This window comes from Aquarana catesbeiana, linkage group LG04, assembly GCF_042186555.1.
Source record: "Aquarana catesbeiana isolate 2022-GZ linkage group LG04, ASM4218655v1, whole genome shotgun sequence".
Taxonomy (NCBI): domain Eukaryota; kingdom Metazoa; phylum Chordata; class Amphibia; order Anura; family Ranidae; genus Aquarana; species Aquarana catesbeiana.
Window position 1 is genome coordinate 130,194,852 of NC_133327.1, and position 144,179 is coordinate 130,339,030.

Below are 144,179 nucleotides of genomic sequence, written 5' to 3' on the forward strand. Positions count from 1 at the left end.
CTATCTATCTATCTATCTATCTATCTATCTATCTATCTATCTATCTATCTATATATGTCACTGGGGTCCACCTGGTCACAGGGCTAGTTGTATTTTAGAGATCAACTACTATGAGAGAAGGGGAGTTCAGTGAGTCAGTGTATTAGAGTAGAACTAGAGACAAAACTTTTTCTTTAAAGAGGAACTGCAGTCTGCTCACATAATTTGCAATAAAAACATCTTTGCCATTCTGAAGCTTCCCTCCAACCACTTTGCATATTATTTTATATATACTGTGATTCTGTACTTGCCAAATATGCTGCAGAAATCTCCCCCCACTGAGTCTGGCTGCAGCCATATTAACTGTGGGCAGCTGAAGCTGCTGCCTGTTCATTTCCTGGATTTGCACAGACACACAGAGGCACACCTCCTGCTCTGCAACGCTCATTGGTCCTCTTATGACTCACCCTCCCCGCTCCCTTCCTGGCAAACTCTCCGGTGAGTGAGAGAGAGCTGTACATGATGTCATAAGCCTAGGCTTTTTACCAGACAAGAAACAGGAAGTGGGCTGTATAAGGTATTTACTGGCAGAAAAAAAAAATGTTTTACTATCCAAAGTTAAAACAACAAGGGCAGAACATGCTCTTGATGGAAACATGAAAAAATGACTGAAGGTCCGCTTTAAGTTTGGTTTAAACTTTAAAGGAACAGTTCACTTTTGGGAACATGTTACAGGTTCCATACATTTTTAGGGTCAAACATGTAACACGTTCCCACTCCTGCGACCATCACCTGCTCCTCCGTATCTAGTGCCAGCAGGGGATCTTCTCCCAGAAAACAATATTTGCAGCGCTAAACCAACACATACAATAAGAGCCCATTCACACAGGGACGACTTGTCAGGCGACCTAGTCGCCTGACAAGTCGCCTCCCGTTCTGTGCTATGGAACCGTTCTAAGGGGAGCGACGCAAGTCGCTCCGACTTAGAAAAAGGTTCCTGTACGACTTCGGGGGCGACTTGGGGCGACTTGCATAGACTTCTATACAGAAGTCGTTTTGGAAGTCGCCTGGGCAGTCGTTTGCAGGTCGCCTCGCTGAGGCGACCTGCAAGTCGTGTTGCCCCTGTGTGAATGGGGTCTAAATGTATAAAATATATATATATATATATATATATATATATATATATATATATATATATATATATATATATATATAATAAATCCAATGATGATAAATGTTATCATAAAATGAGTCAAATGTCCAAATCTAAAATGTAAACATCCCTTGTAATAGAAAAAAAATGTAAAAGACCCCAAATCTCTTCTTTACCTTTAAAAGCAAAAGATTAAAAAACCAAAAAAAAAAAAAAAATGATCTTTTTCTTTAAAGTGGTTATAAACCCTCCCTCCTGTCTTTTAACTATAGGTAAGCCTATAATAAGGCTTACCTATAGGTAGTGGAAATATCTCCTAAACGTGCGCCGTATAGGAGATATTTCACTTGCAGTGCATCCATAATGTAATTGGCGCATGCGCTGGGAAGAAACGGACCTCCACGCCGTTTCTTCCAAAGCGTGTGCCGTTACTGACGGCTCCGGTGCGCATGCGCGGGAGTGACGTCACACGGCTCCAGCCAGTCACAGAGCCAGAGTCCGCGGCCCCCGTAAGGAAGAGGGGCGAAGATGGACGCAGCCTGCACAGGGGACAGCGATGGATTCGTTTGCAGGTAAGTGTCACATAATGAGCTAGTATGCAATGCATACTAGCTCATTATGCTTTTAATTTGCAGGCTTTGCAGGGAGCAAAAGAGGACATAAATCCATCAGGGTTTACGTCCTCTTTAAAAAAAAAAAGTCAGCAAGTGGTTAAAAAAGAATGTGGCTGCGCCATTCATTCACAGAGTTGCGTGAATGGAAAATTACAAGTACCAACAACCTTTGTGGCTGTCGGCTTGTAGTTTCAATGAACTACCAAGGCGCTGTTGAGCACACTGGTAGTTCATTGTCTCTTCTTGTCAGTGTGTATTTGTCTGCCCGTATGAGGTATGAGCAGACAGATACACTGACAAGTCTGCAGGAGTCCTGCATGGCACATGCGATCAGCAGTGCTTTACAGGCTCCAGGAAAACTGATTGTAATGTCTTATTTTGTTTTTAAATAACAAACATGTTGTACTTGTTGTACCTACTCGTTGTACCTGGCCCTGAACATCCTATGGGGCCCCCACTGGTACTCCTGGCTCCTCCTCTTCTTCTTGCATAGCAAGCCAGGCCTGGTAAATAATAGGCACTCAAGGTGGGTCAGCACTTGCCAACTGGATCATCACTACCAAATCTAGCACAGAAAGGCAGGTGATGGCATAAATTGCCAGTCACTGCACAAAAATCTTTGTTGAGGCATAACCTCTGGTTGCTCAGCATACATATAGAAACGTCCTTGGCAGCAAGCAGTTATACCAGGATCCTGGTACCATTGTTTAATGCCGGGGAATTGGGTTTCCTATAAAAGTGATCATTTTTACAGTGCTGCGGAGCCTTCCTCCCCCCCGCTACCTTTCCGGGGCTCTCCCATTCCATAACCAAGGAGACGGAGGAACATCTGCTCCCCCATATCCTCTGTGATGAATGAAGCCAGAAGTGACAAGGACTTCGTAATTTCCAGTTTCAGAGCTGTCATTCCCTGACTGGAACAGCCAGGGAAAACATCTGACCATATCGGTCTGTGTTTGATCAGATTCTTTGAAGGGCAAAGGAGGGATTGGGGATCTAATAAATCTCTGATGTCTCCATAAAGGGGACCTCTCACTGCCCAAAGCTTGTTTACACCTTGTGATAGCAATAAAGTTAAATGAAAAAAAAATGGTAATAAAAATAATGTAAAATAAATGAAAATAATCATAAAAATTTAATGCGCCCCCGTGTTCAAGTACAAAGGCTAATGGGCATTTATATCTAAACAATGATCGCACCACATATGAGGTATCACCGTGAATGTCAGAGTGAGAGCAATAATTTTAGGGTGATAATTTACCATTAACATTAAAACTGAAAACCTATAAAGGCTTTTAAAAGTGATATTAAAGCCTTGTATTTTTTTTTTAAATAACAAACATGTTAAACATACCTCCTCTGTGCAGTGGGTTTGCACAGAGCAGCCTGGATTCTCCTCTTCTTAGGTCTCACGCCGGTGTTCTGTCAAATTAGCCAACTTGTCAGAAACTCCAACCACGTCACGGGTTTCGTTAAACCATCAGTAATTGGAGATTTTGACAAATTGCTGTATGGACACAACACCGGCAACCGAATACAGTCCGGTACACTATTTTGACAGAACACCGGCTCTCTTGGCTCCTTTCTCCTCCCGGGTGCCCCTACGGCAAGCAGCTTGCCGTGGGGGCACAAAAGCAGGCGTGCTCCCGAGCAGAGGCTCTGTGTGTTCATTCACACAGGGAGCTGTGGCTTGGCCCCGCCCCCATCTGATTGGCTCACTGGCTGTGATTGACAGCAGAGGAAACCAATGGCTCCCACTGCTGCCAAAAGCCAATTAGGAGTGCTAGTCCCCAGAGAGGCAAGGCTCTCGTGGAAATCGCTGGATCAAGAGGGGGTTCAGGTAAGTATTGGGGGGGGGGGCTGCTGTATACAGAAGGTTTTTTACCTTCATGCATAAAAAACCTTGTGCCTTTACAACCACTTTAAAGTGTCACCTATGGACAATTTTAGGTACTGTAGTTTGGCACCATTTCACAGGTGCACACAATTTTAAATCTTGACATGTTTGATACCTATTTATTCGATGCACCATCTTCTTTTATATTACAAAGAAAATGGGTATTATATTGGCTTTGTGCACACTAAAATTAATTTATGTGTATTCGTTCCTAAAAATCTGAGTTTGATAAATGGCTGCGCAGACATCGTGTGACATAAAAATTGCAACAACCACCATTTTATTTTTCAGGGCCTCTGCTTTTAGAAAACATATCACGTTTGAAGGTTCTAAGTAATTTTCTAGCAAAAAAAAAAGCAGATTTTAACATGTTTGAAGTCAATTCAAAAAATTGCTCCGGGTGGCAAGTGGTTAAGGCCCCTTTTACACGGGCGGCTCTGTGAAGTGGAATCCGCTGATCCCGCTGACAGGTCCCTGTCCGCTCCGTTACAGACACAGTCCAGCTCTCCTCTATTGGGCAATTGGATGGAAACGGACCAACTGTCCATTTGCATCTGATTCAATTGATGGATGGGGAATAGGGCTACCCTCCGTCTGTTTTTGGCAGACGGGATTGGATCGAATGGCGGTGGGTGTCAGCGGACATGTGTCCGCCACTCAATAGAAGAGACTGGAGAGTCCAAACAGGTCCTCCTAAAAAAACTGACAGACGGACCTGATCGGATCACCCGTGTGAAAGGGGTTGCCACCTAGCCAGTAGTGTGGAACAGGTCCCTGTCCCTTAGCCTATAATCAATACCTGATAATAGAAGTGCCATCAGTAAATATGGCGCAAATTACCATGCCTGCCAGTAGTAAACATGGATGCTGTCATTGAAAAGTTTTCATTTGCTCAGCTCCGCCCACTGTAAACATGGCTCCGTTCAGGACGGCCCCGCCCCGGAGAACTCCCCAGCGTCTCCTGAGTAGTATCTGGTCATCCTGAGGATGGGATCCGTCAGGAACGGATACAGAGAGCGGCTGGTGGTGGCGGTGGATGTGGGCAGCACGATCATTCGGTGTCATGTGTATAACTCCGCCGCCCAGATCTGTGGAAGTGCTGAGGACAAGGTAAGTGCAGGGAGCGGAGCACTGTGTGCAGGCATGGATCTCTCTCTGCAGGGTACTTATCTCTATGGATCGCACGATCTGTCTCCACACCTGATTTCCAGGGACAGTCTCAGGATTGGTGTGGAAGAGATGCCAGGGCAGACATACTTTCAACTTTCCAGGATCTCCAGGTACAGTCCTGGGGTGCAGCAGGGAGGATGCATACATTTCAATCTGAGCCCCTGGTGTGATTTATTGCAAAGTTACATTGTTCCAGCTTGGAACTGTCTATACCTGATTGGTTGCTGGAGGTGACAATCACTGTAGTAGTTGGTGCTACTACGGTGATCGTTATGGGCTTCCTTGCTGAGCAGCTGCCCCACTGCACACCAACCACAGGGGGTATCTTGCTTGGCACTGCCGCCATTCAAACAATGTTTTGTATTCTTTCCAGTTATTGCAAGGAGTTCTCTGATTGGACAAGGTGGAGAAATGGGGTGGCGACATCAGGACCCCCACCTTGCCCAATCAAGGAACATTGTGTATTTATTTGATAACTATATATATATATATATATACACACACACACACACACACACACACACACACACTTCTTTAAATCACGGCAGTGCAGAGAGAGCGACCCCCCCACCCCGTGGTCAGTGTGCAGTGGGGCACTCGCTCGGCACTGGAGACCACTAAGATCACATTGGTAGTGCCGACTTCTGGAGTGATTATCACCTCCAACAACCCTTCAAGTATAGATATTGTAGGTATGTTCTAGATATAGAAATAGATACTCTGAAAATCCATGAGATCCTTGTAGTAGCACCAATTACTAGAGAGATTTTCTGCTTCCACGCTGGTCCTTCAGATATGCAGACTTAAATTGGACCGAAAAGGGAAGCTCCGCTTGTCTGCTCCCCCTCCGCTGCCACATTTGGCACTTTTTGGAGGGGGGGAGCAGGTACCTGGTTTTGACGGGTACCTGCTTCCACTTTCGGCTCAGTTTGCCGCAGAAAACGGAGTCAGAAGTTTGGCCCCCCTCCTTCGCCAGTTGGCTCATTCACAAAGCACAGTGCAGTAGGGAACCGGCTGTGAAGCTAGTAAGACTTCACTGCCATTTTCCCTTAGTTAAGGTGGCGGTGCCAGCTCCCGATAGCCAATTGAAAAATCGACTCGGATGAGGACACTGCTAGATCCCTGGACGGGTAAGTGCCCTAATATTAAAAGTCAGCAGCTACAGTATTTGTAGCTGCTGACGTTTACATTTTTGCGGGGGAAGCCTGGAGCTCCTCTTTAAGCCGGCCATAGATGATTCACTTCTCAGTCGGTTCAGCAGGAACTGGCCAAGATTCAAACCATGTATGGGTAGGCTGATGTTACCAAAGTTTATCGATCGATCAACTTGGGTACAATAAGCATGTCGGATTCTGCATACGATTATTGCCAGCAGCTGTAGCTGCTAGAAATAATAGTGTTGTGTTCTGCCAGCCAGGACGGCTTCCCACGTGCCACCCTCGCCAGGAAAACGCAATAGCTCAGTGGGAGAAATTCCCCAATCAACACTGACTGTACTGATAAGGGGATAGGGCAATTTTCTTTCCTGCAACCCATGGTGGAAGGGAAGAAATTCGTATCTACGGCCAGCCTAACATTGTGCCAAGCTGGACCAGTCTAACTTTCCAATAAGGATCATACCTGGAGCTCAGATTTAGGTTTTCCCAGGATTTGCAGATCTATCTCGGAAGTGCAACTGCATTTCAGCATGATTGTCAGCATTGTATGATTTCCAGGGACTGTCTTTGGATTGAGAAACGTCTCCCCTGATATGCTGCTTGTGGTGTTTTTAGTTTTTGATAGTGACGAGGGATTAGAATACCTATTAGATTTTTATTGCTGTCTCTGTCCCTGTTAGGAAGATTCAGCCTCTCTATATGTCATGCTTGCCATTATCACAAAAAGTAAAAGTAATGGAAAATCCCAAAATTGTGGGTTGTCCCAAGAACAGTAACAGAGGAGAAATCTTCCAATGGGGACACAAGTTCTGGTGACAAACAGGGATTCCTCTAGGGCTGAAACAACTAATCGATTAATCAACAATTGATTATGAAATGAATCGATTACTATTTTCATAATCGATTAATCAGCCAGTAAAATAATGGAATTAAAAAAAACCTAAAATGAGCCCTTTATAGTACAAAAAGAGCAAATAATAGCTACTGTAAATATAACTTTCACAGTTCTACAGTAAAAAAATGAAATAGTGATTATCTGCTATTTTTGTACTATAAAGGGCTAATTTTAGTTTTTTTTTAACCCCATTATGTTACTAAACGTCTTACACCTGGTTCACATCTATGTGTGTTTTGGTGCTTTTTGCAGAAACGCACTACAGTTCATTTACATGGTTTCCTATGGGACACATTCACATCTATGCTTTTTTCAGCTGCTGTGTATTTGGAAAGGGTCAAGGACTTTTTTAAACGCAAAACCGTGCTTTTTTTGGTTCAATATACTTCAATGGAGAAGCTGCAGAAAAGAATGTAATGCATTTTTGCAGCAATTTGTGTTTTTTAATCCGCCCAACAAAAAATGCAAAAACGCAAATCACAGTAAAATCTCGTGCGCAAAAATCAAAACGCACAGCAAAAAGCACTGCGTTAACAGATCAAAAGCAAACTGCATAGGTGTGCACCGAGCCTTATGCTGGCCACATGGATCAATTTTCAGAGGAGAATATTCAGAAGAAAAATCTTTGTACATTCGATGAATGAAAGAATGTTTGAAATTTTGACTTGTTTTAAACTGTTTTTAAAATGAATGTCTTTTCTGAACGAAAACCACATACACTGTCTGAAAATTCCTTTGACCAAGAAGTTTTCTATTATTTCCAAATTTTCCCATCACTGTGGTTGAAAATGAACGTTGATTTGACCCCACTAACAATTAGAAAATCGAACGAATTTTCTTTAAATGACATTTTTTTTGAAGGAAGCCATTGTTTTTTTAAATAAAAAAAAATTGATCTCTGAGTCTGATGATATTTACCAGATTCACCCTTAAATAGTATATACAGTATATCTCTCCTCTAATAGTATATACAGTATATCTCTCCTCTAATAGTATATACAGTATATCTCTTCTAATAGTATATACAGTATATCTCTTCTAATAGTATATACAGTATATCTCTTCTAATAGTATATACAGTATATCTCTTCTAATAGTATATACAGTATATCTCTTCTAATAGTATATACAGGATATCTCTTCTAATAGTGTATATACAGTATATCTCTCCTCTAATAGTATATACAGTATATCTCTTCTAATAGTATATACAGGATATCTCTTCTAATAGTGTATATACAGGATATCTCTCCTCTAATAGTATATACAGTATCTCTCCTCTAATAGTATATACAGTATATCTCTCCACTGATAGTATATACAGTATATCTCTCTTCTAATAGTATATCTCATCTAATAGTAGATACATTTTGCATGAAGGTAAAAAAACCTTCTGTGTGCACAAGCCCCCCCCCCCCCAACACTTACCTGAGCCCCCTATATCTAACAATATCAATGAGAGCCTTGCCTCTGCAGGGACTCTCACTCCTGATTGGCTTTTGGCAGCAGCGGAAGCCATTGGCTCCTGCGGCTGTCAATTACAGCCAGTGAGCCAATCGGGAGACAGAGGGGCTGGCCCGAGCCACAGCTCTGTCTGAATGGATACGCAGAGCAGCAGCTCAGCTCGGGTGTTTCCATAGCAAGCTGCTTGCTGTGGGGGGCACTTGGCAGGAGGGAGGGGCCCAGGAATGCCAACGTGGGACCCAAGAAGAGAATGGAATGAAAAACGAGACTTTAATATCATATATACATGGGAACTGGGCTTCTCCCACCAGAAGACACATGATGCATTTTTTTTCAGTAAAGGTCTCTGCACCCCCTCAGGTCCTCCAGTTTTTGTGTTTCCTCAGGCCGGGACAGACACATCCCCCGTTTGTTATTTTACATTCAAGCTGCATGACGTGGTGCATTCTTTGTTGGGAAGATATAATGAATATGGCATCTTCCTGCATAGGGATCCCCTGTTGCTATGAAGCCAGCAACCACTGACATCATAGCAACAGATGGCTAATACCTGGCCGCATTCAGCTGCCAACCAGGAGATTCCCTGGCAGCCAGCTGAAAGTAAACAAAGGGGCAGGGATGGTGGCTGTAGTGTTTAGGTTCATCTCGTCCTTCTTTATTTGTCTCCTAGAACAAGAATCAGCCAGTAAAGTCTGAGCAGCCAATTTATTAAAGTGTGAGGTAGTCTGTGTTCACATAATCTAGAACATTTGGGTAGAACAGAGGTACATATCACCTTTCTTCATTATTAATGAAGGACAAATGTAGGTGGTGAATACATATAGTGATCTGGTGCATGAAATTATGTACTTCACATCCCTAATAATAATATAGTTCAAAAAATCATTCCAGGTGCCCATGGGATTTTTCTTTTAGAGGGATATCAAAAGCAGAAAGTATAAAAGTTGTTTTTTCTTTTTATTCTACATAACAATATTAAAATACTGTATCAAACAACCTTTAAAAACACAAGCTGATTCACTATGGGCAATTTATAACTGTATTTGCAGATCTTAATTAAAGACAAATGTTTGTCACCTGCTTGGCAGTACTGACTGTTAAAGTTGTTCTAAAGGCTCAAGATTTTTTTACTTTCATGCATTCCATGCATAAGGGTTAAAAAAAAAAAAACTTCTGTGTGCAGCAGCCCCCCTAATACTTACCTGAGCCCGATCTTCCTCCGGCGATGTGCAAGAGAGCCTCGGCTCTCCGGGGACTCTTACCTCCTCATTGACTGAGACAGCAGCGGGTTCTATAGTATTGACTCCCGCTGGTGTCAATCGCAGCCAGTGAACCAATGAGGAGAGAGAAGGGGTGGGGCCGAGCTGTGGCTCTGTGTGTGAATGGACACACAGAGAAGCGGCTCGGGAGAGGTGCCCCCATAGCAAGCTGTTTGCTCTGGAGGGGTACTTGGCAGGAAGGAGGAGCCAGGAGCATCAGTGGGGGATCAGAAAAGAGGAGGATCAGGGCTGCTCTATGCAAAACCACTATCCAGAGCAGGCGAGTATAACATGTTTTTTATTTTAATGTAAAAAAATCTAAAGCTTTAATTTCTTTTATTTCCACCTGTGTGTGCTGCCGTTCCTTGGTTGTCCTGTTGGGGTGCCGTTGGTTCCTCTCACTACTCAAGGGGGCAGACACTCACTAGCCATCATCATTTGGAAGTGTTCAAATATTTTTATACTAATTTTCAAACTAATCTTTTTCAGGTACCTTGTCAGTAGTATCTACTCCTGATGAATGTTCACAAAATGCGTAGAGCTCCTTTTATGCGCTTTATTTTGTATACTTAGTACTTTGTGAAAACTCTTCAAATACGATTATAAAAAGTCTGTAGAGAAGGTTGTTTGAGACGTTTTAATATTGTTATGTAGAAAAAAAACCGTTGTTTATACATACTTTTTGTATTTTTGATGTACGTTAGAAAAATTTCCAGGACACAGTCCTGGTAATTTGCCTTGTACAATCCAGTGCATGTCCACACCGTGACGGTGTTATTTGTCAGGTGCTCATTGGGGAAAACTGGTGATATACATTATACTGGGAGTTTAGAGGTGCTGAGGACTCTTTTGATGGGTTCAGTGAACTTTACAACCAGCGGAAGGACTCCGACCCAGCAGAGCTGATGCAGATTCACTGACTTTTCATAAATCGGGCCCTTTGTGTGTTCTTGTGATCCTTCTTCACAGCCGGGCACCCACTGCGAATGCGCGAGCGGCGCCACGATTGGCCGCTCAGTCATCTGGGACCTGTAATGTGTCCCAGATGATTGACAAAAGGGAGGGGGCAGAGCTGAGCCCTTCCTGCGCCAAGGGGAAGTAATGTCACCAGCCCAGGCACTGAAGGAGGCAGACTACGAGTGACAGCCGTTTAAAGGTGAGTAAAAAAAACATTTTTTTCCAAATGTGTTTTTTTTTTTGTTTGGTTTTTTTTTTTTTGTTTTTTGTTTTTTTTTTTGGGTGCACTGGAACACCACTTTAAGTGTACTTGGGCTGCACAATAAGGCTACTTTCACACTTTGGCACTTTTCAGATGTTTTAGCACTAAAAATAGCATCTGAAAAGCACCTCTCGTGCCTCCCCAGTGTTAAAGCCTGAGTGCATTTACACTGGGGCGGTGCGTTTGTGGGACGGGAAAAAAAATTCTTGCAAGCAGCATCTTTGGGGAGGTGCAGGAGCGCTGTACACACGGCTCTTTTAACCCTTTCTTCGACCGCTAGTGGGGGTGAAAAGCACCCCACTAGTGGCCGAAAAGCGCCACTATAACAGCGGTAAAGCGCCGCTAGTTTTAGTGGCGCTTTACCACTGTTATAGTGTCCCTTTTTGGCCGCTAGCGGGGTGCTAACGTTGGGTGCTAGGCAGTGTGAAAGTACCCTTACTGGTCATTGGTTAGCTGTTGTATGAAATGTGAACTATCTGTTTAGATGGATAAACACTTAATCTGTAAACACTAATGCAGACCTAAATACCGTTTTCATGCACATTGCCTTCCCACTTAATTATATCTTTATGACCATAATACAGATTAGTTTTCTCATCAGTATGCTGGTAAGAAATAAGAAGTTGTGTTCCCGTCTGAATTTCTCACAGAGCTTTAGAAGCTTTATTGATCGATGGAATCTAAAAGCCGGCTTTGTGTCATCGTGTTTTGCAATCTTGTAAAATGTTACTAAGAGTGTTTTTTCCCATCTTTTTGTGTGGTCAGAGGGCTTTACCCCTCCCCACACCCTCATCATAGGTATGATTTTAGTAAAATAACTTTTAGGTTTGGGGGCACCCCTGTTTAATAATTACCATATCTACTGTTCACTGCACATTTGTGCAAACAGTAAGTCGATATATAGGAATACATAAAACTAGCAAAATATTGTTTATCAACTAACTACCATAAATCAGCCGCACCACATCTCTACGTGTAGTTCAAAATATTTGCTAATGGCAATGGGACCTTTTAGGTGCTACTTAAAGAGGAACTGCAGTCTGCTCATATAATTTGTAATAAAAACATCTTTGCCATTCTGAAGCTTCCCTCTAACCACTTTGTTATATAGAGAGATATATATATATATATATACACACACACACACACACACACACACACACACACACACACACACACACTGTGATTCTGTACTTGCCAAATATACTGCAGAAATCTCCCTCCACCTTGTCTGGCTGCAGCCATTTTAACTGTGGGCAGCTGAAGCTGCTGCCTGTTCACTTCCTGGATTTACACAGAAACACACCTCCCAGCTCTGCAGCTCTCATTGGCCCTCTTGACTCATCCCCCTCCCTTCCTGGTGGTAAACTCTCATTAAAGAGAGAGCTGTACATGATGTCATACGCCTAGGCTTTTTACCAGACAAGAAACAGGAAGTGGGCTGTATAAGGTATTTACTGGCAGAGAAATGTTTTACTATCCAAAGTTAAAACAACAAGGGCAGAACATTTAATAGTTGGAAAGCTGAAAAAAATGACTGGAGGTCCGCTTTAAATGGATTCACACAAGTCAAGTTCATCCATAACAACATACTGCCCTATCATTCCTCATCAGTCATTCTTTCCCAATCTTATACCATTAAGTAAACTTTTACAGTCTCTGGTGGCAGCATTAACTGATGGAGTCCCACTGCCAATTAGCAATTTTAAGAATAAGTAAAACAATAGATAATGTGGCGCACTTGGCACATGTGACATCCAATAATAAAAATGAAATGACATGAGTGTTGTAATGGCCAGAAAATACAGATACATTGAAAATTGTAGTGCTCCCTCACACTGGTGGTTAGTGGAAAAGTGCCCCTTTAAAATGTTAGTCTGTGAAGTGCCCATTTATGGTGGTCAGTGGAAGAAGGGCCCCGTTTGCACTGGTGGTCGGTGGAAGAAGGGCCCCGTTTGCACTGGTGGTCGGTGGAAGAAGGGCCCCGTTTGCACTGGTGGTCGGTGGAAGAAGGGCCCCGTTTGCACTGGTGGTCGGTGGAAGAAGGGCCCCGTTTGCACTGGTGGTCGGTGGAAGAAGGGCCCCGTTTGCACTGGTGGTCGGTGGAAGAAGGGCCCTGTTTGCACTGGTGGTCAATGGAAGAAGGGCCCCATTTGCAGTAGTGGTCAGTGGAAGAAGGGCCCCGTTTGCACTGGTGGTCAGTGGAAGAAGGGCCCCTTTTGCACTGGTGGTCAGTAGAAGAAGCGCCCCTTTTGCACTAGTGGTCAGTGGAAGAAGGGCCCCGTTTGCACTGGTGGTCAATGGAAGAAGGGCCCCGTTTGCACTGGTGGTCAATGGAAGAAGGGCCCCGTTTGCACTGGGGGTCAGTGGAAGAAGGGCCCCGTTTGCACTGGTGGTCAGTGGAAGAAGGGCCCCGTTTGCACTGGTGGTCAGTGGAAGAAGGGCCCCGTTTGCACTGGTGGTCAGTGGAAGAAGGGCCCCGTTTGCACTGGTGGTCAGTGGAAGAAGGGCCCCGTTTGCACTGGTGGTCAGTGGAAGAAGGGCCCCGTTTGCACTGGTGGTCAGTGGAAGAAGGGCCCCGTTTGCACTGGTGGTCAGTGGAAGAAGGGCCCCGTTTGCACTGGTGAACAAAGGGGGGGATTTGGGACTTTAAATGAGGCACCTAAAAAGGTGTCTCCATCCCTAATTACACAAAATTGAATTAAAGGAAGTTTGGGACTTTGAGGTCATGGACAACGTGGGGTAACTAAAAGTGCAAGTACAAATTTATTAATCAAATAAAATGCATAACACAAATCAAAACAGAGCCACAAAGAAGAAAAGACATTGTAGTAAATCTAATTTCCATAATAATCACAGCCACATATGTATGTGTATATGCGATAGGCATCAAGAATACGTCAAACTTGGCGCCACCTTGTGGATTCGTTGGATAATTTATGCATTACAAAGATTTCATAAATATACATATAAAACACCACAGCACAGAGGAGAGAATAAAATAAAATTCATGTGATATTTGAAAACATGATGGAAAAAATGAACGATGTTCTAGAAGTGTAGTACTGTAAACATATGTCGGTATCCCAGATGCCCGACGCGTTTCGTGTGACATACACTCATCAGGGGCCAGATGATCGGGGATTTATACAGTCAGTAGACTGAGACATGGCAGGTGCGAATGGCCGTCCATTAGAGATGCCACATCACCATACTCTATCACAGCGCTTCCTGTCCTTTCGTGGGATGCATGTAGTCAACTTTGACGTTTTTTTCTGTGGTCACCTCTATCATCCGCACTAGCGACTTGGGTTTCCACCTCTTAGGGAGGGGACTTGGTTTGCCCGAGCCACTAGCATGCACCCCGCATTACCTCAGCTCCCGGGACAGATACTTGTTGGTTCTGGCTTCGCACCTGCCATGTCTCAGTGTACTGACTGTATAAATCCCCGATCATCTGGCCCCTGATGAGTGTATGTCACACGAAACGCGTCGGTCATCTGGGATACCGACATATGTTTACAGTACTACACTTCTAGAACATCGTTTATTTTTTCCATCATGTTTTCAAATATCACATGAATTGTATTTTATTCTCTCCCCTGTGCTGTGGTGTTTTATATGTATATTTATGAAATCTTTGTAATGCATAAATTATCCAACGAGTCCACAAGGTGGCGCCAAGTTTGACGTATTCTTGATGCCTAACGCATATACACATACATATGTGGCTGTGATTATTATGGAAATGAGATTTACTACAATGTCTTTTCTTCTTTGTGGCTCTGTTTTGATTTGTGTTATGCATTTTATTTGATTAATAAATTTGTACTTGCACTTTTAGTTACCCCACGTTGTCCATGACCTCAATCAAAGTCCCAAACTTCCTTTAATTCGATTCCGTTTGCACTGGTGGTCAGTGGAAGAAGGGCCCCGTTTGCACTGGTGGTCAGTGGAAGAAGGGCCCCGTTTGCACTGGTGGTCAGTGGAAGAAGGGCCCCGTTTGCACTGGTGGTCAATGGAAGAAGGGCCCCGTTTGCACTGGTGGTCAATGGAAGAAGGGCCCCGTTTGCACTGGTGGTCAATGGAAGAAGGGCCCCGTTTGCACTGGTGGTCAATGGAAGAAGGGCCCCATTTGCACTGGTGGTCAGCAAGTATGCTTCTTAAATTAGTAGTCAATGGGGAGAATGCTCCCTTATTGATGGCTACAAAGATGATTGGTGTCAGTGGTTGCTTGTCTTAGAGGTGGGAATTGCTTAATGTTCAAGGAACCCATGGCAACCTCTGGAGGAACCTTTGCTGGGAAAGGCTGTCCTATATTAAGGAGAGATGCCTATGACAACACAATTTAACTTTTATAATGGCTGTGGCAGCAGATGTATCTTGGACCTCTGGTGGAAATCACTCATCCCTGAAGTCCCAGATCGAAAAAGAAGCCAGCATGTGGTTAAATTTGCAAGAAACCACTGAAACCTGAAATATCAGTTTTGGCTCAAGTTGGCTTCTGAATGTATTGTTTTATTGAATAATGGATTTATTGTTGGCATATTATACAGCAGTAACTCTATGCTCACATGTAGTTCAATGTACTTGCGCACATTAACTTGAAGACATTCCTCTAGTCTAGATGTGGCAAGGTAGTATTTTACTGCTGCAAGATCATGATAGATAGGACTGAAGTTTTGTGGTAGTGTGTTAATGGCATGTGTATGAAATGAGACCCAGTATCTATTGAAAGGTACATGTTCACTGACATAGCACTTAAGCTGGCCATAGACCTGTATACATTTACTCGAACATTCATAGGAAAAAAAAAAAACCTGATAATTCATTTGTCATTGAGTGACAAAATTTAAAAGAAAACTTGTTCTATTGACATGCTATTTTTTGACGATCAACATTCAGCATGCAGGTTGCAAGATGTATGATTTTTAAGGCCCAGGATTGACCTTTCAAAATGTTTTCTTTTTGAAAAAAAAAAAAAAACATTTCAACCCCCTCCTCCTCTCTAAACTCAAAAATTATAGATTAAAAATCTATTTATAGCCATTAGTTGCCAGAAAACTGAACTAGAGTTCCAAAATCGTCAAACTCTGAACCAATTTCTAAAGGTCTATGGCCAGCTTTAGTCACCACAGTGCAGCAGACATCCCAACCAGGGAAAACGAATTTCAGGGAGGTGGGCGTGGCTTAAATGGGGTGTGGTTTTATAGTCTGAGATGACTTACATAGTGCAGAATGTAGTAATGTCAAATAGGGAATGTACAGTGCTGAGTGTATGGCGGTGGGTAGTTTGTGCAGGAGAGGAGTGTATGTAGGTGGGCATAATGTGTGGCGTGTACAGTGGTGAGTAGTATGTGCAGGATGGTGTCAGTAGGGCAATGGATGGTGTCAGTAGTACTTTATTTTTATTATTATTTTTTTACAATTTTATTTTTTCGTTTTTCACAATGATTGGGGTTGGGGGTAGTGGACAGTGTCAGTAGAGGAGTGTGCCAGTAGTTTTTTGTTGTTGTTATTTTCTCTATTATTTTTTACAATTTTGTTGTTTATTATTTTCTTTAAATAATTTTTTAAAATATTTTTTTCACAGTGCTTTTAGGGAAGGGGTGGAGAGTATGTGGCGGTGATTTTTTTTTTTTTTAATGCTTTTTGGGGGGACGGGGTTGGGGCAGGGGGTGGTGTCAGTAGTTTTTAATTTTTTATAATTTTTTAGCATTTTTGTTTACAATTTCGTTTTTTTTTTATATTAATCAACCCTGTTTGGGTGGGGGGCTTTGGTAAGATATCAGGGATCTAAATAGAACCCTGACATCTCCCCTTTGAGACAGAGAAAGAGGCTGAGGACACAGATTCCCCAGTCCCCTTCTCAGCATTGAAGATGAATGGACAGAAGACAGAGCCTCCAGTCCATTCATAAGACAGGGACCAGTAAATGACCAGTCCCCTCCGTTCGCCATCCTGACAGATCCCCACAGCTGGAGAGGAGGGAAGCCGGCTGTGGGGGACAAGTGGGGGGCGGAGGAGGAGGACAGGGAGACCGAGAAGAAGGGGGGGGGGGGGGTGAAGGACACAGAGGGGGCTGGAGGAGGAGGATACAGGGAACATTCTGGGTGATTGGTGCAGCAGGAGGGACAGCTGTGATCACCAATCTCCCTGTATAGGGAAATGCCAGTCTCCATTGGGTGTAAAAAGATGTCCGCTTGCCTTCTCACTGTATCCTCACTGTGGGCGACTGTGGGGTGTACCAAGATGGCCATGACAGAATGTCACTTCCGTTACAAAATTTGACAGGTCGCCTAATCTGATAGAACACTGGCAAAGATGCTTTTGGGGAAAAAAAGCTGTGCAGGTCTGGGCGGGGCCACACATTAAAGCGCAGTAAAACTGGTAGAGAGATAAGTATTGGACCAATTGCGCTGCGCTTAGAGGTGGAGGCATACCATACCCAGGTCACCTCTTTCAATGGGTCCTTGACATAGTCACACTGCACAAATGAACCAGAATAAAGAGATGAACCATTCCTGGCACTGGTAAAACACCTAGGAGAGAATTCAAAAAAGCTGCTGCGACGCTTTTCTGGCATTAACCCCTCTTGTTAATGTTTTGTGCCAGATCCATGAAGCATTTGCAACACTTTTGGTTTTGCTAGTGACTTGTGAACCAAATTTAGGTATTTTTAAAATGTGCCACTTTTACATTGTGGCGCAATCGATGCACCACATGTAAAAGTGGAGCTAATTAAGGCCAACTCTCTTTTGGTGTACAGGGTGGAAGATCTGTCTCTGACAGATTTTGCAAAAATGTCTCTCATGCCTTCTAAAAATGGTGCAGCATGAGCTAAATTCAAGTACAAGTTCTAGATAGGTACATGAATTTGGTTCATGCTTCACAACTTTGAGAATGCAGGCCTTTTATGAATTCCAGGGCTAGTACGAGTTCCTTTTTTAATAAGCGATAGTCATAAGATTGACCAAAAAATGTCCATTCTTGACATGACCTGCCTCGTTTCACAATTAGAGTCCCCGAAATTATCTAGGTTGTGGGGTGTGAGGCACACATGCAGATTTCTCCCACATCTCTTATTGTAGAACATGTCACTAGGCCCAGGCCGACACAACCAGCAGTTCTGCTTTGTATATGAGGTCACAGGAGGGTCCACCCACAATCCGAAGTGTTGAAGAGGAGAGCGATGGCACCTGGAAGAGTAAGGTACTACAACATTTCTCTACACCTAGACCAGCGGTTTCCAAACTGCAGCCCATGGGCCAGATGTGGCCCTTTGCTTACCTTTATCTGGCCCTTGGGGCAACATGCTATCCATGGACACCAGTGGAGGGGCACCATTCCTACCTTGAATACCAACATTGGAGAACCATTATTCCCACTGATACCAACAATAGGGCACTATTCCTTCCACTAAAACCAATGATGGGACACTGTTTACTCTCACTGACACCAGGAAGTTTTCTAATCCCACTGGCCACAGTCTAGCCCCCCTCTTAAGCCTCCAGGATAGTAGGGCTCCATTCACACTTGTACAACTCCAAAGTCATGCAACTTTGGCTTTGACCAATGATAATGGACAACTGTTGCACAACTGTCACATGTATAACATTCAGGTGCAACTTTCATGTGACTTTTGAGGGTTTACATTGCACTCTGTGGCACTCAAGTCACATGAAAGTCAGACCAGAGTAGTGCAGGAACGTTTTTAAAGTCGTTGAGACTTCAAGTCGCACATAATTGAACGGCTGTCATTGAAAAACATGGGGTTAGACTTTAGTGTCCAAAGTCGCACACATGTGAATGGAGCCTAAACTGGCCCTTTGTTCAGAGAATTTGGAGACCCTTGCCCTAAACTAAAAATTACTTAACCTTTGCAGTGCTGGAGGGCCCCACTTCAAGGGTTTTTTTTTCCCTTGCACCTGACTGTGTATTCTTGTATACTGATTAGTTGCCATATTTACGAAGCAGAGTGAAGTGAAAATTCAACTTGGTAGACTTTTTTTTGTACACACAGTAAAAGGAGCTATTGCTGAAATGTTACAACACTATAACAAGCCTTATCGGGAAAATCCCGGCACTACTAATTATAACGTGGCGTGTTCAGATCTTTCAGGTCACTTGCAGTGATTGGCCTTTGTACCAGAGACTTCTTTATGTTTCTAAGTATGAATCAGATCTCTTCTCTACATTCTGTATCAAGACAGAATGGTGTAGTAAATTTATAGATAAGATACAGATTGGACTATGTTCTTGTCATCCTATACTCCCATCAGCCCCTGTAATAGATAGCAACATGAGAATGTAAACATGTTGATAAAATGGATTTCTTTCTATTCAGTGATTCTTGCACTAATATTTAAACAAGTAGTTAAAGTGGAACTTTACCCATAACAACAATGTTCTTTAGTAGGGAACATACATTCCACATTATTATTATTATTAATAATAATAATAATGCAACCAAAATAGTGTGCTGTAAATAGCTTCCAGCAATGCTCCTGTTTCTTCTTGCTGGAGGCTGCCATTTTGCTGAAGCCCAGCAGTAAATCTTAAAGGGAGAATGTTAAAGTCAGCAGCTACAAATACTGTATCAGCAGATACAATTTAATATAGATTTAATATATGGATGCTTACCTGTCCAGGGATCCCACGATGTCGGCACCCCAAGCCTATCCATCCATCGGCTCTGGGTGCAGGCGCCAGCATCTTCACTAAGGGAAACTGAAAGTGAAGCCTTGCAGCTTCACAGCCTGTTTCCTACTGTGCACATGCGAGTCCCGCTGTGCTTTCTGAATGGTCCCAATGTCTTCTGGGACCTGTGTGTCTCCCAGAAGGCAGCGGGGGGCTGGAAATTTCGTAGATTGGCGCACAACGTTTGCGACAATCTTACCTGGAAGTGGGAGCAGGTACCTGGTTTTGACAGGTATCTGCTCCCCACCTCTGAAAGGTGCCAAATGTGGCAACGGAGGGGAGGAGGAAACTAACAAGCAGAGCTTCCTCTTTTGGGTGGAGCTCTGCTTTAAGAAAAAGCTTATGAATAAGAAAAAAAGAGAATTGTGTGGAAAGCCAACTGTAAATGTACACCAGGAGCACAAAGCCTTTTCAGTGCCTGGCTCCAGGTTAGATATTGAGTTATGGTGACATACTTGGCCCTGTTGTAAACACAGTACCACAAAACCAAGAAGTTTACCACAATCCCGGCTCAGAGTTACAAAAACTCTATTGTGCGTCATTTACTCAACACCGCAAAATCCTGTATTCCCGCTACGTGGAAACAAATCACACCACCATCTATTGGTTGCATAGAGTAGAGGTTATTAACAAACTGGATACCTGGTTCTCGTGGCACAACACAAACAAGAAAAGCATTCTAAGGTCTGGAGGCTTTGGAACGTATTCATATTCTCTGATAAAGGAAAGTCTCTACTAAACTCTTGAAGAGTAACCCGACATAAGCCAAAAGAAGATTGACACCAACGTTGCGTCCATCACCCCCGGGTTGAACAACCCCCTCCCCTACCTTCCCATCCATTCATCTCTTTCTCCCACTCTTCCTCCTGAATCTCTCCCTTGGTACTTCAGTGCCTTCCCTTTTCTTCGTTTCTTACATAGTGGTTGGGGAATAGACAGTTGGAACGAATCTGTGATTAAGATATCAAGGCAACATCTCATACCTAATTGTCTAGGATTAGAAATATTAAATGTCTAATGATGTCTGTGTAAAATGCTGCACTAACTTGTCCTTTATGACTATATTATGTGGTCCACATAGTGGACGGAGACTTGATCTCTCTTCAAATTCTCTCACGTATGTTTGTTGTCTGATATGTCCATCATTGTACTGTACCCTCCTTGACCCCCCCTCTTTAAAACTCAATTTGAAAAAAAACCAAGAAGTTTTCATTGCGGGTCCAACCTGTGCTATGTGCATGTAGTTTGTGTTCACCACAGAGGTGTATGGGGGGCTGAAATTGGTAATTTAAAGCACACACTGTGAACATTGGCTCATTGCAGAACTAGGGAGTGTAGAAGCGAAGTGGAGAAAAATTGCTTTTGCCGCTTTCTCCAGGTTTTGGTATTCCTGGCTGGGGCTCTGTAGTTTGGAGATGCCATAGTGTCTTGGGTGGGATGGAATCTCCAACTTCGTGTCCAGGTTTTGTGGAGGACCAGCAGGGTATGTGCTCAGGTGCACACAGCCCTTATAATGGAGAGTTAGGAATACCTCAGGGCTCCCAGTTGGAGACTGCTCCACCCAAGAGAGACAGGAGGCATCCAGGAGTCAGAGGCAGCAGGAGGCAGCCAGAGCGTGTTTGTCTGCAAGAGACGGTAAACGGCATGAGTACTAAGGCTGGTTTCACACCTATGCGAAATGGATGCGGATTTCTCCTCCTCCAATTCGGGGAGAATGTGACTGGCTCTCTATGGAGCCTGTTCACATATCTCCGCAGCAGGTCCGGTGCATTTAAGCAGGAAAAACGTGTGCCTTTTTTGGTCTGTTTCAGGTCCGAATTCAGCCCAAAGTTCGGGCTGAAATCTGACCTGAAACGGTGAACCATGATGCACCGGACCCCTGCTGTGTGACAGATCCGTCTTAGGTGTCAACCCAGCCTCAGGCTTGAGAGAAGTTGTGTGTATTAGAGGGAAGCTGTTGGATTTGAAGAACCTATGGTCTGGGTGACCATTGGAAAGAGCAGAGGTACTGCTAAAGAGAGTAGCCAGGTGGGCTAGCATTTTTCAGTTGGGCCCAACATCCCCACCCACTACAGGCTTCCTGCAGCAACCTACAGGAGGGGGTGGAGATGAGACCAGTCACCCTGCACAAGGAGACAGAGCAGCAGTAACCGGACTTTATTACGGCAAGCTCCTGCACCGAGGGAATGTTTCAAACTAGCTGCACAGGTGTAGAAGAAATCCACAAAGATCCAACTAATGTGTAGTACACGCAATGAAAAATTATCACTTTCAGACTGATCGTCCGACAATCTGATCGTTGGTACACAGCTTTCGCAAGCTGATTGTGACAGGCGAAATGATCCGAAGGGACAAACGTGAACGTTTTTCCCCATGGATAACAGAACAAACTATTTTCGTTTAATCGCCTCTGTAATTAGCCGGTTACACTGTCGGATCGTTTCTTGGGTAAGCCGGTGGAAACAGCAAGCCCAAGAAACACCGGCGAGTGGTGGAAGTAAGGGGTGGACTTGTGAGCCGCCTGGAATGCTTTCAAGAGAAAGCCAGCCACCGGCTGAAAAAAACAATACATAGGGTTACGGCTGAAGGCTTCAGCCATGATGCCGGTAAACCACTCACAAACTGCAACATAGATGTACATATTGCGGTCGGCAAGCGGTTTAGCCTGGTACATGATTGATTGAGAATATTGAATTAATGATCGTTTAAAAAAAAAATAGAGAAATAACTGCCTATTGTAAATTCTATGATCATGAAAGATAAGCAGAAAAAAAATATTAAGTCAATGATCATGTGTTGAGTTCTTGACCAGTAGATGAATCATCCCTCCAGCATCTGCTGAAACCAAAAACTGGTTTTGCTGGACTGACCCTTTAAAGACGCGGCCTTCTGCCTCAACATTTTGGGAGGGAAGCTTGATAAAACCCACCTAAAAGACCAAAAAAAAAAACCCTAGAATTAATGATCGTTAGTTTTTTTTTTTTTTTACAACTTAAAAAAATGTGCAAACTTATGACCATAAAGTTGTGAACAATATTCACCATAAACCACATAAGAAACAAAGTAAAATAGAGTGCTTGAAAATAGTGCCAATTGATAAGAGAATGCTACAATAAAGTGCAAAGGTATGGTGAAAATGTTATCAAAAAAGGTCCATAAAAGTGATTGAATAATCTTCATATAAATGATGTGACTTGATATGAGTGCTTGACCTCGTGAGACCCTTCACCTCTAATAAGATGGATGGCTTACCGAATCGTCAGCGACCCCCCCCTTACTCAGGGAGGTCAGAAAGCGCGAATTGGATCACAGATCCCCACCATGGAACTCCAGATCTCCTGGGCTTCCTAGACCTCCCAGTGTCTTTTGTCAGTAACCTCTGTGTCTCAGATGGTCAATCACGGCAAGTATCCCAAGTGTTCAAAGATAGTGCAAATCATGTAACATAATCTTTCATATTCTACAAACAATTTGGAGTTTATATTATGGTGTGTGTGTTTTTTTTTAATTTTTTCTCTTAAAATTCATTCCCCCCCCCCCCCCCCCAAAAAAAATTGCATTGTATTCCCTAAAGTCTCTGATATATATATATATATATATATATATGTGTGTGTGTGTATGTATGTATGTATGTATGTATATATGTATGTGTTTGAGGGTTGTTTTAGGCTGGGTGCACATATATGCCAAATTTTATCCATTTTTAACCGCATCCAATTCGCATAACAAGTGAGTGTGATCAGCTTTTAATGGAGCCAGCTCACACATGTCCAGGGTGGCTGCGGTGTGGTTGAAAAGGGTCCTGTGCCTTTGTGGGTCTGGTTCAGGTGCAAATTCAGACAAAAATTTGAACCTGAATTGGTGAACAGAAACACATAGGACATTGGACTGCAAACTGCAGTTGCATATATGTGAACCCAACCTTTATTGAGTCCTACCTGGGAAAAATCTCAGTATACATTAGTGCGAAGTTAGGTGAATTTTACATATTCAGGAGAGAAAGGTCACTGAGAATTATCTCCATGTTCTTACTTTCCTCCTCAACAGATAAAGGTCCTGTATCCTTGTCGTGGTCATGTTGAAATTGACCCTGAAGTATTATGGGAGCAGTTTGTTACTGTGGTAAAGGAAGCTGTGAAAGGTAATTTTCTGTAATGAGTTGACATTTGAAGTCAGTATTGAAGTATTGACTTGTCGCTGACGTGTTGCTTGTTTGCAGATGCCAGAATTCACATAACTCAAGTAGCTGGAATTGGAATTTCCACGCAGAGGGCCACCTTCGTTACCTGGGACAAGTAAGCGAGAATAGGTGTTTACGTTTTGTGATAAACCCCCCCCCCCTCGTGGTTCTTAGGGTTTCAGTCTGTGAGCAGAAATACATGTAACCTATAAAATGATGATTATTATTATTATTCAGGATTTATATAGCGCCAACAGTTTACACAGTGCTTTACAATATAAAATTGAGACAATACAGTTATAATATAATAAAATACAAGAGGATTAAGAGGGCCCTGCTCAGAAGAGTTTACAATCTAATAGGGTGGGACAGGTGGTACAAAAGACTGTGGGAAATGAGCTGAAGAAAGTGGTAAAAAATTAGTTGGAGGCGCGATAGGCTTCCCTGAAGAGATTAGTTTTTAGGGATCGCCTGAAGGTAGCAAGAGTAGGGGGATAGCCAGCCGGACAGGTTGAGGTAGCGAGTTCCAGAAGATGGGAGAGGCTCTGGAGAAATCCTGGAGAGGAGCATGGGAGCAGGAGACGAGGGAGCTTGAAAGTAGGAGGTCTTGGGAGGAGCGGAGAGGACGGTTTGGGTGATATTTGGAGACAAGATTGGTGATGTAGCTCAGGGAAGAATTGTGATTGACATTGTATGTTGTGGTTAGTATTTTGAATTTAATTTGCTGGGCGATTGGGAGCCAGTATAGGGATTGGAGGAAGGGGTCGACAGACGCTGAACGGTAGGTAAGGTGGATAAGCCTATCCGACAAGGAGGTCCTTGGAATATAGGTTATCTATCTATCTATCTGAAAAATATCATGCTGGCTATCTATACTGATATGGACTGGGTAATGTGTTAGGAACAAAAGGATGCCACATCGTTTTATGGAAATGAAAATTCTCAACCTACAGAGGGCTGAATTCAGACACCTGAAAATCAAAGTGGAAAAAGGTTAGAAAAAAAAAACAATATAAATGTTTGGTGGTTCTAAGTAATTTTCTAGCAAAAAAAAAAATGATTTTATCTTGTAAACAACAAATCTCAAAAAGAGGCTCAGTCCTTAAGTGGTTAAAGCATGTTATACACAGTGCTTGTGCTGTGTATTTTGGCCCCCTGTATCACCTGAAATACCTGGCTGATCCTGTCAGTTTCTACCCTCCCCTCTGTACAATGACCACGATAAATCAGCAGCCCTGACACACTTGTCAGTGTATGTGCTTCCATCATACGCTGCTATCTGCAGCTCTTCTGTGTCTCCCTCTGTCCTTCTCCCCCTCCCTGTCTGTCATCTCTCACTATCACTGATCTACTCCTCTCCCCACTGCTTCAAAACTAACTGATCTGTATATCATCACCTCTGTCAGATAAAAAGCTGAGTCCTATTGCCTAAGTTTTTTTTTTTTTTTTTACTATATCTTTATTTATCCAAACGTTTTTAGAAAAAAATTTTATAAACAAGTATAAAAATAAATTAAAAAAAAAAAAAAAAATTTTTAAAGCGCCCCCGCGAGCTCGCGCAGCGAAGAAAACGCATATGGAAGTCGTGCCCGCATATGTTAACGGTGTTCAAATCACACATGTGAGGTATCGCCACGATCGTCAGAGCGAGAGCAATAATTCTAGCCCTAGACCTCCTCTGTAACTCTAACCTGGTAACCGTAAAAAAATGTAAAGCGTCGCCTATGGAAATTCATAGCTACCATAGTTTGTCGCCATTCCACGAGTGCGTGCAATTATAAAGCATCACATGTTTGATATCTATTTACTCGGCGTAACATTATCTTTCACATTATACAAAAAAATTGGGGTAACTTTACTGTTTGGATTTTTTAAAATTCGTGGAAGTGTCCTTTTTCCAAAAATGTGCGTTTAAAACACCGCTGCACAAATAACGTGTGATATAAAATATTGCAACAATCTCCATTTTATTCTCTAGATTCTCTGCTAAAAAAAATATATATAATGTTTGGGGGTTCTAAGTAATTTTCTAGCAAAAAATATGGATTTTAACTTGTAAACACCAAATTTGAAAAATAGGCTTAGTCATGAAAGGGTTAATTTAATCAATGTTTCTCTACTAATTCTGGCTGTTTTACCTGCCCATATAAAGCTCCCAATGATTTTCCGTGGTTCAAACTTTTTGTTGCAGGGAATATTGGGATAGTCTAAAATATATATAGTATCTTCGGTAAAATATCCATTTTTATGATACTTATCCTACCCAACCAAGAAAATAATTCTCTATTATATTGTTGTAATAATTTTGTAATTTTTTTTCACTAGTGGGAGGTAATTGCACTCCTGGATCTTACGAATATCCCGAGGGATGTATATTCCAAGATATTTAAGCACATCAGTTTGCCATTTAAACGAAAAGTTCTTTTTAAGTAAATCTACTGTAACATTTGGTAAGGTGATATTAAGTGCTTCTGATTTATCAAAATTCACTTTGAAATTACTCACCTCCCCAAAACACTTAAATGCCTTAATTGAATTCGGCAGGGAAACCAAGGGGTTAGTGATATACAATAATAGGTCATCAGCATAAACTGACATTTTATATTCATTATCCCCTATTTCTATACCAGAGATATCTCTATTGTTCCGAATAGCTGTTGTTAGATGTTCCATAACTAATACGTATAATAAAGGGGACAATGGACATCCCTGTCGGGTACCATTCGCTATAGTGATTGTATCGGATACCTGACCATTTGCTCGTATTTTCGCAGTTGGATTATGATATAACGCCATTATTTTTTCAAAAAGCACTGGCCCTATCCCCCACTGTTTTAACGTTTCTTGTAGAAAGCACCAACCCACCCGATCAAACGCCTTCTCGGCATCTATTCCCATAAGGCAGGATGGGATGATGTGTCTCTGAACATATTCCACCAATGTCAGGGTTTTTAAGGTATTATCTCTTGCCTCCTGTCCTTTTATGAATCCCATTTGATCCAGATGTATGTATTTTGGTAAAATCAGAGTAATTCTATTTGCTATTATTTTAGAATATATTCTAAGATCAACATTTGTCAAAGAAATAGGTCGATAATTACCACATAAAGTGTGGTCCTTTTCGGGTTTGGGTATTAGTGAGATATAAGCCTGCATACATTGTGAAACAAAGGGCTGCCCGGCAGACACAGAATTAAATGTCCGCTTCAAAATGGGGATTAGTAGATCTTTAAAGGTTTTATAGAATCGTGGGGTAAAACCGTCCGGTCCCGGGCTTTTGCCCGGTGCCAGTATATCTACTATATTCTGTATTTGCAGCTCAGAGAACTCCTGTTCTAGTTATTCTACTTCAGTTACCGATAAAGTTGGTAAGGCCGTATCTTTTATATATTGGTGAACTCTCTGCTGGACTTTTTCCGGGTGTTGCTCTGCTAGTTGATTTGGAATATTATATAATCTGGTATAAAAAGTATGAAAAGCCTTTAGGATCCCCTTCGGGTCATACGCTACATCACCAGTTTCTGATTTAATCTTTATAATAGATTATGTATTTACCCGTTGGTGTAGGGCTCTAGCTAACAATTTACCTGGTTTATTACCCTGTTGAAAATACAGAGCCCGGTTTCTGTCCCTAGCCCGCAATGATTGTTCATTTAACAAGGTTCGTAGCTCTGCTCTTTTTTCCACTAATTCCTCACATTTTCTCAGTGCTGGTGTTCCCTTATATAAAAGTTCTAGTCTCGAAATTTCCTTTAGCAATTCATCCGTTCTGTTCTCTTTAGCTTTTTTTAATCTAGTTCTGTGTTTTATGAATAAACCCAGTACTACACATTTCAAGGCCTCCCATTGAGTAGGTACAGAGGTGGTATCCCCTATATGATCCTTTACAAAGTTTATTATAGCTTCTTTAACCACTTCAATACCAGGCACGTAGACACCTTCCCGCCCAGGCCAATTTTCACCTTTCAGTGCTGTTGCATTTTGAATGACAATTGCGCGGTCATGCTACACTGTACACAAACACATTTTTTATCATTTTGTTCCCACAAATAGAGCTTTGTTTTGGTGGTATTTGATCACCTCTGCGGTTTTTATTTTTTGCGCAACAAATAAAAAAAAAAAAAAAAAAATTCGAAAAAAAACAAGTTTTTCTTTGTTTCTGTTAAAATTTTTTGTAAATAAGTACGCTTTCTCCTTCAATGATGGGCACTGATATGGCTGCACTGATGGGCACTGATACGGCGGCACTGATGGGCACTGATGGGCACCGATGAGGTGGCACTGATGAGGTGGCACTAACGGGCACTGATGGGCACTGATAGGCGTCACTGATGGGCACTGATAGGTGGCACTGATGGGCACTGATAGGTGGCACTGGTATGCGGCACTGATGGGCACTCATAGGTGGCACCGATGGGCACTCATAGGTGGCACCGATGGGCACTCATAGGCGGCACTGATGGGCATTCGTAGGTGGCATTGATTGGTACATATAGATGGCACTGATGGGTACTTATGGGTGGCACTGATGTGTGGCACCGATGGGCACTGACAGGTGGCACCGATGGGCACTGACAGGTGGCACCGATGGGCAATGACAGGTGGCACTGATAAAACATTGCTGGGCAGATCTGGGCATTGCTGGGCAGATCAGTGACATAATGGTGCCAATCAGTGCCCATTTGTGGGCACTGATTGGCACAGATTGGGCACATGTGGATGGCCATGGGGTACATACCTGGCCATCCACGTTGCCCCTTCCCTGGTGGTCCTAGTGGCATCCCTGGTGGTCCAGTGTGGTGATCTGAGGGGGGGCTGCGCTGATAAACAATCAGCGCAGACCCCCCCCTGCCAGGAGAGCCGCCGATCGGCTCTCCTCTACTCGCATCTGTCAGACGCGAGTGAGGAAGAGCCGTTCAACGGCTCTTCCAATTGACAGCGTGATCAGCCGTGATTGGACACGGCTGATCACGTGGTAAAGAGCCTCCGCCGGAGGCTCTTTACCAAGATCGGTGGAGCGGTGTGTCAGGCTGGCACACCGCTCCACCGATCGCCGCGATGCGCGCCCCCGGGGGCGCGCTGCGGCATGTTATCCTGCTGGACGTCATATGACGCCCAGTCAGGATAACAGAACCACTTCCCGGACGTCAATCCGCTATTGGGCGGGCGGGAAGTGGTTAATTTCCCTTACACAGGGCTCATCAAACAGAAGATTATCATTCAACTTCCAAAAACATCTGTTCCCATTCTTATTGGATTCTGCTACCACCAGAAATATAGGCATATGATCTGACCAGATCGCATTGCCTAGTGCCTAAGTGTTTTTTTTTTTTTTTTTTTTAATTAATTTCTTTAATAAAGCAATTTCTACCTGTTTTAACAGGGTCTCCCAGCAATCACATGACTCCAGGCTCTCTGCTCCTCCCCTGGATGACGTCAACAAGGGAATCTCAGCACCGCCCACTGGAGATATCACATGGGGAGAGCTGAGAGCCTGGAGTCATCTTATCGCTGGGAGAGGCTGTTAAAACAGGTAGAAATATCTTTTTTTTTTAATAAAACACAGGCACTAGGATGCAGCTCTTTATCTGACAGAGAGGGGGAGAGGAGAGCTTCTAGCTCATGGCGGTGCTCAGAGCAGAAGTGGGAGCTGGGTACCTGTCAAAACTAGGTACGCCTCTCCTTCCTGTCGAGTGCCCACACAGTAAGCAGCTTGCTATGGGGGCACCCAAGCCGAGCTGCAGCTCCTTGTGTCCATTCAGACACGGAGCTGCAGTTCAGTCCGTCCCCTCTCTCTCGATTGGTTAACTGACTTTGACAGCCACGGGAGCCAATGGCGCCGCTGCTGTGTCTCAGCCAATCAGGAGGGGAGTCTCGGACGGCCAAGGGACTCGTGGACATCGCTGGACAGAGATGGGGCTCAAGTATGAGGGGGGCTGCTGCACACAGAAGGCTTTTTATCTTGATGCATTAGGATAAAAAACCTTCTGCCTTTACAACTCCTTTAACATTGGTATATTCAGTGTGCATCTAATTAAAAATCCACCTCTTTCAATATATTGTTGAAACATCAAGCTTCACAGTAAGGGCTCATTCACATGTGTGTCAATAAACTGTGTTTATGTGGCATTTATTTAGCATTTTAAAGACTTCTAACTGACCTGTGACTCCTGCCATGAATATTACAATGGGCACCAAATAGTGCTATTCACACAGGAGCAGTAGTGCTGTCATGGAAAAACTAAGCAGCATGTTGCTTTTATGAGATCGATGCTTGTCAGCTGCCACCTTTGCTTTCAATGGTAATGCTCTTCAACCACACGCTAACCGCACCTAGAGCATTTAAGGCATGTTAGTGAAGCATTTATAAAGTGTTAGCTGAGTATTAGGGAAGAGTCAGTGGAGGTTCCATCCTGTATCCCAAAATGCACTGGGAAACAATAGAGAACTAGAACAGAGCAGCTCCAGTTCCTCCCTGTTTGTACAGAGCAGCTGTGTGCTGATGCCATTTGCTTCTGTGTGCAGGCAGAAGCATCAAATCAGCCAGCAATACTGACAGTGTCAGGCAGGAGCAGAGGCATGGCGCATTTTTGCCAGTGACGAGGCTTTTTGTTTCAGAAAAGCTGAGTTGGACCAAGCCATGTGCCAAAGATTGATCTTTTGCCCTTTCTTTTCTCAGAGAATAGGTGCAGAAACTCCGAGTCACCCCTTGACTCTGCCCCTACCCACCTCCAAGCACTGTTCCTTGGTTCCACCCCTTACACACCTCCCAGTACTACCCCTTTTAGAGGATACAGAACCAAGTATAGTTTTGTGGTGTCTCGTAATATGTATGGAATTTGTTAATAAGGCACTTACTGTAAATCATTCTAGCAACAGTAGACCCCTCAGCGACAACAGTTCCACCCCAGCAACAATAGACTCCCAACAGCCAGCATCAATAGACCCTCCAGCAGCAGGCAATATTAGACCCCTCCCTCAACAGTAGATCCCCCCCCCTGCAACCATTGAGGCCCCGCAACGTAAGACCCACCCCCTAGCAAAAATAGATCTGCTTCAGCAACAATAGATTCCCCAGTAGCCAGCAACAATAGACCCCTCCCTCAACAGTAGATCCCTCCCTGCAATAATTGACCCCCCCAGCAACAATAGACCCCCTTCCTCTGCAAAAATAGACTCCCTCCAGCAGCAATAGATTCTCCCAGCACCCTTTGCCATTACATACATTCAGTTCTGGAGGTCCCGGAACTGCGTTCCTGCTGTAAAAAAGCCCTGGATCACAGTAAAGGAAACCATCTTGCAGAGAATTCACAAAAATTCCTATTACTCCACAACCCAACCATGCCTTTTAAAGAAGATTGTTTCCTCTACATCACTTCCACTGTAAGCACTTCCCACTAGAAAAGCAACGCACTCATGGGCACTTATCAAGCATTCTTGAAGCTTTTCCCACAATTCATAAACTCAATGAAAACACTTTGTAAATTCTATGGGCACGGTAATGAGAATTGCTTCTTTCTTCATAAACACAGGTGAATGAGCCCTAATGCAGAATTCCCAGAAAATCAACAAGCACTTAAAGCGGTAGTAAACTCTGTTTATACTGTACCTTCAGGTAAACCTTCTTATAGTAAATATCTCCTAAATGTGCACTGTTCAGGAGATATTTACTTGTGTAGCAGCCGGTGATGTCAGCGGCGCCCTGCACTCTCAATGGATGGCAGCTGTCCATTGAGGTAGCTGTGCCACAGCCGCGACTCCCATGTGCAGGGATGATTGCAGCTTGGCCATTCAAACATCCGCAGCCGGCAAACACTGAAGGAAGACCGGGTGGAAATGGAAGCCTGGTCAGCAGTAACGGCGTGCCGCTGGAGGGCTTTGTTTTCAGATAAGATAAGTCTTCCATAATGTGCTAGTATGCAACGCATGCTAGCACATTATGACCTTGTCTTGCAAGGCACACTTCACTCTCAACCCCATGCGCCTCCCAACGATCTCCTGGAACACGTCACATGTCCCAGGAGGCTGTAGAGCTGGTCTGCAAGCGTAGCAGGTCTCAAGCATGTACAGTGGGGAGCTGATTGTGAAACAGCAGGAAGTCACAGCCGGCTTTCTACAGTCAGGATGGCGGTGTTGGGGACCCAAAGACTGGTGAGGAACCGGCCTGGGTGAAGACAGAGCTAGACTGATAATTATCTGTTTATTAAAAGTCAGCAACTACAGTAGTTGTAGCTGCTAGCTTGTAATTTTTCTTGTTTATAACTGACTGAAGTTCCCCTTTAACTTTTTGAATGCTTGTCCTGAAATGAAACTTCATGCCTAGAGTTAGATATGTCTGGTAACTATCCATTAGAGCAAATAACAGGGAAAAAGTAAACTTGAACAGACCTAGTAACGGCATGAGCAGGCCCTGATTGCTCTCACTGCTGCCATATAAGTAGGGTTAATCTTTCTTACATTCATACAGGTGTATTGACTACACATAACGTGTTTATCTGTCAATATTAATGGTAAAATTTCACACCAGAATCGCATAGGAACGCTCACCACATTCCTGTGCCACTCCTGTTCGCTCCAGTGCAGTTTAATTTGGCAGACCAGAATGAGCTGCAAACTGCACTCGGAAGTCATGCATGCACTGCTTTTGAAACATGTGCTGCACGAAATCGCATGATACTGTGATTGTCTTGCAATCTGGTGCCTGCAAACGCACTGTGCTTACAATCTGTGTTTGGGGTGCCAAAAACAATGTATTGGCACCTGCAGTGACTCTGAAAGGCAATGTGTTTTGAACACGGTGTGGGAAACACGCATGGGAGGCCCCTTTCCTGCACCACATTCTGGTGTAAATCAGCCCCAAATTGTGATGTCTTTGGATATTTATTCTTGCAAAAGAAAAATTAGAGATTAAAAAAAAAAAATCACAATGTATCTTTTTTTTTTTTTTTTTTTTTACAGGAATACAGGAAAACCTTTCCATAATTTTATCAGCTGGCAAGACCTACGGGCAGCGGAACTTGTCAGTTCCTGGAACAGCTCCCTGCTGTTAACGGTAATATTTTGTACTTGAACACTGTAAAACCATTTTCTGTAATTTTAAAGTTTTAACGTTTTCTTGCGGGGCTGCATTTACAGATAGCCTTGCAGATCCATAGCCAAGACATAAACATTTTAGAGAAGCTGCAAACTCCTTTCATTACCTAGAGCAAGAATGTTTCTAAAAGTGGACTTGGGGGATTATTTACTAAAGGCAAATCCACTCCGCACTACAAGTGCACTTGGAAGTGCAGGTGCTGTAAATCTGAGGGGAAGATCTGAAATGAGGGGAAGCTCTGCTGATTTTATTATCCAATCATGTGCAAGCTAAAATGCTGTTTTTTATTTTCCTTGCACCCCTCAGATCTACAGCGATTGCACTTCCAAGTGCACTTGTAGTGCAAAGTGGATTTGCCTTTAGTAAATAAACCCCTTGGTCTCAAAAAGTGAAGATGAAATAAAATGGTTGTCTCTGCATTGTATAAGGCTTGTGCTGTGAGAGTAAAATAATCTCCAGCATTGGTGTCGTTGGAAGCAATAATAACCCCCAGCACTGGTGTAAGTGGCCGCAAGTGGCAGCCTCCAGGTTTCTTGCAGGAACCATTTACTTTAATCAGCTGACTTGTGGATTATCTGTGTCAACAAACTGGTGTTTATTAAGAAACACAGAGCAGAACTGAGATTACTGGATATGTAGAACAGGTTGGCCTGCCTGTGCTTCCTTAATTTTGTCCTATATAGTGGAATGCCATTTATCTCATCCCGCTCTCAGATCAGTGTATGCAGTAAGATGAAGCACAATGTGTAGTAACACTCAGCAATCATACAAAACTAAACTTTTGTTGGTTGTTGTACTGCACTTTGGGGCTGCATTCACATCTGAACGTTTTCAGCTCATAATACGCTCGCAAAACGCCCCAAAAAAACGCCTGAAAAACGTCCAACAAGCAAAATCCCATTAATTTCAATGGCACCTGTTCACATCTGAGCGTTTTGTCACCTGATGCAAAATGCCCTAAGCTCAAAAAAGAACATGAGCTTCTTTGGGGCAGAATACAGGCGTTTTTCTGCCTTTTACATTGGTGACCTGAACATCATGGTAAGAATGCGCGACTTTGAAACGCTTAGGTGTGAATGCAGCCTGAAGGTAACCATTGCTAATTGTACACTATTTTATTTAGAAAGAAGACCAGGTCAGAGCCTAATATATACCAGCTCTGCAAGTTCTAGGACAAATATAGAAACCTTATTTTGTGATGATATAATTCAAATGCAAGTAAACCTATAGACTTGTCAAATAAGACAAATGGCAATTGGCCAAGTACCCTCCTGTGCCAAGCTTTCTCTCCCAGATGAGCTTGGACTATAATTTTATCTGCCATGTGGACATTACCTAAAAGTTCCAACTTCTTTATGTACTGGATGCTAGAGTGCAGAAAGCAGAGAGCATGTCAGCACATCACTGCAACACTGCATATTGCCAGCAGCTGCACCAGGGCAGCCCTAACCACTTCAATACCGGGCACCTTCGCCCCTTTCCTTCCCAGGCCAATTTTCAGCTTTCAGCGCTCTTCCCCTTTCAATAAGAATTGCGCGGTCTTGCAACACTGTTCCCAAATGAAGTTTTTATCATTTTGTTCACACAAATATAGCTTTCTTTTGGTGGTATTTATTCACAAATCAATTTTTTATTTTTTTTGTGATATAGGCGAAAAAAAGAGCGGAAATTTTGAAAAAAAATGTTGGGGAAAAAAAAAATATATTTTCTACTTTGTTTGTTTTAAAAAAGATCCAATAAAATCTATTTTTTAATAAATTTAAGCCAAAATGTATTCTACTACATGTCTTTGGTAAAAAAAAATCCCGTTAAGTGTATAATAATTGGTTGATCACGTACAGATGTGCGCAGATGATCACGTACAGATGTGCGCAGATGATCACTGACATGTGCGCAGATGATCATTGGGACATATGATTTTAGTGTTATGTATGTGGGGACAGGTGTGTGGGGATAGTGTTTTGGGGACACTATTTTGGGGACATTGTGTGCTTACATTATGTGTTTACAGTGTGGGGACACTGGGCCGGTGATCAGTGTGTAAAAAGCTGTAAAAAAGAGCTCATACTCACTGATCACCAGCTGGCTGCAGTGATCTGCTCTCCTCTCCTCACTGACCCCTTCCGTGTGAGGAGAGGAGAGCCGATCGCCTAGCAACCAGCTCTTTATTTACATCACATGACGGCTCTGATTGGACACAGCCGTCATGTGATCAGGAGGGACAATCGCAGAACCCTCCTGCCGATCAGAGATGAGCTGTGTCCGGGTGACACGAGCGCATTGGGATCGCGCTGCTGCACAGGCGTGCGCGTGATCCCCCTCCTTTCAAGGGACATTCCTGAACGTCCACTCAGAAGGAGGAAGCTCCCACCCGGCCGTATATGTGCAGAGGCCGGGTGGGAGGTGGTTAAAGTGGTAGGACAGGGTCATGCAGTGCCCAAGGCAAAAATGCCAAACAGTGTTCCACTCTTTTGTACAGTGGATATAAAAAGTTTGTACACCCCTGTTAAAATGTCAGGTTTCTGTGATGTAAAAAAAAAAAGAGACCATAATAAGTAATTTCAGAACATTTTGACCTATCAACTGTACAACTAAGTTGAACAACAAACTGAAATCTTTTAGGTGGAGGGTAGTAAAAATAAAAAAACTAAAATAATATGGTTGCATAAGTGTGCACACCCTTACACTAGTACTTTTGTTGAAGCACCTTGGGTATGAGTCAGCATGGCACACCTGGACTTGGCAATATTTGCTACTCTTCTTTGCAAAAACACTCCAAATCTGTCAGATTACGAGGGCATCTCCTGTGCACAGCCCTCTTCAGATCACCTCACAGATTTTCAACTGGATTCAGGTCTGGGCTCTGGCTGAGCCATTCCAAAACGTTTAATCTTCTGGTGAAGCCATTCCTTTGTTGATTTGGATGTATGCTTTGGGTCGTTGTCATGGTGGTCACTATAGTTATCACATAGACAACACGAGAAGGTGAAGAGAGGAGATATTTGGTTCCTACCTTAGTTAACACGGTTTAGCACCCTGATTCTCTGTGATAAGGCTTGACACAACTTAACACCGTTTATTAAATGTATACCTAAACATTTTTCTGACACTTGTTGCTTACAAGTTAAAATCAGTATTTTACATTATATGTATATTTTTTAGCAGAGACCCTAGAGAATAAAATGGCAGTTGTTGCAATATTTTATGTCACACTGTATTTGCGCAGCGGTCTTTCAAACGCAATTTCTTTGGAAAAAAATACACTTTAATGAATGAAAACTACACAGTAAAGTTGGCACAATTTTTTTGTATAATATGAAAGATGTTACACCGCGAGAATCGTGATCTTTACTCTAAGCAAAAAAAAAAAAAAAAAAATAGTGATTTTCATTTCAGCCAGAATCGTGCAGCTCTAGTATAATGCTGTGCTGGAAAAGGTTGTAGAGGGTATGCTTTTAGTGCATTCTGAGAGTGCCATTTGCAAGGCCTGCTCTAGTTTTGTGTACCCCATACTATGTACTGTACTGTCACTAAGGCCTACTAGTGACAGACTTAGCTTCAGAAGATCAGTGTAATGACTTGATGACAAGTAAATAAAGTAGCTTTTTTGCAACTTTGATAAAGTTTACCATAGCTATGGTTGGTCAGTAACACATATCAGATGACTCAATAGGACACATTCCAGCATTGCATAATGAATTTGTAGTATATGAGGAGCAAGTGCTGTCTAAGGCACACAGATAACCCATTGTATCTTGAATGGCTAGGGTGGTAGAAGCTGTATAACTGGCCTGTATTTCCCGTTACGGTGCAAACACATCCTCTGTCCGCAACTCATTCCAGAATTGAAGTTGAGCATTGCGTTTGAAACGGTTGTGTTAGTTATTACTACCATGTTGTAGCTTCCAAATCAAGAAAAAGATGTTACGTTTAGGGAGATTGTAAAGGCTTTTTCACACTGCTAACTTTTTCATGTGCTTTTAGTGTTTAAAGGGCCAGCTCACACTTGCACTACTTTTGGTGCAGTCCAGTGTGATTTTAGCCCAATCAAATGAAAGGGCTGAAATCATACTGCACTCAGATCACATGTGAATCACACAGGAACGCACAGCGCATTCCTGTGCAATTCATGATGTGAGCCAGCCCTTAAAGCAGAACAAAAATGCATGAACAATGTATCCCTTTAAATGCTGTGGAACTCTTCACACCAATGCGCTGCACATGTGGAGCGGTTTTAAAAGTCCCACATTCTACGTTTTTGGGGCATGTTTAAAAAGCGCATCTCCCCATTGAAAAAAAAAAAAAGTATCAAAAAAAGACCACAGTTGCGTGTTTGATGCCCTTTTTGCTGTCCATGTTTCATAGGTGCATGATTTGAGTTCAGGCAACTAGAAAACACACCAAAAATACATTAAAAAAATAACCAAAAAAGCATTTTTACTGTGTTTTTTTTTTTCTACTACCATGCCATTATCTTGCTTGAAGTAGGGGTAATCTTGCATGTGTGCTCTGCATTTGAAATAAGTAGAAATCAATCTCTGCTGGCCTGCAGTGCTTTTGTGTGATAAACTGACCAGTGATCTGATTTATCTGGCTTTTCCTGCCTAATACATGACAAACATTGTGGAAATTTGTGCATCCTGATCGCATGTACCCATTCTACTGCAGAGCTCTTTACCTATGTCCAAATTAGATTCCGCACAAAGTGTATATTGTCAAATTTAAAAAATGGACCACCTGGAGCCCAACCATGCCAATCGTGAATTACTTCTAGTGCTTGATCCTTATGCCTCGTACACACAATCAGATTATCGTATGACTTATTGTTCGCATTTTGTTGCATAATATTAGTTCAACAGTGCATTGTGCGATTATTTATTTTTTCGTACGATTCTGGAAAACCTTCCTGTTTGCGTAGCTACGTATCGGAAATGAAGTCAAATACGTGTGACCCCCCCCCCCCCTGTCTGCCACGCCCTTTGGCTATTTCAGTTCGTATTGTTCGCCCGTCTCCTTCTGGGTTATTTTTGGGTTTCTGCTCATGCGTGGTGTTTGTCTATCGATTTTTAGCGGATGCATACTGTATGATTAACCACTTGCCGACCGCCGCACACAGATGTACGTCGGCAGAATGGCACAGGCAGGCAAATGGGCATGCAGGTACGTCCCTTTTAAATTTGCTGCCCTTTCGGGTGCGCACGCGGGTCCTGGGAACTCTATGTTCTCTGGCGGCCTGCGATTGCAGTGTGGAGAGGTAGAATGGGGAGATGCCTATGTAAACAAGGCATTTCCCCGTTCTGCCTTGTGTCATGACAGCGATTCACTGCTCCCTGTCATTGGGAGCAGTGATTGCTGTCATGTCCTAGGTAGCCCCCCCCAACAGTTAGAATCACTCCCTAGGACACACTTAACCTCTTCATCGCCCCCTAGTGGTTAATCCCTTCCCCGCCAGTGTCATTTACACAGTAATCAGTGCATTTTCATAGCACTGATCGCTGTATGAATGACAATGGTCTCAAAATAGTGTCAAAAGATCGCCGCCATTACTAATTAAAAAAAAAAAAAAAAAAAACTATTAATAAAAATGCCATAAAACTATCCCCTATTTTGTAACTTTTGCGCAAACCAATCAATATACGCTTATTGCAAATTATATATATATATATATATATATATATATATATATATATATATATATATATATTATTTTTTTTTTTTTTTTTTTTTTTCCAAAAAAACTGAGGAAAAAAATGTTTTATATATTTTTGGGGGATATTTATTATAGTAAAAAGTAAAAAATATATTTTTTTTTTTTTTCCAAAATTGTCGCTCTTTGTTTATAGCGCAAAAAAAAAAAAAAAAAACGCAGAGGTGATCAAATACCACCAAAAGAAAGCTCTATTTGTGGGGGGAAAAAAGGACGTCAATTTTGTTTGGGTGCAACATCGCACGACCACGCAATTGTCAGTTAAAGCGACAGTGCCGAATTGCAAAAATTGCTTTGGTCAGGAAGGGGTAGAGAAAATTGAGTACTGTCCGTGATACTTTTTTTATTTGCACTAACATATAATTTTTCAGGACAAGCTTTCGGGGTATGTCCCCTTCTTCAAGGTCCAAGCAGTACTGATTCACAAATTTTTAAGCAGAATGTTAAAGAAGAAAAAAAAAAAAAGAGAAAACCAAACACATACAAATCAATGGTAATAAAGATAGCAGCAGAGTTAGTGAGATAAGACAGAGGGAGAGCAAGGGGGAATGCAAGGGGGGATGCTAGTCACAGAGCGGTCGTAAAACTTTAGCATAATGTGTAAGGAAACCAATATCTAAATTCAGGCCATTATTCTTCGTGTCAAAAAGAAGTATCATTCTTAGTTCAAACGTTTTCCTTTCCTGGATAGTTCTGAAATTCCCTTTAAGAACTAAGACATTGAGGTCTTCTATAGTGTGGTCCGATTGTGAGAAATGATGTCCCACAGGTGTGCATAAACTGTCTTCTTTATGTTCTTTGATGGTATGTCTGTGCAAATTCATCCTCGCTTGCAACTTCTGTCCTGTTTCACCAACATAAGATCCTTTGCTGCACCTTTTGCATTGGATGAGGTACACAACATTACTTGAGGTACAGCTGTAAGATCCCATGATATTGAAGGTCCCATTAGTGTGTGTAACACTTTTGGATAGATTTATCTGGTTGCATAGTTTGCAGCGTTTTTTATTGCAGGGTTTGCTACCATTGTTTGTGACTTCATAATCAGAGTGAAGTTTCCTGCTGATTAGTTTGTGTCTGAGGTTGGGTGGTTGTCTGAAAGCCAATAATGGGGGTTGTTGGAATATTCCTTTCAGAGTTTCATCCTCTGTTATAATGGGTTGTAAATCTTTGATTATCTTTTTGATCCCTTCAAGTGCTGGGTTGTATGTGGTGACTAGAGGTACTCGGTTATTTGTTTTTTTCTCTGTGTATTGGAGGAGATTTTCTCTTCGGGTTTTCAAGGCTGTGTTTATGCTGTTGTTGATGGTTTTGTCTTTGTAACCTTTCTTATGGAAGGAGTCTGCCAGTGTTCTGAGATGTTTATCTCTGTCTTCTGGGTCTGAACAAATTCGGTGGTATCTGATGGCCTGGCTGTGTATGATGGCCCGTTTGGTGTGTTGGGGGTGAAAACTGGAACTATGAAGATAGCTGCATCGGTCAGTCGGTTTTCTGTATATCGACGTGTGTAGCTTGTCATTCCTGATGTATAATGTAGTGTCCAGGAAGTTGACATGTGTGTTCAAATAGTCCATTTTTAGTTTGATAGATGGGTGAAAAGTGTTGATCAATGAGAAGAATTGGTTTAGATTTTCTTCACCATCAGTCCATATCATGAATATATCATCAATATAGCGATAATATCTGTATGGCTTACCATTGATTTGTATGTGTTTGGTTTTCTCTTTTTTTTTTTATTTTTTTTTTTTCTTCTTTAACATTCTGCTTAAAAATTTGTGAATCAGTACTGCTTGGACCTTGAAGAAGGGGACATACCCCGAAAGCTTGTCCTGAAAAATTATATGTTAGTGCAAATAAAAAAAGTATCACGGACAGTACTCAATTTTCTCTGTCACAATTGCACTAATACGGCTACAATCAAATCAAGTATGTCAGGAAGGGGTAAAATCTTCCGGGGCTGAAGCGGTTAAACGATTGTCGTTCGCTGGGCTATCGTCCGAGCAAAGTTTTTGTGTTTGCCCCTTCGGATTTTGATGGATGGACTGTCGTGATCGGCTGTAGAAAGCTGTGTACTAACGTTCAGACTATCGTGCGATCAATCCGAAAGAGGTTTTTTTTTTATCATCTGATTATCTAAACGTGTGTACGAGGCATAAGCTTTTCCAGGGAGACTGGGAAAAAAAAACTCAGAAGCTATGTTTTTTGAAACCAATCAGAATAATTGTAAACAATTTTTTATAATGTAATACTGTAAAAGCCTGGTCTCAGTGTATAGTTTTGCATTTATGTACATGGGGGCAGTCTTTTTGGCTTGCGTCTCTCAATGTTGAATGAAAACCCATAGACTGTCCTGTAATGATTCATAGTCGTGACTTGGTGAATCATCATTCAGCTTCAAGCTAAAAGAAAAATAAAGCTACAGAGGAGTGGCACCCCAGTAACCACAAGCAGAAGTATACTAACTCCCAGGAATAAGCAGAGAGGAAACACATCCTTTTATAAATTGACAAATTATCACAATGCAATAACAAAATAAACTTTATTCATCAACAGGGAATTTTTGGAAATTACAGCAGTACATGATGCATAACAACCTGTCAGTGTTTGTGCTCCACCCACGTGCATTTGAGCACCAGACATGCAACTTCCCTTCCCACCCAAAAAAAAAGCTAAACACAGACATCTACCCCGATAACAGATCAATATTTCTTACTGGAAATTTATGTAAAATTCTGTTTTTTTTAGGTTTTTTTTTTTTTTTTTTTCCATCAGTTAAACAATAAGTCGTCCCCCGTGCAACTTTTCATAACAATTGTATAATTTTGTTACATATTCTGTACCCCATACGTTATAATCACTATTTTTTCAGCATGTGTTAAGGAGGTGAGACTACCTGTTATAATCACCTGATAAGTCCCAGTGTTTAGAGAACTGCTAGGGGAAACAGCGAGCCGACTACGTGAGCATGACATAAAAAAAAAACCTGGAGCTTTTATTGTGTTTTTTTTTTTTTTGCCTGTTTAGAAAATGATAGCTGAAGGCAGTCTGGTATTATCCAACCAACCGTTATCTGTGTCTTTCATGTACTCCAATGGTGAATGCCTGAGCCTCCTGAATTCCCAGACTTTTACGTCTGATGCCAATAGTATATGGGGGGAATCTAATTCTTCTCACTATTTCCGGGATATTATTACACAGTCACCATACATCCTGCACTTTACTTTTAAAGACTTATCACGGACACATTCAGTCCATTCATTTCTCCACTTATGAATAGGATTTTGTTTTTGCCTATATTTATACGGATATTTTTATCACACCTTTTTATCACTGTTTTTGTTTAAAGAGGAATAAGATTACCATGTGATACATTTATTATATGTATTCTTTAGGATACCCTTTATATGTTTTTATACCACAAGACTTGTCTCTTTTTAGTGCATTTATTAATAAGCACCTTTGCACTTTATTTAATTTACAGCGCAGCACTATCTTGATTTTATATTTTACATTATATTTTTAGGTTCTGACATTTCCTTCAGTGTTTGCAGCAGTATTTATCGTACATATTTAGTTGGCGCCAGGATATTATTTTATTATTAAACTTCGTATGTACATTTGCCTCCTCTTGGTCAAAGACACCCAGGAGGCAACGTAAGGGAGAACATATGTTAGGAAGGTCAAAGTTATCAGAGATGAATTCAGTCACGCTGGACCATAGAGGACGTATCCTAGGGCATTCCCATACCATGTGAATAAAAGTTCCCTCTGCCCCATTACATTTGTGACACTCTGCAGAGTCTCTTTTGCGCATTCAAAACAGTCTGGCTGGTGTGTAGTAGATTTGGTGAAGGTATCCAAGCTGGATCATTCTATCCGTGGAGGATATAACAGACAAGATATGTATCCAGAACCTCCTGCCACAGCTCATCAGACAACTCCGGTACGACAGCCACCCAGCGAGACCTAGTCCTGGCAGTCAATCCAGGGTTCCCAGGGCCCACTTCCCTATAGTATCTGGAAATGCATTTGGCTGTATCAGGATCAAGCAGGACCTTTTCCGGAGCCGTATTTTGGACCCTAAACCCCCCCCCCCCCCCAAACTGTGTCACAGCTGCACAATGCAGCTGAGCATATCTGAAATGCCAAGTCCTGGGTATGCCAAACTGCTCCCTCAGTTGCGCAAAAGAGGACAACCTACCGTCCTGATATATTTGATGCAAATACTTAACACTATACCTAGCCCATATATATCCATATGCAACTTTTGCATTGATTTATTGTACCACAGAAGACTATTGGGGGACAGCCATAGGGGCTCATCACCCCTCCTCTAAGCACATTGATAAAATTCCCTACGAGGGAGTGCCTGAGTTTCCTGAGCAGTAGCTACCGCCGCTTCCAGTAAAGTAGTGGCATTAGGAATCTGGGGAAAGAAATCGCCAATGTAAAAAGAAGATCCTCATGTTTTACATGAAAATATATTATTTTTTTGCTAGAAAATTACTTTGAACCCCCCCAATATTTATATATTTTTTTTAAAGCAAAGGCCCCACAGATTAAAAACCATTTGTCGGCATTTTTAAAGATAATGGTGTCATTATTGGTAAGGGACAATAATGCTTTGTTCCGAGAAGGGATTAAAATTTTGAGTGTTGCAATTTTTTTTTTACACAGTATTTGCGCAGCGATTTTTCTAACTCAATTTTTTGGGTATAAACACTCTTTTTAATTTTAATGCACTAAAACACTCTATATTGCCCAAATGTTTGCTAAAATATAAAAGATGATTAATGCCGATTACATAGATATCAAACACGACATGCTTTAAAATTGCGCACAACCGTGCAGCGGTGACAAACTACATACATTTTTAAAAGCCTTTACAGGTTACCACTTTAGATTTACAGAGGAGGTCTACTGCTAAAATTACTTCACTATCGCGGTGATACCCCACATGCATGGTGCAATTGCGGTTTACATAATACCGACGATTGCGTTCGCTTTTGCGCACGAGTAGGGGGGATGGGTGTTTTTTTATTTATTTTGCTTTTTTTATTTTATTTTTACACTGTTACTTTAATTTTTTTGTAGGTTTTTTTTTTTTTTTTTTTTTTTTTTTTTTTTTTTTATAATTTTTATTGTTATCACAGAGAATGTAAATATCTCTTATCATAGCAATAGGTAGTGACAGGTACTGTTTTGAAAAAAAAAATTGGAGTCTATTAGACTCTAGATCTCTCCTCTGCCCTCAAAGCATCTGACCACAGCAAGATCGGTGTGATAAGATGCTCTCCCAATTTCCCATTTGCGCTGTTTATATCCGGTGAAACCGAAGTCATGAAATGCTCGTAGCTTCCGGTTTCTGGTCTCCAATTATCCCTCCACTTCACTGCGAGAAAATTATTACACTTCAAGCAGGCTCTCTCCCCCAGCCTAAGTCAGGATTTTACAAGCCGCTGGGGTAAGCCCCGACAATTAGATCACACGGTGCCACATGCGCCAATTCCATGATCAAACAAGTGACTAAAAAGTGGCACGCTCGTGTAATAATTGTCCACATACAAGTGGTACCCCTTTCCGAATAAGGGTGACACCAAGTCCCACACAATCTTACCAGCGCTCCCTATGTAGTTTGGGGAGTTCCCGGGCTCCACGTTGACTATCTTTTTCCCTCGTAAACCATAAAACTATATGTATAGCCTGTTGCCCTTTCACTGGGCTTATACAACTTGGCCCCATATCTGGCACGCTTGCTGGGACGATACAGTTTGAAAGACAAGCGGCCAGAAAATTTAATCAGGGACTCAACGCAGACAACTTGATCAGGAGTAAACAAGGCTGCAAACTGTTGGTTGAAGTGCTTTACGAATTTTGTGGAGCTGATCAGATTCAGGGTTACCCCGAGGACGACAGCGTTCATTGTCATTAAAATGCATGAACTGCAAGATCTGCTCATGTCGTGTCCTGCCCATGGATGTAGAGAACACAGGCATATGGTAAATTGGGTCAGTGGACCAATATGACCGCAACTCACTTTTTTAGTTATGCCCATGAGGAGGGATAGGCCCAGAAAGGTCTTAAATTCGGAAACCGTAAGGGGTTTCCATTCTCTGGCAAGGGTCAACTGGGGATTAGCGGCGATGAATTGACCAGCATACAAATTGCTTTGGTCCACAATAGATCTTTCGTGAAAAACGGCGAAAAAAAATCAACTGTCCATCTGAATTCTGGGTTGGCCAGTGAATGGGGGAAGTACGGGCGCTGCAGAAGTGGTGGGCTCCCAATTAGGATTGGCAAATGCAGCGGGAAGGGCACTATGGGCTTGACTGGCCTGTGTTTGTCTTCTTGGTGGCTGCGGGACACTACTCGTGCTAGCCACCGCACCAGCTTGAACTGTACTTATGGGACTCGCCACGTCACCACGTGTTACTGCAGTGCTGGATATATGACCAGGATGTACTAGGCCGCTGGTGCTTGACAGATCACCAGAAGGATGAGCGGCACTAGTACTGGCTCTCTCCTCCATACGAGAGCCCTGCAGTTCTTGCACCTCAACAACAGAACAACGGGGTCGGGTACACCTGACCTTGGCAGGGACCACAACTCCGTCATCAGAGCTATCTGTCAGGGTGCTGCTGCTGTCTACTGGTTCGTATTCTGAGCCTGAATCTGACAGATGGGTGACTTCCTTTTCCCTCTCATCTGTCATACTCAGAAACGTGTAGGCCTCTTCACTACTGTACCTCCTAATGGACATTGTGGCCTCTAAATTTACAGGTACAACTAGTGCGACTCACAGGCAAAAAAAAACCTGATTGTCAGAGCCTGTTTCAATCGCTACCAAAAAAACTGTCAGCGTTCACAGGGATCAGGCCTTACTCTGCGAATTCTGCAGTTATGTGTGTTGTGTTTTTGTAAGTGACAGTGTTCGACTGATACTGCACTTGGGTGGGCTGGGCTCAGGGGCTAAACGCAGGTGCTAGCAGGTATCTGGGCTGATCCCACTAATGCTGCATTTTTCAGAACCCTAAACTACTGGGGACACTAGTATAGATCTGATCAGATCAAAGAAATTGATCCGTTCAAACACTATACTAGTAAGGGAGTTGTATGGTGTGTGCATGGGTGTTAGCACTACTGGCACTAATCTGACTCTCCCTGGGGCTGACGCTGACCCTGACGCTAAAACCTGTACTGGGGAGGCAATCAGGGGGTTAAACCTTTATTCAGCAATATATGGCGGGTACCCTGGCGCTATAAAAACCAAATGGTGACAGTAACTAGCTAAGCGTCACCCATGACACTAAATACAGTGTTCAGAAATAAGATCTGTACACTATATCAGTGACACTAGTGACAGAGGGTTAAAGGGTTATCTGGGGGTCGATCAAGGGTTAAACCTTTATTGGGGGGGTACCTGGGCCTACTACTAACTGCCCTAATGTTGATTATTGTCACAAATAGTGGTCAACCGATATATCGGCCAATATTTGGCCATTTTTGATAAATCGGCATCGGCCGATTATTATCAAAATTAGGCCGATATTTAACATTACCCACCGTTCCTCCTCCCTTCTCCACACTCAGCGCGGCACTTGGTGCTTGCCAGAGCCGCCGAGTGTGTGAAGCTGGCACGTAACAGAGGAGAGAGAGAGAGAGAGGGATCTGTCAGAATTGAGGTTGATGTCGGGGGTGGGCGGGACCCGGCCGCAATCAAACACTAGCCAATGGGATGGGATCTGGGCAGGCTGCTATGTGTATGTGGCCCCGCCCCTTTTCTTAAGCAGCCCAATCATTGGCTGCTGTTTGATAGCTGCTGGGTCCCACCCACCCCGACATTAATCTCAATTCTGACATCTCTCTGTTGTCAGTTTCACACAGTTACTCGGCTTAGTGTGAAACCTGCCAGTGCTAGTCAGTGCTACCTGCCACCCAGTGCCTCCCAGTGCCACCTCCAACCAGTGCCATGCCAAGCAGTGCCACCTGCCAGTGCCAAAAGTGGCACCTGCCAGTTCTAAACCAGTGCCACCTTCCAGTGCCACTGCCAACCAGTGCCATGTCAGTTCCAAACCAGTGCCACCTTCCAGTGCCACCTGCCAGTGCAAGCCAGTGCCATCTGTCAGTGCCACCTACCAGTGCCACCTGCTAGTGCCTGCCAGTGCCACCTGCCACCTCCAACCAGTGCCCCACCAATCAGTGCCACCCGCCAGTGCCACGCCAATCAGTGCCACCTGCCAGTGCCAACTAGTGCCTGCCAGTGCCATGCCAATCAGTGCCACCTGCCAGTGCCACTCCAAATCAGTGCCACCTGCCAGTTCCAAACCAGTGCCACCTGCCAGTTCCAAACCAGTGCCACCTGCCAATGCCAACCAGTGCCACCTTCCAGTGCCAGTCAGTGCCACTGCCAATCAGGGCCACCTGCCAATCAGTGCCACATGCCAGCGCCACCTGCCAGTGCCAAACAATGCCACCTGCCAGTGCCAACCATTGCCATGTCAGGTCCAAACCAGTGCCACTGCTAATCAGTGCCACCTGCCAGTGCCACCTGCCAGTGCCAGCTGCCTAAGCCAACCAGTGCCACCTGCCTAAGCCAACCAGTGCCATCTGTACTGAGGACATCAAGTGTGTGGTAGAGTGACAGGAGCAAGCAGGGAGGAGTGGAGTGGGTGAGGTCTTTTTTTTTTTTTTTTTTTTTTTTAATCGGCCTAAAATATCTGCCACAAAAATCGGCATCATATATCGGCCATCGGCCGCCCCAATTTCTAAATATCGGCATCGGCCAGAGAAAAACCCATATCGGTCGACCTCTAGTCACAAATGACACCAGTACAGTGATCAGTGAAAAATCTGAAAACTGCACTTGACACACTGACAGGGAGTGAAGGGGTTAACTGGGGGGCGATTGGGGGGTTGACAGGTGTGCCTATGTGTACTGGTATTAGTGTAGTGTTGTGCAACTTACTGTTAGACATCCTTTCTCCTCTCTCTGGAACCGAAAAGAGTTCCACGAGAGGAGATGACATCACTTCCCCTGCCTGTGTTTACATTACACAGGCAGGGGAGGCATTTCATTTGCCAGAATCAAGTAGCAGATCCAGGCCAGAAAATATTGGCCTGGACCTGAAGACTGATCGGTTCTGTAACAAATCCGATTGCTGCGGGCACTGTGGGGGGGGGCGCAATCGCAGTACAGCTATGGCGAGTCGCCGTAGTTGAGCCCATAGTGCCCTTCCCGCTGCCAATAACATCTATATAGTAGTCGGTGTGCTATTTTTAGCTCTGATCGTTTGTATACATGTCAGTGGTCCCAAAAAAGTCTCAAAAGTGTCCGATCTGTCCGCCGCAATGTCGCAGTGCTGCTAAAAATCGCAGATCGCCGCCATAACTAGTTAAAAAAAAAAATGAATACTAAAAATTCCATAAATCTATCCCCTATTTTGTAGACACTATAACATTTGCGCAAACCAATCAATATACGCTTATTGCGTGTTTTTTTTTTTTTTTTTGTTTTTTACCAAAAATATGTTGAATACATATCAGCCTAAACTGAGAAAGGGAATTTTTTTTTTTTTTTAATTTGGATGTTGTTTATTATCCCCGCATCCAACATCTCTGGGGCGGCCGCGGTCCAGATTTGAAAAAGGGTCTGGTGCGTCTTTGGGTCCGGTTCAGGTGCGAATTCAGGCTAAAATTCAGGCCTGAATCGCACATGAATGGTGTACAGAAACTCACCGGACCCCAGGCAAGAACCCGTGGCCGCACATGTGTGAACCCGGCATGACAATCTCAAGCAGAATCTGCATTCTGCTTGTTCCACCTACCTGGACTGTGGTGCCTTTTTAGGGGATAAGTACATTTTTGACTATACCTCTCCCAGTATAGTCACTGGTCTTGTCCCCCTTGGTGTAGTCTTATTCATGTTGTGTAAACTCCCCCTTAAAAAGACCCAGCATCACCTACTACGAGCATTAGAGCAAATAAATTACCAGTGCCCAAAGTTTCAGGACTATGGTTCAGAACTTTTAATGGCTCCTCTAGTACCATTTGCCACCGAAAATAAGAACTACCCCGATAATAAGCCCTACTGTGATTTTTCAGAGAGGGCTGCAAAAAGCCCTACCCCAAAAATAAGCCTTACGTTTAAAGTGGTTGTAAAATCCTAAAATGCACTGTATTACAGTATTATAGCATGTAAACTTCGTATGTTTCTGTAATCTATTTGTGATAAATACCTTCGTTACAGCACCACTCGGCACTCAGCTGATCCTCCGCTGCCCTCCTCCTCTTCTCCCCGCTGTCAGCGGGGAATCTGCCCCCCGCAGTGCCCGGAGCAGAGAAGACCGCTTAGGTGGGTCATGGAAGCGCAGAGCAGTGCTCAGCTGATCCCCCGCTGCTCTCCTCTTCTCCTCTCCTCTCCAGCTGTCAGTAAGGGATCTCAGGCCCCCCTCCCTCTACAGTGCTTGGAGTGGGGAAGACCTATCAGGCGGGTCACGGAAGTGGATTTCTGCAAGCACTTCTACTCAGTTTTACTGGGGATTCCTGACAGGCAGGGAGGAAGATGGGGAGAGAAGACAAGCTGTACCCTGAAAATAAGCCCTACTGGGTCTTTTGTTGCCAAAATTAATATAAGACCCGGGCTTTTTTTGGGGGAAACGCGGTAGTTGCAATCTGTCAATCTGTATAGCTTCACAGTGAAAATATTCCCATTCTTTTCTAGCCCATTGGGTATTTAAACTGAGGCAATTAAAACCACATGAGCACATATTCACACACAGTGCGTTGTCATGGACTTCTCTGTGTTTTCTAGAGCAGAGACCATGCAATGACATAATAAAAGTCTGGGCACATTCATGAACAATTTCCTGATTCAATTTAATTTAAATAGTACAGAGTAGATTGTCAGAAACTCAACATATCTAAAGCACATCAGTGCAAGTTATACATAAGGTATACTCTCATGCTCCCACTTTACTTCTGTAAGTGTATGCGAGTTATCCAGAAACAGACCATAAGCTTAAACAGTTGCTGCACACATCCAATGGTGTTCCCACAATTCTACAAATGTAGATTAAACCAAAAAGTGATGTTGCACAGCTTTTTATACCTGTGTAAACAACCTTTGTGACGTAAAAACATGTGCTTACTGATGGTCTTCGTATCCCCTTAAATATGATGTCAATATTAATGATGTGTAATCACTGTATTCAGTGGTTAGGTGAACAGAAACACAATAAAACAATAAGAATGGTAAATGGGATGACTGAATACAGTAAATAAACATGAATAGAAGAAAGTCTCTTGTGTTATAATCTTCTTCCCATCACCGTTGTGCAAATATCTGTGCCTTGTGTAGTCTGCTTCCACCTCAACTCTTACCTTCCTTATGCTTGTGACTTCGCATATATGTGAAATCCTCCACATATGGTGTCCTCCTGAGTCCTCTGTCCACTGGGGGCCCTCTCAGGATTTCACCCAGTAAATCTCTAAATGTGAGGGTTAGGTTCCTTTAAGACACTCTTACATGTCCACCTCTGCTTGTGCCTCGCTCATAATGTGAAAAACTACAAAGATACCCCTCATAGTGTAGTAATGTTAGTATCAAGACAAAAACATCACTTTTTTGTTTCATCTACAAGGTATACATCTGGCTGCATGAGCCATGAAGTGAGTTTTGCAGTATGTACCAGCCAAGTTCCATCCTTTAGAAAAGTTGACCTTCTAAACGGTTAGCTACTTGATGAGATATTCTCAAGCAAAGTAATTTTATTCTGTGTTCATGACAGGTATATTGTCTAAAATAAAAATATTTGCAATTTTATTTGGTTAAATAGCCAGGTAACTTTTTTGTCTTGTAGGCAATTCATGGATCTTGCAAGTTCCTTCACTTCTTCACTCGAAGAAAAAGATTCCTGGCAGCCAGCTTAATCAACTTTACTACTCAACATGTTTCCTTGCGTCTGGTCTGGGTATTACAGAATATTCCAGAGGTAAGAAGAAGATACCAGCAAAAGCCTATACCAGAATTAATTCTATGGTTATGGTCTACTTTTATTTATTTATTTTTTTAAATATTGGGTTTCATGACATTGTAGTACAGGAAGACAGACAACGTCAATACACTTTGCATGAAAAGAAGCTACATTATACAAACCCAATATGCCAGCAAACTGCAAATAGTGCCTCAGGAGCCCAGAAAGTCTAGCAATGTGGAAACCAGGGCACTACTTAAGACCCAGTGATATGTTCTAAATAAGTATAATGTCCCTTTGTGATGCAGGGCAAAGGACTAGGTTTATCCAAGGGTCCTTACTGACCGGTTGCTTGGGGCGACGGACCCAAGTATGATTGAAAAAAGCGCAACCTCTGGAGTTTCTGGGCAGGTTTTAAACTGTAATGAGGTGACAGCTGGAAAATGGAATTTCAGAATAGTCGTGTATGAAGACAGGTCCAAATGTAGGATTATGCCACCCAATTCTTCACAATTCCAGCCCCAGGATTGATAGTGTACTTTTATGCAGGAGGGCTGGATTTCTGCACCACCTGGTCAGAAGTTTAAAGTTTACCTCCTGGGCTTGAGTAGCTATACTAGTTTTGAAAAAAGGATGTATCTCAGTCATATTCAGAAATGGGGTGTCCCAATCTCAGACAAGCCCCAGAGAGGAGAATGTTGTACAACTCAGGGATAGGATGTGGGCAGTCTGAGTCTCGTATGCAAAAGGCTTCAAGATTTCAGTTCCCTGTGAAGCTGCCCAATCCCTGCAGACTTGGCTAGAAAATGTCAGAGCTGCAGGTAGTGAAGGCATCTTCCCTGGTGAGGAGTATCGGGGGGTTAAAAATCTGTAAGAGATTTAAACCCAGATGGGCCTACTGCCTGTTCGACAGAGGGGTTTGATTCCCTCCAACATAAGAAACGTTTGCAATGCATACCCGTATGGAATTCTGGATTACCAAACATTTGGTGTAAACAGACCAATGTATGTGGAAATGCTCCAAGGCCATTGGACTGGGCAAATCCAAAGTAGGAACATTGGTGATTTGTCATTCAATACTTTCCCACAGTTTGGACCAATCATGTCTAAGACCCTACAGAGCTCAACTGCTCTATAGTATAATTCCAACTGTGATAGGCCTGCTCTGCCCTCTGTTATCTATTTTACTAGTATGTCGTGATGTACTTGAGCTGGGGTTCGGGGCCACAAATATGTAAGCAGGGCCATTCGCACAGAGCGAAAACCTTGTTGGAGGACATGGACTGGTTAAGTTTGGAAAATGTATAAAAGATTAGTGAGGATGTCTATCTTGTAGATGGACATCCTACCCAGCCACCTCAAGGGTTAGGTAGGAGAGTTTTGTGTTTAAAAAAAAAAAAACAAAACACTTGAATGACCCTAGTGTCCTTCATATAATTAGATGGAGTTAAAGAAGAAGTACAGCAAAAGCTCATTTAGCTGTACTTCCCCTGTGGATTACAGGAGCGCAGTTCGTTCTGCTCTCCAGTGACCAGAAGCCCGCTGTCGGCTGACATCACAGGGCTGGTCCAGGCTCAGGAAAGAGCACAACCACATAGTTGGGATCCGCCTACATGCCTGGACTGGCACCTGGTTCAGCCTCTCAGTGACCTGCTGAGAGCCTGAGCCGGCCCCTCTTGCCCCTCCACAGTCCAGCTCTCCAGTGAGCGCGTGAGCGGTGTGTGTTTGCTCAGTTCTCAGTGTTAGAGCCGACAGGGGAAAGATGCAGCATCGCCTCCCCCAGGTAAGTATGATTCAAGAAAAAAGACCTTCCCATACTTCTGTTTACCAGCTTTCAGTTTTAGAGCCATTGATTTCCACTGTTTTCTTTCCCGGGTGTCCTCCTAAAAGCTGAATTCTAAGCCACCCCCATCAAATCATTCTCTGCAGCTATTACCTTTTGTGCCACCACCCCCTCCCTTTAGAATGTAAGCTCTACGAGCAGGGCCCTCCTGTACCTTTTGTATTGAACTGTACTGTAATTGTGTTGTCCCCCCTATACATTGTAAAGCGATGCGTAAACTGTTGGCGCTATATAAATCGCGTATAATAATAATAAGCAGATGTAAAAGACACAAATTAATGCAATAATCATTATTACATTATTAAATTAATGTTTGTTTAAATTGCAAGTTAGTAACTGATTTTGACCTCACATCAGCTTTCTGTAGTCCCTAAATAACAGAGCAGTAAAGGAAGAAGCACTACAAGGAGTAAGCCCAACCAAAAAGCATACTGATAGAAAAAAGGCGGCAGAGTGAGATCAGATGAGCTGAGCTGAGCTCATCACAGTGCCTCTTCCCCTTTCAATGCCCAGTCACAAGCTGGGGCTGGACGACCTGGGTGCAGAGGAAGTAGGTTGAATAATAATATTCATTCTATATGAATACTGGCCAGCAGACTGAGGACATCTAGTGGCATAAAAAGTACTGTGGGGTAAGGGCCAGTTCACACCACATGCAGTCCATTGCGTTCCCTTTTTTTTTTTTCTGCATCAATAACACATGGATAGTAGGTTATATGGTATTCAATGGCATAGTTCACACCAGTGGTGGTCAGTTCCAGGGCATTCCAGTTCCAGAAAATAAAGTAGAACATGCTGCATTTTTTTCTGAACTGTACTGGAATACAGTAAAACGCACTGGAACACACGTCCTTATTTAAGGTGAAGAAAAAAAGAGGGGGATAGAATGCATCAAAAACGCATGGGAAGGCTTCAAAAATGTGCATGCAGAGAAGCATCCAGACTATGTTTCTAGGGTGTGAACTGACCCTAAATCTCTGGAATGAAGGAGTATATTCTAAAAGTCACCCTCCGTCCAGAGACTTTCCTAGTCATTCAGTTATTGTTAGTTTTAACTGGAGTTCTGCTTATCTGACTCTGAAAATATTTCATTCATGAGCATATCGGTCAGAGTAAACTATAACCTTGCTAAGGCTCTATGCACACCTAAGCATACTGCAGCTACACCTGCTGCACCAGGTTTTTTTATTATTTTTTTTGTGTTTTTGTAGCACATTTTTGGAACGGCACCATTCATTTGAATGGGCCTCCCTCCACTCCAAAAACGTGCCAAAGAAGCTCATGTACCAAATTTTGGCGCAGTCGGGCGTGTTTTTCGTTGCGATATTTGCTGCGATCAATCGTGGCAAAACTATACCACGTTTGGGGTGCCATCAAGAAATAAAGGCATCGCAAATGCATTGTGTGTTTTGCTGCGAATCTGGAAATGCGAGCAGAATTGGACAATTCTGCCTGCGACTCCAGTACACTCAGGTGTGAATGGAGCCTTAACGTTTTACATATGCCATACTTTCTGGTTGAGACTGAAGCATCTGTTAGTGGAAATAAATGTGACCCAGCCTGCTGACAAAGGAGAGTGGAAGGTGTTATTGAATGTTCCGTCCTGTGTCACACCATAAATAGATAGTGATCTCAGAAGAGGTCTGGATTGGGAATAAAAACTGCACCTTCATATCAACCACTAGATGTTTTTCTTAACAACTAATAATAAAGGTGCTGAATAGCAAACCGCTGCTATAGGTATATGGATGCGGTGACCAAGGAGAGTTTCTTCCCTCTCCGTGTGAATTCCAAGGCTAATTTTCAAATTTGTGTGGAGTGATCCTGTGTAATTTATATGCTGCTTCCACTATATAATTGTTATTTCATGTCACCGTTGATGTGCACACAATGGCTCTACATTCCTGCACTGTAATTCGTGTCTCTGTACTAATTTGGATTACTAATACAACTTCTGCTCTGTTCTGTCAGCTGTAGCTGATGTAAAATTTTGTCCTTGGAAAGCCCCTGTTCTCTTTGAGATGGTTCTCTATTTTAGGTCCTGATCTGACATAAGGAAAAGCATAGTGGATTGATGTCAGAGAGATATCTCCAGTGCAATCTTAATCCCAGAGTTCCGACAAAACAAGCAATGTGGAAAACGTTTTTTTTCAAAAAAAAATTTTTTTGTTTTTTAAGCCAGTTTAAAGGCCAAGTTCACCTTTTGGGGAAAAAAGCACATATTTCTGAAGAAAAAAGTGAATTTATTCTTCTTTTAACCATAGGAGCCCCTAACAACTCTCAGTATAATTGTCTGCCTATACCTCCCATATGGGCAGACAATTACTGAAGAGCAGGAAGGATCAATTAAATATGAGAGTGCTCACCAGCACCCTCAGAGTTTATTGAGAACTGCAAGCCGACTGCTCCAATGGCAGATAGTCGTTGTAGTTTGTTCATTTACAGGAAGCTGTGAATGAATGATGCAGACGTAGGGGTGGAGCCCTGCACGGCCACGCTTTTTTTAAAATTGATCCCTGCCCACTGTCACATGGGGAGAAGTGGGGGGGGAGTTACAGGTTACAACTCAAATATGGATATAACGCATAGCAAAGGTGAATTTATCCTTTCATTTACTTTAGTATAATTATCTTCTTTTAAATCTGTCCACCTATAAGTGAAGTGGTCTTTTGTCTTCCCCCACCCCTCCTGTGAATGCCGCATACCTAAATACTTACCAAGAAGAAGTCTTGGCCATGTCCAGCTTGTACTATATGTGCATACTGCTTCCTTCATTCATTCCTATGGCCAGGTACATACTCCTATGGATGGCTGGGGCTGCCAGGTGTACAGACCAACTATAGGAATGAAAGGAGTCCGCGGCCGTTTTTAATAGGAACTGGGCCCAGCTGGGAATTTTTAAGGCAAAGCTTAGCAGTGGGTTGACTGTGAGTAGTTATGTGGCTTTTGCCTTTATACAGTGGGGACAGAAAGTATTCAGACCCCCTTACATTTTTCACCCTTTGTTATATTGCAACCATTTGCTAAAATCATTTAAGTTCATTTTTTTCCTCATTAATGTACACACAGCGCCCCATATTGACAGAAAAACACAGAATTGTTGACATTTTTGCAGATTTATTAAAAAAGAAAAACTGAAATATCACATGGTTCTAAGTATTCAGACCCTTTGCTGTGACACGCAACTCAGGTGCTGTCCATTTCTTCTGATCATCCTAGAGATGGTTCTACACCTTCATTTGAGTCCAGCTGTGTTTGATTTTACTGATTGGACTTGATTAGGAAAGCCACACACACACCTGTCTATATAAGGACCTTACAGCTCACAGTGCATGTCAGAGCAAATGAGAATCATGAGGTCAAAGGAACTGCCTGAAGAGCTCAGAGACAATTGTAGCAAGGCACAGATCTGTCCAAGGTTACAAAAAAATTTCTGCTGCACTTAAGGTTCCTAAGAGCACAGTGGCCTCCATAATCCTTAAATGGAAGACGTTTGGGAGGACCAGAACCCTTCCTAGAGCTGGCCGTCCGGCCAAACTGAGCTATCGGGGGAGAAGAGCCTTGGTGGGAGCGGTAAAGAAGAACCCAAAGATCACTGTGGCTGAGCTCCAGAGATGCAGTCGGGAGATGGGAGAAAGTTGTAGAAAGTCAACCATCACTACAGCCCTCCACCAGTCGGGGACCTATGGCAGAGTGGCCTGACGGAAGCCTCTCCTCAGTGCAAAGCCCGCATGGAGTTTGCTAAAAAACACCTGAAGGACTCCAAGATGGTGAGAAATAAGATTCTCTGGTCTGATGAGACCAAGATAGAACTTTTTGGCCTTAATTCTAAGCAGTATGTGTGGCGAAAACCAGGCACTGCTTATCACCTGTCCAATACAGTCCCAACAGTGAAGCATGGTGGTGGCAGCATCATGCTGTGGGGGTTTTTTCAGCTGCAGGGACAGGACAAATGGTTGCAATCGAGGGAAAGATAAATGCGGCCAAGTACAGGGATATCCTGGACGAAAACCTTCTTTAGAGTGCTCAGTGACCTCAAACTGGGCTGAAGGTTTACCTTCCAACAAGACAATGACCCTAAGCACACAGCTAAAATAACGAAGGAGTGGCTTTACTATCCAACCTGACAGAACTGGAGAGGATCTGCAAGGAGCAATGGCAGAGCATCCCCAAATCCAGGTGTGACAAACTTGTTGCATCTTTCCCAAAAAGACTCATGGCTGTATTAGATCAAAGGGGTGCTTCTAATAAATACTGAGCAAAGGGTCTGAATACTTAGGACCATGTGATATTTCAGTTTTTTTCTTTTTTAATAAATCTGCAAAAATGTCAACAATTCTGTGTTTTTCTGTCAATATGGGGTGCTGTGTGCACATTGATGAGGAAAAAAAATGAACTTCAATGATTTTAGCAAATGGCTGCAATATAACAAAGAGTGAAAAATTTAAGGGGGGTCTGAATACTTTCCGTCCCCACTGTATGTGCATAAATGGTATCCACCAAATAATTTTTTGTTTTTTTTACCCAACATCACTTTGAAAATCTTAATGTGAAATTTACAAAAAGCACAAACTTAACTCTCTCTGTTATCCTTGCAGGTACGGCAAGCAGCAGATGAGGGGAACTGTTGTTTCGGGACCATCGATACATGGCTGCTGTATAAACTCACAGATGGTGAGTGGTGTTTGTATGAAAGTAGTAAGCAACCCCTCCTAGTACCTGAACAAATGTTCATACCCTGTTATTACAAGGCAAACTTTAGTTTTTCTCTTAATTGTAACAGGGAGGCAGGGTTTGATACCCTACTAGGTATTTACTGCTTTCAATTACCCATGTATGGAAATTCCTCTCCCCACAAACCCCCACCCCCACCACCACCACTGCAGATTGCTTTTCAGAGGACGGAAAGCATTACCACTAATGTGAAATACACTTAGGAGACTACTCACAAAATGTGGTGCAATCTATCCCTATGGTACTTCTACTTGCATACATAGGAAATAGGATTTTTCTTTAATTGCCTTAAAACAGTGTTCCAGTGCCTTGAAAAAGTATTCACACCCCTTGAAATTTCCCACATTTTGTCATGTTACAACCAAATACGTAAATGTACTTTATTGGGATTTTATGTGATGGACCAACACAAAGTGTCACATACCGTATTTATCGGCGTATAACACGCACTTGTCCCCCCTTAAAATCAGGGGAAAATCATGGGTGCACGTTATACACCGATCTCTGCTGTCTCTGAGGAAAGAGGAGCGAGCGCTGCTGCATTACACAGAGCCGCGATCTCATGTATACCCGGCGCTCTGTCACTTACAGCCACGCCTCCTGGCCCCGCATTGGGCCACTGTTCTGTCTATCATATGAGCAGGGCCAGGAGGTGTGGCTGTGAGTGACGGAGCGCCAGGTACACAAGAGAGATCGCGGCTCTGTGTAGATCACCGGCGCTCGCTTCTCCTCTTCCCTTAGAGACAGCAGGCATAATCCAACATTGGCGAGGCTGCAATGATGGGAAAGGTGGGGCTGCAGATGGGCACTGAACAGGCTGCATTGTTGGTCAATTTAATGGCTGCAGATGGGCACTGAACAAGGTGCATTGATGGGCAGTTTAGAGGCTGCAGATGGGTACTGAGCAGGGTGCATTAATGAGCTGTGACCCTAATTTTGCTTCAAAGTTCTTTATTTAAAATGTACGTTTTTTTCCTTAAACTTCCCTCCTAAAATTGGGGTGCGTGTTATACACCGATAAATACGGTAATTGCGAAGTGGAAGGAAAATGCTAAATGATTTTCAAAATTTTTTACAAATAAATATGTGAAAAGTGTGACGTGCATTTGTATTCAGCCCCCTTTACTCTGATACCCTTAACTAAAATCTAGTGGAACCAATTGCCTTCAGAAGTAAACTAATTAGAGTCCACCTGTGTGTAATTTAATTGCAGTATAAATACAGCTGTTCTGTGAAGCCCTCTGAGGTTTGTTAAAGAACCTTCGTGAACAAACCGCATCATGAAGGCCAATGAACACACCAGACAGGTCAGGGATAAAGTTGTGGAGAAGTATAAAGCAGGGTTAGGTTATAAAAAAAATATCCCAAGCTTTGAACATCTCACAGAGCACTGTTCAATCCATCATCCGCAAATGGAAAGCATATGGCACAAGTGCAAACCTACCAAGACATGGCCGTCCACCTAAACTGACAGGCTGGGCAGGGAGAGCATTAATCAGAGAAGCAACCAAGAGGCCCATGGTAACTGGAGGAGCTGCAGAGATCCACAGCTCAGGTAGGAGAATCTGTCCACGGGACAGCTATTAGTCCTGCACTCCACAAATCTGGCCTTTATAGAAGAGTGGCAAGAAGCAAGCCATTGTTGAAAGAAAGCCATAAGAAGTGCAGTTTGCGAGAAGCCATGTGGGGGACACAGCAAACATGTGGAAGAAGGTGCTCTGGTCAGATGAGACCAAAATTGAACTTTTTGGCCTAAAAGCAAAACGCTATGTGTGGTGGAAACTAACACTGCACATCACCCTGAACACTTTCTTCAGCGGGGACTGGGAAGATGGATGAAGCCAAATACAGGGCAATCTTAGAAGAAAACCTTTGAGTCTGCAAAAGACTTGAGACTGGGGCAGAGGTCCACCTTTCAGCAGGACAATGACCCTAAACTTACAGCCAGAGCTACAGTGGAATGGTTTAGATCAAAGCATGTTCATGTGTTAGAGTGGCCCAGTAAAAGTCCTGTGGCAAAAGTCCTGTGGCAAAACTTGAAAATTGCTGTTCACAGATGCTCTCCATCCAATCTGACAGAGCTTGAGCTAATTTGCAAAGAAGAACGTGCAAAAATGCCACTTTCTCTAGATGTGCAAAGCTGATAGAGACATAACCAAAGAGACTTGCAGCTGTAATTGTAGCGAAAGGTGGTCCTTCAGGGGGCTGAATACAAATGCACGCCACACTTTTCATGTATTTATTTGTAAAAAAAAATTTAAAAAACATTTATCATTTTCCTTCCACTTCACAATTATGTGCCACTTTGTGTTGGTCTATCACATAAAATCCCAATAAAATACATTTTGCAATTTGGTTGTAACATGACAAAATGTGGAAAAATTTCAAGGGGTATGAATAATTTTTTTTTTTTTTTTTTTAATAATTTTTTATTGAAACACAGGATGTTCACAAAAAGAAAAGAGTTACATCAAGACATCATATTATATGCAGATATTTTTAATGTCAATATCGCATCATCTCAGAGGAAGGTCATCAGGGTCAATTAAGTACTTTATCTTAAGCACTATATTATCTGAGAAAACAACGACCTTAGTCAGAGATATTAAATCCTGTCAAATTTTTGATATATATATATAAAAAAAAAACGAAAAATAATAGAGAAAAAGGAAAGAGAAAAAAAGAGAATAGGCAAAGATGGAGACAGAGAGCAGGGTGAGGTATGGGAATAAGGGGGGATGGGGAGGAATTGCCGTCTCAGGAGGATTCACCCTACATTAGATCTCCATACATAATGTACATTATCTAGATTCCATAATTTCCGCATATGCGGTTGTGTATTTAAAGGCGAACCAGCAGGACCACATTTTTCTCTTCATTTCTGAATTTCTTTTATTGGAGTATGTTAGGTCCTCCATATAGTATATATGATCTACCTCCCTCAGCCATTGGCGTAGGGAGGGTATTTTAGCAGTTTTCCAGAACTTAGGGATAAGAGCTTTAGCGGCATTTAGTAAATGCGGAGTGATAGACTTTCTATATGATCCTGCTGGCTCGCCTGTACAGTGTAAAAGGACGTACCAAGGGTCATTAGGGACTTCAGAACCCTGAATCTCCTTAATCCAATAAAAGATGGTAAGCCAGTAAGGCCTTATCAGGGGGCAGTACCACCAGATGTGAGCGTGCGATGCGATATCTCCGCAGCCACGCCAGCATAGTGGTGATTCTTGAGGGAAGAGCTTGTGTAGAGTTGCTGGTGTGTAATGCCATCTGGTCACAATTTGTAATTTACCTCTGATTTTGGAGGCGATCGAAGTTGAGTGGGTTAAAGAGAGAATGGATGACTTTTCTTGATCCGTCAGATTTTTGTTTAAGTCCCTCTCCCAATTGTGAAGAAATGTAGGGTAGCTAGCAGGGGTGAGAGAGCTTAGTGCTTGATAGAAATAGGAGAGCGGTCTTTCTACTGGCATGTCTCCTACAAATGCTGATTCAATTGGTGATAGGTTAGTTGCATTGCGTAGAGGTTTTGGAAGGGATTGGATGAAGTCCTTTAGTTGCAAATATCTCCATTGATCCAATAGTGATGGGGATGGCGTCGAGGTGAGCAATGATAGTGGTACAATGTTCGAGGCGTCTACGACTTGGTGTAATTGAATATTATTCCCAAGGTTCCAAGAATGGAGTCCGGGATCCATATTGCCTGGTGGGAAGAAGTTGTGTCCAGTCAGAGGCATAAGGGGGGAATTGTATTGCCACTTCTGAGTTCTGTGTAGCAAGTCCCAGCATGCGAAAGTGGATCGGGTGAGTGGGGATGTGGTAGAGGGCAGCGATCGGAATTTCCCAGGAATCCAGATCAGCTTGTAAAGGTCACTACCCCCTAATGTCATTTCCAGTGATACCCAGAGTTTTGATGTCTTGTTGTATTTCCAGTCTGATATTCTTGATAAGATTGTTGCCATGTAATATCGCTTAATGTCTGGCAGAGCTAAACCTCCTAACCTTTTAGGTCTAAGCAATACTGATCTAGAAATTCTTGGGTTACGTCTATTCCAAATATATTTGCTTATAATTTTCGTTACACATTTAAAGAAACTAGGCGGAATTTGGAAAGGTATCATCTGGAACAAAAATAGCAACCTGGGCAGTACGTTCATTTTGATCACACTGATCTTTCCTAGCCAAGAGTTTGCGAGCTGTGACCATTTTTGTATGTCCGATTTAATTGTATTAAGGAGGGGCATGAAGTTAGCATGGAATAGGGATGATAGATTAGGAGTCAGAAATATACCGAGATATTTCATTGCTGTTTTCTGCCAGGTGAATGGGAAAGATTTCTGAAGATTGCTAGCTGTCTCTTGGGGGACTGAAATATTTAAAATTTCAGATTTGGACATATTGATCTGAAAATTTGAGACTTGATTATATGCGGAAAAGACTTGCAACAGATTGGGTAGAGTAATTATAGGTTGTTGGACATAGAATAAGATATCATCCGCATATGCGGCATATTTGTGTTCAAACTTGTCTATCACGATGCCATGGATGCTTGGGTTGTGCCGAATTGTGGATAAGAAAGGTTCGAGTGAGAGGGCAAATAAAATAGAGGAAAGAGGGCAACCCTGACGCGTACCGTTGTGAAGTGTGAATGAATCGCTTAAAGTACCATTTATTCTCAATTGTGCCGTAGGATAGTTATATAGGGCAGATATCTGACTTAGGAGAGAGTGGCTGATACCTAGATGGGATAAGGTCGCTAGCAAGAACTCCCAGTCCACCCTGTCAAACGCTTTTTCAGCATCTGTTGAAAGTAACAGGGTGGGCTGGGAGGTGTCACAAACATGTGCAATCAAGGAGAGAGTGCGTAGGGAATTGTCTCGGGCTTCCCTGCCTGGAATAAAGCCAGTTTGTTCCGTAGAGACCCATTTCGGTACTAAAGGGAGGAGTCTATTTGCTATTAATTTTGCGTAAAGTTTAGCGTCCAAATTCAAAAGAGAAATGGGGCGATAGCTACCGCAAACGCTCGGAACTTTTCCTGCCTTCGGGATTACGGTAATGTGAGCATGTAGGGTTTCAGGTCTGAAGGAATCACCTGAGGTAATCGAGTTAGCGTATTTAGCCAGGTTCGGGAGCAATATATCAGCGAATGAGCGGTAATATGCGGATGTTAAGCCGTCCGGGCCTGGGGCCTTACCGTTGGCCATGGCCTTAAGAGCTTTACGAAACTCATCAGTGGTAAATTCCCCGTCTAGGGTAGCTAAAATGTCTTCCGGTAACTTAGGAAGATCGGCTTGTTTTAGGTATTCCTGTATAAGACGACTACGGGACTCCTGATCTCCTGTATGGTGATGTACATTGTATAACTGCTGGTAAAACTTTCTAAATTCCGCAGCTATGGCAGGGGTGTGATGAATTATCTCAGCGGTTTTGGTTTTAATTTTTGGTATAAAACTCGCTGCCTTTTTTTGTTGAAGGGAACGGGCCAGCAACCTGCCAGGTTTATTGCCCCATTCGTACATACGGTGAGCAATTATGCGAAATTGTTGTTTTTGTGCAACATGGAAAAGGTTTTTTAAGTCTTCCCTCTTGCTAGTTAATTCTGCCAACACAGATTTTGATAGGCTTAGTTTGTGTTGTCGTTCAAGAGTATTTATATCCCGGATTAGTGCAAGTTGCTGACTCGTTCGTTCTTTTTTTTTCCTAGTACCCAACTCTATAAATTTTCCGCGGACAAAGGCCTTATGGGCCTCCCATATTGTGCCTGGAGATATACCTGGACTAGCATTTTCCTGAAAATAAAATTTCAGGTCTTTTGCAATCATTGTCATGTCTATTTCTTCTGTCAATAAATTATCATTTAACTTCCAGTTTGTTCTTTTATGTGGGATAGATGGGACCTGTATTTTAAGTACAATCGGGGCATGATCAGAGAGAGTAGATGTGTCAATATGTGAGTCCATTATCAAGGGAAGGTGATGGTGACTGACAAAAAAATAATCGATACGCGAATAGGAATGATGTAAGTTTGAGAAATGTGTGTAATCTCTCATCTGAGGGTGTAGGATTCTCCAAACATCCATCAGCTGAGCATCGTGTAGGCGTTTGCGTATAAATGTTAAGCGCGCATGGGAGATGCAGGATTTGCCCAGAGACGTGTCCAATAACGGTTCAATGGGGACATTAAAGTCTCCCGAGAGGAGGACACAACCCTGCGCAAACTCCGTTAGCTTCTTAAGAGTGCCCGACAGGAAAGAGACCTGGTCTCGGTTGGGTGCATAAAGCGTGGCTAAGGTGCATAACATACTGCCCAGGTTACCTTTTACAAATAAAAATCGTCCCAGAGGATCACTAACCATGGAGTCAAATTTAAACGGAGTATCCCTGCGGAGTCCAATGGCCACGCCTTTCGATTTATGTACGTCTGTCAGGCTATAGAACCATGTAGGGTAATTTGGAGAGAAGAGCTTGACCGAAGTGGTGTGAGTGAGGTGGGTCTCCTGCAGGAAGACAATGTCCGCTCGCAGACGATCCAGCTCTCGGTATAGATTATGTCTCTTACCTGGTGCATGGAGCCCGCGGACATTAAGTGATATCAAATTGAGCTTAGCCATGGACTACAACAGGGAGCACCCGTTCAGTGCACTCTCCACCTCTATCTGTTCCAGAGCAGACGGCAAGGGGGGGTGAAGAAAGGGGGGATAAGGGAGCAAAGGAAAGAAGAAAAACAAAAGATAAAAAAAATAGAAAGTATGTGTTAATAAACATTCTTAGCACAATCAAAAGCCACCGTTGAAAGAGGCGGCCGAGGACACTCAAAAATCTATTGTGCCTAGATGGGGCAAGCCGTGGGCACGCAGCCCTCCCACCCCCATCCCCGAGGGGAGAAGGTGCATGAGGACGACGAGCCCCCCGAGGGGGTTGTCTCAACGCCAGGACCGAATGACGGAGCGCGACCATATCTGCGCGTGCGTCGTCCCATCGCTCCGGGCGCGGCACCCAGTCTTACAGAAAAACAAATACGTTGTATTCACCCAGAGAAATAAAAAAAAAAATTTTTTAAGACGAACCAGGAAAAAAGGAACCTGAAAAAAACAATTTGAAAAAAAAAGAAAAATGTATAAAGGCAACTCAAGTGAGCCTGCCAGGAGATCTCTCTCTCTCTCTCCGCTTCCTCTCCTACCTATCCTCCTCATCCACCTTCATTTTCTACCCCCACTTATAATACAGGTATATATACAAAACTAAAAAGAAAAAACAGCTAAATAGGGGTGGGCCTATCATATGAGGTAGGAGATCATATTCTAGATTAGAACACCTAACTGGGAATATAAAAATAAAACAATGGTTATTCCACAGCTGTGTGGAAGGTGTAAACATAACATAATCTAGAACAGTATACTTGCAGATACAGCGTTTATGAAGAGTCTCTTGGGTAGCTTAAATAGTTACAGTCACCCAAATTGCGAAGATGCAAATTGCGAAGGTGCATCCGGGGAGCCCGATCCACGCTTGTGTTGTACTTTTTGCCAGCTTGCATCCGGAGGAACACTGAGAGAGGGAATGGAATCTTGCCATCCTGGAAGATCCGGAGGCGAGATGTTGAGATCCGCGGAGAATTTTCCCAGGTCCTCCGGGAAGCGGAGAATAGCCGTCTTGCCGTCTCTATGGGCTATCAGAGCTGAAGGAAAGCCCCAGCGGTAATTAATAGAGGCTGAACGCAGTTGTTCGGTTAAAGGGCGCAGGGCCCTGCGTCTCTCCAATGTCTCTCTAGCAAGATCCAGAAAGAATAGCAAAGATGCGCCATCAAAGTCCAGTGGTGTTTGTTCCCGGGCTTTCCGCATAATTCTCTCTTTTTCCTCAAAGTAGTGTAGCCTGCAGATTACGTCGCGTGGGATATCAGAGGCTAGGTTGCGAGGCCTTAAAGCCCTGTGGGCCCTGTCAATTTTCAAAGGAAAGTCCGCAGGCTGGCCAAGTAGGCCATTGAATATGCCGCGAAGAGAGGGCAACAGATCATCATCACCTGTGGCTTCCGGCAGTCCTCTGATCCATATATTATTCCGCCGATTGCGGTTTTCTTGATCCTCGATCTTATATAGAGCCATGCGGTGTGAGATAGAAAGGGTGCGGGTAGTCGTCTGCAGGGATCGTATTGCAGCCGCGTGGCAATCAAGGCGCAACTCGGACGCTTCCACCTGTTCCAACACGTGGTTTAGGTCTGATCTGAGTGCTGAGAGCTCCTTTTTAATGGAGCGTTCCAGGCCAGAGAACAGAGAGGCTAGCTCCGTCTTGGTAGGAAGGTCACTAACCAGAGCCACGACCTCCGAGTTTCTGGAAGTGCTTTCTTCCCCGTCTGAGCAGGCTGATACTGCCGGAGAGTGTCTCCTGGTTGTAGGCCTATGGCGGGAGGCGGAGCTCGGGCCGCGAGGCGAGCGGCCTAGTCCGTCCATGCTGATGGAGTCCTGTTTCCGCGGCTAGATACCTTTTTATGGAGCCTGACGGGGTTCCTTTTTGAGGTAGGGATTTGCCCGTCCTTTTCCCCATGATGTCTTAGGGTGATGCAGGTAGATTCTCAGGGTAATAATAGTTATAAAAGGTGCCGCCACCGGAGCTCAGGGAAAACACGTCCTTACTGCTGCATGCCGAGACCACGCCCCCGGTATGAATATTTTTTCAATGCACTGTAAACTATGCCTAAGATGGGGTTCACACATATGCGATACCAGACATTGCATGTGATTCGCACTGCATTGCTATGTATGTATGGGCAGTATGTAGGGCTGAAATCGCATCGCATTCGCACCAAAAATGGTGCAGGACCCTCCTGTGATGCGGCTGCACCCCAGAGCCCCCCTTTTATTTGCCTGAACCCGGTCTTTCCAGCAACAGGGATGAGCACACCAGCCCCAGCCGGTGTCTCAGGTCCTGATTGGATAGATTGATAGCGCAGCCATTGGCTCCCGCTGCTGTCAATCAAATCCAATGATGCGGGAGCCGGGGGGCAGGGCTGAGTCCTTTTGTCTGTGTTAATGGACGCAGCAGCAGGACACAGGAGCGTGCCCGCACAAGTGCCCCAAGGGAGAGCGGCTCTCCAACGGGGCACTCGAGAAGAGGAGGACCCAGGAGCGCTGCTGAGGGACCCCAGAAGAGGAGGATCGGGGCCACTCTGTGCAAAACCAACTGCACAGAGGAGGTAAGTATGACATGTTTGTTTAAAGAATAAAAGAAATAAAAAAATAACTAAACCTTTAGATATCTTTTAACTTTCTTTTGACGCCTGCAGCGCTTTGTAGAGAGCAGTGTGAACTACCTGTGAGTTAGATCCGATGCGAGAGCCTACACAATCTTGCTGGTTTCTGCATCGTATATGTGTGAACCCAGCCCAAAGGCTGTAATACATGGTTCAGATTTTCTCCGATTCAAGGACTGCTGGTACCACCTGGCTAAACAAAATGTGATTGAAAAATTGATTTTTGTTGAAGAAGCTAAATGGAAAATTGACAGCCGAGCAGTGCCATCTCCAATCAGATGCAGTTATTTTTTGGGTATTCTGAGAGCATTCTGTCAGAATACAATAGCTGACAGGTAAGATACCACCATTCGCAGTGTGTTCATGTATGAAGCAGTCTGTTTGATTTCTTCAATCTATAAAGCTGGCCAAAGACTACTCATTTTTTTTCCATCCGCCAGCAGGCTGATCAAAAAAAAACTGAATGGATTCCCCCCTCCACACAATGGAGGAGTCCTCCCCACTGCGCTATTGTATTGTAACAGAGGGATGACTCCTCTGTCAGAGTACACTAATTATGCAGTGATCGAATTAAAATTTACCAACAATACTGTTCGAGAGGAGTTGATCATTAGATGAACTCCCCTTGAACAAGGACTGCCACAGATGGATCAAGTTTTCCTGCTGAATCGGCTGAATTTTGATCCATCTATGGCCAGCTTAGTAAAGCTGGATACACACTATACAATTTTCTTTAATTTAATTTTTTACTTTATAGTTACCAAAACCATATAATATGAGGTCACACCTTAAGAGTTTCAAGTTGTATGCAATCAGGTAGGCCCTCGCACTACATGGTTGAAGGAAAATCTAAAGGAAATCAAACCACAAAAGTTGTATTAGTGTGTATCCAAGTGTATGGCCTACTTAAAGTTCACCACAAACATTGCAATCTAATTGTACAATCTCCTTTAGATTTACCAACAACTATGTACTACTCAATACAACTCAGTACTCTCCTCCTTCTGCCCTGTTACCACTGATGAAGTTGATAAACTCCTCTCCATGGCCCACCTCACCACCTGTCCCCTGGACTCTGTCCCCGCACAATTACCACCTTCCCACCACCTTCCCACTCTATCCTAAACTCCCTAACCCACATCTTCAACCTCTCCCTCTCCTCCGGAACCTTTCCTTCCCTGCTCAAACATGCACTGGTTACCCCCATACTTAAAAAAAACCCTCACTAGACCCCACCTGTTTGAATAACTTAAGACCCATTTCCCTGCTCCCATTTGCCTCCAAGCTCATCGAACGCCTTGTCCATGACCGAATGAGTCGCTGCATCACAGACAACAACCTTCTCGACCCCCTACAGTCCGGCTTCCGTCCACAACAAACTGAAATTGCCCTACTAAAACTCACCAATGGCCTACTAACTGCTAAAACCAATGGCCATTACTCCATACTCTCTGTCCTTGGACCCCTCCTATTCTAGCTCCATACGTCTTCCCTGGACCAGTTGATAACCTCCCATGGCTTCCAATACCATCTCTACACCGATGACACCCAGATCTATCTCTCCAATCCTCAACTCACCCCCTCGATCTGCTCACGGATCTCAAACTTACTAAATGACATATGTGTATTGATGTCACACCACTTTCTCAAACTCAATCTTTCTAAAACTGAGCTAGTAATATTTCCTCCATCACACACTGCAGTTATTAGACCCGTTTCTGTAGGACAGACAGCTGTACACACTACCTGAAAGTTGTCCAGTTCCTGCTGAACCAGACAATTTTCGGTCATGACATGACTAGAGTTCCCAGCACCTGGGGGTGGAATTTTTGGTACCTTTGGGGTGTCCCATCTGTGACTGCTGCCCCTCCCTGCCAATCCCTTCACTGGCTTCCCCTACCCCACCCACCGTATAAAATTCAACATGCTAACCACAACATACAAGGCCATCCACAACATTGCACCCAGCTACATCACCAACCTTATCTGCAGATATCGCCCAAATTGTCCCCTCCGCTCATCCCAGGACCTCCTGCTCTCTAGCTCCCTTGTTACCTCCTCTCATGCTCGCCTTCAGGACTTCTCCAGAGCCTCTCCCATCCTCTGAAATTCCCTGCCCCGGTATATCCGATCAGCCCCTAATCCACCTTTAGGAGATCCCTGAAAACTCACTTATTCAGGGAAGCCTATCCCACACCCACCTAACAACTGTCCCCAAGCCACCCCCATCAAATCATTCTCTGCATCTATTACCTTTTGTACCACCACCCCCTCCCTTTTAGAATGTAAGCTCTATGAGCAGGGCCCTTCTGTCCCTTCTGTATTGTACTGTACTGTAATTGTGCTGCCCCCCCTCTACATTGTAAAGTGCTGCGTAAACTGTTGGCGCTATATAAATCGTGAATAATAATAATGTACTACAAGGCAGGGTTGTGCAGTCAGGTGAGGCAGGGTGAGTGTGGGCATATGAAGCCCAATCGCAAAAAAACTGTTTCATGAATAAAAAAACTGCAACACTAACGTTAGCCCGTTTTTTTTTTTTTTTTTTTTTTTGTATAATGTGAAAGATGATGTTACGCCGAGTAAATAGATACCCTAACATGTCACACTTCAAAATTGCGCACACTTGTGAAATGACGCCAAACTTTAATACTTATAAATCTCCATAGGAGACGCTTTAAAATTTTTTACAGGTTACATGTTTAGAGTTACAGAGGAGGTCTAGTGCTAGAATTATTGCTCTCGCTCTAACAATCGCGGCGTATGTAACCTGTATGTATCTGGCTCTGATACTAGCCAGTTCCTCCCAGTCACTGACCTCACCGCACGTCCCTGCTACAAGGGCCTGCCTGATTAAATTCAAATTGGTTGGACTGATTAAGAATGTTCTTGTATTATATATTTATAGTAAATCTAAAGTTGATTGTACAAAAAGTGTATGGTCAGATTGTAACGTATATGGTGAGCCTGTGTGTGTGTATATAACACCTAATATTAATTTTCTTATAATGAAAGATGATTATGGCAATAATTGCACCAACATTTTTTTACTTAAAAATCAAAAAATGTATCCTCCAATGTAATGACGAGATGCAGCGGTTATGACTGTCATGTAGATGAGAGATGAAATGACCAAATTAAATGCGGATTTAGAGATTTTATACTTCTGCTGTGTATTTCTGAGTTTCTTTACATCCAAAAAATAACTTTTGCAAATATTGTGTATATTTATAAAAGGGCCTAAGAGTGGCCCTTTTATAAAAACAGAAATTCACAGAGTTGTATTTTATGCATTTTTTTTTTTAATTAAATATTCGTAATGAGCGTCATCACAAGTTGTTTGAACTTGGGCAGATGGTTGTGATACTTGTGCTAACCCCAGCTGAGTTCTTTTCTGTACGAGTAGGAAGGGCACAGATAATAAATCATTGGAGATGCAGCACACGTCCCCTTCATTTATATCCAAACTAAGACAAATGAACCACAAAGAAAAAAATGATGATAGCCTCTCCCTGTACGAAGGGTCACTTTGCCATCTGTCTGTGTGCATGATGTTATGGGCCCATTCAGCCTTTGTGTAATGCTGTGGAACAGATCGGCCACTACGTATGGGATGAACCAGCTGTCTTCTTTCTTTATGCTACAGTAAAATCTGTCTTGTCTTCTACTTGTTTAGAATCATCTGGGAATTAAAAAGGAGGTTTCAATGATTCCTAAAATAAGGCACAGTTTGCTGTTGATTAAAAAAAAAAAAAAAAAGTAGTTACTCCGTTAAACCGAAAATGTTTTTTTTTTTTCCCCTAGTTTTGAATAGAGTGGTGAGGGGTTAGAACCCCTGTCAGGTTTTAATTGCCGTCTGAACCTGCTATTTATTTATTACAGGTACATATATAGCACCATCAATTTACGTGTATATGTGTGTGTGTATATATATATATATATATATATACACAGTGGGGCAAAAAAGTATTTAGTCAGCCACCAATTGTGCAAGTTCTCCCACTTAAAAAGATGAGAGAGGCCTGTGATTGTCATCATAGGTATACCTCAACTATGAGAGACAAAATGTGGAAACAAATCCAGACAATCACATTGTCTGATTTTTGAAAGAATTTATTTGCAAATTATGGTGGAAAATAAGTATTTGGTCAATATCAAAAGTTCATCTCAATACTTTGTTATATATCCTTTGTTGGCAATGACAGAGGTCAAACGTTTTCTGTAAGTCTTCACAAGGTTGTCACACACTGTTGCTGGTATGTTGGCCCATTCCTCCTGGCAGATCTCCTCTAGAGCAGTGATGCTTTGGGGCTGTCGCTGGGCAACACGGACTTTCAACTCCCTCCAAAAGTTTTCTATGGGGTTGAGATCTGGAGACTGGCTAGGCAACTCCAGGACCTTGAAATGCTTCTTACGAAGCCACTCCTTCGTTGCCTGGGCGGTGTGTTTGGGATCATTGTCATGCTGAAAGACCCAGCCACGTTTCATCTTCAATGCCCTTGCTGATGGGAGGAGGTTTGCATTCAAAATCTCACGATACATGGCCCCATTCATTCTTTCATGTACACGGATCAGTCATCCTGTTCCCTTTGCAGAGAAACAGCCCCAAAGCTTGATGTTGCCACCCCCATGCTTCACAGTAGGTATGGTGTTCTTTGGTTGCAACTCGGCATTCTCTCTCCTCCAAACACGACGAGTTTTGTTTCTACCAAACAGTTCTACTTTGGTTTCATCTGGCCATATGACATTCTCCCAATCCTCTTCTGGATCATCCAAATGCTCTCTAGCAAACCTCAGATGGGCCCAGACATGTACTGGATTAAGCAGGGGGACACGTCTGGCACTGCAGGATCCGAGTCCCTGGCGGCGTAGTGTGTCACTGATGGTAGCCTTTGTTACGTTGGTCCCGGCTCTCTGCAGGTCATTCACTAGGTCCCCCCGTGTGGTTCTGGGATTTTTGCTCACCGTTGTTGTGATCATTTTGACCCCACGAGACGAGATCTTGCGTGGAGCCCCAGATCGAGGGAGATTATCAGTGGTCTTGTATGTCTTCCATTTTCTAATTATTGCTCCCACAGTTGATTTCTTCACACCAAGCTGCTTGCCTATTGCAGATTCAGTCTTCCCAGCCTGGTGCAGGTCTACAATTCTGTTTCTGGTGTCCTTTGACAGCTCTTTGGTCTTCACCATAGTGGAGTTTGGAGTGTGACTGTTCGAGGTTGTGGACAGGTGTCTTTTTGTCTTTTATACTGATAACAAGTTCAAACAGGTGCCATTAATACAGGTAATGAGTGGAGGACAGAGGAGCCTCTTAAAGAAGAAGATACAGGTCTGTGAGAGCCAGAAATCTTGCTTGTTTGTAGGTGACCAAATACTTATTTTCCACCATAATTTGCAAATAAATCAGACAATGTGATTGTCTGGATCTGTTTCCACATATAACTCACATTCATACAGTACATATACTAAAGCCAGTTTAGACAGTAGTCAGTGAACTTGCCAGCATGTCTTTGGAGTGTTGGAAAAAACCGGAGTACCTGGAGGAAACCCGCACAGGGAGAACATGCAAACTCCAGGCAGGTAGTGCTGTGGTTGGGATTCAAACCAGCAACTGTAGTGCTGCTAGGCGAAAGTGATAACCACTTAGCCACTGTGCTGCCCATTAGGAAGTGTTCTTATTAGGAAGATTCACTCTTGATTCTCATTTTAGCCAGAATCGTGCAGCTCTACTGTCACTGTACTAATGACACTGGCTGGGAACAGGTTAACATCTAGGGTGACCAAGGGGTTAAAAGTGTTCCTGCCTAACTATGTGTAATGTGTGTAAAGCGTGCTGCTTTTTACTTATGATCCTTTGCAGGGATGAGGGACTTTTTTTTTTTCTTCTTTGAAACCGGGATGGAGGCACTACCCCGTTCCTCACTTAAAGTCCCAAAAAATCCTATTGTTACCTTTGCAGGGATGAGAAGCTGAGAGATTGCTATCTCTGTACAGAGCTCTGCGTTGTTTGTCAACACAGAGCTCTGGGCTGTAATTGTACATAGCTGATCAGCAGGTCCCGGCCGTGAATCGGGCTCCCTGACCTGCTGACAGTCTCCCGCTATGTATAATCGAAAACCTCTCTTCTGTGAAGGGGCGGAAGTCAACGTACACATGTCTGCTGACACTCGCTGCCATTGAAAGCGAACCTGCCTGCCTAAAATAGATGGATGTGGGACGTATCGGATGGCAATGGACAGGCGGTTCATTTCCATTGCCCCATAGACAAGAGCATGCGCATTTGGATAGCATTGCACCTGCAATTAGCACATCACGGGTGCAATGTGGGCTCCTGTAGACATGTCCTCTGGCTTTTAGCCTGTACCTCTGTAGAGGCTTTCTGTTTGAAAGCCAGAGGACATGTCAATGAAGTACAAGAGCACTCATAAGTGCCCTTGCAGCCCATTGCTACAAGTCCATCTGCCATGGTGGTATGAAAGTGACAGCAGGTGCAGGGAGAAGAACACCCACCCGCTGTCACAGGTGAAGGAGGATTGGTGGGAGAGGCGACAGGACCTGGAACATGTTACATGTTCAACCCTAAATATGGATGGAATATATTACATGTTGCAAAGGTGAACCTATCCTTTAATGCAGAATAGGGCTGCCTCCAGATGAGCCTGCTCTATGTTTGTGTATTGCTATTCTGTATCTGTCATAGAGTTAGGAATGTGGATAGATTTATGTATAAGGGAAGGCAAACTGGAAACTAAAAAATAAGGAAAAAATCTTAAAATGACCTAATCTTTTAATGTATTACAGGATCTGTTCATGCGACAGACTATTCAAATGCCAGTGGGACGGCGATTTTTGATCCTTACTTGGTAGGTAATTTAAAGCAATGCCACTTTTATTGGTACCGCTGTCTTCCCCATAATGTGGGACTTGTTTCACTGATAATCCTTGTGGTCACTGTAGGTGATCTGCAGTAGATTTTAGGTTTTCTACTTGCATGGACCCTCTTGGAGGGAATACTTGCCAGCCAGGCCGTGATGGCTAATACAAATAAAGCAGTGTTGCCGTTGAGGAGGATAAAGCATATAATCTGAGCCTTACTATGACTGCACAGGTTGCGGTGGTGTTACATATTGGATTGAGGAACATTTATGCTCTCTCATTCTTTAAGCAGTTTATATAGCCGGGATGAAATGTTTTTAAATTCATAATTCAAAAATAACCCACAGGAGAGTAACGCTTGACTTACAGATTGATTCGCAAGTGTGGCCATACATTTCACACAGGTGCTACAGTGCTGGAGTTTCTGGTGATTTATAGGTTAAACATACTCTCTATGCTCTTAAAGTGGTTGTAAAGGCGGAAGGTTATTTACCTTTATGCATTCAATGCATGAAGGTAAAAAAACCTGTGTGCTGCTCCCCCCACAGCCCCCTCTAATACTCACCTGAGCCCCCTCTCGATCCAGTGATGTGCATGAGAGCCTCATCTGTCCCGGGACTCCCTCTTTTCATTGTCCCCGACTGCTGTCAATCACAGCCAGTGAGAAGAAAGCTGGGGGTGGGGCTGAGCCACGCTCTGTGTCTTATAGACACATAGAGCACTGCTCGGGAGTGAGCACGCACCAGTGCCCTCATAGCAAGCGGCTTGCTATTGGGGGCACTGGTCAAGGGGGAGAAGCCAGGAGCGCTGATGGGGGACGTGAGAAGAGAAAAGCCACTACACAGAGCAGGTAAGTATGACGTGTTTTTTTTTTTTTTGTTTAAAAAGCTGAACCTTTAATACCACTTTAATGACCTAACTGCTTCTTGGTCCTAGACTCAATTTTCACATTAACCCCCAAGCATCCCACCACCTATGATCCCAATTTGCAGCAATGATTATTGCTTCATCCAATAAGTGCGTGTGTCATAACCCTAGGTTCACACCTGTGCCTTTTTTTAGTGTGTTTTGCAGTTTGCAGAAACGCACTACAGTCCATTTAACATGGTTTCCTATTGTACAAGTTCACACCTATGCTTTTTGCGGCCATGCGTTTTTGGAAAGGGTAGGGGACTTTTTTCCCACGATTTGCGGGTAATAGACTTCAATGGAACCTCACCAAAAATGCAAGTGTTGTGTTTGTGATGCGATTTTTGATTTGTTTTGTTTTTTTTAAACACTGTATATAGATGGTTGCTAAGCAGAGGGCCGGGAAGCCGGCCGCCGCATCCTTAACAACCAGTGAGTCATCAGCTGTCAGCAGGCTTCCCCACTCCAAAGCTGAATGTAAAAAAAAAAATATTGCCGGCAAAAACAAAAAAATCATGAAAAAAATGGCGTGGGGTCCCCCCCCACAGATTTATACCAGGCCCTTCTGGTCTAGTATGGGTTCGGAGGGGACCATTAATGCACACTCCCCCCCCCACGCCAACATTTTTTTAAAAAAATGGTGTGGGGTCCCCCGCATAATCCATGCCAGACCATTAGCCGAGCATGCCACCGCGTAGGTCAGAAAAGGGAGGGGACGAGCAAGCACCCCCCTCCTGAACCATACCAGGTCGCATGCCCTCAACATGGAGGGGTGGGTGCTTTGGGGCAGGGGGGGCTTTGCGCCCCACCCCGAAGCACCTTGCCCCCATGTTGATGAGGACAGGGGCCTCTTCCCGACAACCCTATCCTACCAGGCGGCATGCTTGGATAAGGGTCTGGTATGGATTTTTGGGTGGGACCCCACTTTTTTTTTTTTTTTTTTTTTTTCTAACATTCAGCTGAAATGTTGTTCATCGGTTAAGGACGGCTTCCCGGCCCCCTGCTTAGCAACCAGCTATATACAGTGCGTTTAAAGAGAGAGAGAAAAAATAAGTAAAATGAGTAAAATGCAAAATGCATGAAAACTGCATGCAAAAACGCATTAAATACCTGGGTTTAAAAATGCAAAATGCACTGCAAAACGTGCCTGAAAAATGCATCAAGCGCAGCAGCATAGATGTGAACCTAGACTAAATGAGTACACCCTAACAGATTAAGCCCCGTACATACACACGATCAGAAAATCGTACAAAAAATACTGCTTTCGAACCGATCGTACGATAATCTGATCGTTAGTACAGAGATTTTCGAGAGCCTATCACCACAGCTCATCCGATATTATCCGATCGGACATGCAGATCGTACGATTTTCGTTTAATCAGTACAGCTGACTTTCGAAAATACAATACAAATGCATTACAACACATGACATCACTCTCAAATTTTTATTCTGTTGTACGAGAATTTCCGTGACTTTAGTAAACTCTTCAGGTTCGATCTGAGATTAGCATGCAAAAAAACAAAACGAACGATCATTCGTCCGATAATCTCGTTGTGTTACGGGCATTAGGAGCAGAGCTAAATTTTAGACAACAAAATCCTAATTAACAAGAATTCAACTACAGGTGAGTCTAATTATTCATTAAAGAGGTGTCCAGCAGACAGTTGATTATAAAAGGGTGTTACTTAACAAAGAAAACCCCTTCCATTTCATGCTGTCAACAAGAGAAATGTCACAAGGCCTGAGAAAAAAAATAATTTCTTTACACAATGAAGGTGAAGGCTACAAAAGATCAGCAAAGCATAAGGCCCCTTTCACACGATCGGACTGTTCAGGTCCGCCTGTCAGTTTTGACGGTGGACCTGAACGGGCGCTCCATGTTAGTCTATGGAGCGTCGGATGTCAGCGGAGACATGTCCACTGACATCCGACCCGGTCCGATCCACTAAAAGCAGAAGGATGGCCCTACGTCCAGGTCCATCGCTATCGGATCGGGTGAGATCTGATGAAAACGGATATGCTGTCCGTTTTCATCCGATCCCTCCATAGGCGGCAGCGGCGCCTGACAAGCCCCTCCCCGCTCAGTGAGCAGAGAGGGACCTGTCATCCGCTGGCTCAGCGGAGATCAACGGACAGATCTCCCGCTGAGCCGGCGGACCGAGGCGGGCTCCGTAGAAACGGAGTCCGCCTCGTGTGAAAGGGGCCTTACTTATCAGTTAGAATACTGTAACAAAAGTGATACAAAAATGAAACAAAGATGGAACTGCAACCATCTCACAGAGACGTGCAGGCTAACTATGGAAGTTAACACCTCGACAGGCGCGTCTTCTGATAAGAAGGGTTGAAGAAAATCACCATGCAAGTTCACTGCAGTTAGCTAAAGAATTAGAAAGCCTAACTGGGATGATTGTTTCCCGTGACACAATACGGCGTATACTGCAGTGGAATGGCACGCATGGGTGTCATCCTAAAGCCTATGCACAAAAAAGCCCACCTAGGTTTTGCCAGGGCCCATTTTGAAAAAGAAGACTACTGGGACCCTGTACTGTGGAGTGATGGGACCAAGATAAATGTTTTTGGAACCAATGGCTTCAAACCTGTATGGCGTCTCACAGGTGAGTAGTACAAAGGAAAATGCATGGTACCTACAGTGAAACATGGTGGTGTCAGTGTCCTCCTGTGGGGCTTCATGAATGCCGGGGGGGATGCATTTCATTGATGGTATCATGAATTCACAGATGTACTGCTCTATATTAAAAGAGAAGATGCTACCATCACTCCGTGCCCTTGGTCGTCATGCACTGACAATTATCCAAAACACACATCTAAGGCCACTTTTGTTTTTGTGAAGAAGAACAGGGTGAAAGTGATTCAGTGGCCAAGGATGTCTCCTGATCAGAACCCAATCGAACAGCTATGGGCAATTCTGAAGAGACAAGTTGAGCATCACTGATGTTGCCAACTTGTTCATTCTATGACTGGAGCAGTAGTGTATTTAGGTTTTGTGCTGCCCTAGGCCTGACTAAACTCGTGCACCCCAAAATTTAAATATGACCCACCCCTTCCTGTCAAGGCCACACCCCTTGCTGTTTAAGACCCGCCCTGAAATTTTCGAGTGGGGACACTAGTTCTGGGGGAATGGATTCCCTTAATTTGCATAGATTTCCTCTCACTTCCTGTTTGGCTATGGGGCAGGAAGTGAAGGGAAATCTCTGCAATGGGACAGAGATGGTAAAAAATAAACTGATAGGGGCTATAACCCTCCCTTATTCTATCCAAAATGAAAAAAAAAAGTGTTGCCTATAGTTCTACTTTAAGCACAAATTTCTGATAATTTTATGGAGAGGACTAAGAAGATATAGCCATGCCAATGGTGCAGCAGAAAACATATAGCACAGTGAGGAAGGTTTGTGGTCCAGGATGAGAGGAAAGTCAAAATTAGAAGCGGCGCCCCCCCACAGTTGCGGAATGCCAGCTGCCCGCATACCGGAAGCAGTGCGGCCGCTTTATGGGGGTGCTAGACTAATTTGCCTCTCAGCCCAGTCCGCCCCATAAGACTGGTGCTACGTTAACAGTGTAGCAAAAAGCGGTGGGGACTCTTTCCATGCTGCCCCCTTGCAAAGTGCTGCCCTAGGCCAGGATACAGCGTTGGCCTGGAGGTCATACAAAATACCAGACGTAGTAGTTTTTGTTGTGGGGTGGTATTCCTTTTTGCAGCAACTAATTTGAGTAAAATAAGATTTTGTAATCTAAGTTATATCATTAAACTTTCATGTAGTGAGCTAAACAAATGTTCTATAAAACTCAGTTTTATTTTTTTATATATATATATATATATAATATAACATAATATAACATAATATATGTGTGTATATATATGGAAACGTGGTTTGTTTTTAAGGGTTGCCAGCCCTTTATCTAAAATGGAAACTAAAAGTTCACAAAGCCCACGCAGGGATTTTCAGCAACACAACAGATAATGATAATACTAAGCCACTTGGCTCACTCTTCAGCAGCTCCATTGCTATTTTGAGGAGTTCTTTTGGGTCCAGCTCTCCTTACCCTCTGGGCCTTCCTGACTCCCTCAGCCTTTTTTTTGCAGCACCCATCTACACGGGCCCACTCCCTGGCCTCTCAATAGGGGATCTCCAAGTCTCGCAAGTGGGTCGCTTCTTCTAATGGGAGTTCGCCTGTCTCCTGAACCTTGGCCAGTCCTCACTTTTAACAAGTTTGAAGCACACACATACAGCCTGTGGGGCTTCAGTAAGATCTGGACACAGGATTGAAGACTTCTTTCCACCCAAATCTCTTTCAAGTCTCTAAGCTTCAGCCCCCAACCTGGGATTACAAAACACAAAGAAAACTGAAACCTCAGTTGTATTCCTTTCAATAAAAGAGATTCCTGTTTGAACTTACATACAGCCTGCCTGGTGTTTGTTCTGAGCTACACAACTGGATTAGAACGGCACATAGCTGTAGTTCTAGTCCCGGAGCATCGGATGACCGAACCATCAGATGTTGCGATCTGCAATCTGATTCTATAGCTGCAGAGGAGTGTCGGGAGAGTGGAACCGAGCGAGCAGGGGCTCGTTACACTCAGTCTTCTCCACTCAGACACAGTACTCTGGAGCCTCGCACTCTGCATGAGCGCGAACCCTGTGTGGCTTTTTCCTATACTCACACTGTGGCAGGGCGTAGTGCTGTTACTATACAGTGGTGGCAGAAATTGTAGACATTTTTTGACATGTTGGTGTTTTGCAACTTTGAAGGCTTATAGGAAATGTTATTTTGCACCAAATGCAAATGTTTTTATATCAATTTAACCACTAGCTGCCCGCCCACTGTCATATGACTGCGCGGGACAAGGCAGCTCTCGTTCTGGGCGGACGTCTTATGACGTGATCGCCTTCTCAAGCCTCTAGGGGGCGCACGCTCGCCCGCCGCGTCAATGGGGACCCGATGCGCGTGCCCGGCGTCCACGATGCGCGCAGGGCACCTGCGATTGCCCAGTAACTGAGCAGGACCGTGGATCTGTGTGTGTAAACACACAGATCCACGTCCTGTCAGAGGAGAGGAGACCGATGGTGTGTCCCTTGTACATAGGGACACCGATCGGTCACCTCCCCCAGTCAGTCCCCTCCCCCCACAGTTAGAATCACCTCCCTAGGACACACATTTAACCCCTTGATCACCCCCTAGTGTTAACCCCTTCCCTGCCAGTCACATTTACACAGTAATCAATGCATTTTTATAGCACGGATCGCTGTATAAATGTGAATGGTCCCAAAAACGTGTCAAAAGTGTCCGATATGTCAGCCTCAATATCGCAGTCACAATAAAAATTGCAGATCGCCGCCATGACTAGTAAAAAAAAAAAAATAATAAAAATGCTATAAATCTATCCCCTATTTTGTAGACGCTATAACTTTTGTTCAAACCAATCAATATACGCTTATTTTTTTTTTTTTACCAAAAATATGTAGAAGAATACATATCGGCCTAAACTGAGGAAAAAAATTGTTTTAAAAAAAAAAATTGGATATTTATTATAGTAAAAAGTAAAAAATATTGTGTTTTTTCAAACTGATAAAAAATGATAAAAATGTCATTAGGGTGCAGTGTTGCATGACCACGCAATTGTCATTCAAAATGCGACAGCGTTGAAAGCTGAAAAATGGCTTGGGCAGGAAGGGGGTGAAAATGCCCTGTATTGAGGTGGTTAAAGACAATTTAATGCTAAATTTAATACAAAACAACAAAATGCAAATTATATGCAGGGAATACTGCAGTCATGCTGAACATACTGTAATGCACCTATGGTTTCAATGTGCTATCAGTATTTAGTAGGGTAGACTTTATTCTTCTTGCTTTGTGCACTGGTGCACAATCATGTTGGGAGCATGAAATTGTCCAAAATGTGTTGGTATGCTGACGCCTTAAAAAGGCAAAAGTTATAGCGTCTACAAAATAGGGGATAGATTTATGGCATTTTTATTATTTATTTATTTAAATACCCAAGCAAAGAGAGCTGCCATACGATAAAAAAAGTTCTGCTGCTCATTAAATTATTGTGTGCATTTGGCCAGCAGTGAACAGTAGGATATTTTTTTATGTGCTTGTTGGACAAAGGGAGGACATAGGAATAAATGTCTTTCTGAGCACACGAGCGATGGGAAGCCCTCTGCCTATCTTCATTTGTTACATGATCTATATACAGGGGGAACTAGGTGGCGCTGACTTCGCTGTACAGAGGTTTTACAGTCTGCAGGGTCAGAAGTTATTCTTTTTTCCCCCTAGTAGTAACCCTAAACAGCCCACATCAGGCAGGGAATTTAGGACACCCTTTAACAGTTACATGATATGACAAGTTAAATGAAAAGGGCCACATCTGGCCCTCTTGAACACAAGTTTCTCTGCACAGTCCGCAGTAAAATAAACTATGGGAAGGTGTCACTCATCTCTAAAGTATATACTTTGCCCTGAAGATGCCTCTAAACAGAACTGCTGAAGTATTATATAGGAAACCAGATCTGTGGCTCTAAGCTTTTTATGTTCCAAAGCTATAGCTGAATCAGGTATTTTCAAAATGCCCATGGTTTCCTCCGGGTGTTTTTTTTGTTTTTTTGTTTTTTTCCAGGTTATCTTGTCACACTATGGGCACATTAAGATCACTGGTACACCACCACACCGATGAGGAAGATTTTCCTGGCAGAATCATGTATTCAGTCTTTGTATTGCTTGCTCTTTTCTGTCCCATCAAGGAATAGATGTTGTGTAGTTAAAGAAAAAATAAAGTTTTAATGCTTTACCTCCTTTTTCTGTTACAGATGTGTTGGAGCTCTTTTCTCTGCTCTGTACTGTCCATCCCCCTCTCAATATTTCCTCCTGTTGAGGACACCAGGTAACACCAGACATACTTCACATATTTATCATCATGCCATGCTTCTGCTGCAAGTCTCTCCCAGGGTAATCATGACTTTATATTCTGTGTCTGCAGCTACAGCTTTGGAGTAGTAAATCCCAGCATATTTGGAACGCCAATCCCCATACGGGCACTGGTGAGTAATTATAACTAGTTCTTAAACTAACAATATTATGGAGTACTCAGATGTCACTGATTTGTCATAAATGGTTAATACACCCATAAATCATAGTAATTGCATCTTCTTTCCTGACAGGTGGCTGACCAGCAAGCTGCAATGTTTGGCCAGTGTTGCTTTGATGTAGGAGATGTAAAGCTGACAATGGGAACAGGAACATTTATGGCAATTAACACAGGGAACAATCTGCACACCTCTATAGCAGGTAGGTGGTGAGAACATAAACTAGCTTTTCTGCACCAGGTTCTCCAGGGCATGCTTTTATTAAAAAAAAAAAAAACTCCCAACTATACGGACTGACACTATAAGGTAGGTAAGGTTTGGGAAGATTGAGTCCTACCTTCTCCTCATTCGCCTTTTTCCTTCTTCCCAACCTCCCCTTCCCCTTTGCCCCTTTTTTGTTTTTTTGTTTTTTTTTGGCATACCTCTGGACATCATGGTCCCCAGTCCCAGTTCCTATCAGGTGGTGTTCTCAGCTACATTATCTTGAGTACGGAAACCTGTTATTTTATAGCTCTTTATGACCCCTCCATCCATTCTGAGTTAAGAAAGATTTGTTGTTCTTTTTAGGCACTTTCTTATCATGCCTATTCTTTGTTATCCTAAAACCTAGCACACACTTTTCATTTTCTTTTTTCGTTCAACCCAGTGGGCTAAATGGAAAAAAAACTGAAGATCTCGGTGGGAGATCCTGTACTAAATATGCGTTGTTAATACAGCGATTATGTTCTGACAGGGAGACGCCCGTCCCCCCACCAGAATACACCGGTCAACGCTCTCAGCAATTGGCTGAGAGCACTAATTGGATGCTGATTGACCGACCTTTTTCAACCATGCCCCTTTGACAGAAGCGGGCCAGAAGGCCAGCTTCAGTTGGACCGGCTGCCGTGTACATGGGCCAAATGCCGTCCGGTTTTTCGGCCCATGTGTACAGCCCTTAATACTACACCTACCTTGGTTGTGCTGTACTCAATCGTCAAGGAATCTTGCATGTTCCTGTACCAAACCGGTTTATATGAAGAAAACACAACAAAAATTAATTTAATGAAAAAAAAAATGGCTTTTTTTAGCAGTTGTATGTCTAACTTAAATTACAAAGGGTCAAGAAGAAATCCTATTTTTATCTGTTTCCCATCTGACAGGTCTGTATCCCCTGGTTGGCTGGAAGATAGGCAACGAAGTGGTATGTTTAGCAGAGGGCAATGCTTCAGACACCGGAACTGCTATAAAGTGGGCACAAAAGCTTAGTAAGTGCTAAGTAAGTCATAAGTCACATAATATCACAAGCCAAGTGACTGGAGAGGATCAGACTGATCACCCTTTGTGGTTTTGAATTTATAACATAGGGTGTTCCACAAATGTTCTATGGGCAGGGTTATTCATAGACCAAAAGGGTCTTGCATGAAATAATATTTATCATTTATGTAACGCCCGTACATTTTAGTATTTGACAGTTGTATAAAGGCGTTTTGCACTACATACTCATGACATTATTGCGTATGGCCATTTTCTACATTATTGGGTTGGTTTACCTACAGGTTAAGATGGCTCAGATCACTCGGCACAACATGACTAAAGATCAGGAGGTGATCTTTTTTTACAGGTGGAGTCCTTCCTCCAGAAAATACTGCAGCCGGCTAAAGTATCCCTCCCCCCGGTACTTTTGGGGATCTTCCATATATTTTTGAATACAGTTGTATCCTCTTGCATAGCTAGTTTTAGTCTACCTTGTGAATAAACCTCTGCTCACTGCCATTTAAACATGTGGACATTCGTTCTCTTTTTTTCAAGCGTTTTCCCCTAATTTTTACTTGGTGATCCTGCCATTAACCTACTTCCTGTCATAGGGTGACAGCACTCATACACTGTACTGTATCTATGAAGGAGCAGTGTTGTCACCATAGGACAGGAAGTGTTAGGACTACAGAACACCACCTACTCTCCTCATATGGGGGGTTGTTCTGTGGTCCACATAGATGAGCTGTGCAGGAACATAATACTACCTGAGATAACACTGCACAGTGTACAAGACATAGGGCAGCATTGAATTTTGGGTATGACCAAATGATATTTTTTGGCACTTATTAAAGAGTTCGAGTTATGCTCATAAGTTTACATACCCTGACAGAATTTATGATTTCTTGCCCGTTTTTCAGAAAATAGGAATGAAAACACTTTTCTTTCACTCATGGTTAGTGTTTGGCTGAAGCCCTTTATTGTTAATCAATTGTGTTTACGCTTTTTAAATCATAATAGCAACAGAAACTACCCAAATGACCCTGATCAAAAGTTTACATACCCCAGTTCTTAATGCCGTGTATTGCACCCTTTAAAGGGGGGACACTAAAGGTTTGGGTTTTTTTTTTAAATAACAAACATATCATACTTACCTCCACTGTGCAGCTCGTTTTGCACAGAGTGGCCCTGATCCTGCTCTTATGGGGTCCCTCTGCGGCTCTCTCGGCTCCTCCCCGCATCAGATAACCCCCTGGGAGAAGCACTCTCCTGTGGGTTACCTTGCGGGTGCGCTCCCGAGTCCAGCATTTGGCGTCCATAGACGACGAATGCAGGATTCGGCCCCGCCCCACGGCGGCCGCTTCATTGGATTTAATAGACAGCAGCGGGAGCCAATGGCTGCGCTGCTATCAGTCTATCCAATCAAGAGCCGAGAACCCCTGCATAGAGAGAGTGCATCCCTGTGGGACAAGTTTGAGGGTTCGTGTAAGTAAAACGGGGGGGGGGGGGGCTGGGGGGCCGGTCAACGACAGGTGTTTTTTCACCTTAATGCATAGGATGCATTAAGGTAAAAAAACACGAGCCTTTAGTGTGCCTTTAACATCAATGACGGCTTGAAGTCTTTGGTGGTATTTGTGGATGAGTCTCTTTATCTTCTCAGATGGTAAAGCTGCCTATTCCTCTTGGCAAAAACCCTCAAGTACCTATACATTCTTGGGCTGTCTTGCATGAACTGCATGTTTGAGATCTCTGCAGAGTGGCTCAATGATATTGAGGTCAGGAGACTGAGATGGCCACTCCAGAACCTTCACTTTATTCTGCTGTAGCCAATGACAGGTCGACTTGGCCTTGTGTTTGGATCATTGTCATATTGGAATGTCCAAGTACGCTCCATGCGCAGCTTCCTGGCTGATGAATGCAAATGTTCCTCCAGTATTTTTTTGATATCATACTGCGTTCATCTTGCCATCAATTTTGACCAAATTTCCTGTGCCTTTGTAGCTCACACTTCCCCAAAACATTAGCGATACACCTCCGTGTTTCACAGTAGGAATGGTGTACCTTTCATCATAGGCCTTGTTGACTCCTCTCCAAATGTAGCATTTATGGTTGTGGCCAAAAAGCTAAATTTTGGTCTCATTACTGCAAATGACTTTGTGCCAGAAGGTTTGAGGCTTGTCTCTGATCTGTTTGGCGTATTATAAGCGGGATATTTTGTAGTAATGGCTTTCTTCTGGCGACTCGACCATGCAGCCCATCTTTCTTCAAGTTCCTCCTTTTTGTGCAGCTTGAAACAGCCACACCACATGTTTTCTGAGAGTCCTGTATTTCACCTGAAGTTATTTGTGGGTTTTTCTTTGCAACCCGAACAATTTTCCTTGCCGTTGTGGCTGAAATTTGAGTTGGTCTACCTGACCGTGGTTTGGTTTCCACAGAACCCCTCATTTTCCACTTCTTGATTAGAGCTTGAACACTGCTGATTGGCATTCTCAATTCCTTGAATATCTTTTTATATCCCTTTCCTGTTTTATAGAGTTCAACTACCTTTTCCCGCAGATCCTTTGACAATTCTTTTGCTTTCCCCATGACTCAGAATCCAGAAAGTGCAGCACTGGATGAAAGATGCAAGGGTCTGTCAGGAGTCCAGAAACTCATTGACCTTTTATACACACACACTAATTACAAGCAAACAGATCACAGGTGAGGATGGTTACCTTTAATAGCCATTCAAAGTGTCAACTTGTGTGCATGTTATCAGGCCAAAATCACCAGGGTATGTAAACTTTTGATCCGGGTCATTTGGGTAGTTTCTGTTGCTATTATGATTTAAGAAAAGTAAACACAGTTGATTGATAATAAATGGTTTCAGCCAAACACTAACCATGAGTGAAAGAAAAGTTTTTGTGTTATCATTTATACTCTCTGAAAAATGGCAAAGAAATCATAAATTCTACCAGAGTATGTAAACTTATGAGCATGACTGTATAACAAAAAAATTTTAATGGTATATTTAACAGGCCAAAAGAGAACAAGTAACAGCTATTTATGGGTAGGCTTAACATACACTTTAAAGAAGAATTCCAGGTATGAATATTTTATACACAGTTACACTGGTCTAGCTTTGACCAATGTAACTATGTATATACCAATGCCAATGCCCCTGGAAGCTGAAAATCACTAAAATAGACACCCCTAATTCAGAAATCTCCACTTTCTTCCGGGTCCCATGCTAAGCGGCTGCCCTGTTGCATTATGACCATAGGAGGTCGGTTCCTCAAGACGGCCACCATTCAAAAAATGCTTCGCATTTTCTGAATGAATGCAAATCATTCTTTGATTGGATGAGATGGGGGCAGTGACATCACATGGAAACGAATGGAGATCACTGGGGTAGTGGTGATTTCCAGCTTCCAGGAGGATTGACCAGGTATGGTATATGCATAGTTACATTGGCTTGGAATTCTTTAACTCTTAAAATGCACTTGACAGATTTATACCATAGCTGGTGGCCCTGTAGCACCAGAGATCCTAACATTTAGAAATGGCATTCCCATATGACTGATGTTATAACTGTGAACAGATGGCTTTTTAAGTACTTTCCTGTCTCTTAAAGATCTCTACACAGATGTAGCAGACACAGAAGAAATGGCTAAAAGTGTCCCAGACTCTGGAGGAATTTACTTTGTACCCTCATTTACAGGTTTACAGGTATAATATGTGTCCAGTGATTCCAGAAGTAATATGTGTTTGCTTTCAATCTTGATCAGAGGTGGCGCTGTCGCCCAGTGTCAACTACATACTGACCTTTCTTGCATCGTACTGTGGTTTATTTATTAGACATAGCTGTTTGTTGTGTGGGCTGGTTCTTTCAGTGCAGAAATAATAGCTGATATGTGGCACATTCTTTCTAACACCCACACCTGTAACAAATCTGGCTTGGCTGCATTGCATCCACACTGTAGGAGGTAATTCTTTCAGGTCCTGGTTAAAGGGTCAATGCACAAGGAAAATAAAAGATTCCTGTAACAAGCACAATCATTCTTAATTTTTTAGATCTGTCTCTGGCTACATTTGTTGCATTTGTAAATTTGTATTATATGCATGTACATCTCGCTCTGAGACAGAGATTATGCATATAGCTTGTGTTGTCTGCTTGTAACTTGTCTGTTTTCTCCCTTCCTGCTGCCGGTACATGTATGTAAGTGTTCATCTATTACTATAAAACGTAAAAGGCAGGGGCAGGGAGTGGGTTCCCTTACTCAGCACTTTTTCTCTTTTAGGCGCCAGTGAACGATCCCTATGCGTGTGCATCATTCATGGGGCTAAAGCCTTCCACCAGCAAAAGCCACCTTGTTCGGGCTATACTGGAGTCTGTGGCATTCAGGTATAGATTCATGGCATGCCCAAGTCATTGTGTGCATGTTTTTTAGCTAACCTATAAGGCCTCGTTCATTTGTCAGTTTTTTCTGTATGCGTTCTGCAAGGGCACAACAAAAAACAATTGCTCTCTATGTGCCCTGTTCACAACACTGGTATCATGTGCAGATTTTTTCTGCGCAGGAATCTATAACGTGTATACAGCTTTCTGCACTGGAAAAAGACTGACATGACATTAACATTGGTGTGAATAGGGCACATAACTGACAAACGTGAAAACTGATGTCAATGTGCATAACGACTCACTGAAACATGCATGTAAACTGATGTCTCTGCAAGTGAAATATGCACGGTTTTCCCATCAGTTTTCATAAGGGTATGGTGTGAACGGGCCCTAAAGCAAAAATTTAGTATATCAATCTGCAAGAAGTTGAAATGTTTCTATATTATATCAAATAACAATCTTAATGCAGAACTAAACATGACAATTTAACGGTTTTAGAAAACTGTTATTGTATGTTTTCACCAGCACTTCGCTGTTGAAAACTGATTGCCTTATGTTGGCTCTCAACCAAACTGTCAAGTCTTCAAATGGCTGGTGTCCTATCTCACATGTGCAGCACCATGGACATTGTAGATCAGGCAAAAGCTGGCAGCTTTCTTGGCTTTGAAAGGTTGGAGGGTTTTATTTCCAATTTAAAGCCCAACTCCATGTTGGATAAATGGAGAAGCGTTAGAGCAGGGGTAAGCAACTCCTGGCACTGGTACCGCAAGCGGCATATGAAGCCTCTTTTGCTGGCATTCGACTCCCTTCCCATCAGCAGAGCAGCGCAGGGAAGTGTCAGTGAGACAATAATGCATTCCAGTCTCAGAATTCCCCACACTGCACCTGCACTGAGGGGGAGGCACTGCGCCCCCACACATTGTAAAAGATGGGAAACATTGTTTGGTTCTCTAACTTTTCTGTAGCTGCAATCATCAGCTTTTGTGATAGAGAAGAGATTGGGTGCAGTTCTGCTAGGGGCCCTGTTTCCAGGAGGAGGAGGACTGTCATTGGCCAGTGCTAAAGTCAATCACAGTCCTGCTAGCCCCGTCCATTACCTCAAGGAAGATGACTTGCTTGGTTGCCACTACCAATCTCAGAGAGAAGGGATTTCACTGTGATTGAGAAAACCACAATCATGTGACAGTTTGTGGAATTACTGTTGAGCTTCTGGGAACTTTGTTGAAATTATTCCTGAACCTTTGCATCACTTACTACTGAATACAGGCACTCTGTGTCCCTTTAAGTCACAGCCAGTATTCAGAGCAATGAAAATTACACCCAACTTTTCCTGTGGCGCAGAACGGCACACTTTCTCAGCTGTGGAAGCCCAACTTATGATCCTGCACACAGGCCCACTGCTTTCAGAAAATGCCCCTGACCCGAGCTCGTCATTGCGCATCCATTCCAGATGCTTGTATGTGACATCACACACATTATATACATCACATACAAGCACGTGGGATGGATGCAAGAGTTGGATCAGCAGGATGAGTGTGCCAGGACAGGGAGATGTGTCTCATCTCTGCTTCCTTTCACCACTCTGCATATCATAGAAGACAAAAGGGTACAGCGATGCAGCAGATGAACAGGAGGGGTTCAGAGGTGGGACAGATGAGCAGGAGGGTACAGTCGTGGGGCAGATGTTTACCTCTGCTGTTCTATCTATCTAATAGATAGATAGATATATTCGGATGAGGCCTTAGAGTTTTCTTTTTTCTTTTACAGAGCAGTTCACTTCAACAGTGTGATAATCTCATTGCATTTATTTTTTTATGGAAAGACTAGGAGCAGATCAGTATATGAGCTGAAGATGCATTTAGCATACAATGGGGACAGAAAGTATTGAGACCCCCTTAAATTTTTCACTCTTTGTTATATTGCAGCCATTTGCTAAAATCATTTAAGTTCATTTTTTTTTCCTCATTAATGTACACACAGCACCCCATATTGACAGAAAAACACAGAATTGTTGACATTTTTGCAGATTTATTAAAAAAGAAAAACTGAAATATCACATGGTCCTAAGTATTCAGACCCTTTGCTGTGACACTCATATATTTAACTCAGGTGCTGTTCATTTCTTCTGATCATCCTTGAGGCTGGGTTCACACTGGTCCGACAAACGCTCCGACATTGGGAGCTCATGTCGCCTGACGTGTGAAATTTAATGTTTCCCTATGGGAGCCGTCCTAACTGGTCCGACACAAGTCGTTCCGACTTTAGAAATGCTCCCTGTACTACTTTGGTCCGACTTTGATCCTACTTCAGTCTATTGACTATCATTGAAGTCGGATCAAAGTCGGATCGCCGTCTCGCATGATCCGACTTCGACACGCGACTTGTGCTCAGATGATCTTGAGGGGGAACTCCGTGCCAAATTTAAAAAAAAAAAACGGCATGGGTTCCCCCCCAAGAGCATACCAGACGGTCTGGTATGGACCTTGAGGGGAACCCCCTACGCCGAAAAAACGGCGTGGGGGTCCCCCCCCCAATCCATACCAGACCCTTATCCGAGCACGCAGCCCGGCCGGTCAGGAATGGGGGTGTGGACGAGCGAGCGCCCCCCCCCCCTCCTGAACATACCAGGCCGCATGCCCTCAACATGGGGGTGTTGGTGCCTTTGGGGAGGGGGGGCGCGCTGCGGCCCCCCCACCCCAAAGCACCTTGTCCCCATGTTGATGAGGACAAGGGCCTTTTCCCGACAACCCTGGCCGTTGGTTGTCGGGGTCTGCGGGCGGGGGGCTTATCGTTATCCGGAGCCCCCTTTAATAAGGGGACCCCCAGATCCCGGCCCCCCACCCTATGTGAATGAGTATGGGGTACATCGTACCCCTACCCATTCACCTAGGGAAAAAGTGTCAATTAAAAAAAAAAAACCACAGATTTTTAAAGTAATTTATTAGACAGCTCCGGGGGTCTTCTTCCGACTTCGGGGGTCTCTCCGGTTCTTCTCCGCGCTCTCCGGGTCTTCTGCCGGGCTCCTCCGCTATTTTCTGCTCTTTTGCCGCTCTTTTGCTATAGCGGAGGAGCCCGGTCTTCTGCCTTCTGCCCTCTTCTCTTCTTCCAATGTTGACACGACGCTCTCTCCGGCTGGAATGCACTCTGGGCGCTCCGCTCTGACTTATATAGGCGGTGACCCCGCCCCCTTATGCCGTCACAGTCCCTGGGCATGCTGGGACTGTGACGTTTTAGGGGGCGTGGTCATCACCCGATGACCATGCCCCCTTATGCCGTCACAGTCCCAGCATGCCCAGAGACTGTGGCGGCATAAGGGGGCGGGGTCACCGCCTACATAAGCCATAGCAGAGCGCACAGAGAACATTCCAGCCGGAGAGAGCGTCGTGTCAACATTGGAAGAAAAGAAGAAGGCAGAAGTCCAGGCCACCGCTAGCAATAGAGCTGTAGAAGATAGCGGAGGAGACACCGGAAAGACCCCGAAGTCGGAAGAAGACCCCGGAGCTGTCTAATAAATTACTTTAAAAACCTGTGTACTGTGTTTTTTTTATTGACACTTTTTTCCCTAGGTGAATGGGTAGGGGTACGATGTACCACATACTCATTCACAAAGGGTGGGGGGCTGGGATCTGGAGGCCCCCTTATTAAAGGGGGCTCCGGATTCCGATAAGCCCCCCGCCCGCAGACCCCGACAACCAATGGCCAGGGTTGTCGGGAAGAGGCCCTTGTCCTCATCAACATGGGGACAAGGTGCTTTGGGGTGGGGGGGCCCCGCAGCGCCCCCCCTCCCCAAGGCACCAACCCCCCCATGTTGAGGGCATGCGGCCTGGTACGGTTCAGGAGGGGGGGGTGCTCGCTCGTCCCCACCCCCATTCCTGACCGGCCGGGCTGCGTGCTTGGATAATGATCTGGTATGGATTGGGGGGGACCCCACGCCGTTTTTTTCGGCGTAGGGGGTTCCCCTCAAGGTCCATACCAGACCTAAGGGCGTGGTATGCTCCTGGGGGGGGAACCCATGCCGGTTTTTTATTTATTTAAAATTTGGCGTGGAGTTCCCCCTCAAGATTCACACCAAGACATCCGACATTGCGTTATTTCCTGCCCCCTGCTGTAGCCCCTCCCATTGTGTGTTAGTATACTTGTCCTTTGACCAATTAAAACTATCTGAAAAGTCGGATCAAAGTAGTATCCTGTTCATGAAAGTCGGATGGATGTAGGACCAATGTAGGATCAATGTAGGACCAATGTAGGACTGATGTCGCAGAGCAAAGTAGGATGAAAGTCGTACTACTGTTGTGTAGTATAGTGTGAACCCAGCCTGAGATGGTTCTACACCTTCATTTGAGTCCAGCTGTGTTTGATTATACTGATTGGACTTGATTAGGAAAGTCACACACCTGTCTATATAAGACCTTACAGTTCACAGTGCATGTCAGAGAAAATGAGAATCATGAGGTCAAAGGAACTGCATGAAGAGCTCAGAGACAGAATTGTGGCAAGGCACAGATCTGGCCAAGGTTACAAAAAATTTTTGCTGCACTTAAGGTTCCTAAGAGCACAGTGGCCTCCATAATCCTTAAATGGAAGACGTTTGGGACAACCAGAACCCTTCCTAGAGCTGGCCGTCCAGCCAAACTGAGCTATCGGGGGAGAAGAGCCTTGATGAGAGAGGTAAAGAAGAACCCAAAGATCACTGTGGCTAAGCTCCAGAGATGCAGTCGGGAGATGGGAGAAAGTTGTAGAAAGTCAACCATTACTGCAGCCCTCCACCAGTCGGGGCTTTATGGCAGAGTGGCCCGGCGGAAGCCTCTCCTCAGTGCAAGACACATGGAAGCCCGCATGGAGTTTGCTAAAAAACACCTGAAGGACTCCAAAATGGTGAGAAATAAGATTCTCTGGTCTGATGAGACCAAGATAGAACTTTTTGGCCTTAATTCTAAGCGGTATGAGTGGAGAAAATCAGGAACTGCTCATCACCTGTCCAATACAGTCCCAACAGTGAAGCATGGTGGTGGCAGCATCATGCTGTGGGGGTGTTTTTCAGCTGCAGGGACAAGACGACTGGTTGCAATCGAGGGAAAGATGAATGCGGCCAAGTACAGGGATATCCTGAACGAACTCAGAGTGCTCAGGACCTCAGACTGGGCCAAAGGTTTACCTTCCAACAAGACAATGACCCTAAGCACACAGCTCAAATAATGGAGTGGCTTCACAACAACTCCGTGACTCTTCTTGAATAGCCCAGCCAGAGCCCTGACTTAAACCCAATTGAGCATCTCTGGAGAGACCTAAAAATGGCTGTCCACCAACGTTTACCATCCAACCTGACAGAACTGGAGAGGATCTGCAAGGAGGAATGGCAGAGGATCCCCAAATCGAGGTGTGAAAAACTTGTTGCATCTTTCCCAAAAAGACTCATAGCTGTATTAGATCAAAAGGGTGCTTCTACTAAATACTGAGCAAAGGGTCTGAATACTTAGGACCATGTGGTATTTCAGTTTTTCTTTTTTAATAAATCTGCAAAAATGTCAACAATTCTGTGTTTTTCTGTCAATATGGGGTGCTGTGTGATCTTAAATGATTTTAGCAAATGGCTGCAGTATAACAAAGAGTGAAAAATTTAAGGGCGTCTGAATACTTTCCGCCCCCACTGTACATTCTCATCTACTAACATGTGACATCAACGGTTACTGCAATTTTTGTTTGTCATCTCTTGCAGAAAAAATCTAGTACCGTGTAGAATCTCCAGCTTTAACAGCTCACTTTATTAAAAACCAGCATTAACTGCAACTATATGCAATCCCTAATGTCCATTCCAGTACAACCGAATACTACTAAACATGTACAGTATACAAACATATTCTATGTTGGAGACTGTGGATGATTAATTAGTAAATTAAAATGTTATGTGATATGTCAGTAATGGAGGAATCTGAAAAATGCATAGCAACTTCAGCTACATCACGGACATACCTCTGTCAGTTATTTTTACTTCTTCTTACTATGAAGTACTGTCAAAAACTGCTCCAGGTAACAAAATAAATCATTAAATGAACTGTTAATGGCATTTGGGCATGGATACTATGTAAAAGACTTTGTGCCAAAGTATGGCCAAAAACAATTTTTAGACATTTGCATAGGAAAAATAAGCTACCTCTAATGAAGTGTACCCTATCTTTGGCTGCTGTAGTGTTTGTTAAATCTCTTAATTTTATTTAGCCCGCAGTCTCCTGTCGGTGCTGAATGTCCGGCCCTGAGACTTCCAGTTCTGTCTGTAATACAGATGTCACAGTGGGTCGCTTGTTCAGCACATCCTTCACTTAGAAAAAGCCTTGCATGGAGTAATGTGATTGAAGGAGAGGAGGGAATGTTCATCTGAGCCTCCTCCATTCACAGAATGCCTTCTGTGAATGGAATGCAAGTCCTTTTCTGAATGGAGGATTTGCAGAGCAAGCAGTCCACTTTGATTGTTGTACTGCATCCAGAATTACAAACTACGGTCACCTGTATGCATACTTTAAATCGGCAAATCTGACTTTTTCTTTTTTTGTAATCACAAACATGTTTCACCTACCTGCTCTGTGTAATGGTACTGCACAAAGTGGCCCCTTACCTCCTGTTCTGGAGTCCCCCACCAGTGCTGTCTGCTCCTCCTCTTTTTTCCATCTGCCCCCATAGCCAGCCACTTGCTATGGGGGTGAATGTTCAGGCTCAATTCCTGAGCTGTGTGTCTATAGACACACATAGTGTGGCTCAGCCCCACCCCACCCACTCCCTCCTCGAAGAATTTGATTGACAGCCAAGCTTGTGAGAGCAGTGAGCGGGGTTAGAAGAACTGAAGCCAGTCACAATGAGAGGGGACTCGGGTAAGTGTCAGGGGGGCTGCTGGGCACTGCAGAGTATGCATTAGGGCTAAATACTTTATGTCTTTACAACCACTTTAACATAGAAGCAAAATAAAGGCGTTCCTGGGAAATAGTGTGTACTGTTTAGAAATTTGCTAAATTTTCAAGAATTTTTTTATTTTGCTACAATTGACAATATCTGTCACTACAGAAAGAATAATTAGTCAATGTTATGGTGTACATTTTTTCTTTAGTTGACATAACCATCTTTTTTCAAATTCTACTTTTAGGAACAAGCAGCTATATGATATAATGCGCAGGGAGACTTCCATTAAAATCACAAAGATCAGGTAAATTCATGATTTGGTCAACTTGTGTTCTCGTGGGGAGCTTTAAGTACCTATGGAATCAGTAGATTGGCTGACAAGAAGGCCTTAAAACTTCTGCATACCTATTACATTGTTAACACAAAGTATAATTCTAGTCCACTCTTTTTTAAAAATGCTCCCCCCCCCCTCCAAACACCTGTTCTGACTAATCTGTGTACGAAAAGATGTATATACGTACCTACTTTCAGGCCACGCTGGTCTCATCACATGATCTGGCTCCCCTGTATTAGCCAGCTGCAGGGGAGAGGAGGAAATGCCGACAGCAGATTGGACATTGGAAGCCTATGGGTGATGTCACTACCCCCATGTGTTGCCAGACATTTTTTCTCTCCTATCACTGCAGTCGGCACAGGCTGACACAGGGGAGATCACATGACTGGACTGGAGCGGCCTGAAAATAGGTAAGTATATTCATCTTTTCTTATACAAGTTAGTCAGAATAGGTGTTAAGAGAGAGTGGATGGAGCATTTTTAGGATTAGTTAGGATTTGAATGGAATTCTACTTTCAGCTTTTGGTAAACTGCTAAATACATATATGGGAGCTATTTTATGCCACAAATAAACGGCCATGTCTGGAAGGACAGGAGAACTCATTCTGTATTGTTGCAGTTAAGTAAAACTTACCGGTCTTTTCCATCCCCCTTAGGACTCTTTCACACAGGCTTTGAAAGTAAGCAGTTGGGTCACGATTTAATGCTTCCCGAACACTTATCATTGCCACTTAAAATTGTTACAATGGGGAGAGGATGGAGGTGTTCACACTGCAGCGTTACCGTTGCTTTGCATTGCTGCGATGCAAAATAATGCTGTCTGTAGAGTTTAGCAAACGTTGAAATTTTCAACTGCCTCCATTTACTTCTATTGAAATGTGCCACAACCGCACCTTAACAACTTTGGGCACGCTCTCTGGCTACAGCCCAGGCTTACTTTGCCAGGAGGCCATCATATGACATCCTCCCATAATCGTGCGTCTTGTGCACCTCCTGCAGCGTGCTCTGTGAGGAGGGTAAAGGGCCAAATCACAGCAGCCCATGACAGCTGATCACAATGTAAACAGAAGTCGGTTATCAGCACTCCTTTCCTCGCGCTGTCAGCGTGAGGAGAGGAGAGCCGATAACCGGTTTCTGTTAAAGGTACATCTACACTGATAATGGGGGGCACTGATTTATTATTGTCCTGATTATCTGTGCAGTCCCACCAGTGCTGCCAATCTGTGCCGCCTATTAGTGCCTGCCCATCAGTGCAGCCTAATCCGCTCCCTTCAGTGAAGGAGAAAAATTACCTGTTTGCAAAATTTTATAACAAACTATGAAAAAAAAAAAAAAAAATATATATATATATATATATATATATATATATATATATATATATATATATATATATATATATATATATATATATATATATATATATATACTCGTTTAGTAAAAAACCCGGTGGTAAATAATTATCACCACCTATGGCGTTGCAAAGCGTTAAAAGTGATTATTTCCCGTTTTAAAAAAAAAAAACACAGGGCATTTGATAAGTGTTGACTGATGCAACATGAACATCTGTACAACACATCATAAGTGCTCATTAGCGCTATAGGTGCGTTTACTGTGCTTTTAGGCTGCTTTAAAATGTTACGCATGTGGGAAATAGCCCTTCATTCCTGTTATGGAAGGTTTCATTTGAAGAGGAGTTCCAGCCTGGGGTGGGGGGTGGGGGGGGGGGGGGTGAAATGTCGGCAGCTACAAATACTGTAGCTGCTGACTGTTAATATAAGGACACCTTACCTGACCATGATATTGGCACCCCAAGCCGATCCGTCCATCAGCTCCGGGTGCAGGCGCCAGCATCTTCACTAAGGAAAACAGGAAGTGAAGCCTTGCGGCTTCACAGCCTCTTTCCTTCTGTGCATGCGCGAATCACGCTGTGCTTTCTGCATTGGCCCACTGTCTTCTGGGACCTTTGTGTCTCCCAGAAGGCGGTGCGGTGTTCTTACACGAAAGTGGGACCGGATAACTGTTTTTGACAGGTATCCGCTCCTCCTCCCCACTGAAAGGTGCCAAATGTGGCAGTGGAGGGGGGAAAGCAAACAAGCGGAGCTTCCCCTTTTGGTTGGAGCTCCACTTTAACTTATAGTAGCCTCTGTTGGAACTGTCCGTAAAACTGGACATACAGGCTCAACTAAAAAACTGAACACATCCCTCCATCCACGCTATAGAGCACGGATGAATGAGACTTTAACTGTGGCTATTTAATTTTGACAGCTGGCCCTGCCACCTAAACAGCGGTTGCATCTGTTTGGCTGCTTTTATGCCCGCCTCTTTTGACTTGTCAGTCGAGGAATGTCGAAGGGGATGGGGCCACCCTTTGAGCATATTACACCCAGTTCCTCAAAAACCAGTTGAAATTCACACAGTGTATGGTCTACCCAAAGGTTCGGGTTATGAGACATACAGTATATGAGGACCATAGTATCTGGCATTGCTTCTCACATCATGATGACTTCATTTGTTTCTCTCCCCACAGGGCTGATGGAGGAGTCAGCAACAACAGTTTTGTCATGCAGATGACAGCAGATTTGCTTGGCCAAGTTATTGATAAACCAAAACACACAGACATGTCCTCCCTTGGAGCAGCTTTTCTAGCCGGACTAGCTGTAGGTGAGTTTTTCACAAAATTTCACCCGCTGCTAAAATAAAAGTACCGGAATCGTGCATTAGATCTAGGAATGACGATGGAAAAGTCATATAGCCACGGTATTGATTAAAATACTGACTTTGTTTAAATACTCCAAATGTGTCCATTTTTGCTTTTAAGGGATTTGGTCCAGCAAGGAGGAACTGAAGAAACTGAGAGAACCTGAGCTTCTTTTTGAACCACAGCGTAAACTTAAAGACTATGAGAACACTATGGCTGAATGGGAGCTGGCACTGCAGAGATGCTCCAACTGGTATAATGACTGAGACCTGCGAGTCCTGCACAGCTACAATATTGGCGTTAATTTTTCTCGTAAATCTCCTGTGAACTTGAACTGAAATGTGTATGCATTATTTGGAAGGAGATAATTGACAGGGTTGTAACTCTCTCCTATAGTAACCTACTGTGAACTTGTATTTGATAACCAGTAACTGTCTTCGTTTTAGTACTGTTTACTTCTTTACTGTCTTTAGACAGTTCTTTTCTACAATTCCATCAGTGCTGCTAATACGGTTTTATTTTACATACTAGGATTTACCCACAGGGTGTTAAGTGGGTGAACCGTCTCCTAAGGGCTCTTTCAGATGAAGGGCAGTAAAAACAGGCAGCTGAGCTGCCCACCCAAATTTTGACAATACAGCCAGACAGGGCTGAATATGTGCTGTGATGCTTTGTGTCACGGCTGCTGCATTTTTAACTCTGGAAGCAGAATTTGACTTAAGTTCAATGAGGTTCACATCTCAATCGCGATCCGAAATGAACAATAAACGAGTTCTGTAGGCGCCAGTAGCACCTCCTGAATGCCAGTTAGCCGCTGCTTTACCACTGTACCGCAAGTCTGAAAGAAGCCTAAAGGATAGATATAGGTGTGGTTGTAAATGGGGTTTATTTGAAACAGAGACCAACCACTAGTAGTGTACCAAAAGGATCTGTACTAGGTCCTTTTCTATTTATTCTACATGTAAATTATATAACTGAAGGTTTGGTGGGGTAAGGCATGTCTTTTTCTGATGACACAAATGTGTGCAATAGGGTTGGATATCCCTGGAGATGTCTGGAACATGATTTGGCATTGCTGGAAGATTGCTCAAAGTGAAATTGCAGTTCAACATATTTAAATGCAAAATAATGCACCTAAGAAAAAGGAATCCTCTGATATTGGGGGTACATTGTTGGCCATTACTACGGAGGAAAAAAATTTGGAAGTACTTATTTCAGATATTTGTAAAATGAGAAAACAGTGTACCCTGGCGCTGGAGAAAGCAAATACAATTTTGGGGTATATCACTAAAGGAATTCTCCTATATGTTTAGTTAAGTCGGCCATAGACGGTTCGAATATCAGCCGGTTCAGCAGAAAATTCAAACCATGTATGGGCAGGATGAATGTACACAAGTTGAGCAATTGCTCAACTTGGGTATAATCAGCCTGCTGGATTTTACATGCGTTTATTGCTAGAGGCTGTTATAGCCTTTAGCAATAATCACTGTGTTCTCCCAGCAGACACGGCCTCCTTTGCTGGGAGAAAACAATGGTTTGGCGGGAGGAATTCTCCTGTCCACACTGCCTGTGTTGATGGGGGTATCAAACGGGTTGCATGAAAGAAATTTGCTCCTTCTATGACCGGCCTTAGACTTCATTTGGAATAGTGTAGAATACTGTGTGCAGTTCTGAAGACCTCACTTACAGCATTGATAAGATGGAACGAGTTCAGAGAGGGGCAACAAAAATGGGGGAAAGTCTAGGGGATAAAACGTATCAAGAGATACTTCAGGAACTTAATATTTACAGTTTGAAGGAAAATGGGAAAGGGCAGACATGTGACTGATACCTATTAAAGCTTTGAATATTTTTACATCAAAATAACAAACCTGTCATACTTACCTGCTCTGTGCAGTTGTTTTGCACAGAGCAGCCCTGGTCCTCCTCTTCCCGAGTCCCCCTCAGTGTCTCTAGAGCAAGCAGGTTACTATGGTGCCGTCAAGGCAGGCTTGCTCCCGAGCCACTGCTCTGCGTGTCCAATTCACACACGCAGCTGTGGTTCGGCCCCGCCCCTATCTCCTCATTGGTTTACTGGCTATGACTGACAGCAGTGGGAGCCAATGGCTCCTGCCACTGTCAGCCAATGAGAAGGGAGAGGCCGAGGCTCTTGTACACAGTGCTGGTAGGAGATCAGGCTCAGGTAAGTATTGAGGGGGCTGCTGCACAGAGGTTTTTTACCTTCATGCATAGAATGCATGAAGGTAGAAAAGCTTGAGCCTTTAGAACAACTTTAAATATAATAAAAGTCTAAATGCATTAAAGCCTCTGGACACAGGAATAAAATTACCCCCACATTGCAAGGGTTAAATACTTGTTGGATCTAGGCGTAAAGAAACAAGATGTCAAACCTTAATTCTCGCTCCTGCAGAAAACCTCCATCTGGGAAATCAGTCCCCCGCAGCCTCTAAAGCACTTACCCACCCCTTCATTTGCAATGCTAGACTATTCGTCCTACATTGTATGTGATGATGCAAAGGGACCGTTTACAGCTTTGGGGTGTCAGGGAGAAGAAGACTGTGCCAGAGCCTGCTGGAGCTGAATATGGTAATACGTCCTCCTAACCCCTGGGCTTAACGAGCATTTAACGCTTGCACTTCAGGGGCACTGTAAGGATATTTTTCTTGTGTCCAAGGTTAGGCTTGAAGGATATAAATTAGGTTCAGGAGGGCCGGATTTTCAATATAAAGTGAAGATCAAGGACATGGGCCCACACATAGGCGAGCTGAGTGGAAGTGGAGCGTGTACCCGTCAGAAATGGGTACCTGCTCCAAGGAAAAAACAATCCTCTAATAGTGGTAGAGGAGAAGGGGACGGAGGGTGGAGGAAAAGTGGAACTGTGTGCTATTGTACGATTTATTGCTTTACGTTCTTATTAACCCTGTTTACGACCGCTGTACACCTCTATGGGGCAGAGGCAGTTGGGCCTTCACACCCAGCTTCTGCATCTTTGCCTCACTGTGTAATTCTGGGGTGCGCTCTGTCGGCTCCCCTAGGACTGTAACCAAGCAGTCACTGATAGCTCACGGTCACATGCTGATGATCTGGAGTTGGAGGGACGGGCTTCTGATGGTGTCAGCACTGTGTAGCCAATCACAGTGCAGAAAGATTAAGAGCCCTCCCTACCGGCCTTGGATGGCTTGCGTCCAGTGTAAAGGGGGCTAAAGAGGCCTCACATTTTAAAATTAACTTTTACCTCAATCCTGATATTAACAGTTGGAAAAACAGTTATCCAGAAGATGCAGATGCAATTTACAAAACTTTACTGGAGCTACAATAAGAGGCCTAATGATATTTATATATCCTTAGTATGAAACAAGTTCTTACCTATATTTCTATTGTTTCACAAAATGCTCCAGTCATCAAGTTGTTCCCAACCAAAGACATCCCTTGACTCCTTCCTGGGGGAGGTAGAGGGGTTCTAACCAGGAACATCTTCGTAGGCACAGCCAGCATGCTATGACATGCCAACATCCACACAGCACTGAAATGTCAGTTTGGGATGGATTCAGCCTTCAGATGAACAGGGAAGACATTTCAGAAGCAGGTAGGGGAAATAAATACCTCTCGTAAGCAACTTGGAAATCACATTGAAAACTCCCCCAAAAAGAGTCTGGCCCTGGGGCCATTGTAATTGAAAGTGATACAAGTAAAGTGAGTTCTGATTTATTATTTGCTGCATCTACTGTGATTACAGCAAATCCGGACTAAATGTAAAGCTCAACTGCAGGCAAATTTTAATGATTTGTTTTCCATTAAAATGAGCCCATGCAGGGTACAAATGAAAATAAAACAAAAAAAATGATAAAAAGTACCTTAGGCTGCACTACTCACCTTCAATACAGAGCTGTGCCCTGCAGTATATTTTTCACCACCAAGTTGTCCCCTGAAAGAACTGGGCTTCAAAAGTCATAAATGTGTTCAGATAAGGAAGGTGGATTGTTTTGGAGCATGATATGTGAGTACCTCAGATTTGCACTTTGTCTGTGTACAATGTACTAAATAACTGGCGTTAAACTGTAAATAATGGTTGTAATAGATATCTGATACTCCAAACTGCAGAAACATGTATTATTTTATAAAAAAAATACAGTAAAAGCTTGTTGATGACGACATTTTGCTGTGTTGTGTCTTCTATGAAAAGACCAGCTGAATGTTACAAAAATGTTTTCTTGTTTGCAACACATAAAATGATCTGACCTAGGCATTTGTATGTATTGATCAGTCGTGTCCGACTTATGGTGATCCTGCAGGCCATATCTGACACCCCTTAAGGCCCGGTTCACCAATGCGAATTGGAAGCGGCTTACTCCACATCCAATTCGCAAGACATTTTGAAATACATTCATTTGAATGAGGCTGGTTAAGATATGTGCGTTGCATTCGCACTCCGCATTGCCCAAAAAAGTGTGCGTTTTCTGGGCATTGCGCGGCGAATTGCAAGCACATTATCTTCTATGGGAACGCATCAAATTCGCAGATGCATTCCGTTGTGAACAGGATAAAATCCTGACCTGATCCTGATCAAAAACTGATGTGAAACGCTGAACAACTACTTTGTCAATTAGCTGTGAAAATGGATCTTCAGTTCGCACCACACATGTATGAACCCAGCCTAAAAGCCTTTTCTATAGCATTTCCTATCAGGTAGGTTGTCAGGTTTTCCTCAACCCTCCCGAATTGCTTGGCTTGGGACCAGAATGCAATGATACAATGCCTTGAAAAAGTATTCGTATCCTTGAAATTTTCTACATTTTTTCATGTTACAACCAAAAACGTAAATGTATTTTATTGGGATTTTATGTGATAGACCAACACAAAGTGGCACATAATTGTGAAGTGGAAGGAAAATTATAAATGGTTTTCAACATTTGTTACAAATAAAAATCTGAAAAATGTGGCGTGCATTTGTATTCATCCCCCTGAGTCAATACTTTGTAGAACCACCTTTCACTGCAATTACAGCTGTAAGTCTTTTTGGGTATGTCTCTACCAGCTTTGCACATCTAGAGTGAAATTTTTGCCCATTTTTCTCTGCAAAATAGCTCAAGCTCTGTCAGATTGGATGGGGAGCGTCTGTGAACAGCAATTTTCAAGTCTTGCCACAGGTTCTCAATTGGATTTAGGTCTGGACTTTGACTGGGCCATTCCAGCACATGAAAATGCTTTGCTCTAAACTACTCCATTGTAGCTCTGGCTGTATGTTTAGGGTCTTTGTCCTGCTGGAAGATGAACCTCCCCCCCAGTCTCAAGTCTTTTGCAGACTCTAACAGGTTTTCTTCTAAGATTGCTCTGTATTTGGCTCCATCCATCTTCCCATCAATCAACTCTGACCAGCTTTCCCACAACATGATGCTGCCACCACCATGTTTCACAGTGGGATGGTGATTCAGGATGATGTATAGTGTAGTTTTACGCCACGGAGAGCAATTTGCTTTTAGGCCAAAAAGTTCAATTTTGGTCTCATCTGACCAGAGCACCTTCTTCCACATGTTTGCTGTGTCCCCCACATGGCTTCTTGCAAACTGCAGTACTTCTTGTGGCTTTTTTTTCAACAATGGCTTTCTTCTTGCCACTCTTCCATAAAGGCCAGATTTGTGGCGTGCAAGACTAATAGTTGTCCTGTGGACAGATTCCCCCACCTGAGCTGTGGATCTCTGCAGCTCCTCCAGAGTTATCATGGGCCTTTTGGCTGCTTCTCTGATTAATGCTCTCCCTGCCCGGCCTGTCAGTTTAGGTGGACGGCCATGTCTTGGTAGGTTTGCAGTTGTGCCATACTCTTTCCATTTTCGGATGATGGATTTCCGTGAGATGTTCAAAGCTTGGGGTATTGTTTTATAACCTAACCCTGCTTTAAACTTCTCTACAACTTTATCCCTGACCTCTGATGTGTTCCTTGTCCTTCATGATGCTGTTTTGTTCACTAAGGTTCTCTAACAAACCTCTGAGGGCTTAAAAGAACAGCTGTCTTTATACTGAGATTAAATTACACTCAGGTGGACTCTATTTACTAATTAGGTGACTTCTGAAGGCAATTTGGTTCCACTAGATTTTAGTTAGGGGTATCAGAGTAAAGGGGGCTGAATACAAATGCTTTACATATACATTGTACATTCACATCAGTCCCTACCCTCAAGAAGCTTACAATCTAAGGTCCCTAACTAACATTCATGCATACTAGGGCCAATTTAGACAGGATCCAATTAACCTACCAGCATGTCTTTGGAGTGTGTCACTTTGTGTTGGTCTGTCACATAAAATCCCAATAAAATACATTTACATTTTTTGATTGTAACATGACAAAAAGTGGAAAATTTCAAGGGGTATGAATACTTTTTAAAGGCACTGTACACACATATTGGGTCCAATATGGATGGGAGCCAATTAAACCTACCAGCCTGTCTTTGAAGTGTGGGAGGTAACCCACACAAACATATATATGCAAACTCCATGCAAATATTGTCCTGGCCAAAATTTGAACCAAGGACTCCAGTGCTGTGAGGCGGAAGTACTAACCACAAAGCGACCATGCTGCCCTACCTGGGCTCATAAGGCAGGAGAATCTGCTGTGTAAACTCCGGACCTGCCTTGTCCACGAGTAATGTATGGGGCCATCCATGCTTATTAGAGACTACTGGAAACCGTTCTGACTGACCATATGCTTTACAATCTGATTGTACAATCGCTTTTAGATCTACCATTTAACTATGTATTCCAAGGTCTTCCTGACTTAAAACTTTTTATACACTTTACATAGTTTGTTTGGTCCAAATAAATGATGTCCCTCACTAACATGATGTACTCTAGTAATAAATACAAAGCTTCCTTTGATTGGCTGAGTCAGAGAAGCGGGCTGATGATGTCACAACCTCTTGCTAGAATTCATCGCTTTCGCTGAATAGCCAAGCACTGATCAGATGGACTCTATTGTGTTCCAGGTATAAGACTGGAGGTCTCGGCTCCAACCTGGAACACAGTGCGGTATGCTCTATATAACCTCAACTACATAAAGTTTATACCGCACATCCAGGGGCCTCACATGTTAGTGAGGGACAGTTTGTTTGGGCCAGCTTGGTAAAATGTATCAAAAGCTAGAGTTCAGCTTTAACACTAACTGAGTGGATCATTCAGGCTTGTCCTCATATAACACCGTTTTGGTAAATCTAAAAGTAATGGTACTTTTTTTTTTTTATTTCTGTCCTGAATGCTGTTGGAGATTTTCCCATAATTCCTGTCTAGTAAAACTGTTGTCACCGGGCAGTAAGTAAGACAAAACCTCTCGCCTTGGATAGCAGTAAAAACCCAACAGTGGTTCTGATCCTGCTCCTAAAATAATTTCGGACTGGCACAAAGTTTATTCATGTAGTGTAAACGTCAGTCTCTAAAATATCACCTTTTAGCTAAATCTTTTATGAGAGAAATACAGGTGTCACCATAGCTGATCTGCTGTAAAATAAAGAATTCCTGCACACTTTTCATCAGGCTCATTGCCTTGCCAGGAAATTGTGTGTGTGTGTACCAGTTTTGGTATGGCTCCCTCTGCTGGCCACTACACAGATTTCTGTCCATAGTCCTTTCTGTACGCTGCTGTGCGATTGCTGAAACCCTCATCTCTGGCACGTAACAATGTTTATATAAAATTATGCGAAGAGGTTTATATCAAAGGTGTAATTTAACCCCCCTATCTTAAGTCTTCAGTGCTTTTTATTTCTTCTGTTCATCAGTATAAAATTTTTTACTATATAAAATTTGCAATGTACACTAACAAAAATTGTTTTACAAAGATCACTGGTCAAGCTGGGATAAAGTGTTTTCTATTTTGTTCTACTACCATATATTTTTATTGAAAGAGTTAGTTATCACATGAGACTGGCAACAGTTGAGGTAGAATACCCCAATCAAACTTTTGCATACTATAGTGGGGAAGGTCCCTAATAAAGTAGCACCCCTCAAGTCTCTTCCAGGACAAGAAAGATATGCACTGCAAAGGTAAAAGACACCTGAAAGGTAGAGGCAAGTTAAGAAAGAGCTTGTTTCCAGAGTGGGGAGAGGGAAGCGGGAGGGTCATCCTCACAGCTCATAAGCCACAGTAGGGGACACCCCACCCTGCCACTCTCCGTGCTCTCCCGTCCAATCGGGGACCCGGAGGACCAATCCAGCGGCAGGTTACTATGTCTCTATGATCCTGGGAGGCTGGATGCGACGTCACTTCCGGCGCTGACAGATGTAAACACTGCCAGTTTTTTACCCTCGAAGCATCATCTCATGCTTTCCAGGGTAGAGGCGATATCGGGGGTTTTATTGTCCTCCATTAAGAGGACCAGTCACACCTTTTTCCTATTACAAGGGATGTTTACATTTCTTGTAATAGGAATAAAAGTGATCACATCTTTTTTTTTTTTTTTTTTTTTTTTTTTTTTTTTTTTTAAATAGAGACGGAATAAAATAAATAATAAAATCATTTTTTTAAAGCGCCCTTGTCCCCTTGTGCTGGCACGCAGAAGCAACACATACATAGGTCGCGCCCGCATAAGTAAATGACATTCGGACCACACGTAAGGTATAGCCGCGGACATTAGAGCGAGAGCAATAATTCTAGCATTAGAATTAACGAACGCTAAACTGGTAACCTGTAAACTTTTTTTTAAAGCATTGCCTATGGAGATTTTTAAGTAATGGAATTTTGCGCCATTCCACGAATGTGCGTAGTTTTAAAGCATGACATGTTTGGTATTTATTTACTCAGCATAACATCATCTTTTATATTTTACCAAAAAAATTGGGATATCTATGGTGTTGAAACTCATTGGTATGTTACCAGCTCTACCTGAACAATTGATCCTCCAATTTGCAGGAATGCAGAGGCTCTGCTCATATGTTTAGATCCTGGAAAGAGACAAGAACTTTAGAAAATGTGTGCATTTTACAGTACTAAAACCAGGATTGGCATGGTATACAGTTCTCTAAATACAGGTAGTCTTTAAAGTAAACCTGTCAATACTTACCTGATCTCCAGTGATGTGATGTCCATGGGCTCCCTCATAGATGCCAACATTGTCGGGTGAATAGGTACATCCAGTCAGATGCAGCTGATGTTTGAGATTGTGACAGCAGCCATCACTGACTGTTAGAATACAGTAGCCTAGCAAGGGGTTTCATTCATTTGTGCTGTATAGCATGAATGGAGGACAAATCAGGTTTTTTTTCGTTCAGTCTGTAGACCAGCTGACCTAAGTTCAGTGTATGGCTGGCCTAAGTTTGGCTTTATTAAAGTTGAACTCCATGTTAAGGGGGGGGGGGGGTTCTGTTGCCAGCCGCCACTGACTATAAAGGGATACCAACTAACTTATTTTGTTTTAAACTTTATTTTTTTCTGGGGTGAACAGAAACTAAAGTGGGATACATACTATAAGACAATCAGGTGAACAGTTGTCCAACTTTCTTCGTTGTTTTACAGCAAATCGGAACCGAAGAAGGAAAATTCATATGAAAATTCTTGTACAACAAAGGCTTTTTTTTGTTCTTTGTTTCTGATCATGCGCAGTCTTTCCCTTCTGATTTCTCTCATACAAAAATGGTAAACATTAAACGAAAAACCATTCGTTCTGTTCCCTATGAGAAATATTTGGAGCGGGTCCTTTGGGAAATTTTTTTTCAGAAGCTCGGAATCGGCTGTAGAAAGTTGTGCACACTACATGAAAATCGGACGAAAGTTCCTTGGACGAAAATGTTCACCCGATTTTTCTTAGTGTGTACAAGCCTATACACATACTGTATCATATATGCACATATTTTAAAACTGATGAGTATAATAAAGACCGCTCGTATCTTGAATCACTTTCAAGGGAGGGAAAAATATTGCCAGTAATAGATGGGTACAATCAGGGCTTTTTTGCTCGGAGAATAGGTGCAGGAACTCCCCCTGTCTGAGTCACCCCTTGTCTCTGCCCCTTACCCACCTCTGACCACCATCCCTTGATTCCACCCCCTACCCACCTACCAGTACTGCCCCTTTTAGGGAATACAGAACCAAGTATCGTTTTGTGGTGCTAAATCATTTGTATGAAACATGATGATAAAAAGAAAGCAGTAAAATAGATCCCCTGCAGTCAGCAACAATAGAATCCCAGCAATAGATCCCCGCACAACAATAGATTCCCCCAGCAACAATGGACTCCACCCCAACAACAACAGATTCCCTGCAGCAACAGTGAACCACCCACAACAAAATATCCACCCAAGCAACATTAGATCACTCCAGCAGCAACAACAGATCTTCCAGCAGCCAGCATCAATAGATCCTCCAGCAGCCAGTAAAAATAGACCTCTCCCTTAACAGTAGATTCCTTCCAGCAACATAAGACCCCCCCCCAGCACAATAAATTCCCCATCAGCAACAATAGACCCTCACACAAAATCAGATCCCTACCAGTGACAATAGATCCCCCAGCAGCCAACATCAATAGACCCTCCAGCACACCCCACACCCCATGCTATTACATACATTCAGTGCTGGAACTGCGTTCCCCCGCGTTAACACTGAAAAAAAGCCCTGGGTACAATTAAAGGCAATAGACTTGCTTAATTCTCATTTACATACCCAAGTTAATTACATATTTCTTGTGTATGCTCATGTATGTAACCAAGACATGCAATTCAAGAATATATATATATATATATATATATATATATATATATATATATATATATATATGTGTGTGTGTGTGTGTGTGTGTGTGTATATTGTGGGCTGGTTGATAATATCTGAATTTGTGGCCTTTAGGCACAATAGGGCACGTGTTTGCATGTCTTTTAGAGCTTCGGATTTGGGGGCAAAGAATGGGTTACTAGCGAGCCAGTCTCTGCGAAGTGCCAGGGAAATAATCTCTTTATGTTAGGGTCTCGGGGGAGGGGCAGGGAGGAAAAATCTGCATTCAGTACAACTCTAAAGAGGGTCTCCAGGAGCAGACATAAGGCCGATTATCCTCTTGGTTGCTGCCTCCTGAAAGTTGAGACGTACAGACGGCATATGGGTGACAGGTGGTCTAATCCAGTTAGTCAAGGAGCCTGAATTGGGGGGGACATTTAAAATGCAGCCTGTTCTTTCTGGTATTAGAGCTGCTGCACCCTGCTGGAGTTTTCATTATCACGTGTCCCAAGCCAGCTTCATTTCATCATTTAATTATTTCCTAACACTCGCTTTCTGTAAAAAAAAAAATTCTTTGCATTTTCCTGAAGTTGCAGTATAAATGGCAATGTTCTGTTAAGCGTCTTAAATCAATCCTCATTATTTACCAGAACATGCTCTTTGTAAACTGATAAATCACATAAAGAGTGCTTGATTTGTAATCTGTTCCCTGTATGTTTTGCTTCCCTCTGGAGCCTAGGTATAGAGTATGAACATCCAGTTTATTGAAATGAAATATTACTTGCAAGTAAATCTGAGCAAAGAGATTTGCAGAATTTCATCTCGATAAATCTCCTGCACCTTAATCTGCTGCAAAATCTGCTGCAAAATCTGCATGCAAGAACGTGGACTCTGTGGTTCTGCTCATCAGTACCATATTGTTTAACCCCCTTAATGACCAGGCCATTTTTTGCGATACGGCACTGCGTTACTTTAACTGAGAATTGCACGGTCGTGCGGTGCTGTGCCCAAATAAAATGTATGTCATGGGATTTGATCACCTCTGTGTTTTTTATTTTTTTGCGCTAGAAACAAAAAAAGATCGACAATTTTGAAAAAAAGTATATATTTTTTTACATTTTTGTACTTTCTTCTATAAAACATAGCCATTAAAAAAATGTACAAAATCTAATTTCTCCATCAGTTTAGGCCAATATGTATTCTGCTACATATTTTTGGTAAAAAAATCCCATTAAGTGTATATTGATTGGTTTGCGCAAAAGTTATAGCGACTACAAATTATGGGATATATTTATGGAATTTTTCATTTTTATTTTTTTCTACTAGTAATGGCAGCAATCAGCAACTTATAGTGGGACTGCCATATTGCGGCGGACAAATCGGACACTTTTTTGGGAACCATTGACACCAATACAGTGATCAGTGGTAAAAATATGCACTGTCACTATACTAATAACACTGTCTAGGAAGGGGTTAACATCAGGGGTGATCAAAGGGTTAACTGTGTGCCTAAAATGTGATTAGTTACTGTGGGGGAGGTGCTTGTACTATGGGAAGGCAGAGATCTGTTTTCCTGCATTGCAGAAACACAGGATCCATGTCTTTCCTACTGACAGAACGAGAGTCTGACTTGTTTACATAGGCAGACCGCCATTCGGTTTCCTTCCCAAACAATCTGCGGGTCCTGGCAAGCATAGAGTCTGCGGGACCTGCTGATTGGCTCCCGCTGCGTCCAATCACAGCGGGAGCGGGTCAATGGCAGCGTGCAACCGCCTGCCCCAGACCTGGGAATGTGAGATCACGTACTAGAGCGGCCGCCCTGCCGCAGTAAATGTACATGGAGTGGCCGCTAAGCAGTTAAATATAGACAGTGGGCTTGACTTTTTTAAGGTAGATGACTCTGTTCACCTTGCAAAGTGAATGTTCACGGAGAGGGTGAAGCTGTGTTTACATTAAAGGGGTTGTAAAGGTATTTTTTTTTTAAATAACAAACATGTTATACTTACCTCCACTTACCTCCACTGTGCAGCTCTTTTTGCACAGAGTGGCCCCGAACCTGGTCTTCTGGGGTCCCTCGGCTGCTGTCTCAGCTCCTCCCCGCAAGAACTAAACACCTTCATGCGAACTCTCTCGCATGGTGTTTAGTTCTTGCGGGCGTGCTCCCATGATACAGCCGGCCGCTATAGCCGCCGACTGTATCACTCGGCCCCGCCCCCCGGTGCGCCACGTCATTGGATGTGATTGACAGCAGCGCAAGCCAATGGCTGCGCTGCTTTCAATCCATCCACTCTAGCCAATCAATGGCCAGGCTGAGCGGCGAAGAGGATGTCAGGAGTGAGCGTGGGAATTTTGAGGGGTCAGGTAAGTAAAACGGGGGGGGGGGGGGGCGGCATTGTGAAAAAACGTGAACCTTTACAACCCCTTTAATAATCCAATCATAGACAAGGAAAATCCATTTTCTAAAAAGTTTCTTTGGAAATGAATGGGTAATAAGAGTGGACACACGCACATACATGCATACATACATACACACATACATACATACACAAACATAATTTAAAGACAGTCCAATTAATAATAGCTATTTACCTCTTCTTTTTTTTTTGTTAAAACAGTGCCGCCATTTAAAAAAAAAAAAAGATAACAGGAGCCATTATCTGCTTCCTTTATTCTGTGCTGCCCTGCTGATGTTTGTTCTTGTTCTCACACATTCCGTAGAGTCTGCTATTGAAGCCTATAGGGCACTTTTAGATTCAATATCAGTTTGTACAGCACATGCATCAGTTCTTGGTCTATTGAAATAATAGAGTACATTCTCTTTGCTAAGACTGCACATTTGTCAGCTCTTGATCTATTGAAACAAATAGGACTTGAGCCATTAAAAAAATGACCATGCCCTACAAGCTTCAATAGACAAATAACAAATGCATGCATATGAGCAGCGTATGCTCAGTGTGTGCGAATAGTAGTTTAAATAGGCTGAGAGCCTGCGCATGCATGAGATCAGGTAAGATTTTCCTAAAAAGCACTGATGATGTAGCCTTCCTAGGTGCACCTTTGAGGCCCTGGCTATGTCACCAGCACCTCAACAGACCAGGAAGTGGGTGAACATAATTATATGTAAGATAAAAACATGTAATCTAACAAAGGACTGTAAGATGATTTGATGTCAGCATGTGGGGATTCATCAGGGACGTGCAGTCAAGGGAGTCAGGTAAGGCAGAGCCTCACCTGCCCTGAAAAAAAAAAAAAACATTGAGCTTCGAGGATCCTAGCTCGGCGACCTGGAGTCAAATACCCCAAATTTGTAGCCGAAGTCCTACCCCACCACTGGTCAAAATTTGGGGCTTCCTAGACCTATGGTTCCGGAGATACGGGGCTCCTTGCGCAGACTGTCAGAAGCTACATACAGAGCAGCCAGTTTAAATACAAGCTGGCACACTCTGTTGACAGCAGACTGAGAGGATGAGCTCACAGTGCCTCTCCTCACTTCTTGTCAGAGGCACTGAGCTCATTGGACAGCTTGGAGCCTTGGACCATTGGTAAAGCACCATTGGTCCAAGCTGTCCAATAAAAATGCTGCAGTGGAGGCTCTCCTCTCACTGCAGTGTCATAGAAGGGGGCATGTGTCTAACCGACACATGCTCCCTTCCAGCCCAGCCCTCCTAACTAGAAGGAAAATACATGTTTATGGGTATAAGGTTTACCTATAATACCATGTTTTTATCACACAGTTAAGAGGGAGAAACTGCTGCTGCTGAAAAGATAATTTTTAACTAAGCTAAATAATATATTAGTATGCTTAATGTTATAACATCATTTATTATTTATCTATTTACTGTGAAATTACTGGTTTGAAGTTATAACTTCAAACATCAGTAATTTGTCCGTTATGGCCACAGTTTTTGAAAATATAGTAAATTACCTTAAAAACAATATATAATAATTATTTGTATATTACTTATGGTAATTAACCCCTTGCCACCCAGGCCAATTCTGACACTCATTCTGACACCTACATGTAAAAATCAAAATTTTTTTGATAGAAAATTACTCAGAACCCCCAAACAATAGCTATATATATATATATATATATATATATATATATATATATATATATATAATTTTATTTTTATTTTTTTTTTTTTAGCAGACACCCTAGGGAATAAAATGGCAGTCGTTGCAACTTTTTATGTCATACAGTATTTCTGCATCAATTTTTTAAACGCATTTTTTTTAAAAAAAAAACTTTCATGAATAAAAACAAAAACACTAAGGTTAGCCCGATTTTTTTTTTTTTTTTTTTTGTATTATGATGTTGTTACACTGAGTAAATAGATAACTAACATGTCACGCTTTAAAATTGCGCACACTTGTGGAATGGCACCAAACTTCAGTACTTATAAATCTCCTTAGGCAACGCTTTAACATTTTTTACAGATTACATGTTTAGAGTTACAGAGGAGGTCTAGTGCTAGAATTATTGCTCTCACTCTAACGTTTGTGGCGATACCTCATGTGTTGTTTGAATGCCGTTTAAATATGCTAAAACAAGTCCTTATGCTGATTAAATTAGTAAACTATGAGAACTAATGAAGGTACTATATATAATCAGAGAATGGTTCAGGGTCTATTCTTTTATTATATAGATCACGGATATGCAATTAGCGGACCTCCAGCTGTTGCAAAACTACAAGTCCCATCATGCCTCTGCCTCTGGGTGTCATGCTTGTGGCTGTCAGTGTCTTGCTGTGCCTCATGGGGCTTGTAGTTCTGCAACAGCTGGAGGTCTGGTAATTGCATATCCCTGATATAGATTATATATGGCACTTTCATTAGTTCTCATAGTTTACTAATTTAACCAACATAAGGACTTGCTTTAATAAAATCAGGACTGTTGGTAGCCAGGGGCAGCCTATACATTAACAGCGCACAGGCGCCACTGCCACCCCCTATTCATGCTTCCGGCCCCTTTCAGGACGCCGGGCGCAATAGATTCCTTTCACCAGACGCTTATTTGTAAATGTGTCACAAGAACATGTTTTATTGCCCAAATAATCAACAGCTTCCTCCTTTTATTTTCTTACTGGGGATCCAATTGATTGCTTTGGGGCCTGTGTCAATCGACTTTTGCTCCCCTCAAGTGGGTTTTGCATTCCATTCATGTTATTGGGGAATGCAAAACCCAGTCAAAGTTGATCAGAAAAAGGTCAACCCGCACCTGCAAATAAAATCTGAATGGTCACTGAAGCATCTCATACTGATGTCTACCAGGTGCCATTGACACAAGCCCAAAAAAAAGCCCACTGACACGGGCCCTTAAAGCGGAATTAAAGTTATACTTTAACTCATAATGTACTAGCATGCATCGCATACTAGTACATTATGAAAGACTTGCTTTGAAACAAAGCTCTTCAATGTCTCTGTCTCCACTGATAGGGCTTCCATCTTCATCCGGTCTTCCTTCCCGGTTCACGGGCTCTGGTCCTTTGAATGGCCGGGCCACGATGTCGTCACTCCTGTGAGAGTCATTGTTTACGGCACAGGGCTCTGAAGTAACAACACAGGTATGCCATTCCTTCAGAGCGAATGCGCCGGTGATGTCACCAGAGACACTGAATATCTCCTAAACGGTGCACGTTCCTTGTACCTACAATTCCTTGTACCTATAAGTAAGCTTTATTATAAGCTTACCTGTAGGTAGAAGTGTCCAATGGGACTTTACTACCACTTTAAGCAGCAAGGATTGCTACCACTTGTCTAGATAACACCATCATTCTTTGGCACATTCTCATCAGAATGGAAGAACATTTGCAGCATTATACCAGCACATGGGTTCTGTGAATTATGATTATTTACAAAATCTTCGTGTTGATGATGGTGTTGGCTGCACATCTTATCTAGTGAATATATTTCAGAAACAATGTCTGGAGATTCAGAAAGAAGGTCTTGGAATATGTTCCTCTGTATGCTGGTAACACCAGGTAGCCCTGCATTCTCTATTCCTATAGTGTAAATAGAGAGAGGTATGCTCTGACGTGACCAGGAGCGGCAATGGGGAGTGTGATGTTGTCCCTGCTTATGCCTTTGACTGTTGGATATTTGTTCAGGCATATTTGGTTTCATTTTATTTATGTGTGAGGCATGTAGTCACACAGGTCTTATCAACTTAGCTGGAAAATGTTTGTTATTCATTCATTTCATCAGTTCAGAGAAATAGCATTAGGAAAAAAGCACATGTGGGGACAGAAAGTATTCAGACCCCCTTAAATTTTTCACTCTGTTACATTGCAGCCATTTGCTAAAATCATTTAAGTTAATTTTTTTCCTCATTAATGTACACACAGCACCCCATATTGACAGAAAAACAGAATTGTTGACATTTTTGCAGATTTATTAAAAAAGAAAAACTGAAATATCACATGGTCCTAAGTATTCAGACCCTTTGGGCCCTTTCACACTGGGGCGGTTTGCAGGCGCTATTGCGCTAATAATAGTGCCTGCAAACCGACCCGAAACAGCCGCTGCTGTGTCTCCAGTGTGAAAGCCCCGAGGGCTTTCACACTGGAGCAGTGCGCTAGCAGGACGGGAAAAAAGTCCTGCTAGCAGCATCTTTGGAGCGGTGAAGGAGTGGAGTGTATACCGCTCCTTCACCGCTCCTGCCCATTGAAATCAATGGGACAGCGCGGCTCTACCGGTTTTACCCCCCGCTAGCGGCCGAGAAAGGGTTGAAAACCACCGCAAAGCGCCTCTGTGTATAATAATACACATTATAGGCTGATTGCACAATCCTATCCTTGTATATCCTTTATGTAGCACCCTCTAGTAGCGCTAAGTTGTTAGTGTTGCTGTTAGTGTAGGGAAATTTAAGTTTAGCTCAGGGTTAAGCCTGAGCTATGAATATGGGTCAGAGTTTAGTAATTCAGGGCTGGATGATTCATCCTAGCAGCTTCTCTGGTGCCTCCCCCTGTTTTCTGGGACATTGGAGAATGTTCCAGACATAGCGGGTGGAGGTTAGGAGGGGCTGTTTTTTAATATTTATGAGGGCCTCAGCTAATCCCCAGTAAAGGGCTGGCAGGGGGCAGGCCACCTTATAAATAGGCATGGGTCATGCCAGGGGGGGGGGGGAGTCAGGAGAAAGATGGAGATGGAGTGCTAAGCAGGCTGTCAGTGGCTCTTGTGGGTACCCCGTAGTCTGGGGGGGGGGGGCCTTGGGCCAGGGCTCAGGTGCTGGAAGGATTCTACCAAAATTTGTGGGGGTACAGCCTGCTCCAGCATCCCCCTAGATCCAGCCCTGTTAGCATGTAAAATATCTCCAAACCTTCTGAGATGAGAGAATGGGACACCTAGTACAAAATATATTGATAAAGAGCATATAGTACATCTTCCAACACTCCTCCCTGTTACATGGACCATTAAGAATTAATACCCAAAAATGTGTTGGTTAAACCGATACATTTTTTTTTCATCACTACGTTTCTATATACTGGCTTTTCAAAATAACAAATGCAACAATCTAGATCCCTGTTGCCCAACGTGCATGGACTGCACAAGGCTCTCTTTGATGCAGCCCTTGGAACCCTTGCAAAAAGTAAAGTGTTTCCTTATTGTCCTGTAAAAGCAAGTAATCTCTAGCAGTCCCAAGTAATGTGTCTCCAAGGCCAAGCTATGTTTTCGGAAGTGGTTTCAGTCTTTAACAACTTCTATAACATATTCACACTTTCTTATCATCTCCTATAGCATGTCTGCTTTCTCTGGCCATCTCTTGTAGAATGCCTGTAGCCTTTATGATACTCTGATGCATGTCTGCAGCCTTGACTACTTTCTGAATGTAATGCCATTTTCTAAATATTATTTTTGGTCCTTTGGTGATGACAGGAGCCACACTGGAGGCCCACTATATCAAGAAAGTTGACCAGCACTGGTCTAGAGGCTGCATCAAAGGTTTAGTGTAGTGCAACACTTTTGGTGGTCAAATAGAATATTTTATTGAGAACTATACATTAAACCAAAAAAGGGCACAGTGTAGGAGGAAAAGATAAAGGAAAAGTCCCTCCAAATGAGGAGTAGTTGAGAGCTATGAATGTGACCAACTTAAGATGGTTTGTGATGACCTTGAAATGGAACTACTGGCATTTTGGATAGGATAAGAGGGTTATAACCCTAGTAAGTTTTATTTTTGCCATCTTTGTCCCATTGGGGAGATTTCCCTTCACTTCTTGTCCCATAGCCACACAGGAAGTGAGAGGAAATCCCTGCAAATTAAGGGAATTCCTTAAGGCACCCAGGTCACCAGAACTAGTGTCCCCATTGGAAGATTTCCCCTCTATTACTTTTCTGGGGACAACCCAAAAATTGGGATTTTCTTTTACTTTCAATGATAATAGTAAACAGGACAAATAGAGAGGGTAAATCTCCCTAAGGGTCCTTCACACTTGTACGACTCCAAAGTTGCGTTGACTTTAGAGTGCAACTTTGGCGCAACCTTTATGTAACTTTGTTACAACTTTGGATGGCTGCAACTTGGATACGACTTTGGCTTTGACCAGTGATAATGGACAACTGATGCACAACTGTTGCATTGTAGAACATTCAGGTACAGCTTTCATGCAACGTTTGAGGGTTAACATTGAAGTCTATGGCCCTCAAGTTGCATGAAAGTTGGACCAAAGTAGTGCATGAACTACTTTGAAGTTTCTGCAACTTTAAGTCGCACATATATGAATGGTTATTATTGGAAAATATAAGAAATGACTTTTCATGCAACTTTGATGTCCAAAGTTGCATGACAAGTCGCACAAGTGTGAATGGAGCTTAACAGGGCACAGAGAGCATTAAAAACTGACAGGCGTTCTAAGCCTTCTCCACTCTGTCCGAAATAAAAAAAAAAAATTTGCCTTTAGTTATACTTTAATAGAAAAAAAAATCAGAGATATTTTCAGAAGCATCATTTCCACAGTTTTCAAGTCTCAGGATCAGAGAGAGTTGGTAGCCATAATATCATCCACAATTAGCCTTTTCCTCTCTGTTTTTTTTGCAATCAATTCAGGAGAACAGATTCTTCTTGGAATTCGAGTTCAGTGTTATTAGGTTTAATTGACTCTGTTAATTCAGCCTCAGCGACTTTGTATATTATTAGAGTGTTCCCTTCACATGTGCAGTTTTATTTTTACTTTAATGTATTGTGCACTTGCCCACGCTATAGGAAGTTTGGATAATTACAGAAGATTCCATTTCAGAGCAGACAAAGACAAGGAAACAAAAGGTGGAAGTTGTAATCCAGGCTGATTGGCGATGAGCTTGTAAAGTGCACATGGCCAGAAAGTGCTTCTAATACAACTATAGTTACTTTGTTGTCAGAATTTCTTGACTTGCTGCAAAGTATATTGTACCAGTGAAGAACCTTCTCAAAGATTGTACAGCCAGCCTTACAAGGATACGTTAAAAAGGATCAAGCTATCCAAGTAATTTTGTTAAGTCTTTCCTGAAATAAACATTTGCCATTGCTGCCTTTGGCCCCTTTTACACGGGCAATCTGATCAGGTCCGCCTGTCAGTTTTTCAGATGGACCTGATCGGACCCTCCAGTCTCTTCTATGGATGGGGGACCTATACCCCATCTGTCTGGCGGATTGGATGGAAACGGACATCTAATTGCCCCAAAGATGAGCACAGGCTGTGTCCGTGTCTGCTCTGCATAGCGGAGCGGAAATGGACCTGTCATCCGCCTGCTCAGCGGGAATCAGCAGAGAGATCCCCTGCTGAGCAAGTGGATCTTGCTTCACGGAGTCGCCCATGTGAAAGGGGCCTTTATTCTGAAAATGCTAGTTACCTAGATATTTTGCTCAGCCCTTGCCGCAAATGAGTGTCAGATAAGAGACAAAATTTAATGCTGAACTCAAAGGATTAGCATGATAGTCAAGGTGCTAGCAGTCTCAATAGAAATGGTCAGTAATGGCAGCCTACACAGTTCTCTTATGACAGTGTACTTGAGATAGGACTGTGAAGCTACCATTGAAGTGACTCTTGCAGAGCAAAGGAAAGGATCACTTAAAGGGGAACCTGCCAAGCCATTAAACGGCTGATGTCTGCACCATGGCAAATACAGATCAACTAGAGGCTAAGATGGCAGCTTCCCTGGCTGTAAACGATAGGAGGGTTTAGTTCCACTTTAACTTAATTTTAGCACATACTCACCTTTTCCTGCTCCCACTTCAGTCTCCATTCGGCTACTAAGAACAAATAAAATACTCAGCCCTTTTGGGTATGGGTGAGTTTGTGACCTCCTCCTCTTTTATATGACAGTGCTAGGTGCCTCATGGTTGGCCCAACACTATCACATGGGGCCAGTGAAGGGGCTGTAGCCCTGTGTAAGCTCTGAAAAGTCAGTTTGGAGCTCACACAAGGATTTCTTTCTCTTCTTCCGATAGTCAAAAAGTTTGTGGGACCAAAAAAAGCTGATTAAGGAAAGGGATGGTCGGCACTCAGGATGACATCCAAAATGGTATTTCTTTATTAAATACATGTACAATGCTGTAAAACACTTTATCACTCTCTATCACACTTTGTCACTTTAAATGTAAGTAATCCAAGATATGAGGGAACTCAGCCGTGTTAGGTAAAAATGATTCTGATGTTGATTTCACAGTGCAAGGGGCAAATTTCTTCAAATAATAAGCAGAATTCAGTATTTTAAATGCTTGTTTAAGTGAAAATTTAATTTTTCCTAAACTTTACCAATATGGTTTCTAGCAGACAGAGGGTGCAGTTTTTGTTACTGAAAATAGGGGAGGGTCCATCTGTTTAACATAATTACAGATTATGTCATGGCAGATGCTCCCTGCTCAGGCAGGCTGGCAATAAATAGGAAATCCACTGAAATTATTTTCTTTGGTGTCAGTTAGTTTCTGGTTTATCTCACTTTACATGCTCAGTCAGGATTTAGTTTGAACTCTTCCAATGCCCCTTCACTGTTATTTAACTACACAAAACCAATGAAACATTATAGGAAACCAGGAGCTGAATTCATTAGCTGCTTGCCGGATGTGGCTGTACTTTAGAAAACATTACAGAAGAAATATGTAAGGAGCTTCTAAAATGTTTCTAAAGCTGCCAACAAACAGGTAAGAAAGTTCTCTGGATCACACAATAATTTCATGTTTAAGGAGTCAGCCGGGCTTAAAGTGGTTGTAAACCCTTTACAACCACTTTCACCTACAGGTAAGCCTAGATTAAGGCTTACCTGTAGGTGCTGGTAATATCTCCTAAACCTACACGGTTTAGGAGATATTTACAATTCCCCGTCTGATGAGTTGTTTCTGCGCATGTGCCGATGTATTCGGCACATGCGCACTTTAGAAAGGGCACGCTGTGCCGTTTCTAGTGGGGGTCATGTCGTGACTGGCGGCCCCCGGTACGACTCCGGCCAGTCACAGAGCCAGAGTTTGCGGCCCCGGACAGAAGAGGGGCGAAGATGGACGCATAGTAGCCCATTATGCTTTACCTTTGCAGGGAAACAAAGAGGAAGTAAAACCCATCGGGGTTTACTTCCTCTTTAAAGTAATTGCAAACAATCACCTTGTAAAAAAGCCATTCAGTTTAAAACAGAAATGAGAGGCAAAACATTTTTGTATAGATATAAAAATTTATTATAAATACCTTTTTCCCTTTTTATTAAGTGTTTACATTCCCTCTGTTCTCATCTGCATAAGAGCTGGGGGGGGGGGGGGGGACAGTACACTGATCTTCCCAGTGAATGGCTGTGCAAGGGAGGGATGTCAGGACATTGGAGGAGAGCAGGCTGAGTTCCTAGCACAACTAGAGAACTGACCACGGTGTGTTCTCCTGCTTAGTATGGTCAGTTTTTAATAGGAAAGCAGAGGAACATCAGAGATTTCACACAAAGGAAGTAATACAAAGAAAACAGGATACTTTCTCATACAAGTACATGATACAGCAGGCACATACCAGCAATATGAAATGTTGGGGTAGCAAACTCTTTAAGGGGTGAACTTGGAAAGGACAAGTTGTAAAACATGTTCTGATCACTGTTGGATTTCCATTGAGGTTAACAGCTTCTGTAGCATCTGCCTACACAGGGGTATTCAAACTGCGGCCCTCCAGTTGTTCAGGAACTACAATTCCCATCATGCCTAGTCATGTCTGTGAATGTCAGAGTTTTACAATGCCTCATGGGATGTGTAGTTCCTCAACAGCTGGAGAGCCTTAGTTTGAAGATTCCTGGCCTACACCTTTCTACTTCCCTCCCTGCTTTTCATCAATATAACAAAGAAGGATGCTCTACTAAGAGAATCCCTCCCTTCTGCCCTGGTGACCAGAAGCATTCTCCAAGGAGAAATACAGATTGTAAAAACCCGACAAGGGGTTCTAACACTTCCACATTACTTCAAAGATGTGACAAGGTGTAATCCAATGGGGACTTGGATGGTACGCATGAGCACTTTGCTCATAATGTACAGCACAGCCTATATGGTGCAGGGGTCAGAAATATGTAGTGTAGATTAGCACAGATTGCAGTGATTGGACCCACCCCTCTCCTCATTGGCTAACTGACTGACAGCAGCAGGAGCCAATGGCGCTGCTGTTGTGTCTCAGACAATCAGCAGGGAGACTCTCGGACAGCCGAGGCGCTTGTGCACATCGCTGGAACGAGAGGGAGCTCTAGTACGTATTAGGGGGGCTGCTGCACATTGCATAGAATGCATTAAGATAAATAAAACTTTCTGCCTTTACAACTACTTTAACATACAACAGAATTTACCCATCAGACTTTACACATTTTCATGCATTAAGTTTTATGTGCATTATTGCAGAAAAAATTACAAGTGTGAATAGGCCCTAGTGAAAACAAAGGATGGGTGACAGCACACCAACAGTTTCATGCAATTTCTTTTGATGCTTAAATCATGGTATAAAAGGTACAACAGTAGCTGAGATGTCCTATGCGTTTTATGCACATGGGCACGTTATCATAGAGCTTTATGAATCATGACTCTATGGCTACCTGACTTTATGCAGATAAAATGCGTAAGCGATCTCAGCTCCAGTTGTCTTCCATGTTTCCCTCTTTCGTTGGGTGCCAAGCAAGGGTCACATGAGAGATTCCACCTCAGGGTGGATTCTTTGGGCTATGCCGGACATTAAACAGCAGCACCAACCCTTGCACATAGGGAAATTCTTTGCCTGAGGGTGTGCTCACAATGCCTGGGGAACAGGGAGGAGCCGTGGCCATGTGAAAAAGTCAAATATTAAGCCATCCTCCCAACTCAGGGATGAGCCACATGTGTGCAGTACCCAAGGTCCGGAGTTCCTCCTTAAGCTTCCTCGTCCAATGTCCTTCATACTTGTACTGATGTATGTGTTGCATTGGGAGGGACAGACTGATCCGCTACCCACTCCACCAATCAGCGTACCTCTGTTGTCTTACTCCCAGTAACAGAATGGGGTCCCGCTGAGGACACAGCGAAGACCTCATACGTGCTCTCACTTAACTCTTCTCCTTCTGTACCAAGTGAACAAGCCATAGCTCTCTGTAATGCTAGTCCTCTCCCGGTAACCGACACTGATACTGGAGAAGCTGTCCCCTATCAGGTACCATGCCAAAGACTGGCTGCTGTTTCTCTTTGTAGTTACTCTTGAACATCAGTCGTAGAGATGTTGTACCCCATACTGTGGTTACCAAGTTCTTTGATGATATTCCAAATCCTCATGCCGTGACACTCAAAACTGAGCTGAGGTGCATCCTGTTTCCACTGATCATCCTTGAGATGTTTCTACAACTTGATTGGAGTCCACTTGTGGTAAATTCAGTTGCTTGAACATGATTTGGAAAGGCACACACCTGTCTATATAAGGTCCCAAAGTTAACAGTGCATGTCAGAGCACAAACCAAGCCATGAAATCCAAGGAATTGTCTGTAGACCACTGAGACAGGATTGTATTGAGGCACATATCTGGGGATGAGTACGAAAACATTTCTGCAGCATTGAAGATCCCAATGAGCACAGTGGCCTCCATTATCCATAAATGGAAGAAAATTGGAACCACCAGGATTCTTCATAGAGCGGGCCACCCGGCCAAACTGAGGGTTCGGGGGAGAAGGGCCTTAGTCAGTGAGGTGACCAAAAACCTAATGGTCACTGTAACAGAGCTCCAGCGTTTCTTTGTGAAGAGAGGAGAACCTTCCAGAAGAACAACCATCTCTACAGAACTCCACCAATCAGGCCTGTATGGTAGAGTGGTGAGAGGGAATCCACTTCTCAGTAAAAGGCACATGACAGCCCCCTGGAGTTTGCCAAAAGGAGCTTAAGAGACTCTCGGACCATGAGAAAAAAAATTCTCTGGTCTGATGACACAATGATTGAGCTCTTTGGCCTGAATGGCAAGCGTCATGTCTGGAGGAAACCAGGCACTGCTCATCACCTGGCCATTACCATCCCTACAGTGAAGCGTGGTGGTGGCAGCATCATGCTATGTCGATATTTTTCAGTGGCAGGAACTGGCAGACTAGTCAGGATGGAGGGAAAAATGAATGCAGCAATGTACAGAGACATCCTTAATGAAAACCTGCTCCAGAGTGCTCTGGACCTCAGACTGGGGCGAAGATTCATCTTCCAACAGGACAATGACCTTAAACACACAGCCAAGATAACAAAGGCGTGATTACGGGACAACTCTGTGAATGTCCTTGAGTGGCCCAGCCAGAGCCTGGACTTGAACCTGTTTGAACATCTTTGGAGATATCTGAAAATGGCTGTACACCAACGCTCCCCATCCAACCTGATGGAGCTTGAGGGGTCCTGCAAAGAAGAATGGGAGAAACTGCCCAGAGATAGGTGTGCCAAGCTTGTAGATTCATACTTGAGGCTGTAATTGGTGCCAAAGGTGTTTCAACAAAGTATTAAGCAAAGGATGTGAATACTTATGTACATGGGATTTTTTTGTTGTTTATTTTTAATAAATTTGCAAAGATTTCCAACAAACTTCTTTCACATTGTCATTATGGGGTATTGTTTGTAGAATTTTGAGAAAAATAATGAATTTAATCCATTTTTGAATAAGGCTGTAACATAACAAAATGTGGAAAAAGTGAAGCGCTGTGAATACTTTCCGCATGCACTGTAATAAGAAAAAAAGAAGCTCCTAACTCTGTTCTGAAATAAAAGATCAAAACCCTTGGTTTTTACCACTACTGATTACTTGGCATTGGTAAAACGGATTTTAAAAAGTAAAACCAACATCTACATTGTTGTTCAATCTGCTCCACGACACAACCTGCTTTACATGTTACGGATTTGCTTTAAGGGATTCAGATAGATGGACTGACAGACACACCCTTGCTAAGTTCAAGTTGCTGCTGAAAGATTATGAATATGAATGGTAGCTACAGACAGCCTAACACTGATAAGCCAGTAATTGATGGGTTTGCTAATTCCATATCCACACAGTGGAGGAGGGTTCCCTTCCCTGTCAACACACCCAGTGTTTTAGGTAAAAATAAAAAAACACTGAACAATCCAAAAGCAGTAAGCAGTGACTAATGTCCGTGACGTTACCAAGAATGCCGGGAGAGTCAACTCACTAAAACAATTGGACTTTTTTTTTAAAGTTGGCAGTGATTTTCATAAGGATTTTATTCCTTTTAACAAATGTTGTCGTTGTCATAGCAAAATGCTTTTTTTTCCTGGCAAAACTATTTTCCTTGTCAGAAGCTGGCATGACCCACTGCAAAGAGGGAGAACTGGTCTGAGAGCACATTTTTCCCTGTGGTGAGGGCGTAGACATACATGATACTCAATAATAATAGCCTGGAGATTTTTAGAATAACTAGCGTGGGATTAATGAATAGTGAAATTACCAACCAGATATTCAGGCGCTGGATCTATTATTGAGAGTTCTCAGGACAGATTTGGAGATTTTCCATAATCAGCAGCAATATGCTTACGATAATTCTAAAGATGATCTAATTTTAATGAGAGCTTCAAAACACTTAAAAAAAATTGTTTAAAGTTGGCTTCACGATTAGAGCTTGTTCATACCAGTAGTCGCGTTATACCATGGCTGTTAGTGTGCTCTGCGAAGAGCGATGCAGATGCATCAGTTATGTATTTTTTTCCAGCTTATTAGAATTTCATCTTTATATATGGCATCTTTATATATGTAGCACTACCCCCGCAAGGGCTGCTGGTAACCAGTGTTAATTTTGGCAGCAAATTTCGATTTAGTTTTAGTCTTAGTCTTTTGACTAAAATTGCATTTTAGTTTTAGTCCCATTTTAGTCTTTTGACTAAAATGCCATTTTAGTTTTAGTCGTATTTTAGTCATCTCAATTGTTTAAGTTTTAGTCGTACTTTAGTCAACTGGATTAGCAGCAAGGATGGGAAGTGTTATCATAATGGGGGATTTTAATTATCCAGACATAGACTGGGCGGAGGGAACCACGCATTCATTTAAGGCTCGCCAGTTCCTTAGTGTCTTGCAGGACAATTTTATGGGTCAGATGGTAGACGCACCAACTAGAAATAAAACATTACTAGATCTACTGATTACCAACAATACAGACCTGATAACAGATGTGGAAATACGGGGCAATTTAGGTAACAGCGATCACAGGTCAATTAGTTTCAGTATAAATCACACAAATAGGAAACATGAAGGGAACACAAAGACACTGAATTTCAAAAGAGCCAACTTCCCTAAACTACAAACCTTGCTAAAAGGCATAAATTGGGATAAATTATTAGGAACAAAGAATACGGAGGAGAGATGGGTTTGCTTTAAGAGCATATTAAATAAGGGCATTAGCCAATGTATCCCATTGGGTAATAAATTTAAAAGAGCGAACAAACATCCTGGATGGCTTAACTCCAATGTAAAAATGCATATAAAAGCAAAGGAGAAGGCCTTCAAAAAATACAAGGTTGAGGGATCATCCTCAGCATTCAGAATTTATAAAGAATGCAATAAGAAATGTAAGGGTGCAATTAGGATGGCTAAGATAGAACATGAAAGACACATAGCGGAGGAGAGCAAAAAAAATCCCAAGAAATTCTTTAAGTATGTAAACAGTAAAAAAGGGAGGACAGACCATATTGGCCCCATAAAGAATGAGGAAGGACATCTGGTTACAAAGGATGGGGAGATGGCAAAGGTATTGAATTTATTCCTCTCCTCAGTCTTCACGAGTGAATCGGGGGGCTTCAGTAACCAAAACTGCAGTGTTTATCCTCATGACACAACACAGGAAGCACCTACATGGTTAACAGAGGACGGAATTAAAATTAGACTTGAGAAACTTAACATTAATAAATCACCGGGACCAGATGGCTTCCATCCGAGGGTACTTAGGGAACTCAGTCAGGTGATTGCCAGACCGTTGTTCCTAATTTTTACAGACAGTCTATTGACTGGAATGGTACCAGCTGATTGGAGAAAAGCCAATGTAGCACCAATATTTAAAAAGGGCCCAAAAAAGATCCCTGGGAATTACAGACCAGTTAGCCTAACATCAATAGTATGTAAACTCTTGGAGGGGATGATAAGGGACTATATACAAGATTTTAGTAATAAGAATGATATCATTAGCAGTAATCAGCATGGATTCATGAAGAATCGTTCTTGCCAAACCAATCTATTAACCTTCTATGAGGAGGTGAGTTGCCATCTAGATAAAGGAAGGCCCGTAGACGTGGTGTATCTGGATTTTGCGAAAGCATTTGACACAGTTCCCCATAAACGTTTACTGTACAAAATAAGGTGCGTTGGCATGGACCATAGGGTGAGTACATGGATTGAAAACTGGCTACAAGGGCGTGTTCAGAGGGTGGTGATAAATGGGGAGTACTCAGAATGGTCAGGGGTGGGTAGTGGGGTTCCCCAGGGTTCTGTGCTGGGACCAATCCTATTTAATTTGTTCATAAACGATCTGGAGGATGGGATAAACAGTTCAATCTCTGTATTTGCAGACGATACTAAGCTAAGCAGGGCAATAACTTCCCTGCAGGATGTGGAAATCTTGCAAAAAGACCTGAACAAATTAATGGGGTGGGCGACTACATGGCAAATGAGGTTCAATGTAGAAAAATGTAAAATAATGCATTTGGGTGGCAAAAATATGAATGCAATCTATACACTGGGGGGAGAACCTCTGGGGGAATCTAGGATGGAAAAGGACCTGGGGGTCCTAGTGGATGATAGGCTCAGCAATGGCATGCAATGCCAAGCTGCTGCTAATAAAGCAAACAGAATATTGGCATGCATTAAAAGGGGGATCAACTGCAGAGATAAAACGATAATTCTCCCGCTCTACAAGACTCTGGTCCGGCCGCACCTGGAGTATGCTGTCCAGTTCTGGGCACCAGTCTTCAGGAGGGACGTACTGGAAATGGAGCGAGTACAAAGAAGGGCAACAAAGCTAATAAAGGGTCTGGAGGATCTTAGTTATGAGGAAAGGTTGCGAGCACTGAACTTATTCTCTCTGGAGAAGAGACGCTTGAGAGGGGATATGATTTCAATTTACAAATACTGTACTGATGACCCCACAATAGGGATAAAACTTTTTCGCAGAAGAGAGTTTAATAAGACTCGTGGCCACTCATTACAATTAGAAGAAAAGAGGTTTAACCTTAAACTACGTAGTGGGTTCTTTACTGTAAGAGCGGCAAGGATGTGGAATTCCCTTCCACAGGCGGTGGTCTCAGCGGGGAGCATTGATAGCTTCAAGAAACTATTAGATAATCACCTGAATGACCGCAATATACAGGGATATGTAATGTAATACTGACACATAATCACACACATAGGTTGGACTTGATGGACTTGTGTCTTTTTTCAACCTCACCTACTATGTAACTATGTAACTAAAATTGTATTCATTTAGTCGGCTAAAATGTTTTAGTCATTTTAGTCGACGAAATTAACACTGCTGGTAACTGGCTCTCCTATTTCTGCACAGACAGACAACACGCATTTTCCACTTGCATCCAGACACAACAAATCAGTACATGGGCTTGTTTTTGTTGTTTTATTGGGGGAAACAGCTTGGATACGATATAGGGATTATGGGATGCTCAACCTGACTTGAAGAACACAGATGAGGACAAGTTCCTTCCTATGTACATGTAGCCGGGAGCGGACTATAGTTATTTGACTTTGCAGACTGTCTGTTACTGTTCTAGCCCTGCTTCTATGTCGCCCTAGTGCTGGATTTCCATCACTGACATCATCTCCTGAAGCACAGAGAAAGGCATTGTGGGAGATGTAGTTCCCTTAATAGGCATTGCTGATATCGCAGCATTGACTGTGAACCTCATCTCCCAAGAGAGTGTCTGCTCGCAGAGGAATTGTGGGAGAGACTATATAGGGTTCTGCGGACCAAGCCCACATTCTCTTGTTTCCTGGATCTCACTGTGTGATCACCACTCCTCCGCTCTGTGAGAGGATTGTGGCCTAGCACGCGATCCACAGTCCACCGCTTCAGCCCCAGCGAATCCAGTCATCAGCTGCTGGCAGAAGGAAGTCCTGCAGCAGCGCAGAATACCGCGGAACCAGATAGCTGAGGCCACAGACGGATCCCTGTCCCGGTCCACCTGAAAGAGGGAGAATCATTTGTGGGTTCCACCGGGTGACTGAGGTCTATTAGTATTGGTGAGGGGGCTTCAGGCAGAGTGGGCAGAAGTCCTGATCAGCCTCTCTCTATGTGCAGTATGAGGAGGAGAGGGAAACGGAGGAAATCCCTTGCAGCTGTGTGAGTCTGTGTCTCTCCACAGCCTGTCAGTATCAGCGCCGTGTCTGTGTCCTATGGCTAGCAGAATGTGGGGGGGGGGGGGGGGGATCATCACTGCTGCACTAGAAACACCCAGTCTTTTGGATCAGTAGCAAAGCCCCTATGGACCAGCAGCGCTTAGCTCCCCTTTGGAAATAGGACAAAATAATGCAAAACTGCATTCAGGAGTATCTCCTCTCCTCTTGTAGAGCTGCTCCCTGCTCCACCATGGTACAGTACAGTGCAGGTACCACCAGCCCTCCCGGTTTCTCTGAAGATCTCCCAAAACAAGGGAAAAAGGGTTAAGCACAGCACTGTCCTTTGAAAGCTTGCTATATGTGGCAGTCTCTCCCTTTCTGAATCCCTGGGTGTGCTGACGTACTCACTCTGTCCCTCTTGCACCCTGCTGTTCTTTGGCAAGATTCCTTCTCAAACCGGACGCTGCCAGAGTGAGCCCCAGCCTAGAGGTAAAGCACCCCCTAGACCCAGGGGACCCCTCCCTCCTAGGGCACCGACAGCCTCCTCAGCACTCCCTCTTCCACCAGCCACCCTGACTCAGCCACCATGCTGGGCTCTCTGCCTGGGGATTGGCCAAATTCCCCCAAGTATGCAGATTAGAACCTCCTGGCCTCCGCCCACTAACTTACAGAAGCTTCTCCAAACTTCTAGATCCAGGGGGAGGTACTAGAGACCTGCACTATACAGCCATCCATCCTGACCTAATTACAGACTCACACAGTTACCATGAGTCATGCAAATACATTTACCTACACTAACAGTAGTAGCACACTAGAGGGTGCTACATATAATTCAGCTTTATTCACCACGGTGGGTTGCGATGTGATGTACTTCATTGCAACACTCTACACTGAAAAAAAAGTAGTGCATGTCCTACTCCTATTCAGTGCACTGAACATATAGGACTTAGGGAGGTTGATTTACTAAAGGCAAGTATACTGTGCACTAGAAGTGCACTGCAAGTGCAGTTGCTCTAGATCTGAGGGGAAGCTCTAATGATTTCTATCATCCAGTCATGTACAAGCAAAAATGTAGTTATTTTCCTTGCTCGTTCTCCTCAGAACTAGAGCAACCTTACTTGCAGTGCACTTGTGGGTGCACTGGCAGTGCACAGACTATTTACCCTTAGTAAATCAACCCACAAGTGTCATTTAACCACTTAAAGACCGCCCACCGCATATATACTGCGGCAGGGCGGCTCTATTGTGCAAAACTATGTAGGAGCCGATGGCGTGCCGGGCGGACCCGATGTCTGCCGGCCACCCACGATCGCAGTACAGAGAGACAGAATGGGGAACAAGGCAGATCCCCGTTCTGACAGGGGACAACATGGAGATCTTCTGTTCCTAGTGATTAGGAACAGCGATTCCTGTCAGCACTTCCCCCACACAGTAATAAACACACTGAGGGAACACTATAACTTTTGCGCAAACCAATCAATATAAGCTTATTGGGATTTTTTTTACCAATAATTTGTAGAAGAATACATATTGGCCTAAATTGATGAAGAAATTTGTTTCTTTACATTTTTTTATGGGATATTTATTATAGCAGAAAGTAAAAAATATTGCTTTTTTTTTTCAAAATTGTCAGGCTTTTTTGTTTATAGCACAAAAAATAAAACCCGCAGAGGTGATGAAATACCACAAAAAGAAAGCTCTATTTGTGGGAAAAAAAGGACATAAATTTTATTTGGGTACATCGTTGCATGACTGCGCAATTGTCAGTTGAAATAACGCAGTGCCGTATCTCAAAAAATGGCCTGGTCATTAAGGGGTAAATTATTCTTGGGGCTGAAGTGGTTAATCCACATTAATGCTGTATTACATGCTGTTCACACTCACTCAGTCACTATGAGATTTGTTTTCTGTATTCTACAAATTCTACCTGGTTGATCCTGCTTCTCTCTATCATCACCTTCTGTTCATGTCCCCAATTCAACTAGGGATTTTGCAGCTGTGGTGGCAACTCTACACATGCTCAGTTTTCAGTGAGTTTCTATGCTGAGTATTTCCTCCTATCACATCTGAGCAGCCCATGTGACTATAGTGTCACCCCTGTGGGCGTATACACAGTGGTAAATGACAGCCCACTCCCTCCCTCTTCCTCCATGCCCACTAACCAGCAAAACACAATGGGGCCGGGATATTACATGTAGATTAATGGAGGCTTCACCTCCCTCCTATTCTGAGACAGACTGGTGGGGTGTGACACGACCTGTGACTGGCAAAAATCCACCCACACCATGTTATTTCCACAAAATAATACATATTTGATTTCAAATATGTATTTGTATGACAATTTAAAACAGTTTTTTTTATATTATTAACTTATTTTTACTCTGTTTTCCAAAAGGCTGTTTTTTTTTGTTTGTTTTTTTGAACATGTGACCAGCAGCAGAGGACTAGAAGCTCCTGCTTATGTTTCCCTGCAGACAGGCTGGGAAAGAGCTAGGTCATGTGCCATCATCCACATACAGAACTAAAAGGGACAATGGAAATTAAACAGCGTGTGTTGGTATCACTTAAGGAAAATTGCCTTGTCCATGTGTTGGGACAGCATTGGCAAGGCTGCCCAGCGCAGCTGAATGCATATGGTTTGAACTGGCCCTTATGTGTACCCATTACCAAACATTACTGCAATGCACATTAAAAAATTTCAGTGGAACTCCAATGCACTTGCTGAGTACTATGGTGTTAACCAAAAAAAAGGTTAATTAAACCCACAAGTGTTTTTTTTTTTACCACTACTATTCCTTTATATTGGCTTTTAAAATTTACAAATGCAGCAATTTAGAAATTGGATGAAAAGTTTAGCCCCGGGAAACACTTTTTGAAAGCTAAAATGTGCATTTTATTTACAACGATATAGATCAGACCAAAATGAGGGACAGACGAGGAGGAAAGAGGGACAAATCAGGGACAGTCCCTCAAAATCAGGGACAGTTGGGAACTCCCAGGAAGTTGCTAAAGACATTGCTAAGAGAGGCTTAGCTAATAATGTGAACAGGAGTGAGTAGGGTTGCCACCTGTCCGGGATTCACCTGGACAGTTTTGGTTTGGAATCATGTGTCCGGGTTTCACACTGTCTGAGACCCAGACACATTATTTAGACTGGACTATGGCTTCTCTGCATGGTTGCTGGCTGCAGTTGTCTAAGCTGAGAGTGTCTGTTACACTCTTTCACACTGGCCAAAGCCAGCACTAACACACACACACAGACGGGAAAGGAGAGAGGGCTCGATCTGCACCTCTTCCCCCCACCCCTACCCCTCTGTGTCTGCCCACACTCCAATCCCTGGCACTGTGCCTCAGAAGAGGAAAGTTGGGGCCAGAAATTTGAAGTCGTGCAGCTTCAGATACATCTGGATGAGAGGTGCTGACTGCCAAAGGGTGAGTGAGCTCACCATCCATCCCCTGTGACTGAAGTCTCCCCCTTCTCTCTCCTGCCTCTGAGTAAGTACACTAAGGCAAATCAGGGTTCTCAGAGCACCCCTTACATCAGAGTTTCGAGAGCATCCCTTATGTTGGAGTCCCCAGTGTTCTCCCTAACGTCAGAGTCTGCAGAGTCCCCCCTTACAGTGAAAGGCAACTCTGTGGATTCAGATGTAAAAGGGGAACTCTGTGGATTCAGATGTAATGGGGGCTCTTGTTATTAACTTCATATGATTAGAAATGTTATTTAATAGCAAAATATATGTATAGTTTATACTATTAAAAAAAAGAATTGCTGTGCGTCGCTAAAGTGTTTGGGTTAGACTTGAAGAAAGTGTGGCAACCCTATGAGTGAGCTCTTTCTCTGATTCAAACCCCCTCACATGCACTCTCTCCCCCCTGATGCAGTAGCTATAAGCTCAAGGTTTGAGAGCTTACTCCTGTGATTGTGATAGTGAATGTTAATAGTTAGAGCTCTCATATCAAAGTCCCAGCAACATCCTGGGAGTTTTCCAGTCAGGCTTCAAGAGGTATGTAAATGACCTACATCTATAGCAGGGCATTATTGCACAGTTTGGATTTATCTACAGACACCCCTTATCTGCATGGTCAGTTTTTTGTACAGGTGAACTAACCCTTTAAGACTCATGCAGTAATGCACCACAATGCAGTGGAAAAGTATGAAGGGATCTCAAGGCCCCGTTTAAGTTTGTGATTTGGGGCCGTAAAAACAGCTGGTTGAGCTGTGTTTTTACCTCCACCTCCTTAGCAAAGGCAGCAGGATAGGGGCATTCACATGGCATGGCAAAAATAAAAGGAGAAGTCCAGCCTGAGCTCCTTTAGTTGGGCTTCTCCTCTGGGCCACAGGAATGCAATTAGTTTTGCACTCCTGTGACCCGTTTTCAACAGAGAGCAGTCCGAAGCCCGCTCTCTGCTGACGTCACTGGAATCAGTCCAGACACCGCATCATCCCAACAATAAAGTCTGGATCAGCCAGGTGCCTGGTCTGACACCCGTCTCAGCCTCCCAGCGAGCCGCTGAGAATCTGAGACGGCCGCTCCCCTCCATAGCTCAGTGCTCCAGTGAGCGCAGGGGGGGGGGGGCAGAGCAAGAGAGATGCTGATTGGCAGGCAGCAGCTCTCTACTTGGGGAGCTGTGAGAATCGAGCCATCGGTGGTGTTCGAACGCTCAGTTCTTAGTGCAGAGGCGGCGGGGGACAGATGCAGCATCCATCTAGGTAAGTATGAATCTGGAAAAAAACAAACCAAAAAACAAACAAAAAAAAAATAACTAACATACTTCTCTTTTAACCCCCAAAGATTAAAATGGTGGCAGAATACAATGCGGTGGTGCAGGCTTTTAGGAGTTAAAACGGGTTAAGACAGGTGTGCCGGTAACAGAGCTCGAATCCCCCATTTACTATAGTGATCTCGGAGCACAGGAGAATACAATCTGTGCGCCACTATGGACATAGCGCACAGCATCTCCAATTCAATATTGACAGAAGATGGAGGTGCCAATATTATGGGGTAATGTGAGGAAGTTTAGTAACAACTGCCCAAATATGCCCAATATAGAATGAGAAAGTAACTTTTTTAGAGAAAGCCCGCTGTGCCTGCAAGTACGTTTAGAACTGCGTGAGATCAATGTGCGCATGTGCAAGTGGCTCTTGCGCTCCTTCACATGATTTTGTTCACCACACGGCCAAAATATTAGTAAATGTTAAGCAACGTATATGCAATTGCACAGGTTGAACGGGCGCACCTCTAAACTTGACAACATTTTTTTTTACGCTGGCTCACCTTTATGTATTTTTTTAAGGAGATTTGCACACAGGTCATGTTAGCGTGTTACGTTGCCAACATGTGACATGCACCTTGTTAAAATTATGTAAAAAGACTCTCGCTCCTCTAGCTCCTCCTAAAAGGGCATTCAACCTTCCCCCTCTAATGCATATGATTTCCTTGGGCTGGCTTTTGCTTTTAAAGGGGAAGTCCACACTCTATTCTCCAGTGCTCTTGTCTTCCTCCTCTAACCCCTTGGATTTTCATGGGCTGACTTTTGCTTTTAAAGGGGAACGCCACACTCCACTCCATTCTCAAAAGGCTGTGATCTGCTTTCACCAATTCAAACCACAACCTTTTTCAGAGCGTACAACAGGGCCAGCTAGGAAAGGGGCGAGAAGAGCGATCGCCCAACCTTCTCCTGAACCATACAAGGCCACATGCACTCAACATAGGTGGCTGCATTTGGGGCATGTTGGGCTCAGCCCAATACCAACCACAAAGCACCTTGTACCCACTAGTTTAAAGGGGCTTTTCACATTCTGTAAAACCCCCCTGTCTGCAGCCCCCCACGACCCCAGCCTAGGGTTGTGTTGAAGAGGCCCTTGTCCTCCTGAATATGGGAACTTGACTGACTTTTGGGAGTGCCTGAGCCCCTCCTGCATCCAAGCATCCACTCCCCTTTCATGGCCTGGCTTGCTGTGTGTTTGGCTAGGGGTTTGTTAGTTTGTGGGAGAGGCACATTATTTTTTTTGCTTGGGGTGGTATTTTTCACATGGGGGTTCTCATTTTAAGCCTTAACAGACCCAAATGGCCTTGTATATATTGGGGAGGGGGGGCAGACTATTTTTTGTTTTTGGTTAAAATCTTGCAGCTGCAATGTAGATTTGTAAGTTTTCTCTAAAGCCGTACATCTTTGAAGCAGTATTTTGGATACATGCTACAGATGTACCACTTTACAGGCAGAGTAAACCCCCCCCCCCCCAAGTTACTAGGTTTTAAGCAATTTTGCATTTTTAAAGGCACTATTTGTTTTGTTTTTGGGATTGTCCAAATTGGTGACATTGATATATGTCCCTCAGGGTGGGACCTGGGCACCCATACCCATTTTAAGGCCAATAACTAGAATACAAGCCAGCCAAGTGGGGACTAGCAAAATTAACAAGTCAGTTCCCATAGACTGCAATGGTATTTGTTGTATAACCTTTGCCCAGGTTAGGCTCTTTGTTTGCCCTCCTTGACTGGGGGGGGGGGGGGGGGGTTTGACCCATCTGTAATTTTGTAGCATGCTGGATGATGTGCTTAATTTTGGACAGGGGGTGGCTTATTTTGTGCTAGCTGCATTTGGGTTGTTCTGGGCATGCTCAGGGACTTTTTTTTTGTGTGTGTGAACAGCGCTTGTGTTTTTTGGGTTAGTAGTACCCACTTTGAAGTTCTGTCTCTATATTGGGTGAACTTGCATTTTGTGTGTTTCATGGACTGTGCATGTGTTTTCAATTGTCTCATTAGCACACAAAACTACAGTGGGGATGGAAAGTATTCAGACCCCCTTACATTTTTCACTCTATGTTATATTGCAGCCATTTGATCAAATTATTTAAGTTCATTTTTTTCTTCATTAATGTACACACAGCACCCCATATTGACAGAAAAACACAGAATTGTTGAAATTTTTGCAGATTTATTAAAAAAGAAAAACTGAAATATCACATGGTCCTAAGTATTCAGACCCTTTGCTCAATATTTAGTAGAAGCACCCTTTTGATCTAATACAGCCATGAGTCTTTTTGGGAAAGATGCAACAAGTTTTTCACACCTGGATTTGGGGATGCTCTGCCATTGCTCCTTGCAGATCCTCTCCAGTTCTGTCAGGTTGGATGGTAAATGTTGGTGGACAGCCATTTTTAGGTCTCTTCAGAGATGCTCAATTGGGTTTAAGTCAGGGCTCTGGCTGGGCCATTCAAAAACAATCACGGAGTTGTTGTGAAGCCACTCCTTCGTTATTTTAGCTGTGTGCTTAGGGTCATTGTCTTGTTGGAAGGTAAACCTTTGGCCCAGTCTGAGGTCCCGAGCACTCTGGAGAAGATTTTCATCCAGGATATCCCTGTACTTGACCGCATTCATCTTTCCCTCGATTGCAACCAGTCGTCCTGTCCCTGCAGCTGAAAAACACCCCCACAGCATGATGCTGCCACCACCATGCTTCACTGTTGGGACTGTTGGTGATCAGCAGTGCCTGATTTTCTCCAAACATACCGCTTAGAATTAAGGCCAAAAAGTTCTATCTTGGTCTCATCAGACCAGAGAATCTTATTTCTCACCATCTTGGAGTCCTTCAGGTGTTTTTTTTAGCAAACTCCATGCAGGCTTTCATGTGTCTTGCACTGAGGAGAGGCTTCCGTCGGGCCACTCTGCCATAAAGCCCCGACTGGTGGAGGGCTGCAGTGATGGTTGACTTTCTACAACTTTCTCCCATCTCCCGACTGCATCTCTGGAGCTCAGCCACAGTGATCTTTGGGTTCTTCTTTACCTCTCTCACCAAGGCTCTTCTCCCCCGATAGCTCAGTTTGGCCGGATGGCCAGCTCTAGGAAGGGTTCTGGTCGTCCCAAACGTCTTCCATTTAAGGATTATGGAGGCTACTGTGCTCTTAGAAACCTTAAGTGCAGCAGAAATTTTTTTGTAACCTTGGCCAGATCTGTGCCTTGCCACAATTCTGTCTCTGAGCTCTTCAGGCAGTTCCTTAGACCTCATGATTCTCATTTGCTCTGAAATGCACTGTGAGCTGTAAGGTCTTAAGCTCTTAGACAGGTGTGTGGCTTTCCTAATCAAGTCCAATCAGTATAATCAAACACAGCTGGACTCAAATGAAGGTGTAGAACCATCTCAAGGATGATCAGAAGAAATGGTCAGCACCTGAGTTAAATATATGAGTGTCACAGCAAAGGGTCTGAATACTTAGGACCATGTGATATTTCAGTTTTTCTGTCAATATGGGGTGCTGTGTGTACATTAATGAGGAAAAAAAATGAACTTAAATGATTTTAGCAAATCACTGCAATATAACAAAGAGTGAAAAATTTAAGGGGGTCTGAATACTTTCCGTCCCCACTGTATGTTATATAAAGCTTGCAGACAGCATTCTTTACCTTGCCCTGAAAAGAGGCAAGATTGCTTGATGGTGTGTTTGTGTGTCAAGAGAGTACATTTGGGTGTCCTTAGGCCCCTTTCACACTGGGGCGGTGGGGGCGTCGGCGGTAAAACAGCGATATTTTTAGCTCTGTTTTACCGTCGTTTTTGCGGCTGTATTCGTCCGCTAGCGGTGCGGTTTTAACCCCCGCTGGCGGACAAAACAGGGTTAAAACCGCTCGTACAGCGCGGCTATAGCTGCGGTATTGCCGCGGTATAGCCGCGCTGTCCCATTGATTTCAATGGGCAGGAGCGGTTTAGGAGCGGTGAACACACCGCTCCTTCACCGGCTCGCAGGACTTTTTTTACCGTCCTGCCAGCGCACCGCTTCTCGGGCTTTCACACTGAACAAACAGCGGAGGCTGTTTAGGGGCGGTTTGCAGGCGGTATTTTTAGCTCAATAACGCCTGCAAACCGCCCCAGTGTGAAAGGGGCCTTATAGAGTTTTTAACGCATGTATTTGCTCTTTGTATTTTGTTTATGATTTTGCAAAACAGATGTGTTTTAGAGCAAGTTTTTTTTGTTTTTTAATTTTTTTATTTTTTATTATTCTTTTGTTTATTTATTTATTGGGGGGGGGGGGGCTATTTTCACTGAAATATTTTTGATGTCAATGTTTGTTGTTTGTAGGTTGTTAGTTTCACTTTGATTTAATTATCTGTGCTGCATTATTTTGCAAAATCTTCATCAAGATGTTGTGACTAATGTTTAAATCCTTAAGAGACTGTCTGTTTGTGGGAGCAGTCCTTTTAACTCCTGTTCATGGATTGTGCATATGCTGCTATGGATAGGCACCAGGAAAGGAAAATTAGAGCGGTAAGTATTCAAGTTTCCATTTTAGAGCAGTGGTTCTCAGCCTCCGTCCTCAAGTACCCCCGACAGGACATGTTTTGGGAATTTATCTTAGCTAAAATAGCTGTCCAAAATACCAATCCATTGACTGTGATTTAAAGCACTTGTGCAAGATGAAGAAAAGCCTGCAAACATGTTCTGTTGGGGGTACTTGAGGACAGGGTTAAGAACCACTGCTTTAAAGCACTGAGCTAAAATCTAGCTCAAGACAATCCTATTCTAATTGTGGACATTTGAGGGAAGCCAAGTGAGTGTTAGAACCCCTGCTGGTGTTTTTTTTAGGTTGGGTTTTGTGTCCCTGTTCTGAAAATTGGCTTCACTTCCTGTCACATAGCCAAACAGGAAGTGAGGGTAAAACCCTACCAATGTCTTTCCTTGGGGACACACAGGTCAATCTATCTAGCGTCCCCATTAGGCAAATTGCACTCTAGTACTTTGCGTACACCCCAAATTATTAGGTATTTTGGGGTTTATTAAAGGCAAATCCACTCTGCAATACAAGTGTACTCGCTGTAAATCTGAGGGGAAGCACTGGTGATGTTATCATCCAATCATGTAAAAGCCATACCTCCCAACTGTCCCTGATTTGGCGGGACTTTCCCCGCAATTGGTAGCTCTGTCCTGGGTCCTGGGCACCCACATTCCGGGACAATACAGTGTCCCAGAATGAAACTGATGCAGCCCGGTTTGCGATTTTCCATCGACTGCCTTATGTCGATGATGTCATCCGGCCGGGCCAGCCCAGTGTTGTAGCGTGGGGGTGGGCAGCCAGTGCTCTCTCCCCTGTGTTTAAGCCTGTGCTGCCGTGACTGCCATTGCTGTCCCGTGAGTGACTTCCTCCAGACTCCAGCCCCTATTATCACCGTATACCTCCAATGAGGCAGACTCCGCAGCACCCGGGCCTCCCCCCACCCAGGGACTCGAGTGGTCCAGCCTGCCCCCCATGATTCCTCAGGTGCATGCCACGGGCGGCCCATGTGTGTGTGTGGGAGGGGCGGTGCTCGGTACAAGCGAGGGTATGGTGGCTTCTGGTGGAGTTCCCGGCCTGCTGGGGATACAGAGGAGTGACTAGGGGATAGCAGTCATCTATGGATGATCTTCAGGGAGTCCTGGCTTGGAGTGGTGAGTAAAATCCACCGATCTACCTTGTGTGGGGGAGTAGTCAGTAGTGTGAGTAGTGCAGGAAGGAGTGTAGTGGTCAGGTAGGTCACTGCAGGGGACAGGGAAGTCAGTGTAGTGGGCAAGTGGGTCAGGGTAGAGGTCAGGTAGCTCAGTGTAGTGGGCAGTTAGGTCAGTGTAGGGGTCAGTGTCGTGGACAGGTAGGTGAGTGTGGGAATCAGGTAGGCACTTGGATCAAGGGTTTTATCCAGCAGGAGCGCAGAGCCGTGGTCACCAGTAAGATCTGCCTGCACTTGTGCTGTGTGTCTGGGGTCCTGCATGGCAGCACATCTCTATTTGTCAGCCAGCATCTCTAACGACCGGCTGCCTCTCACACAGTGCAGAGTGGCTGAACCCGCCACCTCCTCCCCCCTGGTTGTGATGCTTTCCTGTACATAAACAGGAGGAGGGAAAGGGCTCTTGTATGCTGCGTTGCTCTGAGGTTTCTGAGAAACATTCAGCTGGCACTGATATGCAGCACTGATATGCAGCACTGATAGGCAGTACTGATACGCACTGGTTGGCACTGATGGGCAGTACTGATGAGGTATGTTGGGGCCGCACTGATTATCAGTGTAGATGTCCCTATTCACACTAGCTGGTTACCAGCTCTCTCCTCACGCTGTGACAGAGTGAAGAATGGAATGTCGATAACCAGCAAATGTGTTTATGTGATCAGCTGAGATTGGACACAGCCAATCATGTGGTAAAGAGCTGCTGTCATTGGCTCTTTACACCGATTGGTGATGTCCTACGGACACAGTTTACCATTGATCGCCACGCATGGCAAGAATGGGAGGACATCATATGATGTCCTCCCAGAACTAGAGAGGTCCCACCCGGCCATCATTTGACTATACGGTGGGCGGGAACCTGGTTGAAGTAGGCTCAGACAAAGCAATCAAACTAATTTTATAGGTACAAAGAAGCCCGGGTTTTGTGTAACCACGTCTCTCTTAAGCCCCGCCCACCATTAAGAGTTTGGCTACACCTACATTTTGGAGTGGCGCACCACAGGTCACTTTCTCCCTCAGGTGTCCCTCATTCTGAAGTTCAAAAGTTGGGAGGTATGTAAAAGCAAAGATGCTGTTTTTTTTTTTCCTTGCATGTCCCCCTCGGATCTCCAGCAACTGCACTTCCAAGTGCACTTGTAGTGCAAAGTGGATTTGCCTTTAGTAAATAAACCCCAAAGTCCAAGATACCTAATAATTTGGGGTGTACAGAGCAAAATGCTAGAGTGCAATTTACCTAATGGGGAAACTATTTAGATTGACCTGTGTCCCCAAGGAAAGACATTGGTAGGGTTTTACCTCACTTCCTGTTTGGCTATGTGACAGGAAGTGAATACATTTGAAGGAGAAACTGGCAAAGTTTGGGAGGTGTCTTCACCCTATCAGGGGTGTAGACATCCCCAACAACCAACAAGACTTCTAATCCCTCTGCACTCTATCCCCAAGCAAAAATAAGAGAGGATTTAATTTAGTTTAACTTTGCAAAGACACATTCCTAAGTTCAACTGTGATGCATGTCAATGGCCCATTTAGACCTTGCTTAACCACTTCCCGCCCGCCCTATGGTGGATTGATGTCCGGGAAGTGGTTCTGTTATCCTGACTGGACGTCATATGATGTCCAGCAGGATAACATGCCGCAGCGCGCCCCCGGGGGCGCGCATCGCGGCGATCGGTGGAGCGGTGTGTCAGTCTGACACACCGCTCCACCGATCTTGGTAAAGAGCCTCCGGCGGAGGCTCTTTACCACGTGATCAGCCGTGTCCAATCACGGCTGATCACGCTGTCAATAGGAAGAGCCATTGATCGGCTCTTCCTCACTCACGTCTGACAGACGCGAGTAGAGGAGAGCCGATCGGCGGCTCTCCTGGCAGGGGGGGTCTGCGCTGATTGTTTATCAGCGCAGCCCCCCCGCAGATCACCACACTGGACCACCAGGGATCGCCACTAGGACCACCAGGGAAGGGGCAACATGTGGATGGCCAGGTATGTACCCCATGGCCATCCACATGTGCCCAGTGTGCCAAATCTGTGCCAATCAGTGCCCACAAATGGGCACTGATTGGCACCATTATGTTGCAGTGATGCCCAGCAATGCCACCCTTAGGGGCATCACTGCAAACAAGCAGTGCCATCAGTGCCACCCATCAGTGTCCATTCATGCCACCTGACAGTGCCCATCCGTGCCCATCAGTGCCCATCTATCAGTGCCCGTCCATGCCCATCTGTGCCAACTATCAGTGCCACCCATAAGTAACCATCAATGCCACCTACGAGTGCCCATCAATGCCACCTACGAGTGCCCATCAGTGCCGCCTATAAGTGCCCATCCCTGCCACCTATGAGTGCCCATCAGTGCCACATACCAGTGCCACCTATCAGTGCCCATCAGTGCCGCCTATCAGTGCCCATCATCAGTGCCTGTCAGTGCCACCTCATCAGTGCCACCTCATTGGTGCCACCTCATCGGTGCCCATCAGTGCCGCCGTATCAGTGCCCGTCAGTGCAGCCAAATCAGTGCCCGTCATTGAAGAAGAAAACATACTTATTTACAAAAAGTTTTAACAGAAACAAAGAAAAACTTGTTTTTTTTCAAAATTTTCGGTCTTTTTTTATTTGTTGCGCAAAAAATAAAAACTGCAAAGGTGATCAAATACCACCAAAAGAAAGCTCTATTTGTGGGAACAAAATGATAAAAAATTTGTTTGGGTACAGTGTAGCATGACCACGCAATTGTCATTCAAATTGCGACAGCGCTGAAAGCTGAAAATTGGCCTGGGCGGGAAAGTGTCTAAGTGCCTGGTATTGAAGTGGTTAATAGAAAACACCACTATAAACATTTGTTAGACCAGTCCTGGAAATATACATCTGCTTTACTATTAATTTCCATAAAAATTGGGTTCCTGCATCTAGATGTGTGATTGTTGTGTATGTGAGATGCGCAACTGCTGTGTGCGCAGAGGTATGTACCTGTGGTGCATATCTGGTTCCCGGAAGCGGTGGCCAGCACATAGGAATGACATCACGCCCCTACAGGAAGTTGCTTGTACTGCTGCTAATATCTTCCCACCACCATGCCCCACTCACTGGAAGAGATGATCCTTATTTGCAAATTAGGATATTTTTTTTATTTATTTTTACATGGGGTGGTATTTGTGTGGGTCATGTATTAATGTGTAAATGATTTGGCCTCAAAACACACACCTACTTCCTGTGTACAGATTCACTTCTGGGCCAATGTATATTGCTTCCTGCTTCAGTGTGTGTGTTTTATATATATATATATATATATATATATATATATATATATATATATATATATATATGTGTATATATATATATATATATATCAGCAGAGAGAAGTTGGGTAGATGCCACACTCCCAATTCTGGAGGTATTTTAATGGTCTAGCAAGGGGTCTTCAAACCAAGGCCATCCAATTGTTCAGGAACTACAATTCCCATCATGCCTAGTCATGTCTGTGAATGTCAGTTTTACAATGCCTCATGGGATGTGTAGTCCCACAACAGCTGGAGAGCCTTAGCTTGAAGATTCCACTAAGCACTAAGCAATCTGATTGGCCAATCTCTGTACAACTTGATATTTAGGCAAAATAGGGAATAGGAAGACGCACTTGAACAATTAATTCAAATTATAGGAACTCAAACAGGCTCTTGCACTAAATCTAATTTATTTAAGATCTAAGTTTGAAGTGTGTGGTCACCTTTAAAGATCAAGATCGGAAAAAATGAATTTATTGGGTTTAGAAACACTTCTTTGTTCTTTGTAGTGTATTGAAAGATTTGGGTAAAAAAAGAAAAAACACACATTTCAAAGATATATTAGAAGTGATAGAAATGAGTTTAGCATCAAAAGGGTTAATTAACGGAAAACACCTACTAATTGCCTAACAAGACACATCCAATGAGATGAAATTAACCAATTGTACATTCGAATAATGAATTTTTCCGGCTCACCAATTAATGTATGAACTGGTGCAGTGCCTTCTTCCTAGTAAATCACCCCCAATGTGTATAAGGATATGATGTTCTGGGGAAACTGCTAATTTAGTACTCTTAGCTTTCCCATTGCAACGAAATAGATATAATCTCGAACTGAATGACAGTTTGTTCTATAACTTGCTGTGTATTTTCAAAGTATATATATTTAAAGTTTTTTTGTTTGCATCTCAGTGCTAATGATCCCCTGCGAACTCTTTGCTATCACTTCCTGTCTGCATAATTTCACTCGAACGATGGCTGCATGGCATTTCTTAAGACTGGTTTGTTGATGCTTATAACAACAGAGCATGCTTGTGTAATGTATGTAAAAAATACGACTTATAGTCTCTATCTGAAGCCAGTGTGACAACACAGGAACACATTTGGATACAAGGACAGTGTTGTCACTCTATAATAGGAAGTGCTTCAACAAGGACCTCAAAGCAGTATCACCAGTTTTGTTTTTTTGTTTTTTTAATAAAAGCTGATTTAAAATTTTTGAAAATGACTTTAGAGGCCCCTGCTCAGAAGCAGATCCCATGGGAAGTTCCGATATCTTCCCCCTTTTCTTTCTCGCTCTTCCTTCCTCTCCCTTTACTATTTTTACTTATGTTGTTCTTTTCTATACAGGGATTCTATTATGGACCATGTCTCCCCCCTCCCCCATATGTCATTGCTTCCACGCACACTTCCCTATCCGGTGAATGCCTACTAGTTAGCTGGGAAGACAAATTTCTATTGGGTTGGATTGGGGAAATCCCCTCCCCCAAAAGCATGGCTCGAGATTACGCCCATGCCCCTTAGCAAATGGAGATGCACAAGTGGTCTTGTCTTCAAACCCAAGGTAGTTCTGACATTTTTCACACACGTGTAAAAATCTTCATTTTTTTTTTCTATCAAATTACCTAGAACCCCAAAACATTATGTATTTTCTGAAAGCAAAGGCCCTGGAGTATAAAATAACCGTTGTCACGCGATATTTGTGCAGTGGTTTATCAAACGCAGATTTTCAAAAACAAATACACTTTAATAGGGCTTTTTTTCACGGAGAATATGTGCAGGAACACCCCCCCCCCATCTGGGTCACCCCTTGTCTCTGCCCCCTACCCACCTCTGACCACCATCCCTTGATTCCACCCCCTACCCACCTACCAGTTGTTAGGGGCAACTCTTAAATAAGTTGCTTTAAATTTATATTGCTTTGTCAAATTATTGCTTCTATAAGAAAGATGACACGGAGTCAGGTATGTCTGTATCACAGTTCTGAGCATAAAGGACTGCTCCCTTTACTTCTTTTATAGGCAGTTCTACAAGCAGTAATCTTATCGGCATTACCAAATGAGGTTAAGGTACAAAGAGTTTCTTATCAGCGAACATGTAATGATTATTCAGCAGTTCCAAATTCCATCTAGATACAGATTGATACGTACACAGAAGAGAAAAGAGCACAAACAATTTAAATTTTTATTTATTTATTTTATTTATTTCAGGTACTTATATAGCGCTGTCAATTTACGCAGCGCTTTACATATACATTGTACATTCACATCAGTCCCTACCCTCAAGGAGCTTACAATCTAAGGTCCCTAACTCACATTCATACATACTAGGGACAATTTAGACAGGATCCAATTAACCTACCAGCATGTCTTTGGAGTGTGGGAGGAAACCGGAGTACCCGGAGGAAACCCACGCAGGCACAGGGAGAACATGCAAACTCCAGGCAGGTAGTGTCGTGGTTGGGATTCGAACCAGCGACCCTTCTTACTGCTAGGCGAGAGTGCTACCACTACACCACTGTGCCGCCCAAATAGAACAATTGATACGTACACAGGTAAGAAAGGAGCACAAACAATTTAAATAGAACAATTGATACGTACACAGGTAAGAAAGGAGCACAAACAATTTAAATAGAACAATTGATACGTACACAGGTAACAAAAAGCAGAAACAATTAAAGTGGAACTCTAAGTCATTATTTCAACCCTATCAATTTCCCCCTTTGACATCATCCTCTCCCTAAGTTCTAGTCAGTTTTTCCCCAGAGTCCTTTCCCTGACCGCGAGTTGTCAGAGGGGTAGAACCCATCCCCCTAGGTATTACCAACATCTTAAAATTCAAGAAGAGGAGTTTTATAGGAGTAGGGTGATGTCAATACACATTTATCAGTATACCCTGTCTATTCTCCTAATTTTCCTATTTATTTTCCTGTATACACATATATTTGTGATTGTAAGTGATATTAATATTACAATAATAATTACCATTGGACTTAACAACCAGTGAAAGATATTGGTTGCTGTAGAAGACATTCCACTAAATATATCCCACCAATGTGGTGCAGTATCCTGTTGTATCTGTGAGGAAAGATGTACTAGTCTACCTTTGTCAATAATCATTTGCTACTTTAGGATCATCTATAGCCCATTCGAAAGTTGTTGTTTCCTCTACTTCAAGTACATTAATACCAGGAGTCCATGCATATATTTGTAAAACAACAATCTTCAACAAAAAATATGTAAGTAGATATTTCATCATGTTGTTTTCTCGGGTTGTTTCTTG

The 144,179-nt window shown here is 43.3% G+C and overlaps 1 protein-coding gene across 1 annotated transcript; it reads left to right on the forward strand.

The window, feature by feature from the left end:
- Positions 1-4,516: 4,516 nt before the first annotated feature.
- GK5 (glycerol kinase 5) lies at positions 4,517-100,858 on the forward strand. Its single transcript, XM_073625630.1, has 16 exons — positions 4,517-4,753; positions 23,555-23,648; positions 23,727-23,802; positions 32,646-32,739; positions 50,347-50,478; positions 56,902-56,977; positions 73,083-73,144; positions 80,895-80,968; positions 81,065-81,125; positions 81,246-81,372; positions 82,310-82,414; positions 86,017-86,111; positions 86,684-86,787; positions 93,917-93,976; positions 96,534-96,667; positions 96,825-100,858. Exons 1-16 carry the CDS (start codon positions 4,631-4,633, stop codon positions 96,968-96,970), a joined length of 1,563 nt encoding a protein of 520 aa, XP_073481731.1. The 5' UTR covers positions 4,517-4,630; the 3' UTR covers positions 96,971-100,858.
- Positions 100,859-144,179: the final 43,321 nt, after the last annotated feature.

Coding starts and splice junctions, on each gene's coding strand:
- GK5 (XM_073625630.1), top strand. CDS start 4,631: ATGGGATCCGTCAGGAACGGATACAGAGAGCGGCTGGTGGTGGCGGTG. Junction 73,145..80,894: donor CGATTTTTGATCCTTACTTG/GTAGGTAATTTA, acceptor TTTCTGTTACAG/ATGTGTTGGAGCTCTTTTCT. Junction 81,126..81,245: donor CAATCCCCATACGGGCACTG/GTGAGTAATTAT, acceptor CTTTCCTGACAG/GTGGCTGACCAGCAAGCTGC.